Source organism: Oncorhynchus keta, chromosome 12, assembly GCF_023373465.1.
Source record: "Oncorhynchus keta strain PuntledgeMale-10-30-2019 chromosome 12, Oket_V2, whole genome shotgun sequence".
Classification (NCBI taxonomy): domain Eukaryota; kingdom Metazoa; phylum Chordata; class Actinopteri; order Salmoniformes; family Salmonidae; genus Oncorhynchus; species Oncorhynchus keta.
This window is the reverse complement of record NC_068432.1, coordinates 1284356-1428534: the sequence shown is the minus strand read 5'-3', so window position 1 is coordinate 1428534 and position 144179 is coordinate 1284356. Positions and strand designations below refer to the sequence as shown.

General features: G+C 43.9%; 4 protein-coding genes and 1 long non-coding RNA gene across 10 annotated transcripts in view; 2 read left to right on the top strand and 3 right to left on the bottom strand.

Moving 5' to 3' along the window:
- LOC118390845 (serine/threonine-protein phosphatase 2A 55 kDa regulatory subunit B beta isoform) overlaps positions 1 to 36265 on the top strand; it is a 114687-nt gene extending 78422 nt beyond the window's left edge. For 2 of the 3 annotated variants that reach the window (XM_035781535.2, XM_035781536.2), the window contains exons 2-9: positions 13076 to 13173; positions 16118 to 16283; positions 16925 to 17037; positions 22901 to 23078; positions 33220 to 33384; positions 34610 to 34779; positions 35008 to 35099; positions 35277 to 36265. In XM_035781535.2, the coding sequence (XP_035637428.1) occupies positions 13076 to 13173; positions 16118 to 16283; positions 16925 to 17037; positions 22901 to 23078; positions 33220 to 33384; positions 34610 to 34779; positions 35008 to 35099; positions 35277 to 35556 (1262 nt within the window). In that variant the 3' untranslated portion in view covers positions 35557 to 36265. Of the gene's footprint in view, positions 1 to 9905; positions 10262 to 13075; positions 13174 to 16117; positions 16284 to 16924; positions 17038 to 22900; positions 23079 to 33219; positions 33385 to 34609; positions 34780 to 35007; positions 35100 to 35276 lie in introns of those variants that run through there. The other variant, XM_035781537.2, reaches the window with a different exon arrangement.
- LOC127906274 (uncharacterized) lies at positions 23138 to 25463 on the top strand. Its single transcript, XR_008060703.1, has 3 exons — positions 23138 to 24242; positions 24304 to 24543; positions 24585 to 25463. It is a non-coding gene; the product is annotated as an uncharacterized LOC127906274 (long non-coding RNA).
- A 2044-nt stretch (positions 36266 to 38309) lies between the features above and the next one.
- On the bottom strand, positions 38310 to 61650 carry LOC118390844 (transcription elongation regulator 1). 3 transcript variants are annotated; one of them, XM_035781531.2, is made up of 21 exons: positions 61567 to 61650; positions 60622 to 60841; positions 60292 to 60444; positions 59319 to 59577; positions 57329 to 57577; positions 55011 to 55073; positions 52705 to 52899; positions 52342 to 52448; positions 52086 to 52174; positions 51827 to 51990; positions 44956 to 45031; positions 43821 to 43959; positions 42684 to 42773; positions 41324 to 41442; positions 41037 to 41187; positions 40636 to 40800; positions 40195 to 40377; positions 39779 to 39958; positions 39535 to 39618; positions 39321 to 39421; positions 38310 to 38993 (listed from the first exon to the last, which is right to left on the bottom strand). In XM_035781531.2, the coding sequence occupies exons 1-21, from the start codon at positions 61611 to 61613 to the stop codon at positions 38792 to 38794; spliced, it is 3036 nt and encodes a 1011-aa protein (XP_035637424.1). In that variant the 5' UTR covers positions 61614 to 61650; the 3' UTR covers positions 38310 to 38791. The 3 variants fall into 3 exon arrangements, with proteins under 3 accessions (XP_035637424.1, XP_052313557.1, XP_052313558.1); XM_052457597.1 differs by having other exon boundaries at positions 52086 to 52171; XM_052457598.1 differs by lacking the exon at positions 55011 to 55073.
- A 599-nt stretch (positions 61651 to 62249) lies between these two features.
- On the bottom strand, positions 62250 to 70293 carry LOC118391643 (transcription factor SOX-30-like). The gene is made up of 5 exons (XM_035783160.2): positions 69213 to 70293; positions 68848 to 69087; positions 68491 to 68673; positions 62827 to 63244; positions 62250 to 62675 (listed from the first exon to the last, which is right to left on the bottom strand). The coding sequence occupies exons 1-5, from the start codon at positions 69931 to 69933 to the stop codon at positions 62324 to 62326; spliced, it is 1914 nt and encodes a 637-aa protein (XP_035639053.1). The 5' UTR covers positions 69934 to 70293; the 3' UTR covers positions 62250 to 62323.
- Positions 70294 to 79445: 9152 nt separating this feature from the next.
- On the bottom strand, positions 79446 to 114435 carry LOC118390843 (clathrin interactor 1-like). 2 transcript variants are annotated; one of them, XM_052457600.1, is made up of 12 exons: positions 114217 to 114435; positions 93936 to 94040; positions 92528 to 92624; positions 92306 to 92414; positions 89154 to 89327; positions 87890 to 88070; positions 87480 to 87726; positions 86965 to 87046; positions 86372 to 86449; positions 84771 to 85045; positions 83446 to 83611; positions 79446 to 83318 (listed from the first exon to the last, which is right to left on the bottom strand). In XM_052457600.1, the coding sequence occupies exons 1-12, from the start codon at positions 114255 to 114257 to the stop codon at positions 82963 to 82965; spliced, it is 1911 nt and encodes a 636-aa protein (XP_052313560.1). In that variant the 5' UTR covers positions 114258 to 114435; the 3' UTR covers positions 79446 to 82962. The 2 variants fall into 2 exon arrangements, with proteins under 2 accessions (XP_052313560.1, XP_052313561.1); XM_052457601.1 differs by lacking the exon at positions 86372 to 86449.
- Positions 114436 to 144179: the final 29744 nt, after the last annotated feature.

Sequence of the window (144179 nt, the reverse complement as noted above, 5' to 3'; positions counted from 1 at the left end):
GACGCACGCACACACACACACGTACACACACACGCACGCACGTACACACGTACACACACACACGCACACACGTACGCGCACACACACACACGCACGCACGCACGCACGCACGCACGCACGCACGCACGTACACACACACCCACACACACACACACACATGGAGCAAGAGAAATGTATTCTGATCTTCTGTTTACACACCACACCATGTATACTGATTGAAAACCAATTTCGAATTTGATTTCACATCTATTGTTCTGATTTTACTTTACAGGACAAACAGTGGGTGTATGTTGTGTTTGGCTATATACCCTGTCCACTACAAAGAAGCAAGATGGAGCTTGGTTGTTATTAAAAGAAGATAACACTTCACCCTCTGGCGCATTCATTGCCTCTGAATCTTTCATCTTTGTTGGTGGAATTCTCCCACCACGTTCTCGTCTGATGATAAGGAAAGAAAACGTTGGGAAAAGGAGTCTGAAAATTGGATACTCCTGGGGCCTAATTAGGTCAGCATGTTTCCCATCTCGGAGAGATGATTTGGAATTCTGTTTCCATGTGGATTGTGAATATGATTTAGATGTAATTATTCCTGCCCCTGTATGTACCCCCCCCTCCCCTCCCCTCCCCTCCGCCGGCTCTGCTCTGCTCTGCTCTGCTCTGCTCTGCTTTGTGTTCTCCAATACGCCTCTTCATCATGGCGCCTGATCAATGCATTGAGCATGGTGCTCTGTTCTGACGCACTCGGTGTGTGTGTGTATGGCAGTGTGGTGTCTGGGTTCGTGTGTGTGCTTGTTTTTTTTTATCTTTGTGTGTCGGACTGTGTGTTCTAACACCACTGAGGTAATACATCTGTGACCAAGTGGGTCATACGCTCTCACTGCCACCTCCTCTTATAAATTAGACTGGAGAAATATTCTATGTTATCTGCGCTAAAAGCATGGTGTGTGTCTCTCTTGTGTGTGTGCGTGTGTTTGTATTCTTGCATGTGTTTGAAAGCGTGCATGTTTTTTTAACATTTCCTTGCAGTACCTGTTGTAGGTACAATCTGGTATACTCATATTCTGTTCCATTGAAGCAAGGGAGTAATGATGCTGAGAGACCAACCACTAAGTGTCCATACAGACATAGAGAGGAGCTGGGGATGAAGAGCCAGGACCAAATGTCTCAGGACAGGCTGAAAGAACCCCCTTTAGCTCGGGACACAATAGTTCCCCAATGTAATGGCTGCAGGGCTGCGACACAGCTTGGGTCCATGTCTTTCTGTCTGTCTGCCAAGTGTTACCATTGTTAGCTTAGGACCATGACATGAGCCATGAGTTCTCCTGGTTACTGGACAAACACATCAGCCGTGTGTGTGTGTGTGTGTGTGTGTGTGTGTGTGTGTGTGTGTGTGTGTGTGTGTGTGTGTGTGTGTGTGTGTGTGTGTGTGTGTGTGTGTGTGTGTGTGTGTGTGTGTGTGTGTGTGTGTGTGTGTGTGCCCCTATAGTGTCTACTAAATGGCACCCTATTCCCTATATCTATACTGCAATAGGGCTCATATCAAGTCAAATCAAATTTTATTTGTCACATTTGGAATTTGGCCAAATACAACAAGTGTAAACCTTACCGTGAAATGCTTACTTACAAGACCTTCACCAACAATGCGGTTTTAAGAAAATAGAGTTAATAAAATATTTACTAACTAAACTAAAGTAAAAACTAAAAATTAAAGTAACACAATAAAATAACAATAATGAGGCTATATGCAGGGGGTACCGGTACCGATGTGCGGGTTACAGGTTAGTCGAGGTCATTTGTATATGTAGGTAGGGGTAAAGTGACTATGCATAGATAATAAACAGTGAGTAGCAGCAGTGTAAAAACAAGGGGGGATGTCAATGGCCTCTGTAGCGCCTTACGGTCAGATGCCGAGCAGTTGCCATACCAGGCGGTGATGCAGCTGGTCAGGATGCTCTCGATGGTGCAACTGTATAACATGGGGACCTATGCCAAATCTTTTCAGTCTCCTCTTGGTCTGTTTAGATCATGATAGTTTTTTGGTGATGTGGACACCAAGGAACTTGAAGCTATCGACCCACTCCACTACAGCCCCGTCAATGTGAATGGGGGCACTCATTTTCCTGTAGTCCACAATCATCTCATTTGTCTTGCTTACGTTGAGGGAGAGGTTGTTGTCCTAGTACCACACTGTCGGGCTATGACCTCCTCCCAATAGGCTGTCTCATTGTTGTCGGTGATCAGCCCTAACACTGTTGTGTCGTCAGCAAACTGAATGATGGTGTTGGAGTCGTGCTTGGCCACGCAGTAGTGGGTGATCAGGGAGTACAGGGGGGGACTAAGAGAGAGGTTGAAAATGTCAGTGAAGACATTTGCCAGTTGGTCCACGCATGCTCTGGGTACATGTCCTGGTAATCTATCTGGCCCTGCGGCCTTGTGAATGTTCACATGGAGAGCGTGATCACACAGTCTTCCGGAACAGCTGGTGCTCTCATGCATGTTTCAGTGTTGCTTGCCTCGAAACGAGCATAAAAGACATTTAGCCCATCTGGTAGGCTCGTGTCACTGGGCAGGTCACGGCTGGGTTTCTCTTTCTAGTCCGTATTAGTTTAGTATTAGTCTGATGAGCGTCAGAGCCGGTGTAGTAGGATTCAGTCTTAGTCCTGTATTGACGCTTTGCCTGTTTGATGGTTCGTCTGAGGGCATAACGGGATTTCTTATAAGCATCCGGATTAGTGTCCCACTCCTTGAAAGCTGCTGCTCTAGCCTTTAGCTTGGTGCGGATGTTGCCTGTAATCCATGGCTTCTGGTTGGGATATGTACGTACAGTCACTGTGGGGACAACGTTGTCGATGCACTTATTGATGAAGCCCGGTGACTGAGGTGGTGTACTCCTCAATGCCATTGGATGAATCCCGGAACATATTCCAGTCTGTGCTAGCAAAACAGTCCTGTAGTGTAGCATCTGCGTCATCTGACCACTTCCGTATTGAGCGAGTCACTGGTACTTCCTGCTTTAATTTTTGCTTGTAAGCAGGAATCAGGAGGATAGAATTATGGTCAGATTTGCCAAATGGATGGCGAGGGAGAGCTTTGTACGTGTCTCTGTTTGTGGAGTAAAGGTGGTCTAGTTTTTTTTCTCCTCTGGTTGCACATGTGACATACTGGTAGACATGAGGTATAAGGGATTTAAGTTTGCCTGCATTAAAGTCCCCGGTCACTAGGAGCAGTATTTTCTTGTTTGCTTATGGCCTTATACAGCTCGTTGAGTGCGGTCTTAGTGCTAGCGTTTAATTGTGGTGGTAAATAGACGGCTACAAAAAAATATAGATGAAAACTCTTGGTAGATAGTGTGGTCTACGGTCTGTCATGAGGTACTCTACCTCAGGGGAGCAATACCTCGAGACTACCTTAGTATTAGACATTGTGCACCAGCTGTTATTGACAAATAGACACACACCCCTATCCCTCGTCTTACAGGACGTAGCTGTTCTATCCTGCCGATGTACAGAACACCCAGCCAACTGTATATTACTTGTGTTGTTGTTCAGTCACGACTCTGTGAAAAATATGATATTACAGTTTTTAATGTCCCGTTGGTAGGATAGTCTCATGCAGTGATTGCGTGCAAAATATCACAATTGGTTAGAAGCCTTTAAAACGGCAGCCACTCCCTCTGGCGCCATTCTTTCTTTCTAATGTGGGGAATAGGGTGCCATTTGGGATGCAGAGTTATAGTGTGATGAAGAGAGATGTACATTACAGTATGTGGCCAACCTGTCAGCAGTATGGATGTCCTTAACATCAGGGACAGGACAGGATAGAGACAGACAGGATGTATAGAGACCGATTTAGAAAGAGACAGACAGGATAGAGACAGACAAGATAGAGACAGACAGGGCTAGCCAGGACAGGAGAGTCACTGACCGCTTACGTGTGGATAAACACTTTGTTCTCTCCTGTCTCATTAAGCCTATTGGATACAACACAATTCACAAATGAGGCCCGTTATGTAACACACAAATAGGAATGTTAACAAGGTCGTTCAGCTGTCAATCTGTTGTCTCATCAATCTGATGATCATCTATAACACACCTAATCTAATTTTGGATTTCGAGCATAGCTGACAACATATCACTCCATACTGCAGTATTTTCTATATGTATGTACTATATATATGTGGAAGGGGGGGGTTTAGTGTATATGATTATGAAGCAGTAGTGAAGAAGATGCAGTGCGCTGTTGCCAGTTCAAAGCCTAAGAACAAAGTCCTCCCAGCCTATGCTCCTCATACAGCCCCTGCTAGTCTAGGAGGGGGTCGTCATGGAAACCTCTTAAAATTCCCCCAACACACACAGACAACATGGAGGTGCACTAGGGTAAAAATATAACAACCCAGTCTTCTTTCTTTTTCACTCCCCCTCTTTTTTCTCTCTTTCACTCTCCCTCCCGTATGGAGCGATTTCAGTGCCAACAGAAATTGTATTTTAATTGTATAATTTTTAATTTGTATTAGGATATTTGAATGTAATAATGTTTTATGTTTAATTCACAAATTTGAATCATTGAATTCATAAATTGAACTTGTATTTCATGATTTGAAACTAAATCGAATGAATATTGCATTACAATTTAAAATACAATTTCAATTGAATTCAAATTCAATATTTGTATATTCAGCTTAAATATGGTAGATATTGCATTCATGGTCTGTGTATCAAGTCTACAAACCATCAATTCAAGTTCATCAAAGTTTAATATATTTAATTTCTCAGATGCATTCAGATTCAGTTCTTTAAATTCAGATTCAAAACCCGGAGACCACGTCCTGGTACTATGCCAGCCAGGAAAGTTAGAGGAGAACAGATAGAATCAAAGTCTCTCAGTGGTCAACAGAAGCTTCTGCTGGTTTCTGAAGCCAATGTGGCATGTTGAATTTATTTCCCTACTATGGATTTGGCTTTAGTGTTTGAACCACTTTAGCGATAAGCTATTATGACCCCATTCCCAAAAGCTAAGATTCTCTGGAGCATTCATTTGCTTTCTGCTCCCATGTGTGATGATCACAGGCTCCGTTAGGAGTGTCACAAAAACAGCAATTTGGCCACTAATATAGATGTTTCCTAGCCAACTTTTCAGAATAGCCCTGTCATAGCCCTTCTAAGGATAGCCTTTCCACCCCCTATTTTATCTTGCTCTTGTGACTGACTGGGTTCGAACCAGGTCTCCTGAATGCCACAAGGCTGTTAAACTTCCTAGATTAGCACATAGGCATTAGTTCAGGAAGCTAACACAAGTCTTCAAGTCTCAAATAAGGTTCATCCAACCACCTCGGTTACATTTCACCCCCCTTGGACCTCATAGTCGGAGATCACGGCACCAATATAACAGACTGGGTTCGAAATCAAGCCTACTGCACAACAACCCTTTCTGTGGCAAACAGAAGCAGAACAATCTGTGCACCTACTTTAATACACCCATCCAAGTCACAGGACCAATGTCTAGGCATTTAGCGCAACAGGCTAACACAGTCTTAACCCAGTCAGTCACATGTTAACCTTATAATGACTACCCTTGCTGGAGACATGAGACCAGGGGCCGTCTGGGACCAAAAATCGGCCCTGGCATTTCTAACACACCAGCCCATTCTTATGTCCAGGCCCCTTCGCCGGCCCATTCTTTTCCTCCAGGCCCCCACAATGACCCATTATTTCCCTTGAGGCCCCCCACTATTATAATTTTGTGCAAAAAAACAAACAAGTTTGACAGGCCTACTGGGCTAAAAATGGACCAGCCCATCTGGCATTTGCCCGAAATTCCAGATGGCCAGTCTGCCCCTGCCTGATGTCAAACTAGCACATCTTCAGGTCTCAGGGTAGGTTCTCATCACATAAGCATTGATCACCTAAACTTGCTGGATCTTGAAGACTTGTACTCGCTAAGCAGGCAGCGTGGCGTCCTTTACAATGGTGCAACTGGACTCGAATCTACAGTTGCACTGGTACAATCGCTGGGGTTGCTGTGGAGTGAACTAAAGGGGTGCATGTCGCAGATGGGGATCTTTGAAACTCACTCATCAGCAATGTTCCCTTTCTTTAGGCACTGAGCAAATGTCTGGTCTGCTGAGCGCAAACTTGAACGTTGTGAAAATGATGTGCATCTTCTGGCACACGTTGACTGTGAACACTGAGGCTATATACACGCTTTAAGGAACAGTTTTAACAGTGGACAAGTAGGCTACGGTGGCTATTTGATCATAATGTAGGCCAACCAGAGTGGCCTACCATCAAAATCGATGGAGAAAATTGCATCCCATAACATTTTAAAATGGAAACAGCTGTTCTATCATTCAGCCTACAGTAGCAACTAATGTGTGGTGTTCAATGTAGTCCTACATTCTGTGAGACTTTTGGGACAAAATATGCAGGGCTTGACATTAATTTGTTTATCCACTTGTCCTTCAGACAAGGAGGTGACTTAAAATGTGTTGTTTGTGCAAGAAACCACTTTACGAAATGAAGTTAATTATTATTCCCATACCATTTATTACAGAGAATCAGACAAATTATGCTACCTTCTGCATATTGGCTACTTAGCTTAGTCAAGCTTGTCTCAAAAATACAACACTGCCCCTTTAAGACAGAAAAAATGATCATTACCTGACTCGCTTTTCAATGATGGCTGGAAATGAACACGTTTTGTACTCTTGAAGGAAGCAACTATTCTCCCATTGCTGACTAGAAATGAGCTATAACTGGGCTAATAACTCACTCACTAGCAAAGAACATGAATAAATGTGCACACGTGGCTTAATGCAGCTCTCGCTTTGATCTCAAAGCAAGCGCATCTACCATAGCCACGGGACGTAATGGTGCTGAGGGTGCTGGAGCACCCCCTGAAAAATCAGAATAAATATATATATATATATATATATATATATATATATAATATATAAGTAGTGCACTGGGGTTTTAATTGTCCTGTATTAGCCGGACCGATATAGCCGCGTCTGCAATGCGGGCAAAAACTCCCCACCCCCCTGTTGACCAAACATCTATATTAGTGGCTAATATTGGCAATTCCCACAGTAAAGGGAAACGTTGATAGTGTTAACTAAAGGGGAAAACTAGAAGTTGAGTGAAGTTCAATCTCTTGCATCTCTGTGCTGGCTGATATTTATTTTGTGCGGCAGTCCCGGGGGAGCTGTGTGCCAGCGCATAGCTTACAGGGAACATTGCTCATCAGCCTGAAGTGTTGCTCCTTGCGCAATTGAAGACGGCCTTTTTTTAATAGAGGGGTCGGTTGGAATGAGGGCAGTCCAGTGTGGGCAGTCAGGAGGGCAGTCCAGTGTGTTTGCGAGGCAGAGGTCCTGAGTTTGAGTCTCGGTACAAGGTGAATCGGAGGGAAGCGGTACTCCTTAATCAAGCAGTGTGTCATCCTTTACATGAACTTCCTGAACTTATCCCTATAGGCTTTAGCTAAGTGGACTAACACAGCCTTGTGGCATTCAGGAGACCTGGTTCAAACCCAGTCAGTCACAAGAGCAAGATTAAATTGGGGGTGGAAAGGCTATCCTTAGAAGTCCTTTACAGTGGTTTTTGTTTACCACAGTGAGTGTTGGATTCTATGACAAGGCATTTCAACTACTGTTGAATTTGGAAGTTTACATACACTTAGGTTGGAGTCATTAATACTATTTTTTTCAGCCACTCCACAAATTTCTTGTAAACAGACTTTGGTTTTGGCAAGTCGGTTAGGACATCTACCTTGTGCATGACACAAGTCATTTTTCCAACAATTGTTTACAGACAGATTATTTCACATATAATTCACAGTATCACAAAAATTCCAGAAAATGATTTTGTGGCTTTAGAAGGTTCTGATAGGCTAATTGACATCATTTGAGTCAATTGGAGGTGTAGCTGGGGATGTATTTCAAGGCCTACTTTCAAACTCAGTGTCTCTTTGCTTGACATCATGGGAAAATCTAAAGAAATCAGCCAAGACCCCAGAAAAATAATTGTAGACCTCCACAAGTCTGGTTCATCCTTGAGAGCATTTTCCAAACACCTGAAGGTACCACGATCATCTGTACAAACAATAGTATGCAAGTATAAACACCATGGGACCACACAGATGTCATACTGCCCAGGAAGGAGACGCGTTCTGTCTCCTAGAGATGAACATACTTTGGTGCGAAAAGTACAAATCAATCCCAGAACAACAGCAAAGGAACTTGTGATGATGCTGGAGGCCATAAAAAAGCCAGACTACGGTTTGCAACTGCACATGGGGACAAAGATCGTACTTTTTGGAGAAATGTCCTCTGGTCTGATGAAACAAAATTAGAACTGTTTGCCCATAATGACCATCGTTATGTTTGGAGGAAAAAATGGGAGGCTTGTAAGCTGAAGAACACCATCCCTACCGTGAAGCACGGGGGTGGAAGCATCATGTTATGGCAGTTAGGGGTGCTTTTCTGCAGGAGGGACGGGTGTACTTCACAAAATAGATGGCATCATGAGGGAGGAAAACGATGTGGACATATTGAAGCAACATCTCAAGACATCAGTCAGGAAGTTAAAGCTTGGTCGCAAATGGGTCTTCCAATTGGACAATGACCCCAAGCATACTTCCAAAGTTGTGACAAAATGGCTTAAGGACAACAAAGTCAAGGTATTGGAGTGGCCATAACAAATCCCTGACCTCATCGTATAGAAAATTTGTGGGCAGAACAGAAAAAGCGTTTGCGAGCAAAGAACCTGACTCAGTTACATCAGCTCTATCAGGAGGAATGGGCTAAAATTCACCCAACTTATTGTGGGAGCTTGTGGAAGGCTACCCGAAACGTTTGACCCAAGTTAAACAATTTAAAGGCAATGCTGGCAAATACTATTTGAGTGTATGTAAAACTTCTGACCCACTTGGAATGTGATGATTGAAATAAAAGCTGAAATAAATAATTCTCTGACATTTCACATTTTTTAAATAATGTGGTGATCCTAACTGACCTACGACAGGGAATTTTTACTATGATTAAATGTCAGGAATTGTGAAAAACTGTGTTTAAATGTATTTGGCTAAGGTGTATGTAAACGTCTGACTTCAACTGGATATTCTTACGCGGGGCACATTTTGTGACACTCCCTTCTAACGCAGCCTGTGATCATCATAGAGTGATGGACGTCACCCACGTCCAGGCTCCAGAGAGTCTTAGCTTTCAGGAATGGGCTCATAGTAGCTCATAGCCAAAACGGTTCAAATGTCAGGGCCAAATGAATTGTTTTCAGAAACCGACAGAAGTTTCTGTTTTCCACAGTGGGCTTTGGATTCTATCAGTTCTCTTCCACCTTTCCTGGCTGGCAAAGGACCAGGATGTTGTCTCTGGTTTTGAATCTGAATTTAGAGAACTGAATTGGAAAACTGAATCTGAATGCGACTGAGAAGTGGAATATATGAAACTTTGATCAACTTGAAATTATAGCTTGTTAACTTGATGCACAGACAATTAATGCAATATCGATCACATTGAAAATTGAGCTTGAATATTCAATATTCAATTAAATGGAAATTAAATGTTAAAGCTGACTGTAATATTCATTCAATTCAGTTTCAAATCAGGAAATACAAGTTCAGTTTACAAGTTCAGCATTACAATATCAAAAAGATTACATTTAAATTAAAAATGATGGAATTCAAATAAAATGTATGTTGGTACTGAAATCGCTCCATACTCCCTTCCCTGTTTCTCTCACACTCTCTCTCTCTCTCTCTCTCTCTCTCTCTCTCTCTCTCTCTCTCTCTCTCTCTCTCTCTCTCTCTCTCTCTCTCTCTCTCTCTCTCTTTTAATCACACAAAAAAACACATCTATCTCTTTTCCTTTCATTCCATCTCTTTCTCGTTCTATCCCTCTCTATTTCTGACATGCTTCTCCTGGGAACAAAATATAATTATTTAAAAGCCCGGTCTTGTTTGTTTGCTTGGTTTAATGTTAATTATTCAAATCCGGACCGAGCGTTGTCGGTAAAAGCACTCTGTTCGCGAGTGTGTGGGAGTGTGTATGTGTGCGAGGGACTCATCTCTTCAGGTCTGAAGAGAGTTTCGAACAATACAAATATACCTGCGAATGAGAGAGCGAGCCACAGCCCACCTGGCAGAGTATGTACCCGTATCTCTGAGAGGATTGCATAGCAACAGTGTACCCAGGCACAGCCTCTAAAACAGATGCATCTGCTAGAGGAAGACCAGGGAAGATGTGTCAAAGGTAGGAATCAATCGACCACAATCTGCTTGAGGGGAAAACTCATGATCGACTCCTTTGTTTTTCAGATGAAAACAAACTATTTCCATTCTAGGCATGCCAGTTGAATTCTCTTAACCTCACACTGCTAGAACCAGCTCGAGATAGATATTCTACTTGATACATCTCAGTTCTGGATGTCCTGACCTGAATCGATGTTTTGTGCGTTCAGTCGACAGGTCATGTGAGGTAGCCAGGTGTGTCATGTAATTTTTGTTGTGTGTGTGACGTGGGCGGAAGGGAACCTACAGGGTTAGATAAGGAGACAGAGACGGAGAGGATACTCGCCCGCCTTGGATAGACGGTGTGTTTGGGCTGAGGACAGTTATGCATAATAGACACACAGATCCTCCATTTAGAAGCAAATCCCCTCCGCTGGCAGGGCAGGGCAGAGCTTACTGCTGCAGCATACATAAACACCCAGCAGCACATAGACAGCAATACAGGCTCTTTGTCTTCTTCGAGGTTGCCAAATTGTACGGTCGAGTCAAGAGCGGGGCGTGGAGTACGAGACACTTGAGAGGCTGTTAATGCGTACAGTGAGCTGTATTGGGGCTGTGGTGGCACTGATACGGCAGGCTGTTTACACAGACAGACAGAGGGGAGAGCATTCGTTCCCTAAGTTCCATGGTGGTGTCGCAGTTCTTCCACGCTCCCTAGTGAGGGGTTGCTTTAATTAAACATCCCCGATTGCCCTACTTTCCTCTGTGGCTGTGTGGGTTAAGATAGTCCTCGTCACACCGCAAGACAGCCAACAATGGCAGCTTCCTTTGCCATTTCTCTAAGCCCCTAGAATGCAGACGGGTTATCTGGATCTGCGCACCACCTACAGTGATGCTGCTCAATGAGACGTTTGTGTCGTACACACACATTTTTGTCTGTTTGTGTTGTCCTCGGTGTAGTTTGTGTATGTTTCTCAGAGATGCAACAACAGTACTTCTGTACCTTCGTCAACGGTTGGATGCCTGGCCACCCTGTTGGGGTCTGTAAAGACAGACATTGCTCTTCCATCTCTATATATGAACATGAGTGTGAGCATCTATCTACCATCTCTGATATTGTAGGAGGAGGGTGTGGGGTGGCCCTTTTGTAATGCAATTTCACTGTCAACCACATGAATGGAGTGTTCCGAGTGTGCGACGGATGGACCAGAAATGTCATTTGTATCTGATCTGATGTGATTGAGTTGTGGAGGCATATTGCGGAGGCTTCACTGCCACAGAGAGACGCAGCAGGCTGTAAATTCTCCAGGTCCACCATACCGTGTTATTGTAGAGATCTGGCGTGTGTGTCGGGGAGATGTGTGAGAGGGTTTTGCATATGAATGGGGTGGTGACAGACAGTGTGGGGGCAAGGGGCAGGGGGGTGCTACTGATGGAGCTAGCCTAGCGAGGGGGCTGTGTAGCATTGTGAGTGGCCCAGGCTGTTGTTGTAGTGGTGGCCCAGGCCTTTCATCAGCCCTGAGATGAGCTAGTGGCACACATAATTGATCCGATCCATGGACACGCTATCTGAGCAGGCCTTTCTGCCTCGGAGAGAGCAGGCCTTCAAAGACTTGAGGAGCACATCAACTGCAGGGGCGTGAAAATAGACCGCTTGAATGCATTGAAGAATCAGGGTTACGTTTTTTAACTCTGCCTCTTGACCCGCCTACACTAGACAGTATATACAAAAGTATGTGGACACCCCTTCAAATGAGTGAATTCGTCAATTTCAGCCACACCCATTGCTGGCAGGTGTATAAAATCAAGCACATAGCCATGCAATTTCCATAGACAAACATTGTCAGTAGATTGGCCTTACTGAAAAACATCAGTGACTTTCAACGTGGCACCGTCATAGGATGCCACGTTTCCAACATATCAGTTTGTAAAATTTCTGCCCTGCTAGAGCTGCCGGTCAACTCTGTGGTGTTATTGTGAAGTGGAAATGTCTAGAAGTAACAATGGCTCAGCCGCAAAGTGGTAGGCCTCACAAGCTTACAGAACGGGACCGCTGAAGCTCATGGCACGTAAAAATCGTCTGCAACACTCACTACCGAGTTCCAAACTGCCTTTGGAAGCAAGGTCAGCACAACAACTGTTCGTCGGGAGATTCATGAAATGGGTTTCCATGGCCGAGCAGCCGCACACAAGCCCAAGATCACCATGAGCAATTTCAAGCGTCTTCTTGGGTGGTGCAAAGCTCGACATTGGATTCTCGAGCAGTGGAAATGTGTTCTCTGAAGTGATGCTTCACCATCTGGCAGTCCAACAGACAAATCTGGGCTGTTTGTCATGGTTCAGGCTAGGCCCCTTAGTTACAGTGAAGGGAAATCTTAACGCTACAGCTTACAATGACATTCTAGACAATTATGTGCTTCCAAATTTGTAGCAACAGTTTGCAGAATCCTGTTTCAGCATGACAATGCCCAAAGCGAGGTCCATACAGAAATAGTTTGTTGAGATCAGTGTGGAAGAACTTGACTAGCCTGCACAGAGCGCTGACCTCAACCCCAATCAAACACCTTTGGGATTAATTGGAAAGCCGACTGCAAGCCAGGCCTAATCGCCCAACATCAGTGCCCAACCATATACTTATGGTGAAGGTGGTGCATTTCAAGCCATTCACCAATTTAATTTCACATAGCTGGGCCTTGAAAATAGATTTGACGGTTGTCAATGAGGTGAAGGAAACAGAACGTGACTCATTCAGGCACACAGTTGGTGGGCAATGTACTGTATCACTGTATTAAGTATCTCAGTGAGGTAACGTTTCTCTGTGTGTCTTATCTTCCAGCTGACATCATATCCACGGTTGAGTTCAACCCAACTGGAGAGCTGCTGGCAACAGGGGACAAGGGAGGGAGAGTAGTGGTGTTCCAGAGAGAACAGGAGGTAAGACCGGCACGGACCCCCATTCTCATCATGTCTCTCACATCCTGGCACTCTGTTTTACTATGTCACTAACCCTTTGACATCTAGCTCATAAACCTGCATCTAACGAAACCATATTTTGAACCTTGAATGAAATAACATCACATCGGCACATGCATTACCATTCATAAACGTCCCTTTTTCAGGACCCTGTCTCTCAAAGATCATTCGTAGCAATCCAAATAACTTCACAGATATTCATGGTAAAGGGTTTAAACACTGCTTCCCATGCTTGTTCAATGAACTATAAACAATGACTGAACATGCACCTGTGGAACGGTCATTAAGACACTAACAGCTTACAGACGGTAGGCAATTAAGGTCACAGCTATGAAAATTCAGGACACTAAAGAAGCCTTTCTACTGACTCTGAAAAACACCAAAATAAAGATGCCCAGTGTCCCTTGCTCATCTGTGTGAATGTGCCTTAGGCATGCTGCAAGAAGGCATGAGGACTGCAGATGTGGCCAGAGCAATAAATTGCAATGTCCATACTGTGAGACGTCTAAGACAGCTGATCATCCTCGCAGTGGCAGACCACGTGTAACAACACCTGCACAGGATCGGTACATCCGAACATCACACCTGTGGGACAGGTACAGGATGGTAAACAACAACTGTTTGAGTTCCACCAGGAACGCACAATCCCTTCATCAGTGCTCAGACTGTCCGCAATATGCTGAGAGAGGCTGGACTGAGGGCTTGTAGGCCTGTTGTAAGGCAGGTCCTCACCAGACATCCCCGGCAACAATGTCACCTATGGGCACAAACCCACTGTCGCTGGACCAGACAGGACTGGCAAAAAGTGCTCTTCACTGACGAGTTGCGGTTTTGTCTCGCCAGGGATGATGGTCGGATTTGCGTTTATAGTCGAAGGAATGAGCGTTACACCGAGGCCTGTTCTCTGGAGCGGGATCGATTTGGAGGTGGAGGGTCCGTCATGGTCTGAGGCGGTGTGTCACAGCATCATCGGACTGAGCTTGTTGTCATTGCAGGCAATGTCAACGCTGTGCTTTACAGGGAAGACATCCTCCTCCCTCATCTGGTACCCTTCCTGCAGGCTCCCCCTGACATGACCCCCCAGCATGACAATGCCACCAGCCATACTGCTCGTTCTGTGCGTGATTTCCTGCAAGACAGGAGTGTCGGTGTTCTGCCATGGCCAGCGAAGAGCCCGGATCTCAATCCCATTGAGCACGTCTGGGACCTGTTGGATCAAAGAGTGAGGGCTAAGGCCATTCCCCCCAGAAATGTCTGGGAACTTGCAGGTGCCTTGGTGGAAGAGTGGGGTAACATCTCACAGCAAGAACTGGCAACTCTGGTGCAGTCCATGAGGAGGAGATGCACTGCAGTACTTAATGCAGCTGGTGGCCACATCAGATACTGGCTGTTGCTGTTGCTTTTGATTTTGACCCCCCCTTTGTTCAGGGACACACTATTCCATTTCTCTTAGTCACATGTGTGGAGTCTGTGGAACTTGTTCAGTTTGTGTCTCAGTTGTTGAATCTTGTTATGTTCAAATATTTACACATGTTAAGTTTGCTCAAAGTAAACGCAGTTGACAGTGAGAGGGCGTTTTTTTGTTGTTGCTCAGTTTAGATGTTGGTTGGATCTGGAAGAAACAGTGCCAGCGTGTTACAGTAAAGGCTCGCGCACATCGCACCGAATGTTGATCTAGCGTTCGTCTGCCGAACCGTTCCGCGCACTGTGTTTTAGGGACCACCCACTGTTGACATCTGACTGTCTTCACCCGATTCTACATGTAAAACTGGTGTACACTCGGTTCGCAAATGATGGCTGACACTGTTCAGAGATGCCAAGTACTCTCGGCGAGCAAACGCTATCGGTGTGTCTGAGCTCTTACATTCGCTGGGTTACTGTGTTGTTGTAGTTGTAGCAGCAGCAGTAGTAGCAGTAGTACTAGTAGTGGAAGTGTTAAGGGTCTGTGAATGTTTATTCAGTGGTTGTAGGAAGCTACTCGGGGAGGCCTACCGTCTCCTTTGGAAACTGGATGAAAGGACTAGACAGCGTCTGAACCTTCTGTCTGGCTGTGAGAAAATATGAGCGTCAGGGACTGCATGAATTCCCCCTCCTCCCCCTCCCCCCTCCTTTCTCCGCGTCTTTTCACCTTCCAGCTGATTTCAAGGCGCTCCATAGTATCCGCTAATCCTCACACCAGAGGCGCTTTCCCCCCCCCCTCCCCCTTGCTTCCCCCTGTCTTCACCCCCGCAGAGGGCAAATCTGTTTCCATTAATACCCATCCCTCATGTTTGGTCATCTGATTTGGCTCTATTGATTCTGAAGCTTCCTGAGGTGAAACCTGACCTGCCATGTTGGCTGAGCTGAGGCTGCTGGGCTGTTATTGAGCGATCTCGCTGGCCCTTACTACAGATCCTGACAGCCTTACAATAGATTTAACCCACTTTTGCCTGATTTCTCATAGTTCTACTCAACAAAAATACCTTATGGAGGCACGAGGTCTGTACTATGTCAGCAGTTATGTCAACCCGTATAATGCCGGAGAGGGATTTTGGTGACTGCTCAACATACTACAGTCCCCATGTTTAGTTTGTTCCTGGGTAGTTCCTGGGTGGTGTGCGTATGGATGCTTGATCTAGAAAGCAGAAACCAGGCCAGCCGACACATCTGCTGCTGTGAAAATCTTGGGTTGCTGTTTCCTTACATTTTGTCTATTCAATGCAAATAGGAAGATCCCCAAATTCTCAAATTGTGTTCAATGTACCCCTCTGTATACTCATCCCGCAATATCATTATCTTCATTTCATTGTCAAGCTTCAAACACTGGATTTTTTTTTTTTTTTTTCTTACATGTCTGAATAGCTGAATAATCCCAGAACATCTGCACATTCTTCCACAAACTCCAACGTTGTCCTTGTTGTTTCAGAGTAAGAACCAGCCCCACAGGAGAGGGGAGTACAATGTTTACAGCACCTTCCAGAGCCACGAGCCCGAGTTTGACTACCTGAAGAGCCTGGAGATCGAGGAGAAGATCAACAAGATCCGCTGGCTGCCTCAACAGAACGCCGCCTACTTCCTCCTCTCCACCAATGGTAAGCCGCACAGCCAGCTTTTAGGGAAATCACCATATTTTACTGCTCACTTGTCGATGTTAGTATTTGCTAATGGTTCCATTACCTCCGTTACATCATCTGTTGCATAATACAGCCTATTGATTTTAGCCAAGCAGCTGCTTTATGGGAAAAGTCTTCATGTTAAGTGCCGCAAGAGGCAGGAAGTGGCTCTTCTCAAGTTACATATTCACATATTCATCAGTCGCTCCATTGACCTTTACAATACTGCAGTGCCCCTCCTTTTCACCGTTCACTAAATGTATTAGACGGGGAACTTGCATCAGCAGACAGACTCGTATGAGGGCAGAGCGCTATCTTTGGACATCAGTGGAACAAGCTAGGCTGGCAACAGGAGGCTTTAATCAGGTTAATTGGAGGCTATTGATCTCAGTTGATATATCTGCAATCTATTTATGCCATGCCAACCCTCCGCAGTGGCAAGCTTCCAATACTGTAGCAGCACAGCAGATCGAGCCGCACACCACTGAGTCGCCCTCCTCCCCTCCTCAGCGCAGCTAGCTATCTCCCCGAGCCAGATCAGCACAGTGCACCTTTCGTTTAGCCTATCCCTCGTCTGTTGTTACTCATCCCTCTCTCCCCTCCTCCTCTCCTCCCTGCAGATAAAACAGTGAAGCTGTGGAAGATCAGTGAGCGGGACAAGAGACCGGAGGGCTACAACCTGAAGGACGAGGAAGGGAGGATCCGAGACCCAGCCACCATCACCGCCCTGCGGGTAAGATGCCAACCCATGCCCCACCCCCGGTGTCACCACAGCCTCCGGGCATCTCTGTGCCCACCCGCCCAGTGCTACACACAGAGGTTGAACACTGATGTCATCCTTCCTCTGGCAACCTGTGTCATTATCGCTCCCTATGGCGGTCTAAGCCTCTATCTCTCCCCCAGTGCCACTGAGGGATTAAAGAAACTCGCCTGGTTTCATATCTTGCCAAATGCACATGTCTGTCAGTGTGAGGGTGTGGAAGGGGTGTTTCTGGCTCTTAGGGGGGGTACCAAGCGCCAATGCTGCTGACTGACCAAACATTAGCCAGGTCCAGTAGTGACCCATCTGTCTCCACCATCCTGTACCCAGGGGTCAGCATGGGGTCAAATGTCACTCCCATCTCCATGGATACACAGACAGCAGGCTGGGACATGTCTGAATCAACTCTGTTGGTCGCTGTCAGGTGGTAAAGCCATGATAGTAGATTATAGCTGGTGTAAACAGAGGTCTTATGATGGATAGACATTTGTTGTCTTTTCCTTTTATAAACATAAAATGCCTATTTTCATCATCATTGTGTTCCATGAAAGAACCCCCCAGAAGAAACATTGGAATTGAATCCTCTCTTTTTCTCCTCCACTCTCATTAAAAAAGAAAAATGTAATAGACATGTTTTCCTTCGTTCAAGAGCTCACACGCCGCACTCCTCAGTAAATATCGTATTGATTTAGGAGAGAAGTGAGCGGTGCAGAAACTGTATCAATATTTCGACCCCTGACTCGTGCCAATCATCCCTCTCTCCTCATGCTCTCATTTTCCACTCTGGGCCCAAATTGACCCGTACGCAACACAGCCTTTGGAAATCAATAGAAATCACATTACGGTTGAGAGATGGAATTGTGAAACATCATTGAATGGGATTAAGTTAGTGGGAGGGAGCGACAGTGTTGCAGGCTGTGCTTGACTTGGGCAGGAGCTCACCGGAGCTGAGTACCGGCAACTTAAATTTTCTAATGCTTGACCTCCTGTTCCTCTTATAGAATATTAGCTCAAAAGTATTGTGGAGCTTCAGCACCTAAATATAAGCAGTACTGGCACCCAAAATGAGTACCGGCACCTATTTCATTCCAAGTCAAGCACTGGTTCCAGGACTGGCACAGACTATCCATTATATTGACCAGATACTCTAGTGGCCAACAATGAACATAAAAAAAAAAAATGGAAGTCAGTCAGGAGTAGGCAAGATCAGGTGGGATAATTTCATCCAATGAGAAGGCAGATACGCGTGTACAGGCACAACAGGCACAACGGTTTCCACGAGTTACCACAGCCACAAAGTCCAGATTGGCTCTATCATAAAAAGTAATGAAAACAGAACATTTATTTTTTTGGTATTAATTTAAGGTTAGGTTTAAAATCATATTTTAAGAAGAGAAATTGTAGAAATAGTTGGGGTGTATGACTTTGGCTGTGGTAACTAGTGACGACCAGGCACAACTCCGATAAATAGTGTATTTTCTCAAAGTTGCCGGGATGTCACTTGTCCTACTTATATCACTACACTCGTAACAACCGAATCATTGCGAAACTTCTATTAGATCAAGTAAGCCACACGTAGCAAATATGCCAGTCAATTATGTGTTAACCAAATTTGACACTCTCTCATTGACCTCCATACGAAAACTCCTCGCTTGGTGAGCGAAGAAAATGTCTGTCAGTCACTCTGAGAGAAAACACGATGTCACCCATCAGAGAGGAGGCGGGCTGTACTGTCAGTCTGTCCCAGTACCCTGCACCTTACTAACTGACTACATTTAACCCTATGTGGGACCAGTACAGGATAAATGTTATTGAAAATGTCCACTAGCATACCACTGTGTATGCATGCTCTTTGGGTTGAAGGTGGATTTCCCATGCCTCTCCTATCCTGTCTGAACATATCACCCGCTTGGCTTGATTCATGTCCAGGTCTTTCTATTGAGTAATAACTGTGGACCGAAGCAGCTCCTCCCAGCGCTGCCTCATCTGAGAAACAGACATTGATGTATGAGTTAATGACCTCAGCAGTCTCTGCAGCATGCTCCTCCTCCACCTCTCGCTGTGTGATGGTGTGACCGTGCCGGGGCGCTGAGAGACACTCATCATGCTAGCAGACTCATATCTGATAATCATTGGCTGTGCTGCGCTGTGTCTGTGTCTGTATGGCGTTGACAGATGGTTTGTGTTCACTGTCAGACAGATACCCAATAATGGTCAGCCAAGGAGGCGCCCAAGAGTGAATGCACATTAGTGAGCATGTCCCACTCCCCCTCTCTGTCACTAGTTATCACTATCTCTCTCTCTCTCTCTCTCTATCTCTGTCACTAGCTATCACTATCTCTCTCTCACTAGTTATCACTATCTCTCATTACTCCTCTCTTTCTCTTCCTCTCTCTCTCTGTCACTAGTTATCACTATCACTCATTACTCCTCTCTTTCTCTTCCTCTCTCTCTCTCTCTCTCTCTCTCTCTGTCACTAGTTATCTCTCTCTCTGTCACTAGTTATCTCTCTCTCTGTCACTAGTTATCACTATCTCTCATTACTCCTCTCTTTCTCTTCCTCTCTCTCTGTCACTAGTTATCACCATCACTCATTTACTCCTCTCTTTCTCTTCCTCTCTCTCTCTCTCTCTCTCTCTCTCTCTCTCTCTCTCTCTCTCTCTCTGTCACTAGTTATCTCTCTCTCTCTCTCTCTGTCACTAGTTATCTCTCTCTCTCTCTGTCACTAGTTATCTCTCTCTCTCTGTCACTAGTTATCTTTCTCTCTCTCTGTCACTAGTTCTCTCGCTCTCTCTCTCTCTGTCACTAGTTATCACTAGTTATCTCTCTCTCTATCTCTGTCACTAGTTATCACTATCACTCATTACTCCTCTCTTTCTCTTCCTCTCTCTCTCTCTCTCTCTGTCACTAGTTCTCTCTGTCACTAGTTATCACTAGTTCTCTCGCTCTCTCTCTCTCTGTCACTAGTTATCACTAGTTATCTCTCTCTCTATCTCTGTCACTAGTTATCACCATCACTCATTTACTCCTCTCTTTCTCTTCCTCACTCTCTCTCTCTCTCTCTCTCTCTGTCACTAGTTATCTCTCTCTCTCTCTGTCACTAGTTATCACTAGTTCTCTCGCTCTCTCTCTCTCTGTCACTAGTTATCACTAGTTATCTCTCTCTCTATCTCTGTCACTAGTTATCACCATCACTCATTTACTCCTCTCTTTCTCTTCCTCACTCTCTCTCTCTCTGTCACTAGTTATCTCTCTCTCTCTCTGTCACTAGTTATCACTAGTTCTCTCGCTCTCTCTCTCTCTGTCACTAGTTATCACTAGTTATCTCTCTCTCTATCTCTGTCACTAGTTTTCTCTCTCTCTCTCTCTCTCTCTCTCTCTCTCTCTCTGTCACTAGTTATCACTAGTTGTCTCGCTCTCTCTCTCTCTGTCACTAGTTATCACTAGTTATCTCTCTCTCTGTCACTAGTTATCTCTCTCTCTCTCTCTCTCTCTCTCTCTCTCTCTCTCTCTCTCTCTCTGTCACTATTTCTCTCTCTATTTCTCTTCCTCTCTCTCTCTGTCACTAGTTATCACTATCTCTCTCTCTCTCTCTCTCTCTCTCTCTCTCTCTCTCTCTCTCTCTCTCTCTCTCTCTCTCTCTCTATTTCTCTTCCTCTCTCTCTCTGTCACTAGTTATCACTATCTCTCTCTCTCTCTCTCTCTCTCTGTCACCATTTCTCTCTCTATTTCTCTTCCTCTCTCTCTCTGTCACTAGTTATCACTATCTCTCTCTCTCTGTCACTATTTCTCTCTCTATTTCTCTTCCTCTCTCTCTATGTCACTAGTTATCACTATCACTCATTACTCCTCTCTTTTTCTTCCTCTATGTCAAATTGTCAGTACTCCGTCTCCCTCCAGGATTCCTCATATTCCTTTTCCCCTCTAGTTCTTTCCATAGTCTCTCTCGCCGTCCCTCTAATGTGTAAATGCATCTTTCCCTGTTGTCTCTCCCGTGCCGAGCCTATAGACCAGTGGTAGTACAGATTATTGTATGGGACAATATACAAATGCTTTTGAGAAAGATAACAAATAAAATAACAATTTTATCGAGTAAATGTTTCTTTATTTTATTATTATTTTGAATAAGACATAAAAATGCAATGAATTCAAGGTTATCTGTTGATGTAAAAAAAAAAATCTAAATGGACCAATTTTAAGGTTGTGCTATTAGATTTTGGGGTGAGGTCATGAGAAATTCTGGCTGAAAAAAATGTACCCCCCCCCTGAAAAAGTTGAATACTATAGAACATTAGAGACTGGGGGATTATGGCTGAGAGCGGTAGAAATCCAATCCCAAGTGTGTGTGTGTGTGTGTGTGTGTGTGTGTGTGTGTGTGTGTGTGTGTGTGTGTGTGTGTGTGTGTGTGTGTGTGTGTGTGTGTGTGTGTGTGTGGGCGTGTGCCTGTGTGTGTGTGTGTGGGTGGGTGTGAGCGGTGTGTCTGTGGGGAGAGCGGCTGGAGGGGCATTTATCACTTTGCACAGACAGGAGAGGTTGTGAGGGGGGAGTGCTAGTGAAGGTGGGGGGGGGGGGGTGGGGGGTCCCTGGCGAGGAGCTGCAGGCTACAGCTGCTCCTCCTGTATGGCCGTTAAGCAGCTCTGTGAGAGGTTATCGTTTACCAGCGCTTTTATTGCTCTTCCAAACAGAGCCAGAGGAACCACAGACAGACAGAGGGAGGGGGCAGTCTCTGTCAATAACACACACTACAACTGACAGCTCCACACAAATGAAGGAGTCGTCTGGGCTAGTGCTGGACCAATATACCGTACAAACCTTCGTTTGGGATCGAGATATCTAAAACTGATTTCTTTGTTTTGGCAAATATGATGGTAGAAATACCCGCATGCCTATATCATCAATTGGAACTTGTAAACAGCCACAAGGTTTCCTATCTCCTGCAGTCATTGTCAATCATGAAACCCTAATGCTCCTCTATAAGAGTCCTCCTCACATCCAGAGATAATGATCATGATGCATCAGCACAAGCCTCCTGCTGATTCCACTGAGTTGGCAATGCATTAGTCTAAATTGCGAGGCGCGTACGAGACAAAATCTGGAACATTTGTCGAGAAAGGGGCCCATAAAGTGTGCGAGTGTGGCAGACAAGGCCTTGCACAGTGGGGGTCTGGGTCTCTCTAGGGGCCCCCTGTTGTGTGGCTAGTATCTAGGGGCCCCGGCTGAGATTTGTCATCATTAAGGGACCCTACTCCCTGTGAGAACATGGGGTTCCCCATTATGGGCTGGCTAGAGGAGCTCTCAGTTCAGTCTCACATTGTCAGAGTGGTGCATGAACAGCCCATACTTGAAATACTGCACTCACTGAATAACTAACTGACTGTTGAATACACGGGTGATTTGATGTTTATAAACACATATTTTTCTTATTCTCTTTCTCTCCCTCCCTCTCCACTTTTTTTCTCTCCTCCCTGCCACTCTTCTTCCCTCCATCGTGCCCTCCCTGCCACCCTCCTTCCCTCCATCGTGCCCTCCCTGCCACTCTTCTTCCCTCCATCGTGCCCTCCCTGCCACCCTTCTTCCCTCCATCGTGCCCTCCCTGCCACTCTTCTTCCCTCCATCGTGCCCTCCCTGCCACCCTCCTTCCCTCCATCGTGCCCTCCCTGCCACCCTCCTTCCCTCCATCGTGCCCTCCCTGCCACTCTTCTTCCCTCCATCGTGCCCTCCCTGCCACCCTCCTTCCCTCCATCGTGCCCTCCCTGCCACCCTCCTTCCCTCCATCGTGCCCTCCCTGCCTCCCTCCATCGTGCCGTCCCCGCCACCCTCCTTCCCTCCCTCCTAGGTGCCAGTGCTGCAGCCCATGGACCTGATGGTGGAGGCGACGCCCAGGCGGGTGTTCTCCAACGCCCACACGTACCACATCAACTCCATCTCCGTCAGCAACGATTACGAGACCTACATGTCCACAGACGACCTGAGAATCAATCTGTGGAACCTGGAGATCACCAACCAGAGCTTCAGTATCCTTCTCCCGACAGACATACTGTAGATGGCTAGAGTGACCGCTGAGGAACTCATCTAATAACAGACATGTTTAACTATTCAAAATGTGTAATGGTCAATCTCAGGCAATTTTTTACAAGGTTTCTAAATGGAAGATGGTTGCATTTTTCTCAGTCCGGTTACCAAAACGGTTTAAATATCAATTAAAAGTCATGCCAACTAGTTTCTTTGTTTTTCCCTCAATAAAGTGGGTATTTTAAAGAAACGATTGGTTACATGTTGAAAAGAATATATATATCTGTAGCTAAAAAGTCATATGCAGGTGAAATCTCTTTTTTTTAAAGACAAAGACATGTTTTATTTTTAAGGGCGACCCCAACCTCAATTTTATCGCAAATCTATCATGTGTTTTATCAAACAATTGTTTAAATGATGGACCAAGCATAACTGAAAACTAAGTGGTTTATCTTAATTTTTTAAATAGGAATGAGTAACAGGAATAACCACTGAATGAGCACTGAGTAACAGGAATGAGTGCTGAGTAACAGGAATGAGTGCTGAGTAACAGGAATGAGCACTGAATAACAGGCATGAGTGCTGAGTAACAGGAATGAGCACTGAGTAACAGGAATGAGCACTGAGTAACAGGAATGAGTGCTGAGTAACAGGAATGAGCACTGAGTAACAGGAATGAGCACTGAGTAACAGGAATGAGCACTGAGGAACAGGAATGAGTGCTGAGTAACAGGAATGAGTGCTGAGTAACAGGAATGAGCACTGAGTAACAGGAATGAGTGCTGAGTAACAGGAATGAGTGCTGAGTAACAGGAATGAGCGCTGAGTAACAGGAATGAGTGCTGAGTAACAGGAATGAGCACTGAGTAACAGGAATGAGCACTGAGTAACAGGAATGAGCGCTGAGTAACAGGAATGAGTGCTGAGTAACAGGAATGAGCACTGAGTAACAGGAATGAGCGCTGAGTAACAGGAATGAGTGCTGAGTAACAGGAATGAGCGCTGAGTAACAGGAATGAGCGCTGAGTAACAGGAATGAGTGCTGAGTAACAGGAATGAGCACTGAGTAACAGGAATGAGCACTGAGTAACAGGAATGAGCGCTGAGGAACAGGAATGAGTGCTGAGTAACAGGAATGAGTGCTGAGTAACAGGAATGAGTGCTGAGTAACAGGAATGAGCACTGAGTAACAGGAATGAGCGCTGAGTAACAGGAATGAGCACTGAGTTAACAGGAATGAGTGCTGAGTAACAGGAATGAGTGCTGAGTAACAGGAATGAGCACTGAGTAACAGGAATGAGCGCTGAGTAACAGGAATGAGCACTGAGTAACAGGAATGAGCGCTGAGTAACAGGAATGAGTGCTGAGTAACAGGAATGAGTGCTGAGTAACAGGAATGAGCACTGAGTAACAGGAATGAGCACTGAGTAACAGGAATGAGCGCTGAGTAACAGGAATGAGCACTGAGTAACAGGAATGAGCGCTGAGTAACAGGAATGAGCACTGAGTTAACAGGAATGAGCACTGAGTAACAGGAATGAGCACTGAGTTAACAGGAATGAGTGTTTGTATGTGTGAGAATAACTGGATGTCACAGAACTTCCTTCAATTAAACAAATATAAAACAGGCCATTATATTTGGCCAAAAAGATCTGAGACTAAATAGCAACATAAAGCAGTAACAATTGTGTGTGTGTTTTTGCATGAGTGCGTGTGCGTGTATGTGAGCGTGTGCTTGTGTGTGTGTATGCGGGGTGGTGTGGGCGGTAGAGAGCGAAAGAGAGAGAGAGAGAGAGAGAGAGAGGTGTGAGTATCCCTCCTCCCCCTGCAGCATGTGTGTATGGCTCCTGCCTCTGCACAGCATGGGTTCTCCATCTTCCTCTACAAAAGGCAAGAAAGACAAGAAATAGAAAAAGCTGAGAATATTAAGCAGATCCTCAGATCTCTACATTGACTAACAGTATCTAATATTAACTTGAAAGTACTATTTTACAGCATATAAAACACAACATTCACTTGCAAACACGACATACACAATTGTATTTCATATAGAATTGCAATAAATGAATGAACAAAAACTTGCCTTTTCTAAGAAACCGTCTCTAGTTTGGCCCAGACTTCGTTGTCGATTTCCATGTAACGACCTGTGACTTGCTTCGCTGGTGGGATGGTACACAGGATGTCTTGAAAGGGGAACCAAAAGGATGTCTTCGCGTGCTGGCCAGCAAAACCTGTTGGCCCCAGTCCTTTTCATACAACGAACCTTGACGTGTGTGTGTGTGTGTGTGTGTGTGTGTGTGTGTGTGTGTGTGTGTGTGTGTGTGTGTGTGTGTGTGTGTGTGTGTGTGTGTGTGTGTGTGTGTGTGTGTGTGTGTGTGTGTGTGTGTGTGTGTGTGTGTGTGTGTGTGTGTGTGATGATGCCAGGGTACAGTTGACCGTCGTACTTCAGCACACACCATTTGCCGACAACCTCAGGACTTTGCCACTGATATTCTGTGGTCGTGGGAGCCTTCTGTCGATTTGAATGTGAAATGCTTTGCATTAAAGCACTCGCAGCTCAGAGGATGTCTTGCTGTGCACAAGCAGCTGACATCCCTGTAGGTCAGCTCTCCATGGAATTGGTTTACTGCCTGATGCATCTTCACCGTAGCTGGAACTGGGCTAACTGGAGGTGTAGTGAGGTGCTCCATGGCTTCTATCCTGGACTTGATCCGGTAGCAAAGTCTCTTTCCACTTTTTGCGACGCCTGCGCTTTTCCCCCTCGTACTAAATGTTATTGGCTGTTTTCTTCCAGCCTGATGCTATGTTCTCCCTGTATTTCTGCTGTTCCTTCTTTTAAGTATCTCTCTCTCTCTCTCCTTTCTGGGTCGGCATCGCGTCGAGCGCGATAGCTTTTCGAGCGCGATAGCATTTCTGCAGCATCTAATCGATTGGCTCCCTGTGAGTAATGTAAGTAAAATCAAGAGAATGGTATTATAATTCAGTCCTGTTACCCTTCATATGAGTAACAGGACTGAGAGTAACAGGACTGAGTTTTTAGCATAGCATTTGCAAACACATGAAATGTAGCCACATTTGGCATCAATGCTAATAGCATGAGAACACTTAGCACCTTCAAGTGGTTTACCAAAACTATCTTAAAAAAAAAAAAAAGCAATACCTAAATTATTTATTAGATGTGACCAGGACTGTACTTTGAGATTGACATTCTCAGTCATACTTACAATATGATAAAACATAAGAGTGAGAGAACTTACTTTTGGACTTCCCATGGCCTTCAGGAGACTCAAATGATGCTACTTCCTGTTGATCATGTTACTTGTGGAATGTCCCACATTTTTAGAGGGGAATGTGTCAGGCGAACAGGACTGAGTGAAAACCTGGGGACACGACTAAAATGTGTGTTTTAACTAACATATTATGATTTTACGATGAAAATTCAAATGTTATGGAAACAGAGTCACACAATAATACAAAAAATAAGATTTCTGAAGAATTCTATTCATTATTTTTCATGGTGAAGTGTAGTGTTAGAGAGTGGGAATTGGCTAAAATCCATTTTTTTTCAGTGTTCTAGATAGTTTGTATCAAGGTTTCACATGATTTGTTTTCAAATTGCAATTAGGACAAAGTGCAGGACACTTTGCTTGATAATATAATGTATTATACACATACTTTTCATGCATATTCATGCATGTAATGTCTTGGGGACGAAAAAGGCACAGATTTGGTGGAATGGCCCATTTAGTGTGTCCTATCAAATTCGTACTGAGAGAATGTAAGTTGGCATAATGTAGCTAGAGCAGTCAGGTTTGGTATCATCTTGCTTATGAAACACTGGGATAAAACAGAGAACCAGGCTTAAGTTAAGAAAGAATTTTGACAATTTACATTTTCTCCCAATTACGCTGCTACCTATGAAATATATACAGTGCATCCTGAAAGTATTCAGACCTCTTGACTTTTTATACATTTTGTTACGTTACAGCCTTATTCTGAAATTGATTCAATTGTTTTTTCCCCCTCATCAATCTACACACAATACCCCATAATGAGAAAGCAAAAACACGTTTTTAGAAATGTTTGCAAATTTAAACTGAAATATCACATTTACATTTACATTTACATTTAAGTAATTTAGCAGACGCTCTTATCCAGAGCGACTTACAAATTGGTGCATACACCTTATGACATCCAGTGGAACAGCCACTTTACAATAGTGCATCTAAATCTTTTAGGGGGGTGAGAAGGATTACTTACCCTATCCTAGGTATTCCTTGAAGAGGTGGGGTTTCAGGTGTCTCCGGAAGGTGGTGATTGACTCCGCTGTCCTGGCTTCGTGAGGGAGTTTGTTCCACCATTGGGGGCCAGAGCAGCGAACAGTTTTGACTGGGCTGAGCGGGAACTGTACTTCCTCAGTGGTAGGGAGGCGAGCAGGCCAGAGGTGGATGAACGCAGTGCCCTTGTTTGGGTGTAGGGCCTGATCAGAGCCTGGACGTACTGAGGTGCCGTTCCCCTCACAGCTCCGTAGGCAAGCACCATGGTCTTGTAGCGGATGCGAGCTTCAACTGGAAGCCAGTGGAGAGAGCGGAGGAGCGGGGTGACGTGAGAGAACTTGGGAAGGTTGAACACCAGACGGGCTGCGGCGTTCTGGATGAGTTGTAGGGGTTTAATGGCACAGGCAGGGAGCCCAGCCAACAGCGAGTTGCAGTAATCAAGACGGGAGATGACAAGTGCCTGGATTAGGACCTGCGCCGCTTCCTGTGTGAGGCAGGGTCGTACTCTGCGGATGTTGTAGAGCATGAACCTACAGGAACGGGACACCGCCTTGATGTTAGTTGAGAACGACAGGGTGTTGTCCAGGATCACGCCAAGGTTCTTAGCGCTCTGGGAGGAGGACACAATGGAGTTGTCAACCGTGATGGCGAGATCATGGAACGGGCAGTCCTTCCCCGGGAGGAAGAGGAGCTCCGTCTTGCTGAGGTTCAGCTTGAGGTGGTGATCCGTCATCCACACTGATATGTCTGCCAGACATGCAGAGATGCGATTCGCCACCTGGTCATCAGAAGGGGAAAGGAGAAGATTAATTGTGTGTCGTCTGCATAGCAATGATAGGAGAGACCATGTGAGGTTATGACAGAGCCAAGTGACTTGGTGTATAGCGAGAATAAGAGAGGGCCTAGAACAGAGCCCTGGGGGACACCAGTGGTGAGAGCGCGTGGTGAGGAGACAGATTCTCGCCACGCCACCTGGTAGGAGCGACCTGTCAGGTAGGACGCAATCCAGCGTGGGCCGCGCCGGAGATGCCCAACTCGGAGAGGGTGGAGAGGAGGATCTGATGGTTCACAGTATCGAAGGCAGCCGATAGGTCTAGAAGGATGAGAGCAGAGGAGAGAGAGTTAGCTTTAGCAGTGCGGAGCGCCTCCGTGATACAGAGAAGAGCAGTCTCAGTTGAATGACTAGTCTTGAAACCTGACTGATTTGGATCAAGAAGGTCATTCTGAGAGAGATAGCGGTAGAGCTGGCCAAGGACGGCACGCTCAAGAGTTTTGGAGAGAAAAGAGAGAAGGGATACTGGTCTGTAGTTGTTGACATCGGAGGGATCGAGTGTAGGTTTTTTCAGAAGGGGTGCAACTCTCGCTCTCTTGAAGACGGAAGGGACGTAGCCAGCGGTCAGGGATGAGTTGATGAGCGAGGTGAGGTAAGGGAGAAGGTCTCCGGAAATGGTCTGGAGAAGAGAGGAGGGGATAGGGTCAAGCGGGCAGGTTGTTGGGCGGCCGGCCGTCACAAGACGCGAGATTTCATCTGGAGAGAGAGGGGAGAAAGAGGTCAGAGCATAGGGTAGGGCAGTGTGAGCAGAAACAGCGGTGTCGTTTGACTTAGCAAACGAGGATCGGATGTCGTCGACCTTCTTTTCAAAATGGTTGACGAAGTCATCTGCAGAGAGGGAGGAGGGGGGATTCAGGAGGGAGGAGAAGGTGGCAAAGAGCTTCCTAGGGTTAGAGGCAGATGCTTGGAATTTAGAATGGTAGAAAGTGGCTTTAGCAGCAGAGACAGAGGAGGAAAATGTAGAGAGGAGGGAGTGAAAGGATGCCAGGTCCGCAGGGGAGGCGAGTTTTCCTCCATTTCCGCTCGGCTGCCCGGAGCCCTGTTCTGTGAGCTCGCAATGAGTCGTCGAGCCACGGAGCGGGGAGGGGAGGACCGAGCCGGCCTGGAGGATAGGGGACATAGAGAGTCAAAGGATGCAGAAAGGGAGGAGAGGAGGGTTGAGGAGGCAGAATCAGGAGATAGGTTGGAGAAAGTTTGAGCAGAGGGAAGAGATGATAGGATGGAAGAGGAGAGAGTAGCGGGGAGAGAGAGCGAAGGTTGGGACGGCGCGATACCATCCGAGTAGGGGCAGTGTGGGAAGTGTTGGATGAGAGCGAGAGGGAAAAGGATACAAGGTAGTGGTCGGAGACTTGGAGGGGAGTTGCAATGAGGTGAGTGGAAGAACAGCATCTAGTAAAGATGAGGTCGAGCGTATTGCCTGCCTTGTGAGTAGGGGGAAGGTGAGAGGGTGAGGTCAAAAGAGGAGAGGAGTGGAAAGAAGGAGGCAGAGAGGAATGAGTCAAAGGTAGACGTGGGGAGGTTAAAGTCGCCCAGAACTGTGAGAGGTGAGCCGTCCTCAGGAAAGGAGCTTATCAAGGCATCAAGCTCATTGATGAACTCTCCAAGGGAACCTGGAGGGCGATAAATGATAAGGATGTTAAGCTTGAAAGGGCTGGTAACTGTGACAGCATGGAATTCAAAGGAGGCGATAGACAGATGGGTAAGGGAGAAAGAGAGAAAGACCACTTGGGAGAGATGAGGATCCCGGTGCCACCACCCCGCTGACCAGAAGCTCTCGGGGTGTGCGAGAACACGTGGGCGGACGAGGAGAGAGCAGTAGGAGTAGCAGTGTTATCTGTGGTGATCCATGTTTCCGTCAGTGCCAAGAAGTCGAGGGACTGGAGGGAGGCATAGGCTGAGATGAACTCTGCCTTGTTGGCCGCAGATCGGCAGTTCCAGAGGCTACCGGAGACCTGGAACTCCACGTGGGTCGTACGCGCTGGGACCACCAGATTAGGGTGGCCGCGGCCACGCGGTGTGGAGCGTTTGTATGGTCTGTGCAGAGAGGAGAGAACAGGGATAGACAGACACATAGTTGACAGGCTACAGAAGAGGCTACGCTAATGCAAGGAGATTGGAATGACAAGTGGACTACACGTCTCGAATGTTCAGAAAGTTAAGCTTACGTAGCAAGAATCTTATTGACTAAAATGATTAAAATGATACAGTACTGCTGAAGTAGGCTAGCTGGCAGTAGCTGCGTTGTTGACACTACACTAATCAAGTCGTTCCGTTGAGTGTAATAGTTTCTACAGTGCTGGCTAGCTAGCAGTGTTGTTTACGTTACGTTGCGTTCAAAGAACGACAATAGCTGGCTAGCTAACCTAGGAAATCGCTCTAGACTACACAATTATCTTTGAAACAAAGACGGCTATGTAGCTAGCTATGTAGCTAGCTACGATCAAACAAATCAAACCGTTGTACTGTAATGAAATGAAATGAAAATGTGATACTACCTGACCGGGTTGTTGAATTCGATTCAGTAGACGTGTGTGTGGTGACGTTGGCTAGCTGTTAGCTGTTAGCTGTTGGCTAGCTAGCAGAGTCTCCTACGTTAAGGACGACAAATAGCTGGCTAGCGAACCTCAGTGAATTAAGATAATCACTCCAAGACTACACACTCTAAACTACACAATTATCTTGGAAACAAAGACAGCTATGTAGCTAGCTAACACTAAACTAATCAAGTCATTCAGTTGAGTGAATAGCACTACAGTGATTTACATAAGTATTCAGACCCTTTACTCAGTACTTTGTTGAAGCACCTTTGACGGTACAAGCTTGGCACACCTGTATTTGGCGAGTTTCTCCCATTCTTCTTTGCAGACCCTCTCAAGCTCTGTCAGGTTGGATGGGGAACGTCGCTGCACAGCTATTTTCAGGTCTCTCCAGAGATGTTTGATGGGGTTCAAGTCTGGGCTCTGGCTGGGCCACTCAAGGACATCCAGAGACTTGTCCTGAAGCCACTTCTGCGTTGTCTTGGCTGTGTGTTTAGGGTCGTTGTCCTGTTGGAAGGTGAACCTTTGCCCCAGTCTGAGGTCCTGAGCACTCTGGAGCAGGTTTTCAACAAGAATATCTCTGTACTTTGCTCCATTCATCTTTCCCTCGATCCTGACTAGTCTCCCAATCCCTGCCGCTGAAAAACATTCCCACAGCATGATGCTGCCGACCCCATGCTTCACCGTAGGGATGGTAGGAGGTTTCCTCCAGATGTGACGCTTAGCATTCAGGCCAAAGAGTTCAATCTTGGTTTCATCAGACCAGAGAATCTTGTTTTTCATGGTCTGAGAGTCCTTTAGGTGACTTTTGGCAAACTCCAGGTGGGCTGTCATTTACTTAGGAGTGGCTTCCGTCTGGCCAATCTACCATAAAGGCCTGATTGGTGGAGAGCTGCAAAGATGGTTCTTCTTCTGGAAGGTTCTCCCATCTCCACAGAGGGACTCTAGAGCTCTGTCAGATTTACCATTGGGTTCTTGGTCACCTCCCTGACCAAGGTCCTTCTCCCCCGATTGCTTAGTTTGTCGGGTGGCCAGCTTTAGGAAGAGTCTTGGTGGTTCCAAACTTCTTCCATTTAAGAATGATGGAGGCCACTGTGTTCTTGGGGACCTTCAATTCTGCAGAATGTTTTGGGTACCCTTCCCCAGATCTGTGCTCGACACAATCCTGTCTTGGAGTTCTACAGACAATTCCTTTGATCTCATGGCTTCCCCCCTGACATGCACTGTAAACTGTGTGACCTTATATAGACCAGGTTTGGTCAGGGTAGACCCTCACTGTAAATAAGAATTTGTTCTAAACTGACTTGCCTAGTTAAATAAAGGTAAAACAATACAAACAAACATATAGACAGGTGTGTGCCATTTCAAATCTGGTAAAAACCATTGATTTTACCACAGGTAGACTCCAATCAAGTTTTAGAAACATCTCAAGGATGATTAATGTTAACAAGATGCACCTGAGCTCAATTTTCAGTCTCAGAGCAAAGTCTCAATACTTGTGTAAATAAGGTATTTCTGTCTTTTAGTTTTAATACATTTCCAAAAATGTCCAAAAACCTGTTTTTGCTTTGTCATTATGAGGTATTGTGTGTAGATTGATGAGGAAAACAATTAATTTAATCCATTTTGGAATAAGGCTGTAACGTAACAAAATTAGGAAAAAGTCAAGGGGTCTGAATACTTTCCGAATGCACTGTAGATCTATATGGCTCATCGTATGAAACTGCTGATGCCAGTGTGCCTACAAATCCCCCTTTATCAGATCGTCCTCTTAACAGAATGCCCATGGACTTCCACTGTTCCTTTAAATGGAAGGCAATTTGAGCTAACAGCTTGGTTGATATTTACACTGGGTAGATAGCAATTAGCAAGCTGCTGGTATCTCTGTCTATATCCCCCCTGGGTCTTCATATGTCTGCCTCTCTGTCACTCTGGCCATTACCCTTTATCCGGTGCCTGTCTCTGTCCAGCAGTCATCTGCATCCCATCCCAGGTGTGTGTCAGAGAGAATCCAATGAGGTCATCTTTAAACAGGCGCACATCCCCATTGATCAACAATGATTTCCACTTTGAGGTTCTCTGCAGATCACAGATGAGATGCCCTATGGACAGCAGAATGGATGGCTGAGCTTTGGGGCCCTGGGCACGTATTGAGCTTCTTATTTACTGAGCCTCTTTACTGGATCAATCACAGTGCTACTGGCTAGTCAACCTCCAATCCTCAGCTCTCATCGCCTGTCTCTCTCTCTCTCTCTCTCTCTGTGATGGATCTGCTGTCATTTCCCTCCTCCGGGTCAGCGCTGGTTTCTGCTGTTCCTTCACATTTTTAAAGTCTTTTTTTCTTTTTTTTTTTACCTCATGCTGTTATATATTTTCCTTTTTTTGTGTGTGCTTACTCTGGCAACCTCCAATGGGTTGCTATGGGTTTTCCCTTTCCTTCTCTTGAAAGTCTCAAACTCCTCTATGTGGTTGAGTTCCTTTACCTCCCCCACCTCAGACATTGTGGACATCAAGCCGGCGAACATGGAGGAGCTGACAGAGGTGATCACAGCGGCGGAGTTCCATCCCAACCAGTGTAACACCTTCATCTACAGCAGCAGCAAGGGCTCCATCCGCCTGTGTGACATGAGGGCCTCAGCACTGTGTGACAACCACTCCAAATGTAAGACTGCCTCTGCCTCTGCCGCGCCCCAAACCACTCATATGCTGTACATTGTCAGCGGGCTCCATGATAAGGGCCAGCAGTTTATCCCGACCACACGAGTTGACTAGGAAAAGCTATGGGGCCCGAGTGGTCCCAGGCAGTCAGGTCACATGATCAGGGAAAACTGCTAGCCTTAAGCATAGGCACCGGGGCTGTTGTACGCTCTGAAGCCCCTAAACAGTCGATCTACTCCTTTCTAATAGCTACTGTGTCACTAATTGTTAGTCATTTGCTGCACAGTGATAAATGAGTATTTGTATGATGGGACCCTGGCACAGTTGTTGGTAAATTAATGAATAATGTTTTGTTGAACTGAGCTAAGCTGCAGGTGGACATGTCTTTGTGAGATATTATTGGGAAATAAGGTGGAAATGGAGGTAAACAGAGAAGCACTATGATGTCAAGGGGGATTTTATAGATATTTTTCTCCCCTCCAGTTGTTTTTGGCATTTTTCCCATGTACTAAGTTCTTTGTAAATGGTGGACTAAAAAGTCCACAGGATACAGTGTGTATTCCTCCATGGCTCTGAGTTGATCCAAACACACAGTGGTATTGATGTTTCAAGGTCAGTCAAGGCTCTGTCCCTGAGCCCCAAATCATCCGTTTTCACCGGGCTGAACATATTGACAGATCATAGAGAGACAGGAGGTTATGCGGTGAGAACAGCCATATTATAATATCTATTATTGGCACATCTTACATGTAATATCTTAAACAAGCTCACAGTATTTGTGTGTTCAATTATTGACCGTTAAAGAGCTGTAATTTGCATTTCAAATCCATTGTCATCCTGTTTGAGAGGCCCCCGTGGTTAAAGATCGACTCATAAATAGGAAAGATAGATGATACATTCCCAGAAGTAAATAATCAAGTATTAATGACGCGTTTGCATTGCAAAATACGACCATGTTAATGACTTGTTTTACTGAGAAATAAATGTCGTCTAACACGAGAAATGGTTTTCTATTTAGCCAATATTTATCAGTGAGATGTATTGTGTCTCTCCTTTTCCCTTTGCATATTTAGCGGTTGTTTAGAAGAGCCAGCTGATGGCCTAAAGTAGCTGGTGCAGTGTGAAAGTGATTAATCAATCAACTGAAGCTGTAAGCCAGAGGGTGGCTCCTCCGGTGCTTTCTGTCCAGATGTTAACACCGCTCGTTCCTCTGTCTGTTCCCCCTGCAGTCTTCGAGGAGCCGGAGGACCCCAGTAACCGCTCCTTCTTCTCTGAGATCATCTCCTCCATCTCAGATGTCAAGTTCAGCCACAGCGGGCGCTACCTGATGACACGGGACTACCTCACGGTCAAAGTGTGGGACCTCAACATGGAGAGCAAACCTCTGGAGACCTACCAGGTAGAGTATATACCCCTCGTTCACTTTTTTATTGTTGTTGAACGTGTCAAGCTTGTTATGGAGACCTTGATACACTGTAGACCAGACATCGCTCTGACATGTGTCTGCACATCGCTGGGTACAACAAAGAAATATGCAAAGGGAAAACACCAGAGCCATATATTTACCGAAAACATATGGTTCTGGAAAATAGATCTCCATTTATTTCCCCCTTCTCCTCTCTTCCAGGTGCACGACTACCTGAGGAGTAAGCTGTGCTCCCTGTATGAGAACGACTGCATCTTCGACAAGTTTGAATGTGTCTGGAACGGGTCTGACAGGTCAGTGATCGTCGCTGTATTAGGATCGGTGTGACTGGAGGTCTTCATCCTTTACACCAGTGTATCAGTAGATACGGTTGGATGAATGGTTGGATGAATGGTTGGATGAATGGTTGGATGAATGGGATTGATGTGTTGCAGCATCCTCACCCCCCCCCCCTCTCTCTCTTCCCGTAGTGTGATCATGACCGGCTCCTACAACAACTTCTTCCGCATGTTCGACCGCAACACCAAGCGTGACGTGACCCTGGAGGCGTCGAGGGAGAACAGCAAGCCCCGGGCCATCCTGAAGCCCAGGAAGGTGTGTGTGGGAGGCAAGAGACGCAAGGACGAGATCAGTGTGGACAGCCTGGACTTCAGCAAGAAGATCCTGCACACCGCCTGGCACCCCTCTGAGAACATCATCGCCGTGGCCGCCACCAACAACCTGTACATATTCCAGGACAAGGTCAACTAAGGTTGGATGGACGAAGAGCAGCACAGACCAGCATAGCGCGCCCTGGCTGGCTGGCTGACTGACCGCGCTCACCTGGGGACTGGGAGAGGGCCGCAAGGCTGGGAATCTCTGGCCGCACTGCAACTTGTGAAGAAGAGACACTGACAGCTTTGCAGCTTCCTCTCTCTCTCTCTCTCGATCTCGGAGACTTGCCGCCATGTTGTTGTAAATCCAGGGTTGCCCTCGGTTGCACCCAGAACATTGAGAACGATGGCTGTCAACGCCAGTTTATTTGGTTTTTCTCCATTTTACAATTTTCTCCCTCAAAGTTGTTGCTGTAGTTTTGATGGATATGCACAGAAATGCAGGGATGATACTTTTATGTGTATGTTCCTAAGTAGAAACAGGAGTGCTTTGCATTGGGGAGATGGAGATGAACTGAGAGACTGGCTCCAACTAACTCACCCTTTGCATCCCTGAGATGATGACATGCTTAGATGCTACTGAGATGGTGTAAGCTTGACACCCTTTGACCTCTTCTCCTGCCCCCTCTGTATCTCTTAATTTATTTATTTATAATTTCTCTTCATGAAGGTTTCAAAACATACCTGCAGAGGAACGGATGATGTTACTGGGTAGAATTGATTTAAAACTATGTAGCAAGCTTTTTTCTTCCAATTTTTAAAAAATACATTTACAAAAATACATGTATAATAAAAAAAATGAGTAACCTAAATAGTCATGACTTTTTATTATGGGCTCAGTGATCCAGGGAACAGAGCTGGGAAAATGAATCCAAAACGTTAGTCTATTTAGCCCCGTTTATACTTGGTGCTGTGTCCTGATCCTGTCCACATTCTGGTTGGGCAGACAATTAGTGTAGACCAGTGGTTCCCAAACTTTTTATAGTCCCTTACCCCTTCAAACATTCAATCTCCAGCTGCGTACCCCCTCTAGCACCAGGGTCAGCGCACTCTCATCCCACGAGCCGGGTTGTGACAAAGAGCTCTTATAGGACCAGGGCACAAATAATACAATAATCATCAGTAATTTTGCTCTTTAGTTAGCCATTTTACATATAAAATTGTATTTGCTCATCAAACATTGTTAATGAGAAGGGTGTGCTTGAAATGATACACATAGGGCTCAGTTCAGGGGCTTTGCTTCAAGTTAACCATTTTCACTGTAGTGTCCAAAACGTCTTTCAAGCGGTCAGGCATTCCTTTGGCAGCAAGAGCCTCTCGGTGGATGCTGCATTGTACCCAAATGGCGTCGGGAGCAACTGCTTGCACGCCCGTTACCACTCCACTATGTCTCACCGTCATGGTTTTTACACCATCACTACAGATACCAACACATCTTGACCACCAGTCCACTTGATGTCACAAAGCTGTCGAGGGCTTTAAAATGATACTCTCCTGTTGTCCTGGTTTCCAGAAGAGGATGTCTTCCTTAATTGACCCCCCCATGGACATATATGCCAGGCCCGCCAAGACTGTTGACTCGCATTGAATCCACTGGCTTGTATGCGAAGCAGTAATTTCAAAACATTTCAAAACATCTACCTGATCACTGATGTGCCGTGAAAAAGGGATTTTTGATGAAGGCATTGTTTGTAAAGTTTTTTTTGGCCTTTCCCCCCAGCATTGTCCCAGCCTTATCCACAGCAGCAGGAAGAATTAAGTCCTCCACAATAGTATGGGGCTTGCCTGTCCAAGCCACTCGGTAGCTCACCATATAAGACGCTTCTAGCCCCTTCTTATTAATGGTATCTATTGCTGTTATACATAGTCTTACTACTCGAAAGTAGTCTTAATTCTCGCTCCAAAAACTCCCGTGGATTATTTTTCAAAGTTGCTGATGGCTTAATTTTATTTTTTGGCAGGGAAATGAGGCTATTCAGGCGAGAGAAGAAAAAAAAACTCACCCAAATGTATAGCCCCATTGGAGAATATAAATGGACTTGTTTGAAAATGTGAAGATCGTTTAAAACATTTTTAAAAAAGTGAATCACTTTTTATTCGGCGTACCTCACGACGGCATTGTGCGTATAGCCCCAGTTTGGGAATACCTGGTGTAGACAATCAAAATAACTGACCTATCCGCCTCCTCTGGAGGTAGTTGTGGATGAATTGATTGGTTCGATGAAATCAGTGGGCAGAGTAACAGGTGAGTCAAAAAAAAATATTTTAGGGAGGTAAACAGTTTGACCCAACTGTGTAGTTGCCCGTTCAAATCCCAGTGACTTTTGGTTTTCCAACCTTACACAACATTAACTAATCACATTTCTTTTGTCAATCAACCTAACTTTGAACAGCTGTATGTGTCAAAACAAGACTGGTGCTGTGGATATCTAGATACATTACAACACATCCTCAACTACCTCTGAAGGTGGTCAGGAGGACCTGGGCCTAGTTTCCCCAAAAGCATTTTAAGGCCAATTTCATTGTTACAACCTTCATGGGAGCACCCAGGCTGTATCACATCTGGCCCAGAGTCGTCAGAGTTTGACAGTCTACCCTGGCCATTCTAAGTAAAAATTGCTGGGGGGAAAAAAAATCATCATTAATGTTGCGTTGTTAGATTATTTTAAATGTCTCCTTTGAGGACATTGGCGGGCCTGGCATATGTCCATGGGGAACACACTCAGAATGTGGACGAGATCGGGACATGTTAGCTCCAGGTACAAACAGGGCATTTGATACCTACATAGATTTACTCTTAAATTGTTTGGTAACAAAACCATTAAAACACTGACAGATCATAGGACAAGATTGTCAAAAAAAAGGTTGCCTTTAATCCAGTAAAACATTTACAGAAACAGCAACCTATCAAAATTAAACCGCTTTGAGAAGCATTTAAACTGTACTGTGAGATGGTACATGAAAATTACACCGTCTAACAGTTATTACCAAGACCTGCAATGCCTCGAGTCACAGAAACAGCTAAACTGATCATTTACATTGTCGCACATGTTGTAGGTTTCTGCAACTGCAGCAGATTGAAAACCACAGATGTATTACTATGCCTATCCCTTTGACCTTAGCCAAAGGTCAGATGTTAAGGGTCACAGGGAAGTGGGCATATCATCATCAGGCCCTGTAGGCAGGAGGGGAGAGCCACAACAGCCCAGAACTGCATTTAATAAATACAGGGGGTGGATGTTCCGGGTTTATGAGTCATTACGACGTTACAGTTTTAAATACTGCACTAGGACAGGTGGGTTCATGCTCTGGCTCTCTAGCACTCTCCGTGGTCACTTAGTGGAGCGTCGCGTGGGCTCAGAAGCAGTGGGGGGAGGAGGGGGACCCCTGCGGTCCAGGTCCTCGATGTAGAACATGATTAGTTTACTCCTCTCCTCCGGGACACAGTCCAGCACCAGGTAACGCTTGTCGTTTTGCAGAACCTTCTCCACGTCCTTCAGGTGCTGGTCAGACTCCTGGAGCAACTTCCGCGACCTGAGGAGGAAAAACATGGGTGGAAGCAGTCAGTGGAAAAAAATAACGTGTTGGGAGAAACAAGACGAGAGTGGATCTTGCCGATATCTTGTGACTACAGTACCACAATTCAACAGTATAGGAGGGGTTAAGAGGCAGTGCAGTTGAAACAATAGCGCCTCCTGCTGACCCAATAGCAAACAAGCAATTCTTTGAGAATCCATTCTGAATTAGAAGTATAAATGCCATTAAAAGTAAAACCAACTTATGATACATTTCAATTGAAACCTCATTCCCTCAGGTGGCAGTGTAAAGATGTCAAGCCAGCCCATGTGTTCAATCACCCACCTGTATGTGATGAACTTGGTCTCTTTCAGAAGCGTACGGAAGTCAGCTTTGGCTGTGATGTACTTGTCTTTGATGTAGTCTTCAAACTCTCTCTGTTTCTTCTGAGAAACAAAGCACACACAAAACCCGTCAGCGTGTTTTTTTTTTTTTACTCAGGGTAGCTGACGTAAACAAGCAGCACACAGGAAGGTAAAGACAAAAGCAGAGGTCTTACTCGGTCACTACTGGAGAACTTGATACAGCGAGGGTCCTCTTTGATGATCTTCTTCATCTCCTTCCACGTGGTGGTCAGTGTGATCTTTGGGTGAACAACAACAGCACTTACTATCAAGTCATTTGTCCCAGGATTTTACACACCGTATCTGAATGACACGCATGTCCGTCGTCTACGACGCCACCTTCATGTCAGCAGCACGTTCAGACGGACTGCAGTGAGTTCCCATTTCATTGCCCCTCACCATGACGGTCTCATCCAGTAGCTGTCTGAAGTTCTCCTTCTTCTTCTTGGAGAGCGTCTCCACGTGTTCGTTGAACAGTTTCTCCTTGTCGTCCCTCTCCAGCAGAGAGGCGGACTCCCAGCGGTGGTCCTTACGCAGGTTACGCCGGGTGTCTGACCACGACGCGTCAGACGACCTCACCTGACCACACAACACACACCCCCAGCATTAGGATCTGGCAAGTAGTTCTTTGTCCACATAAATCACTGCACAAGGCTGTGCATTAATGCAGTTAAAATAATACATTACTTTTTGCATCCACAGGTCATATGAAACAGGGCCAATTTCTTGGTACACCCAAGTAAAACTAGTAATTATAGTCCTATTTTTCTTATTCAGTGAACTAACTTCAGGTGTGTGTGTGTGAGAGAGCTCACCATATCCGACATGAGGGCTCTGAAGTGCTGGATGGCCTCCTCCCTCTTGTGCTGCTCCCGTTCTCTGTCGATCTCCTTGGTCTGCTCAGAGCGGGCCTTCTGCACCTCGCGCTCCCTCTCCCTCAGACTGGCCTCTATCCTGGCGGCGCGCTCCATCTCCTTCTCCTTATCAGAGTCCATGTGCTGGCAGCAGAGAGAGAAACCGTCACACACACACACACACACACAGGCAGCATCATAATATACACACACAATCATCACAGGCGGCATGACGGATGACTCCCATCACGTCAAGTGCTCAAACGGCGCCTAACCGCAGGCCACTGAATAGTGGCAGGTTTGTGCCTATGGGCTGAGTTAGATGCCAGAAGAGCTGGAGTCAGTGTATGAATGAGGGCTGCAGGCAGCCTCTGAGCGAAGTGCCAAGGCAATTCCTCCCACCTTGGCCTGCTTGTCCACATACTGCTTGTAGAGTTCCTCTCTGGTGTTGGAGCTCTCCACAGCCTTGTAGCGGGGGTCTCCCTCCAGCTTGTCCTTCACCTTGCTCCAGCGCTGCCCTCCATCCAGGTGGTGGTCCCCAAGAAGTTCAAAGAAGTCCTGCTTCACCTGGGACAGACACGAGGGCAGACCAGGCTTATAAGAGGAACACACACACACACACTTGGTCAGGTAGACATTTAACAACAACTTAAATGATTGTTCTCAGTGTTGTCAATTAACAATTTAGGAATTTCTTCCAGGTTTCCCTAAGCACACAACCCAGGCAGCAAGGTACTTGTCCCAACATATCATTTCCTCGGGCGTCTGTATTCAGTGGGCCATGGGGGTTTTCCAGTGCTCACCTTCTCTCCTCTGTTCTTGGAGTCCTCCTTCTCTTTCTTCTTGAGAGAGGTCATGAACTCAATGAAGATGGCCTCCCGGTCCTTCATCTTCTCGATGGCCTTGAACCGTTGGTCCTTGGCGTGCTTGGAGGCAAACTCACTGAACGTTGTCCTGAAACAAACAAAGACTCTTAGTTGGCCAAGAAACAACGACAATGCAAAATGGACACTTGACACTAAATGAGTGCCACAGCCTGGTAATACCAAGACAATGTTTGAACTGATGGGTGTTTGAAGTGAGGTCTGACCTGGCGGTGAGCTTAGCATCCTCCATCATCTTTCTGAACTCGTCCTTAGACTGCATCAGTTTATTCTTCTTCTCCTTCCTCTCCTCCTCAGCCCGGGTCTTCACATACTGGTCAAACACCTGTACAAGACCAGCAGACACATGGAACAATAGTTAGCGAAAATAAAGACATTCGTGGCAGGTAACCCTTAACTTCTTGGATATAGGGGGCGCTATTTTAATTTTTGGATGAAAAACGTTCCCGTTTTAAACAAGATATTTTGTCACGAAAAGATGCTCGACTATGCATATTAATTGACAGCTTTGGAAAGAAAACACTGACGTTTCCAAAACTGCAAATATGTTGTCTGTGAGTGCCACAGAACTGATGTTACAGAAAATAATCCAATCAGGAAGTGCCTCATGCCAATGACTCCTTATATGGCTGTGAAGGAGCTAGGAGTCAGCTTACATTTTCCACGTTTTCTCCAAGGTGTCTACAGAAGTGTGACGTATTTGTAGGCATATCATTGGAAGATTGACCATAAGAGACTACATCTACCAGGTGGTCGCTTGGTGTCCTCCGTCGCAATTATTGCGTAATCTCCAGCTGCAGTATTTTTACTTTTTCTTCTGATGAGAAACCAACTGCCACCACTGATAGATTATCGAATAGATATGTGAAAAACACCTTGAGGATTGATTCTAAACAACGTTTGCCATGTTTCTGTCGATATTATGGAGCTAATTTGGAAAAAAGTTCAGCGTTGTAAGTGACTGCATTTTCCTGTCTTTTTCTTAGCCAAACGTGATGAACAAAACTGAGTTATTTCATCTACACAAATAATACTTTTGGAAAAAATGAACATTTGCTATCTAACTAAGAGTCTCGTCATTGAAGAACTTGGGATGTTTTCAAAGGTAAATTATTTTATTTGAATGCTTTTCTTGTTTTTGTGAAAATGTTGCCTGCTGAATGCTAGGCTTAATGCTATGCTAGGCTATCAATACTCATACACAAATGCTTGTGTAGCTTTGGTTGAAAATCATATTTTGAAAATCTGAGATGACAGTGTTAACAAAAGGCTAAGCTTGTTTGAATATATTTATTTCATTTCATTTGCGATTTTCATGAATAGGAAACGTTGCGTTATGGTAATGAGCTTGAGGTTATGATTACGCTCCCGGATACGGGATTACTTGACGCTAAAGGTTAAGGATATTCATTACCTAATATCAGGGCTCTGACCTTCCCCCAAAAGTGAAAAATACCTCAGAATATATGAATAATCAGAATAATACCTCACAGAATATGGCAAAGGAAACATGTTCTTATACTTTTAAAACCAAATGGATTAATTGATTCTGTAAGTATACAATACCTGCTTTCTCTCTTTTGGGTTGAGCAGCAGATACCGCGGGTCAAAAACAATCTTGTGCAACTCTTTCTCCCAGGTAGAGAATGCTGAGACCTGCGGGCACGGGGTTAAAAGAGGGCATGAGACCAGGCCAATCAAGGTGGGCTTCAACAACATCCACATAACAAGAACAGTCATCAGTCAACTTAGTTGCTTTCAAGGAAAAGGGTCGGAATGAGTCACGTTTTACTCCTCAAACTACTGACACACAAAGGAGCAATATAATAAGAGCAGAGTAAAGGCAATAAAATGTCTGCATCACGCCTGGTGGTGCCCATGGAAAAGGCTCCAGAGACCAGGCAGGCAGCTCCAGATAAATCCCCTGCCAGGGTTTACATTACAATTTAGATTGATTTGGATTTTTTTATTGCTACTTTGGATGCGTCAGTCACAACAAGCTTCTGTTGGGCCAGAACAGAAGTTGAACACCTGGGTTTAGTCAAATAGGACAGAAAAGTTGACACACAGTTCATGTCATACATAAACAGAAGGTGAAGACAAGAAAGCTGAACCCAGATTAGAGATGAGTGTAACGATGAAAAATAGGCTATTATCTACTCTGCATGCCAGTTTGTAAACAAGGAACATTAACGACTGTCATAGGCAGTGTAGGCCTGTAGACATACGGATGGTATTGGACAAACCCAAGAACTGAATTCTAGGAACAAAAGCTATAGTTAGAAACACCTATACAGCATATGGCATGCGTCATTTTCGAAAAAAGAAAGATATGAAACGGTCACCGTTATGTACAATAAATGGATAATTATGAAAGCATGTCTTCCCTACATAAAATAGTGAAAGGTTAAATCCATAGCCTATCATTACAATTCAAAAATCAGACCAATGCAGTAACCTTTTTTTTTTTTAATCTAACATTTTGTAATTCCTTTTTTTTTTTGTATTACCAAAGCAAAACATAGGCAGAAAGGTATTTGTCATTCAGCCGAGCATAACGAGAGAAGACAGAGGCAGGAGGGAGAGTAAAAGAAAAAAGGAGAATTAACTGAAGAGTGTACCTTGGTGGGGCTTCCATTCAGATTAATGTGTCTAACGTTACAGAGCTGGTTACAGTATTGCGTTGGATGGAAGTGTTTTTACCCCTCTCTTCAGCAGCATGTCCCTGAACTGTGTCATGCGGCTCTCCAGGGGCACGATGGCCCGCTCTCGGGCCGCCTTCAGCTCTGCCTCCATGGCTGCCTCTTTCTCAGAGTCCGCCTCTTTCATCACTTCCTCCTTCCTGCAAGCAGAGGGAACACGTCAGGGACCGGGCACACGGGGACAGGGGAGAGCTAGAAGCACTTTGTGACATCTGCTGATGTAAAAAAAAAATTTTAAAAAGTGCTTTATACATACATTTGATGATAGATAGAGTTTACGGGGCTGGACTGGGGTGTAACTTAAGTTCTTTAAATAGGGAAACGATATGTTCTGCTCTATCCAGGTGGTATGACGAAGAAATAGTGGAGGTGCACTATACTTGACTGTTCAATCACTGGCCATCTCTAACAAAAGAGAACTCCAAATTATATACGGTAGGCTTTGCGTAGGTCTTACAGGTTTGGAGGTGGCAGGATTTGTCAAATACATGACCACTGATATTCATTGTCATGAACTTGGGATTCCATGTTCCACAATCACATAAAGCTAGGGCAGGACAGGGCAGTGAGGTGAATGTCTTAATTTGCTGTTTCATTGGGGTTCCTAAAGCAGTAGTTTTAGAAGCAAGGTGGTTACCTTGGAGGCCCATGTTGGCATCATGTGTTCTACAGGCCTTTTCCCTGAACAATAGTCTCGTGTGCAACTGGACCAGTGTTTGGGGTAGCAGGGAGAGGCAGGCTTGGAGGGCACTGATGGGAAACAGTGACTGATTGGGTAACCTGGACAGTGACCATTGATTCACCACTTCAACAGACCCAGTGAAGACATAAATCAGGCTTTACTAAGGCAGTGCAAGCTGGGTCAAAGACTACTTCCCACCAAAATAGTCAGTCCCTCCACCCCCACAGAAAAAGATCCAAATCAAGCAATTTAGGGTTTGATGACAAAAAAAACCCCACACATAAACCTTCAACTAACAATTTAGATTTTTAGCCAGAGTACATTTTTGGTTTATTTGAATTTGTACATGCTGTTTTATCTGTTTAGACAAGAGGAAGAATGACTGAGTGCCTCCTCATGCTGCTATTGGCCCCTGTGTTGGGCCCTTGGATGGAGAGGTGGACTGTGGACTTACTTCCTCTTCTTGGCCTTCACAGGCTCATCCTCCAGAGCTTCCTCTGCTGCCGCCTCCAGCTCCTCTTTGCTGATTCCTGAGGGAACGATAATTGATAAGACAGCTGTGTAACATTATAAATGAGGCCATCCTCATGAAAACCCACAGAGGCATAATGAGAGTAGGGCTGTGAAGATTATGGAATCTTGGGTAATAATTCATTGTCAAGAGAATAGTTGGGGCTATTGTCAGTAATTTTATGGGAAAAACGTTTTGGACCTTGTAATGCATCTAGTTAAATTAGCTAGGACATACAGTGGGGTCAAATTATTGACACCCTTGATAAAAAAAATGGACAAAAATTACAGTATAAAATATATTCAAATACTGAGCTATATTGAATGCTAAAACATTTTATACTAATACAATTGCGCAGAAGACGATTGTTTAAAAAGTAATACTTTTCTCCCCTCAAAAAGGTAGGGTAAAAAATGACTGACACCCCTGTTTTCAATACCTCACCTTGCAAGGAAACAAGCAGAGCCTTTTTCTAATATGTTTTATGAGTGGGAGAACACATTTGGAGGTATCTTAGATCATTCTCCCACACAGAATCTTTCCACATCCTTGATCTGCGCTTATGGACTGCCCTCTTCAATTCAAACCACAAGTTTTCAATGGGTTTCCAGAGACAGATGAATTTAGATTGTTTAGGACAATTAACCATTTCTGTGGATTTCCGTGTGCGCTCGCAGACACACACACACACACACACACACACACACACACACACACACGTTCTGTAAGGCCCCAGAGTCTGCAACACCATTAAGCAAGGGGCACCACGAAGACCAAGGAGCTCTCCAAACAGGTCAGGGACAAAGTTGTGGAGAAGTACAGATCAGGGTTGGGTTATAAAAAAGTAATCGAACTTTGAACATCCCACAGAGCACCATTAAATCCATTATTAAAAATGTTGGCAGGGACTGGGAACAGGTCAGAATTGAAGGAATGATGGGTGGTGCTAAATCCAGGGAGATTCTTGAGGGAAGCCTGTTTCAGTCTTCCAGAGATTTGAGACTGGGATGGAGGTTCACCTTCCAGCAGGACAATGACCCTAAGCATACTGCTAAAGCAACACGCAAGTGGTTTAAAGGGAAACATTTAAATGTCTTGGAATGGCCTAGTCAAATCCCAGACCTCAATCCAATTGAGACTCTGTAGTGTGACTTAAAAGATAGGTGTACACTAGCAGAACCCATCCAACTTCAAGGATCTGGAGCAGATTTGCCTTGAAGAATGGACAAAAATCCCAGTGGCTAGATATGCCAAGCCTACAGAGAGATACCCTAAGAGACTTGCAGCTGTAATTGCTGCAAAAAGTGCCTCTACAAAGTATTGACTTGAGGGAGTGAACAATACTGCACGCTCAAGTTCAGTTGTGATATTTGACTGTTGTACAAGAAAAAATATTTTGCATCTTCAAAGTAAGCATGGAACACAGGTCCATGAACAAGGGGGGGTCAAAATCAAAAGTAACAGTCCGTATCCACCAGCTGACATTAAGTACTGCAGTGCATCTCCTCCTCATGGACTGCACCAGATTTGGCAGTTCTTGCTGTGGGATGTTACCCCACTCTTTTACCAAGGCACCTGCAAGTTCCTGGACATTTCTGGAGGGGAATGGCCCTAGCTCTCACCCTCCGATCCAACAGGTCCCAGACGTGCTCAATGGGATTGAGAGCTGGGCTCTTCGCTGGCCATGGCAGAACACTGACATTCCTGTCTTGCAGAAAAACATACACAGAACGAGCAGTATGGCTGGTGACATTGTCATGCTGGAGGGTCATGTCAGGGGGAGCCTGCAGGAAGGGTACCACATCAGGGAGGAGGATGTCTTCCCTGTAACGCACAGCGTTGACATTGCCTGCAATGACAACAAGCTCAGTCCGATGATGCTGTGACACACCACCCCAGACCTTGACAGACCATCCACCTCCAAAATTGATCCTGCTCCAGAGTACAGGCCTCGGTGTAACGATCATTACTTCGTCAATAAACGCGAATCGGACCATCACCCGATGTGAGACAAAACCACGACTCGTCAATTTAAAGCACTTTCTGCCAGTCCTGTCTGGTCCAGCAACGGTGGGTTTGTGCCCATAGGCGATGATGTTGCCGGTGATGTCTGGTGAGGACTTGCCTTTACAACAGGCCTACAAGTTCTCAGTCCAGCCTCTCTCAGCCTATTGCGGACAGTCTGAGCACTGAAGGAAGGATTGTGCGTTCCTGGTGTAACTCGGGCAGTTGTTGTTGCCATCCTGTACCTGTTCCGCAGGTGTGATGTTCGGATGTACCGATCCTGTGCAGGTGTTACACGTGGTCTGCCACTGCGAGGACAAATCTCCCTGTAGCACCGTCTTAGGCATCTCACAGTACGGACATTGCAATTTATTGCCCTGGCCACATCTGTAGTCCTCATGCCTCTTTGCAGCATGCCTAAGGCACATTCATGCAGATGAGCAGGGACCCTGGGCATCTTTCTTTTGGTGTTTTTCAGAGTCAGTAGAAAGGCCTCATTAGTGTCCTAAGTTTTCATAACTGTGACCTTTATTGCCTACCATCTGTAAGCTGTTAGTGTCTTAACGACCGTTCCACATGTGCATGTTCATTCATTATGGTTCAAGCATGGGAAACAGTGTTTAAACCCTTTACAATGAAGATCTATTTGGATTTTTACAAATTATCTTTTAAAGACAGGGTCCTGAAAAGGGGACGTTTCTTTTTTTGCTGAGTTTATATACACACTACTGTTCAAAAGTTTAGGGTCACTTAGAAAATTCATTGTTTAAAAAAAAAAAAAAAATCAACATTGTCAATTAAAGTAACATAAAATGATCAGAAATACAGTGTACACATCGTTAATGGTGTAAATGACAATTGTAGCTGGAAGTGGCAGATTTTTTATGGAATATGTACATAGGCCCATTGTCAGCAAACATCACTCCTGTGTTCCAATGTCATGTAGGGTTAGTTAATCCAAGTTTATAATTTTAAAAAGGCTAATTGATCATTAGAAAACTCTTTTGCAATTAGGTTAGCACAGCTGAAAACTGTTGTGCTGATTAACGCAGCAGTAAAAATAAAAACGGGCCTTCTTTAGACTAATGCATCAGCATTTGTGGGTTCGATTACAGGCTCAAAATGGCCAGACTCAGTCTATTATTGTTCTGAGAAATTAAGGCAATTCCATGCAAGAAACTGAAAATCTCGTACATCACTGTGTACTATGCCCTTCACAGAACAGCGCAAACAAGCTCTAACCAGAATAGAAAGAGGAGTGGGAGGCCCCAGTGCACAACTGAGCAAGAGGACAAGTACACTGCTCAAAAAAATAAAGGAAAGACTTAAACACAATGTAACTCCAAGTCAATCACACTTCTGTGAAATCAAACTGTCCACTTAGGAAGCAACACTGATTGACAATAAATTTCACATGCTGTTGTGCAAATGGAGTAGACAACAGGTGGAAATTATAGGCAATTAGCGAGACACCCCCAATAAACGAGTGGTTCTGCAGGTGGGGACCACAGACCACTTTCAGTTCCTATGCTTCCTGGCTGATGTTTTGGTCACTTTTAAATGCTGGCGGTGCTTTCACTCTAGTGGTAGCATGAGACGGAGTCTACAACCAACACAAGTGGCTCAGGTAGTGCAGCTCATCCAGGATGGAACATCAATGCGAGTTGTGGCAAGAAGGTTTGCTGTGTCTGTCAGCGTAGTGTCCAGAGCATGGAGGCGCTACCAGGAGACAGGCCAGTACATCAGGAGACGTGGAGGAGGCCGTAGGACGGCAACAACCCAGCAGCAGGACCGCTACCTCCGCCTTTGTGCAAGGAGGAGCAGGGGGAGCACTGCCAGAGCCCTGCAAAATGACCTCCAGCAGGCCACAAATGTGCATATGTGTGCTCAAATGGTCAGAAACAGACTGCATGAGGGCCCGACGTCCACAGGTGGGGGTTGTGCTTACAGCCTAACACCGTGCAGGACGTTTTTCATTTGCCAGAGAACAGCAAGATTGGCAAATTCGCCAATGGCGCCCTGTGCTCTTCAGATGAAAGCAGGTTCACACTGAGCACATATGACAGACTGGAGACGCCGTGGAGAACGTTCCGCTGCCTGCAACATCCTCCAGCATGATCGGTTTGGAGGTGGGTCAGTCATGGTGTGGGGTGGCATTTCTTTGGTGGGGCCGCACAGCCCTCCATATGCTCGCCAGAGGTAGCCTGAATGCCATTAGGTACCGAGATGAGATCGTCAGACCCTTTGTGAGACCATATGCTGGTGCGGTTGGCCATGGGTTCCTCCTAATGCAAGACCTCATGTGGCTGGAGTGTGTCAGCAGTTACTGCAAGAGGAAGGCATTGATGCTATGGACTGGCCCGCCCGTTCCCCAGACCTGAATCCAATTGAGCACATCTGGGACATCATGTCTCACTCCATCCACCAACAGACTGTCCAGGAGTTGGCGGATGCTTTAGTCCAGGTCTGGGAGGAGATCCCTCAGGAGACCATCCGCCACCTCATCAGGAGCATGCCCAGGCGTTGTAGGGAGGTCATACAGGCATGTGGAGGACACACACACACTACTGAGCCTCATTTTGACTTGTTTTAAGGACATTACATCAAAATTGGATCAGCCTGTAGTGTGGTTTTTCACTTTAATTTTGAGTGTGACTCCAACTCCAGACCTCCATGGGTTGATACATTTGATTTCCATTGATAATTTGTGTGTGATTTTGTTGTCAGCACATTCAACTATGTAAAGAAAGTATTTAATAAGAATATTTCATTCATTCAGATCTAGGATGTGTTATTTTAGTGTTCCCTTTATTTTTTTTGAGCAGTGTACATTAGTGTCTAGTTTGAGAAAGACGCCTCACAAGTCCTCAACTGGCAGCTTCATTAAATAGTACCCGCAAAACACCAGTCTCAACATCAACAGTGAAGGGGCAACGAAAAAGCCAATAAAAATGGCCAATAAAAATAATATTGAGATGAGCAAAAGAACAGACACTGGAAGGAGGAACTCTAGCTTGAAGGCCATCATCCCGGAGTTTCCTCTTCACTGTTGACGTTGAGGGTGGTGTTTTGCAGTCTCAAGTATCCAGACCCTTTACTTAGTGCTTTGTTGAAGCACCTTTGGCAGCGCTACAAGCTTGGCACACCTGTATTTGGAGAGTTTCTCCAATTCTTCTCTGCAGATCCTCTCAAGCTCTGTCAGGTTGGATGGGGAGAGTTGCTGCACAGCTATTTTCAGGTCTCTCCAGAGATAGATCGGGTTCAAGTCTGGGCTCTGTCTGGGTCACTTAAGGACATCCAGAGACTTGTCCCAAAGCAACTCCTGTGTTGTCTTGGTTGTGTGTTTAGGGTCGTTGTCCTGTTGGAAGGTGAACCATCACCCTCCAGACGTGACTTTGGGCATTCAGAATAAAGAGTTCAATCTTGGTTTCATCAGACCAGAGAATCTTGTTTCTCATGGTCAGAATGTTTAGGTGCCTTTTGGAAAACTCCAAGCGGGCTGTCATGTGGCTTCCGTCTGGCCACTACCATAAATGTCCATCTGGAAGATTCTTCGATCTCCACAGAAGAGCTCTAGAGCTCTGTCAGATTTACCATTGGGTTCTTGGTCACCTCCCAGACCAAGGCCCTTCTCCCCCGATTGCTCAGTTTGGCCAGGTGCCAGCTTTAGGAAGTGTCTTCATGGTTCCAAACTTCTTCCATTTAATGATGGAGACCACTGTGTTCTTGTGGACCTGCGTCAGACATGTTTTGGTACCCTTCCCCAAGATCTGTGACTCGACACAATCCTGTCTCGGAGCTCTACGGACAATTCCTTGCACCTCATGGCTTAGTTTTTGCTCTGAGATGCCATATCACACACACAGTGTCCTTTTAGAAAGTATTCAGACCCCTTGACTTTTTACACATTTTGTTACGTTTACAGCCTTATTCGAAAGCGAGGAAGTCACTCGCTGGGTGGGGTAAGTTTCTCAAAAACAAAGTGATATCGCAAAAGTAGTGTCTGGACCCTGATATAACTTTATCCAGGACATTTAAGGGGGAAATCTGGTTGCGTCCCCTAATGAGGCTGAAACTTAGCCACAAGTGGATCTTCCAGCAAGACAATAACCACATATTAAAAAAAAAAAAAAAAAAACCACAAAGGAATGGTTTATTGGCCACAAAAATCAACATTTTGCGATGGCTAGCAGTCTCCGGACTTCAAACCGATTGAAAACCTGTGGTTTGAATGGAAGAGGGCAGTTTATAAGGGCAGACAATGGATATCAAGAATCTGGAAGGATTCTGTATGGATGAAGGGGCAAAGATCCCTCCCAATGTGTTCTCTAACTCATAAAACATTTTAGAAAAAGCCTCAGTGTCGTTATGCTTGCAGGGTGACATACTGAAAGGTATTGAAAACAGAGGTGTCAATTTTGATCTATATATGAATTTATTTGTTAAAACAAAATCTCTTTCTCTATGCAATTTTTGGAACGTACAATTTAGCTCGGTATATGAATTATTTTTTTCCCACCATTAATTTCTGCCCATCTTTATCAAGGGCGTCAATTTCAGACCCCTCTGTAACTAATGAACACAACACAGCTTTGGTGAAACCCCGTCTCAAAAATAAATGTTATTGACCGCTTGGAAATTAAACTTCTCCTAAAAGTGCCGTTCAGCTCATAAAATAGATGACATAAAGTTGGTAAAAAAACATTTTTTTAAAGCTATTGGGTAAACTGTATATACACTTGAATATAAATTGGAATCCCACCTTCTCCTAAAATCTAACTTTTTGGGGGGGTGTGCGGCGTGTTCGTACCCAGCTTCTTGGTGGCGTCCTCCAGGCCTCTTTTGTGAGGTGGTTCCTGGATATTCTTGTCAACGTCGGCCCGCCCCACCAGCTCATCTGGCCGGTCCCACATGGAGAGACGCGTGGTGGGATTGTAGTAGAAAACACGCTCGTCGCCGGTCCACACAATACACCTACACATGTTCAATAGGGCACATGGGCAGGAGAGTGACTAAAGTTCAGCCTCATACAACAGCACATGGCTCCATCACCATCAGTGGGTACATACCAGGGAGTGCCAGGGATAGGGTTAGTGGCCACTGGCTTGGCTTTCTGTGCAGTCTTCTCCTCTTCAGTCATCTCTTCCTCCTTAACCTCCTCAATGAAAGGAATACAACCGTTAAAAGAGTATTCTTCAAATGATCCTCCCTATCAAATTTTAACATTTAATGCTGCGGATGTAAAAAAAAATAAATACAAAAAAAACGGGCTGTTGAACGTTTGATGCCAACTTTCTGACTAGGAGACCACGCCAGCTCTCTTACCTCTTTCATCTCATTAGGGGGTTCTATTTTGGGCTCCTCGTCCTCCATCTCCATGGCCTCCTCCTCCAGGGCCTGCTGCCTTTCCTTGGCCTTCTCTGCCTCCCTCTCTACAGGAGGAGAAACTCACACACATTAGACATGCAACAGTTAAAATATACAATTTTATTGGTCCCATACACGTGATTAGCAGATGTTATTGCGGGTGTAGCGAAATGTTTGTGCAAAGTTTCCTAAGAGCTAGTCGAGATGCTGCCATCTCCGTCAGCGCCATCATCAATATTTCACTAACCAGTTTCACTATCCCTAACCAGTCCAGGAAGAATGATAGCTGGCTGTAGAGACCCAAGCATTAAATAGACCAACCTTTCTCCCGTAGTTCCTGGGGCTTGTCCCAGGTGGACTCTAGTGTGCGGTTGTTGTAGTAGTACGTTTTCCCATCGGCCGTTTTGTACTCGGACCACTCTGGGAGTTGGAGGCCTGCCAAGGCAGGCGCCGCCAGGGCCAATTGGGGGTGGTGCATCATGGGAACAAGGGGAGGGGCCATGCCGGGCAACATACCTGTAGAAGGTGAAATACACAGACTACTTCTTAAGACATTCAGCTCTGATAAACTCCTAACCCCAAACTATTGCACATCTAATCAACACCAAACATACAGCATGGGATGGGTAGTAGCTGAGGTTGATGACATCTTTGCTAGTGCCTCTTATTCCTAAAATATATTGATGTGCACTACCAGTCAAAAGATTTAGAACATCTTCTCATTCAAGGGTTTCTCTTATTTATTTTTTTACATTGTAGAATAATAGCGAAGACAACAAAAGTATGAAATAACACAGAATCATGTAGTAACCAAACAAATATATATTTGAGATTATTCAAATAGCCACCTTTAGCCTTGCACACAGTTGGCAGGCTCTCAACCAGCTTCATGAGGTAGTCACATGGAATGCATTTCAATTAACAGGTGTGACTTGTTAAAAGCTAAGGAAATAAATTCCACAAATGAATGCATGAGCGAATCAGCTGTGTTGCGAAAAGGTAGGGGGGTATACAGAAGATTTGGTAAAGAGCCCTATTTGGTAAAGATCAAGTCCTAATTACAGCAATAACAGCTCAAATAAGCAAAGAGAAACAACAGTCCATCATTACTTTAAGACATGAAGGTCAGTCAATCCGGATAATATCAAGTGCAGTCGCAAGCGCTATGATAAAACTGGCTCTCATGAGGACCGCCACAGGAATGGAAGACTCAGAGTTACCTCTGCCACAGAGGAAAAGTTCAATAAAGTTACAAACCTCAGAAACTGCAGCCAAAATAAAGGCGTCACAGAGTTCAAGTAAGACACATCCACTGTTCAGAGGAGACTGTATGGAATCAGGCCTTTATGGTCAAATTGCTGCAAAGAAACCACTACTAAAGGACACCAATAAGAAGAGACTTACTTGGGCAAAGAAACACAAGCAATGGACAATAGACCAGTGGAAATCTGTCCTTAGGTCTGGAGTCCAAATCAGAGATTTTTGGTTCCAGCCTCTTTGTGAGATGCGGTGTGGGTGAACGGATGATCTTCCCATGTGTGTTTCCCACCGTGAAGCATGGAGGTGGTGGTGTTATGGTGTGGGGTGCTTTGCTAGTGACAGTGATTCATTTATTTAAGCAGCCAACAAGTGCTCAGCACAAGTGGGAACACCTTCAAGACTGTTGGAAAAGTATTCCAGGTGAAGCTAGTTGAGAGAAAGCCAAGAGTGTGCAAAGCGGTCATCAAGGCAAAGGGTGGCTATTTGAAGAATCTAAATAAAAAAAAAAAAAAAAGTTAAAATAAAAAACATTTGATTTGTTTAACACTTTTGGTTACGACATGATTCCATATGTGATATTTCATAGTTGATGTTTTCACCATTATTCTACAAAGTATAAAATAGTCAAAAGAAAAGAAAAACCATTGAATAAGTAGGTGTTCTAAAACATTTGACCGGTTGTGTATATAATATAAGAATTCACCTGAAATATAGAAAGGTTAACACCTAATTCCCCACACTGGAAAGAAATTGGCCTTCCCTGGTTAGTCACACAGGTAACATCTAAACTAAGCCACTGAGATGTTAACAAAAACACACAAAAGGCATGCCACAACAAGAAAATGATTATCAAATGAAAATACAACATTAATGTGATTATCCTCTACTGAATGGAAAATAAGGGTGCCTGTCGAAACAAGGTCCAATACTCCTTGTCACTGTCTACAAAATAATTGACCACTCCGTTCTCTTAAAAATGTTTCCCTGTTAAAGTAACCTAGCTAAAACCAACAGAATAACAGTGACATTACTGATGCAAGTCTACAACGCGGTTACGTCCAACAAGACGTCACACTGATGCCAAAAATAAATTGGTTGTTTATCATAATTACAAGGGCAGAGATGTCTCTGTTCGGGGAAAAAAAAAAAAAAAGCATCAGAACTGTGTAGTTTAAACAAGAAAGAATGTCCTAAAATGTCTAAAATCACTAATGTTGAGGAAATAGAAAGGAAAAAGATACGACAGAAATACTTTCACATTGTTTAGCGGTGCCTAAGCGGCAAAAAAATAAGAAGCATCATTTTCACAACACACCACTAACATGCCACCTAACAAAATGCTGACTGGAGACGTTTGAAAGAATTACCGTTATTGTTGGGGGAGACTGTCTTTATATAGGGAGCGCCTACTATCTGCATCATTGCTACACCTGCAAGAACGGACAAGCAAGCATGTTGTTGGGACACAGGAGAAGAGGTGCCAGCTGCCAGGGCAAAGCAGACAGCTAATGACACAACACATATACAAATCTAGGCCCACAACTATAATATCACTTTGATAAAACCACATTAGTATTCTCTTCCTGGCAACAACCATATGGAAGAATAATTTGGTCATGTAAATGGAGAGAGTATTGAACAATTGTTTTCTTCCTCTCTGGAGGACTGAAACAGTCAGCTAAAATTAACAGTATGTCAAAAGCCTTTGAATTTGCTTCTGCATTTGTTTTCTCTAGGCGCCTTGCTGAACTTGGGTAATGCTGACATTTACAGGACTGAAGGGGACTTGTTTCTGCAATAATTAGTGCAAGAAAAAAACGTGGGGGAAAAAACTCGACCTGCAACAATTTCAAAGACTTTAAAACAGTGAAATATCTTGCGAGTGTGCAGGTCAAGGAAGAACTGGGACATAATTCAGCTTTCAGCAATTGTGTACGGATCCTTGCGACATGGGGCTGTGCGTTATCATGCTGAAACACGAGGTGATGGCTGCGTATGAATGGCACGACAATGGACCTCAGGATCTTGTCCCGGTATTCAAATTGCCATTGATAAAATGCAATTGTGTTTGTTGTCCGCAGCTTATGCCTGCCCATACCCCCACCATGGGGCACTCTGTTCACAACGTTGACATAAGCAAACCGCTCGCCCACACGACACCATGTGGTCTGCGGTTGTGAGGCACTGCCAAATTCTCTAAAACATTGGAGATGGCTTATGGTAGAGAAATTAACATTAAATTCCCTGGCTACAGCGCCGGTGGACATTCCTTCAGTCAGCATGACATTTGCACGCTCCCACAACTTGAGATATCTGTTGCATTGTGTTATGTGACAAAACTGCACATTTTAGTGGCCTTTTATTGTACACAGCACACAGTGCATCTGTGTAATGATCATGCTGTTTAAAATCAACCTGTCAGGTGGATGATTGTGACGGAGGATAAATGCTCACTAAACAGGGATGCAAACCAATTTGAGCAACAACAACAAAAAGCCTTTTGTGCATATGGAACATTTCTGGGATCTTTTATTTCAGCTCATGAAACACATGGGAGCAACACTTTACATGTTGCATTTTATATTTTTATTCAGTGTAAAATGCTAAGAGTTGAATGTGGAATAAAACCATTTTCATTGCCACTTTGAAATCAACCCAGGGCTTTCTTTGTTTGGCTAGCTGAAATTGCATTTCCACTGCTTCCAGAAATGAGAAATGTCACGTTGTTAGGTAGCCAATGTGACTGCAACTAGCTTTGCCAATGTTGCTAACTAGCAAGATGTTGAATAATTTAATTCACCCTCACCATGCAATAACTAACGTTATCACATAGTCCTATCAGTACCAGCCAGACTTACGTCAGTTAGCTAGCTAAACGGTTAGCGTTGATGCCAGCATAACAGGAGAGATAGCTTAAATCCTACATTGCTTATCATGGCATTGACTATTTGCTAGCTAGCTAACCAAGCAAACTAACCGACATGCTTGATATGATGTAGCTTGCTAGCTTTCAAAACGACCTGACCAGCAAAATTTGCTGCTGGCGCACGTTAGCTAGCTTGATTCAACTGATTTACTGGCTAACGTTAGGTAGCTAGCATTTTGAGGGCTGGCTGTTCAAACGTTTGTGTAGTGCAAAAATGAATGAAGGATCCAGCTATGGTGGAAATTTGTGTAATGTCAGACAAGCAGTTCTGCAGTAGTCAATATGCTAGCTAAGAGCAATGAGCCCAGACAAGCTAGCTAAACATATCAGCAGCCAGCAATGATCAGCTTGATGGTTGCATATTAACAGAATTACCAGCCAGAGTTCTAATCGAGCTGGCACCAGTTGTGAAACTGGGCTGCACTGGCCTGGGTTTCCCTCAACCCAGCTTGAATTTGAGAATTCCATTTGAACGTGGCCCTAATTTTAAATGCCAGTGGAAAATTTTTAAGAATCATAAAAAACTAAGTAGAAACAAGTTGAATTGATTTGCCCAATTATTTACTCCAGCCTTGACCAGGACCATTCTACAATAATTGTTTAACCTATTGCTTTACCAGAAGATGAAAATAGGAGACCTAACATTATGACAAACAAATGAAGAGATGACACATGACAGTATGGAAAGGGGTGAAGAGGCAGTACTGTTAAAAGTGGGTAGAGAGCGGAGGGTTTGGGATGAGGGAGCTTATGTCTTACCGGGCAGTGGGATGTGCATTCCTGGTAGAGGCAATCTGAAGGGGTGCATGACCCCTGGGGGGAAGCCTGGGATAGTGGCCGTGTGAGGCTGGGACATGGCGTGGTGGGGCAGGCCAGTTGGGAGACTCTGGGGCAGCAGGGACATGGTCTGGACTGGTGTCACGGAGGCTGGCACGGTGGCTACACTGATGGTCACCGCAACACTGGAGGGGACGGAGGCCACAGGCTGCAGATCTGTAGCAGCAGAAACTGGACAAAGACCAGCAGACAGTTGCAACACAGTCTGGTCATGTAGTACAACCAACCATAAACAAGCAGAAAACAACCCATTACCAACGTTGTGAACTTCACCAAATCAGGATTTCTCACCATACAAAAGGTCAGACATGCCAAAAACTTTGATGGGACCCAGGATGTCCCTCTCCCATTTTACAGTGGCTTGCGAAAGTATTCACCCCCCTGGGCATTTTTCTATTTTGTTGCCTTACAACCTGTAAAATGTATTTTTGGGCGGGGGGTTTGTATCATTTCATTTTTCACAACATGCCTACAACTTTGAAGATGCAAAATGTGTGTGTGTGAAACAAACAAATATCACAAAAAAACTGAACTTGAGCATGCATAACTATTCACCCCCTCAAGTCAATACTTTGTAGAGGCACCTTTTACAGCAATTACAGCTGCAAGTCTCTTGGGGTATGTCTCTATAAGCTTGGCACATCTAGCCACTGGGATTTTTGCCAATTCTTCAAGGCAAAACTGTTCCAGCTTGTTCAAGTTGGATGGGTTCTGCTGGTGTACAGAAATCTTCAAGTCATACAACAGATTCTCAATTAGATTGAGGTCTGGGCTTTGCCTAGGCCACCCCAAGACACTTAAATATTTCCCCTTAAACCACTCGAGTGTTGCTTTAGCAGTATGCTTAGTGTCATTGACCTGCTGGAAGGTGAACCTCTGACCCAGTCTCAAATCTCTGGAGGACTGAAACAGATTCCCCTCAAGAATATCCTTGTATTTAGCACCATCCATCAATCCTTAAATTCTGACCAGTTTCCCAGTCCCTGCCGATGAAAAACATCCCCACCGCAGGATGCTGCCACCACCATGATTCACTGTGGGGATTGTGTTCTCAGGGTGATGAGCTATTGGGTTTGCGCCAGACATAGCGTTCTCCTTGATGGTCAAAAAGCTTATCTGACCAGAGTACCCTCTTCCATATGTTTGAGGAGTCTCCCAAATGCCTTTTGGCGAACGTGTTCGCTTATTTTTTTCTTTAAGCAATGGCTTTTTTCTGACCACTCTTCTGTAAAGAGAATCAGTAAAATGTACAGATTCTGCAAAGCTCCACAGCAGAGATTGGAGTTCCTTCAGGGTTATCTTTGGTCTCTTTGCTGCCTCTCTGATTAATTCCCTCCTTGCCTGGTCCGTGAGTTTATGGGCAGGCCTCTCTTGGCAGGTTTGTTGTGGTGCTATATTCTTTCCATTTTTAATAATGGATTTAATGGTGCTCCGTGGTATGTTCAAAGTTTCTGATATGTTTTTTTTATAACCCAACCCTGATCTGTACTTCTCCACAACTTGGTCCCTGACCTGTTTGGAGAGCTCCTTGGTCTTTGTGGTGCTGCAGACTCTGGGGCCTTTCAGAACATGTGTGTATATACACTGAAATCATGTGACGGATCATGTGACACTTAGATTGCATAGGTGGACTTTATTTAACTAATTACACGACTTCTGAAGGTAATTGGTTGCACCAGATCTTATTTAGGGGCTTCATAGCAAAGGGGGTAAATACATATGCACGCACCACTTTTCAATTTTTTTAAACAAGTTATTTTTTTCCATCTCACTTCACCAGTTGACTATTTTGTGTATGTCCATTACATGACATCCAAATGAAAATCTATTTAAATTAAAGGTTGTAATACAAAAAAAGTATGAAAAACACCAAGGTGGATGAAAACTTTTGCAAGGCACTGTATGTACTCACTAGCAATGGTCTGGGACACAGAGGTGGTGGTGGTGTTTGAGTCTGGGCTGGTGGTCATGGTGCTGGATGGGGCGGGGGCCTGTGTGGACACTGGGGAGGGTATAGCAGCTGTAGTGCTGACTGATGTGATGCTACTGGAGGAGGCTCCCGTCCCCACCGGGGTCACCATAACAGGGTTGAGCTCTGACTGCTGGATCACCTTCACCCCCTCAGGTTTGCTCCAGGCTGACTCTCGAGTCCTGGCATTGTAGTAGTACGCCTAGGGGGAAGGGTAGGGGGAGATAGACAGGTTGGTTTACAACGTCATGAAAACAATGTGCACACTTCAATGGGGCAGAAGTCTGTGACATTTTGATTCTGGGATGGCCAGACCGCTAGCAACAACGACAAGAAGCTGCCATGTGGGGAATCGCAGGTGGCTCATTTCAGCTAGTGTTATCTTGTTCTTGTTATCTTGTTCTTGTTATCTTGTTCTGGGCGGCAGCGTAGCCTCGTGGTTAGAGCGTTGGACTAGTAACCGGAAGGTTGCGAGTTCAAACCCCCGAGCTGACACGGTACAAATCTGTCGTTCTGCCCCTGAACAGCCACTGTTCCCAGGCCGTCATTGAAAATAAGAATGTGTTCTTAACTGACTTGCCTGGTTAAATAAAGGTAAAATTTTTAAATTTAAAAAAATTAATACCATGCCTTGTTTGGAGTCTACGCTAATATGGCTAAAATTCACAAGCTAATCAACAACTGTCACAATATATTTGAGAGAAATTTAAATGTATTTATGTTTTCAATAAACAAATATAGTTTACCTGTCAACAATCTAAGCCTGTTTTACCCCATAGTTGTGCATGCGTCAGTTGTGTTGCTAAACAACCAACCCATCTATAACTTATGAGGGAAACACAGGAAAATATTAATTCCGGTAGGTTGAAATATTACAGAACTATGTAACAGCCCAATGTAAAAGGCCATTCTTTACTTTTCCCTCTGGTGTCTTGTTCTCCACCCAGATCTCCTCAGCAAGGGGCAGAGTAGGGGCTCCAGCTCCTGAAACTGGGGGCATTCCAGGGGGGAATAGCATTCCTGGGGGTGGGGGCATGCTGCCCATTGGAGGGGGCATGAAAGGAGGTCTCTGAAAAACAAAAACAAATGCATTCCAATTTCAAGCCTTTTATACTAACTATGCAGTCTGATGTTCTGGCTCTCAATGCATTCCGAGCTCTGACAGACCAAAAGTGCAGCAGTCATACTTTAGAATAGATGGATGGTCTAAATTCTAAAAATATCCTTGCATCACTGGCAGGTGTACCTGTAGGTGAGGGGGTCCGAGAGGCGGGGGCATGCCTCCTGGTGGGGGGATGGGTGGCATGCTGGGGTCAAACGGTGGACGCCCGAATGGTGGCCCCCTTGGTGGAGGCCCTCTCATCATGCCGAAAGGGGGAGGCGGGGGTCTGAGAAGTGGGGGTGGACCACGCATCACTGGGGTTGGAGGAGCAGGGCCGCGGAAACGCAACGTCTGCTGCGTCATCCTGGAAACAAACCAAATGGACCTGGCTCATGAACCAAATCAAAATCAACACATTTTACTCGCTTTCCTACCATGTTCAGGTTACTGTTTGTAGCAACAGACTAGCGTCTCAAAATATTCACTCATGTTATCAAGCTAGCTAACTATAGTAGCTAGCGTATTACTTACGTTGCGCGGTCAAGCTAGCGATTCATCGCTTGATGGCATCAAACGACGCAGTGACTGTCGCTAAATTTGACAGTTTCACTGGTTAAACTGGTAATCCGCGGGCCAATGAACAGTAACTAGTGAATGTGTATGCTGACCAGTTAGCGAATGTAGCTACTCTAGGCTAACTAACGTTGGCTAATGTTATGCCTTTCAAATTGAGGCGCAGTCTGCACGCCCAGCTAACGCTAACGGACCATTTCAGAAACAATCGTCCGTGTCTAAGTAGCTATTAAGTAGTTTATGTTGAAACTGCTTTGCTTAACTCGACGAACAGCATCACATTTTAGCAAAATATACGATGAGTCAGGTTGTCTAGCTAGCTAACGTTACGAGGCTAATGTTAGCAACTAACTAGCGTGGCCACATTGAACAGTCAGCGGCAGCAACGAATGTCCTCGCGAGCGCATGTAACAAATCATTGGGAGTTCAGTTTCACAATAATGTCAAGTTAACAACCGCAGAAAACATTATTTATGACAAATATCGATCACTTGGGTTTATTCGCTATAACCTCACCTGTTGTCGTTAAACCCAATACTTTCACCGTCTCCGTGGTCCGCCATTACAGGGAAATCAAACGATTCTTCCTGGAAACACCTCCTTTACACAAACTTGGAAACAGCATTGGCCAAATGGCCTGTCAATCATAGTAGGGGGGTCAGTCGGTATTAACATCTGATTGGATGCCAAAATAGTCAACATCGTCTGGGCAGAGGGCTCTGCGTCTAGCCACTGTGATGTGTTTTGTTCAGTTAGGACTTTCCCAACTATTGATATGTAACTATTTCCTAACAGATGGCAAAACAGGCAACTGTACCATAACCTAATTTACATTTGAGAAAATCACGTTGCATGCAAATGTATAAACAGTATATGTATTCATGTAATATATTATCAATATTGTGGGTAAAGTATTTGCTATAGTTGTTTAAAAAGTATAACTCATGATTAAATTACCACTCTGCAATGTATTATTGGTGCACTGTAATTTATTGGATTTCTATACAAAAATCAGCTGGAGTCTGTCTGCATAAAATCAGCAAAACACCCCTTTCTCCTTACAAACCAGGTATTTGTAGAACAAAAAGGCATAAATATAACCCCTATCAAACACTTTAAAATACTGGACATTTAATTTTGTGCAGAGCAGTGGTCAATCGATTAAAACAGTATTAAATAGTTAAAAATACATTTCAGAATAACAGTAACAATTCATGTATTTTTGTATGTACAACAAAGTATTGATTCACTGAATCAACAAATAGGTTTGATCCTAGAGAATTCTCATCACACGCACATCTTCCTCGTCTTCCTCATTGGGGACTTGGACCTCCTGGACACTGGCAGAGTTGGTGAAGACGTTCTCCAGGGCACGTACGTCCAGAAGTGGGACCGAACCTAGGAGCTCAGAGGCAGTGGGGGCCTGCCCTTGACATCTCTGCCCGCTTTCTCCACTCTGCCGAAACGGGTAGTCTCTGTTGAGAAGGGAAAATGTGGACTCATGCTGATCGTAGTTGTCATCATAGGGGTAGCCCGGAGTAGCCATGGGAGTAGCCATGGGGTTTGAGAAATCCTGGGGTTGGAGAACTGGGTAGGAGTATGGGCTGTGTAGGTAAGGGTATGATCTGAAAAAAAATACAACAATCCCAGGATGATGGCATTTCAAATGACCATAATTACATTTTCACCACTAACCTTCACAATTATAAAACATCAAACAGCATACCTAAGTAGAACTTAAATGGTATTCAAGATGAAACAGCATTCATTGCTCACCCTGGAGGATAAAAATTGGGTCCAGGCATGAAGTAGGGCGGAGCAAAGGGGAAGCGAGGGGTGGGGAAGAGGCCCACTGGATGTGGCATGGGAGATGGAGGATACATGCGAGGGTGAGCCATGTTAGGGAGTGGCATTTGGAGACCTCTGGAGCTGGATGCCATGCTTGTTGAGGGCATCTCATTGGCAGAATTGTAGTAGGCCTGTTGCCTGCTGATTTTTCTGGGTTTGGGAGCTTCTTCAGGATTGCTGGCAGAGTGACTGGCTTCATGCTTGCGTTCTGCAGGCTTACCACCAGAGGTTGTTGGGTGGGGATGTGGGCAGGCAGTAGTCTGGAAGAATATGGAGACTGGGCTGGTAGTCTGAGAGGCATTTGGAGCTGCCGTTATAGCCACCTGGAGACCATGGTCATTAGAGCCTGGGGAAGACAAAACCATAATATTTACAGTATTGAGCTTCATACTACGATGTATTATTCTTACTGTTACAGCAACCGGATCATTCCACGAAAAGTGTGACTTTTGCATCCCTTTGATATTTTATGTAGAAACTGTACACCAATATTACATTTTAGAAGCATGTAATAATAAATGAACTGATTCAATAAATCAAATTTTTAATATCAATAAAGACTTGCTTAAGTGCGAAAATTCAGTATTTTGACATGTCCCTCCATGCACCTTCTGTGACTTCTAGGAAGATTAACCCACTTAAACACAAACATGTCTACGTTTTTAACATCATTGTAAAGCCGTAGTTATTTTGTTGCTTTGAAAAAGTAATTTCTGAAAATGATTATTTAATATGATTAGTGAATAATTTACATATGTCCCTTATTTTAAGGTCAAACCTGTTACGTGAACTGAACTCTCATTTTAATATGGTGAAACTATTCCTTTAAACAAAATAAAACAAAAAAATCTAAAGAAAAATTGAACATCCAATAGTGAAATCATAGTGTAAAGGCAGGTGAGCGCGTGCTACACTTTTTGGCAATTTTCTGGTGTTGTGGTAGAAAACTGAGCAGGTCAAGCACACAGTATATTGTCCCACCCCACACACACACGAGGAGACCTTACCTGGCTTAACTTGTCTGTCCAGAGACGAAATCTCTCTCATCGTCACTCAACACTTAGGTTTACCCCCACTCCACTCACATCCTACCATACCCTTGTCTGTACATTATGCCTTGAATATATTCTACCACGGCCAGAAATCTGTTACTTTTATTCTCTGTCTCCAACGCACTTGACGGCCAGTTTTTATAGCCTTTAGCCATGCCCTTATCCTACTCCTCCTCTGGTGATGTAGAGGTTAACCCAGGCCCTGTAGCCCCTAGTTCCACTCCTATTCCCCAGGTGCTATCATTGGTTTCATGCATGTTAACATCAGAAGCCTCCTGTTTTATTCACTGTTTTAGCACACTCCGCCAACCTTGATGTCCGAGCCGTGTCTGAATCCTGGCTCAGGAAGGCCACCAAAAATTCTGACATTTCCACCCCCAACTACAACGTTTCCCGCCAAGATAGAACTGCCAAAGGGTGTGGAGTTGCAATCTACTGCTGAGACAGCCTGCAGTGTTCTGTCATGCTATCCAGGTCTGTACCCAAAAGGTTTGAGTTTCTACTTTTAAAAAATCCACCTTTTCAGAAATAATTATCTCACTGTTGCTGCTTTTTATAGACCCCCCTCAGCCCCCAGCTGTGCCCTGGACACCATATGTGAATTAATTGCCCCCCACTTATCTTCAGAGATTGTACTGTTATGTAATCTAAACTGGGATATGCTTAACACCCTGGCCATCCTACAATCTAAGCTAGATGCCCTCAATCTCACACAAATTATCATGGAACCCACCAGGTACACCCATAAATCCATAAACACGGGCACCCTCAGATATCATCTTGACCAACCTACCCTCTAAATACACCTCCGCTGTCTTCAACCAGGGTCTCAGCGATCACTGCCTCATTGCCGCGGTCAACAACCACCCCTCGGGCCTCCCGGGTGGCGCAGTGGTTAAGGGCGCTGTACTGCAGCGCCAGCTGTGCCATCAGAGTACCTGGGTTCGCGCCCAGGCTCTGTCGTAACCGGCCGCGACCGGGAGGTCCGTGGGGCGACGCACAATTGGCCTAGCGTCGTCTGGGTTAGGGAGGGCTTGGTCGGTAGGGATGTCCTTGTCTCATCGCGCACCAGCGACTCCAACCAAGGTTGCCAGGTAACGCGGTGTACCCTCCGACACATTGGTGCGGCTGGCTTCCGGGTTGGATGCGCGCTTTGTTAAGAAGGAGTATGGCTGGTTGGGTTGTGTATCGGAGGACGCATGACTTTCAACATTCGTCTCTCCCGAGTCCGTACGGGAGTTGTAGCAGATTTGTACCTTTAGTATAGCTTCAGTCACTCTCCTCGCTCCTACCTGGGCTCGAACCAGGAACACATCGCCAACAGCCACCCTGAAAGCAGCGTTAGCCATCACTCCACAAAAGCCATGGCCCTTGCAGAGCAAGGGGAACAACCACTCAGAGCGAGTGACGTTTGAAACGCTATTAGCGCGCACCCCGCTAAATAGCTAGCCATTTCACATCGGTTACACCAGCCTAATCTCGAGGGTTGATAGGCTTGAAGTCATAAACAGCTGCTGGCACGGCAAATGCAAGTGCTGTTTGAATGAATGCTTACGAGCCTGCTGGTGCCTACCATCGCTCAGTCAGACTGCTCTATCAAATCATAGACTTAGTTATAACATGATAACACACAGAAATAGGTCATTATTATGGTCGAATCCGGAAACTATCATCTCGAAAACAAGACGTTTATTCTTTATGGCTGATTTATAGGATTTATGGCTGATTTAAGATAAAATTGTCAACCCTGTTACTTTATTTGGCACTTAGCAATTTGTTTATTTAACCTCAAGATGGGGAAATTAAAATAAAGAAATACAAAATAATTACATGCCATTTAGCAAACACTTTTATCCAAAGCGACTTACAGTCATGCGTGCATACAATTTACAAATGGGTGGCCCCAGCAGGACTCAAACCCACAACCCTTGGCTTTGCAAGAGCAATCCTCTACCGACTAAGCCACACAGGACCACTTTTTATGTAGCTGAACATGTGTTCTTTATGACAATGTTAATTAGGTGATATCAAAATAGAAGTATGTTTTCATAGTCTATGTTAGTTGTATGGAGAAACTTGTGCACTTAAATGAGTGTGTGTGTGGTGAGGTATAGGCCAGCAGGGTGGGAAAATTAACACCATTTGGGAGAATTGTTTTTAGTTAGCCAAAGACCACATGTAAAGATATACACATACAGTACCAGTCAAAAGTTAGGACACGCCTACTCATTCTCAACCAGCTTCACCTGGAATGCTTTTCCAACAGTCTTGAAGGAGTTCCCACATATGCAGAGCATTTGTTGGCTGCTTTCCCTTTCCCACTCTGCGGTCCAACTCATCCCAAACCATCTCAATTGAAGTCAGGCGATTGTGGAAGCCAGGTCATCTGATGCAGCACGCCATCACGCTCCTTCTTTGTCAAATAGCACTTACACAGCCTGGAGGTGTGTTGGGTCATTGTCCTAAAGAAATGATTGTCCCATTAAGCGCAAACCAGATGGGATGGCGTATCGCTGAATAATGCTGTGGTAGCCATGCTGGTTAAGTGGACCTTGAATTCTAAATAAATCAGATGGTGTCACCAGCAAAACACCCCCACACCTCCTCATTCATGCTTCACGGTGGGAACCACACATGTGGAGATCATCCGTTCACCTTCTCTGCATCTCACATAGACACTGCGGTTGAAACCAAAAATCTCAAATTTGGAATCATCAGACCAAAGGACAGATTTTCACCGGTCTAATGTCCATTGCTCGTGTTTCTTGGCCCAAGCAAGTCTGTTCTTATTGGTGTCTTTTAGTAGTGGTTTCTTTGCGGCAATTCACACAGTCTCCTCTGACCAGCTGATGTTGAGATGTGTCTATTACTTGAACTCTGTGGACAATTTATTTGGGCTGCAATTGGTAAATCTAATGAACTTATCCTCTGCAGCAGAGGTAACTCTGGGTCTTCCTTTCCTGTGGCAGTCCTCACGAGAGCCAGTTTTATCGTAGCGCTTGATTTTTGCAACTGCACTTGAAGAACCTTTCAAAGTTCTTGAAATTTTCCGGATTGACTGACCTTCATGTCTTAAAGTAATGATTGACTGTCATTTCTCTTTGCTTATTTGAGCTGTTCTTGCCATAATATGGACTTGGTCTTTTACCAAATACAGCTATCTTTTGTATACCACCCCTACCTTGGCACAACACAACTGAACGGCTAAAACGCATTAAGGAAAGAAATTCCACAAATTAACTTTTTTTTTTTAGCAAGGCGCATGTGTTAATTGGAATGCATTCTAGGTGACTACCTCATGAAGCTGGTTGAGAGAATACCAAGAGTGTGCAAAGCTGTCATTAAGGTAAAGGGTGGCTACTTTGAAGAATCTACAATCAAAAATATATTTTCATTTGTTTAACACTTTTTTGGTTACTACATTATTCCATAGTTTTGATGTCTTCACTATTATTCTACAATGTAGAAAATAATAGAAAAAAAAACTTGAATGAGTAGGTGTCGAAACTTTTGACTCGTACTAATTCACCCAACTTATTGTGGGAAGCTTGTGGAAGGCTACCCGACCCAAGTTACACAATTTAAAGGCAATGCTGCCAAATACTAATTGAGTGTAGATGTAAACTTCTGACCCACTGGGAATGTGATGAAAGAAATAAAAGCTGAAATAAGTCATTCTCTCTACTGCCATTCTGACATTTCACATTCTTAAAATAAAGTGGTGATCCTAACTGACCTAAGACAGGGAATTCATTTTTACTAGGATTAAATGTCAGGAATTGTGAAAAACTGAGTTGAAATGTAGTTGGCTAAGGTGTATGTAAAACTTCCGACTTCAACTGTATATACTTTTGTACCCGTTTCCTCCGGCATCTTCACAAGGTCCTTTGCAGTTGTTCTGGGACTGATTTGCACTTTCCGCATCAAAGTACGTTCATCTAAGAGAAAGAACGCGTCTCCTTCCTGAGCGGTATGACGGCTGTGTGGTCCCATGGTGTTTATACTTGCGTACTATTGTTTGTACAGATGACCGTGGTACCTTCAGGTGTTTGGAAATTGCTCTCAAGGATGAACCAGACTTGTGGAGGTCTACATTTTTTTCTGAGGTCTTAACTGATTTCTTTTGATTTTCCCACAGAGTTTGAAGGTAGGCCTTGAAATACAGCCACAGGTACACCTCCAATTGATTCAAATTATGTCAATTAGCCTATCACAGAAGCTTCTAAAGCCATGACATAATTTTCTGGAATTTTCAAACTGTTTAAAGGCACAGTCAACTTAATGTATGTAAACTTCTGACCCACTGGAATTGTGATACAGTGAATTATAAGTGAAATAATCTGTCTGTAAACAATTGTTAGAAAAATGACTTGTTTCATGCACAAAGTAAATGTCCTAACCGACATGCCAAAACTATAGTTTGTAAACAAGAAATTTGTGGAGTGGTTGAAAAACGAGTTAATGGCACCAACCAAAAATGTGAGTGGCTGGTAAAACTTGGGCATCCACCAGCCACCCTGATAGTGAGCTATTGCTTTACCTGTGGCCTGTGTGTATGGAACACAGGAGCTGGTGTTAGTATTGGCCATAGTCATCATGTTCATGGGATAAGACTCAGCCGCAGGTCCACTTGTCCCTGCAGAGCAGCAAGATGATTCAGGAGCAAAGGACATCACAGAAGGGTAGCACTTTCTTTTTCCAGGTCTGGGCTGATAGATCCAACCTGTGATGATTATGGGTGAAGATTGTGAACAAACACTTGAAAAGCAAGTAAAGGTCATAAGTGTCAGAGCTCTGAGTTTTGAAATATGATAAATATATGAGCCGATAATTATACTGTACATGTTTAAATGGACTTAAATGGTGTGAGTGAGTAGACAGCCTGCTCTTTGCTTACCTGGGAACTCCTGTCTGTGCTTGTCTTTGAGTTTACGTGCTTCAACATAGTAGGGCCTCTTCTCTTCCTCAGTAAGCTTGCTCCACTCTATTCCTAGCTGCACACTGATGTCTGCATTATTGGCTGTTGGGTTGACCTTGGACAGGGCAGGCCTGTGGATTCTCGCCCAGACCATGAACGCATTCATAGGCCTCTTGATGTAGCCATTCCTGTCTATGCTCTGTGGTACTTCAAGATTTTCTAGAAGGAAATGTTTCACATACAGTTTTGGACTGTGCATGAAATCAATACGTGACAATGATGTGTTGAAAAGTATTAAAAACATTCAATCCGTATGTAAAAAGTAGGTAAGCTCTTAGTCATACCTGCTTCTGATGGTGGCATGGTGAGATTCATCCCTCTAGTCTTCACTTTTACTGGGGGTGGCGGAACATTCACATGAACAAGTGGTGGGTATGGAACTTTGCTGAGCGTTATGGCTTTACCATCCAATACTGTGAAGGTCATCCCATTTTCGTGGACAACATGGATCGGTTTGGAGAAGTCTACAGTGGGAGCCACAGGCGGACATCCTTGATGATGCGTTGTTGCAGGTTCTTGGTCAACTTTGACCTTGGCCTGACCTGGAGCAGTTGTGATGACCTCCTCCTTGATGACCAGCACTTGAGATGTCGTGGGATAATCAAATGTGGCTTTACTCTGTTTACTGGCTAATGATGATGCGCTCTCCTTTTCAAATGTAACCGTTCGACCTTGAATGGCTCCCTTGAGGTGTGTTGAACTTGTGGGCATTAGCTCTCCATCACCACCCCATTTATTATCAGCTTTAAAAATAACTTTAGGCCTAACCTGAACATCTCCAATAACACTATTTCCAGAACGTCCACTGCCTTTAGGCCTACCCACTGGTCTTTTTTGTTCTCCATCACCTCGATGCCTCTCTGTTGAAGATGTAGGTTCCTCGCGTTCACTTGCATTTTTCTTACTAGCTGGAGGCCCACTGTCATCTTCGTTTTGACTTGGTTCACTTTTCTTGAATGTCATTTGCGCTCTTCGCTTGGGATGCCTGTCCATTGTGGCAAACATTGGCACGTTAGCAGGCTAAACTTAAGAGAAACACTTATCGTGCCCGACCACAACCAACGAAACACCCCAGAGTCTAGTCCGTTGTTACGAGAAAGAAACGGTCATGGAATGTTTGAGAACGATTTAAATTGTTGCGCGAGCAGCTTTGTTGCGAACCACAATTATCACGTGTGACCTGTCGTAATTGAAGTTCGTATGGCAATGAAAGGAACGCCACTATGTAACTTGTCACAACGATACACCCTCAAAGGACAATGGACAACGTGTCAACAATGTAAGCAAAACAAGTGTAGTTTCCCATTATCACAAGCATTTTCATGAATCCAGTCATAAATATCAGTTAGGCCTACCAGCCACTGTACTCAAATTAACCACTAGATGGCGACATTATACTAATAATACATTTAGCGAGATGGAAGTGAACATGCCATCTTTTATCGCTTTAATCTGCTTGTCAAATACATTTCATGCGGTCAACATGTATTATCAAGCTCCTGAACTGTAAATAGCGCCCGGGTGCCATTTATTTTGACATTTCTGATTGTGATCACATTTTAATGTGCACATTATCCCTAAACACACGAGCTACATAACTCTATGTCAGAATTCAAAAGACTACCCCCTCCCTTATAGGACAGACAACAAACACCCTTATGCACTCAAAAGCATTCTCATTTCATAGGGTATAGGCACTTAAACCTTCATTATGTTGGAATAGTGAAAAGACAAATTGGCTGAGGTGAACATCGGTGGGTCGTTCCACCAATTCGCTGCCTTTTGAGATGTGTAACTTAGTTTGATTTCACCTAATTTTAACATTCTGTCATAAAGAGCACATGTACAAAATGAAAAAAAAAAAAACATGTTTTCCCATCTCAAAAGGTTAAAAAAGTGGCTATTAAAACGTATTGAATGATAATGCAAAATGTAGATATCTGCCTAAATAGACATACCAAAAAGTAAATATTTTTCATGAGATGCCCATAAAAAATAACTAGAACTGCTGCATAGTTCTAGAAAGATCTGGGAAAAAAACAGTTATACATTGCTGAGTTGTACTCACTTGTGATGACACAAGCTCAAGTACAGTACAAATATTATGAAAATATGAAAGTATAAAAAGGCATTGATATTTCTTTTTCCTATTCAACAAAAGTGGGGGAATCGGGCTTGAAATGATTGAAATGCTTTCTAAATATAGAAACAATCAAATTGGAAACATCTTACCATAAGATTTCACCTTTCTTATAACTGTAAAATCAATATGATCATATTTAGTGACAGTACATATTTGTCCCCGTTTCATATAAATGACGACAGAGCATTTTCTGCCAAACCTCCTCTGAGCGATGCAGACACCATAAAAATAGCTGCAGACTCGTTACAACTTCAGCTTTATGCAGGAAATGGAAGTGCTCGTGTTGTTTTTTGTTAAAACATTGTACCATGCCTATCTATGGGTAACAGAGTTGACCTGTTCAGTTTTCCACCATAAAACACCAGAAAATTGCCAAAAAGGGTCGAACCAGCTCACCTTTTAACAATATAATTTCACTATTAGATGTTCAATATTTCTTTAGAAAAAAAATATTTCAAAAGGAATGTTTTCACCGTACTAAAATGAGAGTTCAGTTCACATAACAGGGTTGACCTTAAAATGAGGGACAGACGTAAATGAATCACTAATCACATGAAATAAAGAATACGTTTAAGAAATGACTTTCTCGAAGCAACAACATAAATAGGGATTTACATTTATGGTGAGAACTTGGTTACATTTTACATTTAAGTCACAGAGGACGCAAGAAGGGACTTGTCAAAATGCTGAGTTTTGGCACATTAGCAAGTCTTTATTCATATAAGAAATCTGATTTATTGAATTCTCCCTGTGGTTTGTATTAAAGGGCACTTAACTGAATGTAACATGCTTTTAAAATGAAATATTAGTGCACAAGTTCTACTTAAAATATCAAAGGGACACAAAAGGCACTCATTTTGTGGAACGACCCCGGTATTAAACTGGGCTGCATGGTTTCAAATCTGACAATGAGTTGTGTTTCGGTGGCAACCTTGCAAGATCAGGCCTTATCTGTCTGTAATTATACAAAATACTGTCTGCAATTCAAAAAGGTGAAAGGATGCACACGTGCAATAATATTTGATGGCTGTATACAATAGAATTGCCCACCATGGAGAAGAAAGTGGAGCCCCTTCCTTGTGTTGCTGGCGGCTCAGGGGGAAAGCTGTAGATGAGTCCCAGGGGACATCTGTTCCCCAGCTTCACTGACACACTTCAAGAGCTCCACAGAGCAGAGCAGGGCTCATTAGAATACGGTCATGTCCTTAAACACACAACAGGCTTGGAGATTTATTTTCAAGATAAACATCTGCAAAGGTGCTCCAACTGTGCAAAGTCCCCCTTCCTCTTGTGAAAGCCTCTCTTCTAACAACTTCTATGGGCACTCTCATGTCTAGGTAAGGCCCCAGCCTCCTCTTCCCAGTGCCCTTTTCTACTTTGTTGTTTGAGAGATAAGATATGTTATTTCAAGTAGTACGATAATGAAAACTAATAAGATCTGTCCAAATTAGGTGGCAATTATACTTCAGTGACCTTGTTTAACCCTTTAACTGGCACACCAAGAAATACATATTTTTCATAAAAATGTATTTAGCCTTAATGTAAATTAATATTTTTTACTTTAACAAAATTGAAGCTCATTTATTGCATTTCTACACAATTAAAAAATGTTTAAAAACAATTTGGGGAACAGCAGAGACACATAAAATACTACTTCAGCCATTATTATTAAAATAGTACTTCAGCCATTATTACCTTGGCTGCTACAGCACCGGAATTAAAAACTCTAGTTTAGTTTCATGTAAAGTCAAAAAGCAGTTTCCTAGCCATGCCATCTACTACAGCCATCTTCCACCATTACAACACCCTCCGAATCTCCTCTCTCATTGAACAGATGCCAGTATTGCCCACCCAGTCAAGGTACATTGGATATCCTGTAAACCAGCCACAAAAGCATTAGTGAAGTCTGCCTTGCCTTGTCTCAGGATGGTAAATTGGTGGTTGAAGATATCCCTCTAGTGGTGTGGGGGCTGTGCTTTGGCAAAGTGGGTGGGGTTATATCCTGCCTGTTTGGCCCTGTCCGGGTGTATCATCGGATGGGGCCACAGCTTCTCCTGACCTCTCCTGTCTCAGCCCCCAGTATTTATGCTGCAGTAGTTTATGTTTCGGTTAGTCTGTTATATCTGGAGTATCCAGTGTAGTCCTGTGTGAATTTAAGTATGCTCTCTCTAATTATCTCTTTCTTTCTCTCTTTCTCATTTTCTTTCTCTCTCTCGGAGGACCTGAGCCTTAGGACCATGCCTCAGGACTACCTGGCCTGATGACTCCTTGCTGTCCCCAGTCAGTCCACCTGGCCATGTTGCTGCTCCAGTTTCAACTGTTCTGCCTGCGGCTATGAAACCCTGACCTGTTCACCGGACGTGCTACCTGTCCCAGACCTGCTGTTTTCAACTCTCTAGAGACAGCAGGAGCGGTAGAGATACTCTAAACGATCAGCTATGAAAAGCCAACTGACATTTACGACTCAGGCGCTGACCTGTTGCACCCTCGACAACCACTGTGATTATTATTAATTGACCCTGCTGGTCATCTATGAACATTTGAACATCTTGGCCATGTTCTGTTATAATCTCCACCCAGCACAGCCATAAGAGGACTGGCCACCCCTCATAGCCTGGTTCCTCTCTAGGTTTCTTCCAAGGTTCTGGCCTTTCTAGGGAGTTTGTCCTAGCCACCGTGCTTCTACACCTGCATTGTTTGCTGTTTGGGGTTTCAGGCTGGGTTTCTGTACAGCACTTTGAGATATCAGCTGATGTAAGAAGGGCTTTATAAATACATTTTATTTGGTTTGAAAGTTGGAAGCACAGAATCACCTAGAATGTCATTGTATGCAGTAGCGTTTTTGATTTCCCTTCACTGTAACCAAAGGGCCTAGCCCAAACTAGGAAAAACAGCACCAGACCATTATTCCTCCTCCACCAAACGTCACGGTTGGCACCATGCATTGGGGCAGCTTGTGTTCTCCTGGCATCTGCCAAACCCAGACTTGTCCGTCAGACTGCCAGATGGTGAAAAGTGATTCATCACTCCAGAGAACGCGTTTTCACTGCTGCATGGTGATCTTAGGCCTGTGTGTGGCTGCTCTACCATGGAAACCCATTTCATGAAGCTCCCAATGAACAGTTCTTGTGCTAACGTTGCTTCAAGAGGTAGTTTGTAAATCGGTAGTGAGTGTTGTAACCGAGGACAGACCATTTTTACACGTTATGTGCTTCAGCACTTTGCAGTCCCGTTCTGTGAGCTTGTGTGGCCTACCACTTCCCGGCTGAGCCATTTTTGCTCCTAGACCTTTCTACTTCACAATAACAGCACTTACAGTTGACCGGGGCAGCTCTAGCAGGGCAGAAATGTGATGAACTGATTTGTTGGAAAGGTGACATCCTATGACGGTGCCACGTTGAAAGTCACTGAGCTCGTCAGTAAGGCCATTCTACTGCTAATGTTTGTCTATAGAGATTGCATGGCAGTGTGCTCGATTTTATACATCTGTCAGGTTGTGTGTTTGAATCGCAACATGGACAACTTTTTAGCTAATTAACGCCTTGCAACTACTTACTACTTTTGAACTACTTTGCAACTACTTCGCATGTTATCTAACACTTCCCCTAAGAGTAACCTAACTCATAACCTTAACCCTCTCCCAGCTAACGTTAGCCAGCTAGCTAATATTAGCCACCTAGCCAACGTTAGCTACAACAAAGTTGTAACATATCATACGTTTTGCAAATTTGTAACATATTGTACGTTTTGTGATTTCGTAACATATTATATGAATTGCTATTGGTAACATACTGTATCATACAAACTGTAATTCTTAGCATACCTTAGGAAATGGATGATGGACATCTACAAATTAATATATACAATACGAAACGTAACGTAGAGTAAATGAAGTGTCTCGGATTAACTACAGAATAATACAAAATTCTCTGAGACCAGGTTGTGTAAACTGGTATCACTGACATCTTTCAGCGCTCTAGACAAAGGTGCCAGGACCTTTGAAATTACTAAGAAACCAATCAAAATGACTGAGAAACCAACATACACTGCCTTCAGAAAGTATTGAAACTCCTTGATTTATTCTACATTTTGTGTTACAACCTGAATTCAAACTGGATTTAAAATGAATAATTCACCCATCTACACACAATACCCCATAATAACAAAGTGAAAACAAGCTTTTAGAAAATGTTGCAAATGTACAGTTGTGGCCAAAAGTTTTGAGAATGACACAAATATTAATTTTCACAAAGGTTGCTGCCTCAGTGTCTTTAGATATTTTTGTCAGGTGTTACTATGGAATACTGAAGTATAATTACAAGCATTTCATACGTGTCAAAGGCTTTTATTGCCAATTACATGAAGTTGATGCAAAGAGTCAATATTTGCAGTGTTGACCCTTCTTTTTCAAGAACTCTGCAATCCGCCTTGGCATGCTGTCAATTAACTTCTGGGCCACATCCTGACTGATGGCAGCCCATTCTTGCATAATCAATGCTTGGAGTTAGTCAGAATTTGTGGATTTTTGTTTGTACACCCGCCTCTTGAAGATTGACCACAAGTTCTCAATGAGATTAAGGTCTGGGGAGTTTCCTGGCCTTGGACCCAAAATATCGATGTTTTTTTCCCTGAACCAGTTAGTTATCACTTTTGCCTTATGGCAAGGTGCTCCATCATGCTGGAAAATGCATTGTTCATCACCAAACTGTTCCTGGATGGTTGGGAGAAGTTGCTCTCGGAGGATGTGTTGGTACCATTCTTTATTAATGGCTGTGTTCTTTGGCAAAATTGTGAGTGAGCCCACTCCCTTGGCTGAGAAACAACCCCACACATGAATGGTCTCAGGATGCTTTACTGTTGGCAAGACACAGGACTGATGGTAGCGCTCACCTTGTCAACTCCGTACAAGCTTTTTTCCAGATGCCCCAAACAATCGGAAAGGGGATTCATCAGAGAAAATTACTTTATCCCAGTCCTCAGCAGTCCAATCCCTGTAGTCCAATCCCTTTTGCAGAATATCAGTCTGTCCCTGATGTTTTTCCTGGAGAGAAGTGGCTTCTTTGTTGCCCTTCTTGACACCAGGTCATCCTCAAAAGTCTTTGCCTCACTGTGCGTGCAGATGCACTCACACCTGCCTGCTGCCATTCCTGAGCAAGCTCTCTACTGGTGGTGCCCCGATCCCGCAGCTGAATCTACTTTAGGAGATGGTCCTGGCGCTTGCTGGACTTTCTTGGGCGCCCTGAAGCCTTCTTCACAACAATTGAACCGCTCTCCTTGAAGTTATTGATGATCCGATAAATGGTTGATTTAGGTGCAATCTTACTGGCAGCAATATCCTTGCCTGTGAAGCCCTTTTTGCGCAAAGCAATGATGACGGCACGTGTTTCCTTGCAGGTAACCATGATTGACAGAAGAAGAACAATGATTTCAAGCACCATCCTCCTTTTGAAGCTTCCAGTCTGTTATTCAAACTCAATCAGGATGACAGAGTGATCTCCAACCTTGTACTTGTCAATACTCACACCTGTGTTAATGAGAGAATTACTGACATGATGTCAGCTGGTCCTTTTGTGGCAGGGCTGAAATGCAGTGGAAATGTTTTTGGGGATTCAGTTCATTTGCATTGCAATTAATTACAATTCACTCTACATAACATTCTGGAGTATGTGCAAATTGCTATCATACAAACTGAGGCAGCAAACTTTGTGAAAATTAATATTTGTGTTATTCTCCAAACTTTTGGCCACGACTGTACTGTATTAAAAATTAAATACAGAAATGTTGCATTTACATAAGTAGTCACACCCCTGAGTCAATCAATACATGTTAGAATCACCTTTGGCAGCGATTACAGCTGCTAGACTTTCTAGGTAAGTAGTATCTAAGAGCTTTGCGCACACCTGGATTGTACAATATTAGCACATTATTCTTAAAATAATTATTCAAGCTCTGTCACGTTGGTTGTTTATCCTTGCGAGACAGCCATTTTCAAGTCTTGCTATAGATTTTCGTCGATTTAAGTCAAAACTGTAACTAGGCCAATCAGGAACATTCAACGTCGTCTTGGTAAGCAACTCCATTGTATACCTGTCCTTGTGTTTTAGGATATTGTCTTGCTGAAAGGGGAATTTGTCTCCCAGTGTCTGTTGGAAAGCAGAATGAACCAGGGTTTCCTCTAGGATTTTGCCTGTGGTTAGCTCTATTTAATTTATTTTTATGCTAAAAAAACTCCCTTGTCCTTGCCGATGATAAGCATACACATAACATGATGCAGCCACCACCATGCTTGAAAATATGAAGAGTGGTACTCAGTGATATGTTGGATTAGCCCCAAACATAAAGTTTGCATTCAGGACAAAAAGTTAATTTCTTTCCACATCTTTTGCATTTGTACTTTAGTGAGTTATCGCAAACAGGATACATTGCAAACAGGATAAACTCAGTAACTGTTTTAAAGTCACCATTGGCGTCATGGTGAAATCCCTGAGTGGCTTCCTTCCTCTCCAGCAACCAAGTTCTGAAGAACGCCTGTATCTTTGTAGTGACTGGGTGTATTGATACACCATTCAAAGTGTAATGAATAACTTCATCATGCTCAAAGGGATATTCAATGTCTGGTTTTAAAATGTTTACCCATCGACCAATAGGAGCCCTTCTTTGCGAGGCATAGAAAAACCTTCCTGGTCTTTGTGGTTGAATTGTTAAGATTACTTGTTAGATGTTACTGCACTGCCAGAACTAGAAGCACAAGCATTTTGCTACACTCGCATTAACATCTGCTAACCATGTGTATGTGACCAATAAAATTGGATTTGATTTGAATCGGTGTTTGAAAATCACTGCGCGACTGAGGGATCTTACAAAGAATTGTATGTGTGGGATACAAATCATGTGAAACACTATTATTGAGTCCATACAACTTATCAAATCCAATTTTATTTGTCACATACAAACTGGACTTGCTAAACAAAGTTTTGCTCCTGAACTTATTTAGGCTTGCCATAACAAGGGAGTTGAATTGGCTCAAGACATTTCTATTTTGAAATTTTATTTAAATTTGCAAAAACGTCTAAAAACATAATTCTACTTTAACATTACTGGGTATTTTGTGTAGTCCATCGTCACAAAATCTCAATTTAATCCATTTTAAATTCAGGCTATAACAACAAAATGTGTAAGGTGTGAACTCTTTCTGAAGCACTGTACATGCTTTAATTATACCCATCGTGTTACTTATGAATCACTTTAATGTCCCACTATCCCCTCCTTCCCTCTCTGGTTCAGCTATCCCCTCCTTCACTCTCTGGTTCAGCTATCCCCTCCTTCACTCTCTGGTTCAGCTATCCCCTCCTTCACTCTCTGGTTCAGCTATCCCCTCCTTCACTCTCTGGTTCAGCTATCCCCTCCTTCACTCTCTGGTTCAGCTATCCCCTCCTTCACTCTCTGGTTTAGCTATCCCCTCCTTCACTCTCTGGTTCAGCTATCCCCTCCTTCACTCTCTGGTTCAGCTATCCCCTCCTTCACTCTCTGGTTTAGCTATCCCCTCCTTCACTCTCTGGTTTAGCTATCCCCTCCTTCACTCTCTGGTTTAGCCATCCCCTCCTTCACTCTCTGGTTTAGCTATCCCCCCTTCACTCTCTGGTTTAGCTATCCCCTCCTCCACGCTCTGGTTCAGCTATCCCCTCCTTCACTCTCTGGTTCAGCTATCCCCTCCTTCACGCTCTGGTTCAGCTATCCCCTCCTTCACTCTCTGGTTCAGCTATCCCCTCCTTCACTCTCTGGTTCAGCTATCCCCTCCTTCACTCTCTGGTTCAGCTATCCCCTCCTTCACTCTCTGGTTTAGCTATCCCCTCCTTCACTCTCTGGTTCAGCGATCCCCTCCTTCACTCTCTGGTTCAGCTATCCCCTCCTTCACTCTCTGGTTTAGCTATCCCCTCCTTCACTCTCTGGTTCAGCTATCCCCTCCTTCACTCTCTGGTTTAGCTATCCCCTCCTTCACTCTCTGGTTTAGCTATCCCCTCCTTCACTCTCTGGTTTAGCCATCCCCTCCTTCACTCTCTGGTTTAGCCATCCCCCTTCACTCTCTGGTTTAGCTATCCCCCCTTCACTCTCTGGTTTAGCTATCCCCTCCTCCACGCTCTGGTTCAGCTATCCCCTCCTTCACTCTCTGGTTCAGCTATCCCCTCCTTCACGCTCTGGTTCAGCTATCCCCTCCTTCACTCTCTGGTTTAGCTAAGGAATAATCAGTGAAAATAATACTATACAAGCAAAGTGACTGTTGATGTTGCCATTTGGTTTGTCAAGGAGTATCACTAAGCAACAACAAAAAATTAAGATAAAATAGAAGCTTTGCGTGATAAATAAATGGCATTAATCATGATTTAATGAAGAGTTTATTGAAATACATAACAATATTGTTTAGTACAATCAAAACAATATGTACTGAAAAGTAAAGAAACTAGCTTATGAAAGAGCCGTTTTATCCTTCTATTTTTCATATTTGCATAAACTAATAATGGTTTTAGTAACTCTCCCATTCATTCAACATGATGTAAATTAACATATTACAGTCAGTTTCATATTTGAATATGTAATATTATACAAACACTATGGAATAATCTTGAGTAATAAAATAAACATTTGGTCATTTGAAACAATGCCTCGGAGTATGACAGAAAGGTGTGTTCTTTTGCGTCTGTGTGCACAGCAGCAAATGGAGAAATCTCTCACACACACACACACACACACACACACACACACACACACACCCTTTGAAATAACCTTCACATTTGGGAGAGAGATGCAAGAAACACTGCTTTCAGCCTTCAGTGGAAGGGAGAGTGATGAGGGGTACCACTGGGCAGGTCAGAGGGACACAGCCCAGGCCTTATCTCTCTCTCGGTCTGTCCCCACTCTGCCGTTAAGAGTGCTAGGCAGGGATGCAGACAGTTTCACTCATCAAAGTCAATAGTACCCCCTCCCTTCTCCACATTCCCATTAAACCCTTGTTCCCCATCACCACCAGGCCTGACAGGCCACTCCGGATGGCCACACATTCATACACCTCCCCACAATGACTTCACAACACACACTTCATACCACGCTGTGGCATATATGGGCTTAATATCCATGAATATGCTTAAAAGGACTCGAACGATCAAGGATCTCAATTAAATAGTGATTTATTCTTGTGTCAGCCTCTGTGACCATACTCATGACAGACAAGGCATGGGTTTCACTGTGAGGCACCATATAGCAGGGAGGAGAGGACAGCCTCTGTCTGGGTAACACTACCAATGCCACTGTACATGATCACATTGGGATGGAAAAGCATATGAATCCCAAATGGCACTCGAATCCCTTTATAGTGCACTAGACACTGAGTGTACAAAACATTAAGGACACCTGCTCTATCCATGACAGATTGACCAGGTGAAAGCTACGATCCCTTATTGATGACACTTGTTAAAATCCACGTCAAATCAATCAGTGTAGATGAAGGGGCGGAGACCGGTTAAAGAAGGATTTTTAAGACAATTGAGACATGGATTGTGTATGTGTGCCATTCAGAGGGTGAATGGGCAAGAAAATATTGAAGTGCATTTGAACAGGGTATGGTAGTAGGTGCCAGGCGCACTGGTTTGAGTGTCAAGAGCTGCAAAGCTGCTGGGTTTTTCACGCTCAACATTTTCCCGTGTGTATCAAGAATGGTTCACCAACCAAAGGACATCCAGCCAACTTGACACAACTGTGGAAAGCATTGGAGTCAATATGGGCCAGCATCCCTGTGGAACACTTTTGACACATTGTAGAGTCTATGTCCCAATGAATTGAGGCTGTTCTGTGGGCAAAGGGGGGGTCTTGTACATTCAGTGTGTTGGGAACCGGGTGCCATTTGGGACACAACAGCAGAAGCTGGTGCTTGTGGTTAACAGCTTTGCTTAACGCCGATTCTGATGATTAACCTCTTAAGATGGTAGAACAGGCAATAGAACCGAGGGCATTGAAAGCTCAGCTTAAAACATGCACCAGTAACAGACTGTAGGTTTCAGATATTCAAATGTATTTGGACTTCAAAACACAACAAAAAAAATTAAGAATTTAAGGACTTGGGGTACTTCTTTGTACTTTAGGCTTGCTCTCCACGTCATACGGTCCAAGACGTCATCAATAACGCAAAAATGTATTTTTTTGCACACCGAAAATATATTTACATATGGTCAATGAATTATGGTAAATGTGAGGTAATTCCTGAACATTCTGATGACAGGTTGGAAACAGAGAGATGACAACATGAAGGTAGAAAAGGGACAAAGTAACACGCCTACCATGTTTTTATCTGGTGTAGAAGAGACGCCTTTCTCCTTCTTTCAAAAGTATACTGTATATGCCTTCAACCATTTACAAAATCTCACATTAGATAAGCCACAGCCCCCTCCCCTACCCCCAAAACAAATTCAAACTCTTGATTTATACAGTACATACACTGAACAAAAATATAAATGCAACATGTAAAGTGTTGGTCCCGTGTTTCATGAACTGAAACTAAAGATCCCAGAAATGTTCGACACGCACAAAAAAACGTATTTATCTGAAATTGTGTGCACAAATTTGTTCACATCCCTGTTAGTGAGCATTTCTCCTTTGCCAAGATAATCCATCCACCTGACAGGTGTGGCATATCAAGAAGCTGATTAAACAGAATGATCATTAACCAGGTGCACCGTGTGCTGGGGACAATAAAAGGCCACTCTATAATGTGCAGTTTTGTCACACAATATAATGTCACAGATGTCTCAAGTTGAGGGAAAGTGCAAATTGGCATGCTGACTGCAGGAATGTCTACCAGAGCTGTTGCCAGAGAATGTAATGTTAATTTCGCTACCATAAGCCGACCTGCAACATCGTTTTAGATCATTTGGTAGTATGTCCGTACCGGCCTCACAACCGCAGACCACATGTATGGCGTTGTGTGGGCGAGCGGTTTGCCGATGTCAACGTTGTGATCAGAGTGCCCCATGGTGGCGGTGGGGTTATGGTACGGGCAGGCATAAACTACGGACAACAAGCACAACTGCATTTTATGGATGACAATTTGAAAATACCGTGACAAGACCCTGAGGCACATTGTGAGGTATTTGAGACCAACATATTATTTCCAGTCATGTGTGAGCCAGGGCCTCATGAATGTATATAAATTCCTCATATGAACTATAACTCAGTCAAATCAATTAAATGGTTGCATGTTGCATTTATATTTGTGTTCTGTATACGTAGGTAACTGGCAAAATAAAGGAAACAGCTCAATAAAGTGTCTTAATAGGGCATTGGGCCACTAAGAGCCAGAACAGCTTCAATGCACCTTGGCATAGATTCTACAAGTGTCTGGAATACTATTGGAGGGATGTGACACCATTCTTACACAAGAAATTCCATCATTTGGTATTTTTGTTGATGGAGGTGGAAAACAGTCTCAGGCACTGCTCCAGAATCTCTCATAAGTGTTACATTGGGTTGAGATCTGGTGACTCGGCTATGGCATATAGTTCACATCGTTTTTATGCTCAGCAAACCATTCAGTGACCACTCATGCCCTGTGGATGAGGGTATTGTCATCCTATGGGTGCATAGCCATGGTAGCCAAAATAATGGCTTGCTCAGCATTTGTATACATGACCCTAAGCATGATGGGATGTTAATTGCTTAATTAAAATCAGGAACCACACCTGCTTTCAATATTTACTATAAGTGTTTCCATTGTTTTGGCAGTTACCTGTATATTTCAAAAGTAGGGATTGAAGGGCAACACCATCAGATATTTTTCAAGTATGAGCTTTTCCTTCAAAATGGTGTATTCTGACATACTCTTCAACACAAATCCTTCAGTGCTCTCATTTCCCGAAGTTGACGAAGTTTGCGAAGGCATCTTGTTTGGGTTGCACCATGGCAGTGCTGACCATGGGCTGCCCCATGCCCATTCCTGGCATACCCAGGGTGCCTTGCAGGCCCATGCCTGAGGGGGCCACGCCCAGGTTCATTCCCATGATTCCCTGATTGACAGGCATTCCTCCCATTCCCATGGTACCCGTTGCCATGGTGGGAGGCATGCCCAGGCCTATGGCCCTGGCGGGCATCATGGGGTTGGTCGGCGGTCTGATGGGTGTGGCTGTAGGCTGGATGTTCATATTCAGGCCTCCAAAACTCTGAGCCAGGTTGATGGGTGACTGGACTCCTGGAAGCAGGGGATCTGAAATGAAAAATTAGGTGCTATTACTGTCATTTCAATCTCCCTGCACTGACACACAGACATTCACATTACAAGTGAGTTGACACCCAACAAAGAGAAACGTTGAGAGCTTGAGTTAATAACAGACCTTGCTGTAGCATATTGAGGCTTGGCTTACAGTTGGCCGACTGCATACCAGGAGACAGGAAGTCCAAGCTGATGTTGACACTGGGGTCCGACCATGTGGGGGGGAGGGAGGGCTTCTGGAGTCCCATGTGCTGCGGCAATAAGCCCCCCTGCATCGGCCCAAAGTTCTACAACGAGCCAAAGAAGAGACAAGACATTCGTCTATCCTACAACCACACAACATACATCCTTTTTTGTATTCACAACGTAGACATCTTCAGTGATAATGAGGCTCCTCCATCTGTAAGATTATACAGATGGATTATAATAATTATACATCTTTCCCCCTTCTGATGACCAGGTGGCGAATCGAATCTCTGCATGTCTGGCAGACATATCAGTGTGGATGACGGATCACCACCTCAAGCTGAACCTCGGCAAGACGGAGCTGCTCTTCCTCCCGGGGAAGGACTGCCCGTTCCATGATCTCGCCATCACGGTTGACAACTCCATTGTGTCCTCCTCCCAGAGCGCTAAGAACCTTGGCGTGATCCTGGACAACACCCTGTCGTTCTCAACTAACATCAAGGCGGTGGCCCGTTCCTGTAGGTTCATGCTCTACAACATCCGCAGAGTACGACCCTGCCTCACACAGGAAGCGGCGCAGGTCCTAATCCAGGCACTTGTCATCTCCCGTCTGGATTACTGCAACTCGCTGTTGGCTGGGCTCCCTGCCTGTGCCATTAAACCCCTACAACTCATCCAGAACGCCGCAGCCCGTCTGGTGTTCAACCTTCCCAAGTTCTCTCACGTCACCCCGCTCCTCCGCTCTCTCCACTGGCTTCCAGTTGAAGCTCGCATCCGCTACAAGACCATGGTGCTTGCCTACGGAGCTGTGAGGGGAACGGCACCTCAGTACCTCCAGGCTCTGATCAGGCCCTACACCCAAACAATGGCACTGCGTTCATCCACCTCTGGCCTGCTCGCCTCCCTACCACTGAGGAAGTACAGTTCCCGCTCAGCCCAGTCAAAACTGTTCGCTGCTCTGGCTCCCCAATGGTGGAACACACTCCCTCACGACGCCAGGACAGCGGAGTCAATCACCACCTTCCGGAGACACCTGAAACCCCACCTCTTTAAGGAATACCTAGGATAGGATAAAGTAATCCTTCTCACCCCCCTTAAAAGATTTAGATGCACTATTGTAAAGTGGCTGTTCCACTGGATGTCATAAGGTGAATGCACCAATTTGTAAGTCGCTCTGGATAAGAGCGTCTGCTAAATGACTTAAATGTAAATGTAACAATGACTGGTGTAGTGAGTTGGAGGCCTGTGAGCCACCCATACCTGTGATCTGGAGATGGGCAGGCCGGTGTTGGCGGCGCCCACACTCTGGCTACCACACATGGAGAAGGTCATGCTTTGGGAGGCGCTGAGGGAGGTGCGATTGGAGCCCATTAGGTCAAAGAGCTCAGCTGATGGCGGGGTGGGGGCCGAGGCTGGGGGAGGCTGGATGCTACCAAACAGGTCTGTGATTGGCTGAGACGGAGTGGTGGTGGTGGCCAGAGAACTGGAGAACGCATTCCAGTCCCCAAACTCACCGTTCCCATTGGACCCTGGCCCTACGGAAAGAATAGAGAATCATTTAGAAAATGAAAGAATTCACCAGATTCATATCTATGAATCTCTAACCAGCCTTATACCCACAACGCTAAATAAAACAACGTGTTTTTTCTTTGAAATAAATTAATGAGTTGATGTGCTTATCTTAAAATCTTTTTTTCCAAATAATTAAAGATTTTATTATACAGTGTTCAGTTTTGTTTTTCCAAGTCAACTTGAAGAGAAATGAATAAGGCATACATGTCCCATTTCTTCTGAAAGGGCGATGTGCACCCTGTCAGGCAGGGCGGGTGAACAATGAAGGTAACAGATATCGCCCCGAGGGGAGTACCAGCACACACAGCCCAGTGCTGATGGGACCTGACACAGGACAGAGTGTGTGCTAACACTAGGGCCAGAGGGTACTGCATGGGAACACACACACACACACACACACACACACACACACACACACACACACACACACACACACACACACAAATCCAGGGAGGACTCTGACAATGACTAATTAGTATACAGAGTGTACAAAACATTAAGAACACCTTCCTAATATTGAGTTGCACCCCCTTCTGCCCTCAGAACAGCCTCAATTCGTCAGGGTATGGACTCTAAAAGTTGTCAAGTTGGCTGGATGTCCTTTGGGTGGTGCACTATTCTTGATACACACAGGAAAGTGTTGAGTGTGAAAAACCCTGCAGCGTTGCAGGTCTCTTCTTCATCTACACTGATTGAAGTGGATTTAACAAGTCACATCAATAAGAGATCATAGCTTTCACCTGGATTCACCGATGTCTATAGACGTCATGGAAAGCGTTTTGTCCAGTGTAAATCCAATCTAGATAGCAGATAAACTGCCAAAGACTTGCTGCTGGGGCCCTCTCGTCTTCCCTGTATCCCGCTCTCTTTTTATCCATCCACCCATCCATCCATCCATCCAGAGCAGAGGGAGGAGGATGGGGGAGGTAAGCTGTGTCAAATGGGAGCTGACAGGTGTCTGTCCTCATAAGGCTCAGGAGGTAGTGACTCATCAATATTTCAAGACCTTCACTTCCACAGGACAGAACAACACGTGGGACGCAACCACAAATCCCTCAGCAGGAACGGGAGGGGGGCCTCTGGATCCTCCTAATATCTCTGTCGTGGGTGCTTCTGTACTAAGGTATACCTCTTCTGCTCCTAGGTTTATGAAAACATTTCTGCTGGACTTAACCTGACTACGAGGTCATTGGGAAGAGGGATCGGCCTGCCTAAGATTAATGGTCGGAGCTGTGATACAGAAAGAGGATACTGTTCAGACAATGGAGCGAGAAAGCGGTGAGACATACCGGCTGATGAAGGGAGACTGGCTGAGGCAGCTGGGGAGGAGAAGTCAGCAAAGCCACCGATGAGGTCTGAACTTCCACCTGGATGGCGCGCGCATGCACACGCCCACACACACACACAGTGAAAGAGTGAGAACAGAGTGTGACAGTGGAGGTGATGAAGATGTCTTCATCTTTGTCCCTACCAGAGTGTATGACTGAGTGTGAAAGACAGGCCCCAGCTGTTTGGTTGGAGGCGGCAAGGACACGATGAACAGGGACAGCAGCATCTGTGTGTGTGTGTGTGTGTGTGTGCGTGCGTGCAAGCAGCACTCCCTTCCCACCAGAGACTGGCTCAGCCTCAGACAGCTGGTCATACTCTGCTACCACACTTCTCTCCTCTAGCTAAGCTGCCTAACATCTGGGCCTCTTAGGCCTGCCCGCCTCCTGCCCTCCCCTGCTCTACTACTCACAGACGATTCTGGAGGAGCGGTTCAGGGCAATTCTATACATCGATGGCTTTGAGCCATCTTGCTTTAGAGTGCCATCACTTTGAATACCAAGCTCTTCTCATTGTCTATACCACTGTGACTCATTAGATAAGTGATGGGTCTTACCTGCTGGTGCCACCTGAATGGACCCAGAGTCCACCATCAGAAGGTCTGCAAGGCCACTGCTTGAAGTCTGGCTGACCGACGTCTGAAGAGGAGAGAAATAGAATAGCTCTTACACAAGCTGTTCACTTTTAAATGGAGTTGGAATAAAACGGGGGGCTACCCTTCCCAAATCTGCCACAAGAGGGCAGCATAAGTCTAGAAACAGTCAGGAATAGGCAGCCCAGGAGCTCCTGCTGTTCACTATTCCTGCTGCCATCCACTTCTATCATCTCATTAGACAGTCAGAAGAGACACAACACGGCTTGCCTTCTGTCCCACAGGAAATGATCACCATCTTGTGCTTCAGTCTCAATAAAAACACACGGATGAAAATAGATGCCGCAGACAATTCAACAGTGTTCTCTATAGGCTTCAAAAGCAGGTGCTGCATGGAGTCCATCCCTGCTTTAGGCCGACGCTGACCTACAGCAGCGGCCTAGGTCAGTGGTCAGAGTGGTACACGAGGGCAGTGGTACCTTTGCGTCGTCTGCGTCCAGACTGCTCCTGTCCCCTGTGTAGTGTGCGGCGGCCCCCAGGTCCACGGTTTTGGATGGGACGCCGCCCCGTTTGCGTGTGGTGGTGGTGGTGGTCTCTGTTGCCTGGGTGATCTGGATGCTCTTGGTGGTAACAGTCTCCTCCTCGTCTTTGAACTCCACCCCCGACAGACTCCCCGACCCGGACAACGGCCGGCCGTTCCGCGATACCCTGTCCTCCTCGTTGTCACTGGGGGGGGGGGAAGAAAAGCCCCCCCAAAAATACAAACACATTAAAAGGAGTGAAGATTATCTTGTACGTGTCTTTCAAGAAGAAATGATCCGTCATTAAGCAGATTTGTATTAACTTAATAAGCATTTTGGCCGTTGTACTTAAATACACTCGGCGGTACCTGATTCTGTCAGGCGAGTCATCCCTCTCCTTCTTGCGGAACTTGTTAATGGTGTCGTCGATGGTGCTGCCGATCTTGTCGCTGATCTCTCCCAGCTTCTCGCTGAAGGGGAAGGCTCCTTTGCTCTTGTCCCAGTCCTCATCCCACTTCCCTTTGGGCTCCGAGTCAAACATTTCTCCCGCTGAGGGGCGAAACGGGTTGACACGTGCAGAAAAATGTGTTTTGGTACCATTAAGTGTGTTTTGGTAGCATTAACATGTGTTGTAGCTATGCCGAGTGAGCCTCACTTCACTAACCACGAGAGGCATTGTGGAAATGCTCTGCATCTATCTGGAATGACAAATTATGATTTGCAACAGACAACTGTTTATCGCGCATTGAAAATGGGCCCCATTGCCAACACAAACATTGCACAGCTACAGTATGTCTGCTGAAACAGAGCGAGCATCCGAGATGAATGTCTCCCATCGCTGTGGTATTTTGATCCTGTGTGACAAAAATAAATCCCTTCCCTACCACATCACTAATTGACAAATGGTTTGACTAACGAAGTGGGAAATCACAGCAGCAAATCAAAGATATCGGGAATCAAAGGGAGGAATCAATGAACGGCGCATGGAAATAAAGTGCAAACTCTAGTGAGTTGTCTCCAACCCAATCCTAATGAAATGGCAAGGGACCCGCCAGCCCCCTTGATTAGATATCAGATCAGAAAGCAACAAATCAAAAAAAAAAAAAGGATATGTGGAAGATCTATTCCGTTACATGAATGGTGAGGTTTCTCTCATACAAACATGATCAGAAATCACACAGATGAAGATGTGAGAGGAGATAAGACGTGATTGGCCCCGGAGTGAAAACAGCTCTAATCAAAAGATCAGTGAGGAGGAGGAGGAGGAGGAGTGAGACGAGAGAGAGGGAGAGGTCTGTGGGGAATAGAGGAGGGGAATGAGGTGTGATATTCTGGAAGCCTTCCGAGTCTGTAGACTTGACAGACTGAGGCCTGCAGAGAGAGCGACTCCAGGTAAATCAGTCAGTGTGTTTACTTACTTACTTGAACCTTGTATGTCTGCTTACAGGGAAAATGCCCCCGCTGACTGAGGGGAACGTACCCTAACATAACGTTGCAACAGCATAACGTCTATTTCCCCCCCCATCTCATTTTGTGAGAGCATGGGGCCGAACGACAATACCACATTCTCTTCCACACCGTTAGCAGAGCATCACAGATTACGTGCCCTCTCCACCGCGTGGTGAAACTTACGGCTGGTCTTGCCGAATCCTCCTCCAGTGCTGTCTGAGGACACGCCAATGTACTTGTCCTTGTTCTTCTTGGCTTTCTTCCTCTCCTCCCGGAGCCGGTCGTCATCCTGGACAAACTCCACCATCTCCTTCACCTTCTGACGCACGTTGATGCCCTGGTCCTTCCCACTCTCATCTGGCGACGGTAAGGGGGAACACAAGACAACAGGATAGGAACCGTAGTATACAAGCATTCACCAAATTAAAAAGGAAACATTTTTCTTCCACTTTTGGCTTCACACATTCGTGCCAACATCCCAGGCACCATTGTTTCACTGCCACAACAGGCCTGTCCTGGGGACAGTATTTGCCTTAGCGAGGACTATATGTAACATAACCTAGCTGTACTAATGCCATGCACCAAATGCTAATTCTTGAGAGGGAAGCATGAAAAAAGATAAGCGCGACTTTAAATAGCCCTACTGTAAATATGTTGGCCTCCCTATTTAAATATTTAATGGATGCCATCACCCAAATACATTTGTTATTGGATTATGTGTAGCACAAAAACACAATATCCAATGATTAAAATACAGAGGCAACCAGAGTTGTGAATTTCTCAAGATAAACTGAACTTGTAGAAAGAGAACCCACATTTATGGCCACCTATCCTTAAGGGACAGTAACCTTGATGAACGTAATGAGATTTAGGCTTCAACGTACCTAAACATTATCTGAACAAAGGTCTGTGTGCATCTCTAGACAGGCTTGTTTAGCCTATAGATAGACCCAGAGTCCTAAATAAGCATTACTTGGGTAACTGGTCTAACCACATGTACATCAAGTCATTCAGTCACTCACTGAAACTAGGAACATAAGAGGTCTCTCTGAGGGTCAGTCGCTTGGCTCTAGGTTCATTTGTGTAGACTGGAATGAAGTTTAAAGCAAACTGCGGTACGTAGTTCAGCTCTGGAAACAATGTTCTGAGCCACTTCTAACTGCTAAATGCAACTGGAATCAAAATGGTCCCTCCAAAACATTTCTTGTCCAAAACATTTCAAAACATTTCTTGTTATTAAACATATTGATGCCATGTCATTCCTCAGTTTCTCATAACCACCAACAATAAAAGGGATTGTGGTGAAGATGCGCACGACTGCTGCCAATTTGTTGCCACTGAAATTGTGTCAATAGTTTGTAAATCTTTATTCATTCCCAGCTATAAACACAACTATTTATTTAGATCACCAAGTAACCTAGCATGTTTGGTTCCGGTCATGTCTGGTAATTTCATTAATGTGTATTATTACATTCATGTTGTATCTGAGCCTGGTAGACAACCCTGGTGCTTTATTGGTTAAGACAGATTTTGCCTGATGAGAGGCTTTACTTTTAGAATGCTGACATTTAAAGTCAGAAGATTGTATGTATGTATGTATGTACAGTACCAGTCAAAAGTTGACACTCATTAAAGGATTTTTCTGCATTTTTAAAAAACTATTTTCTACATTGTAGAATAATAGTGAAGGCATCACAACCAACAGTCTTGAAGGAGTTCCCACATATGCTGAGCACTTGTTGGCTGCTTTTCCGTCACTCTGCTGTCCAACTCATCCCAAACCATCTCAATTCGGTTAATTAAGGTTTGGTGATTGCGGAGGCCAGGTCATCTGATGCAGCACTCCATCACTCTCCTTCTTGGTCAAATAGCCCTTACACAGCCTGGAGGTGTGTTGGGTCATTGTCCTGGGGTTGGAACCAAACATCTAAAATGTGGACTCATCAGACCAAAGGACAGATTTCCACCGGTCTAATGTCCATTGCTTGTGTTCCTTGGCCCAATCAAGTGTCTTCTTCTTATTAGTGTCCTTTAGTAGTGGTTTCTTTGCAGCAATTTGACCACGAAGGCCTGATTTACGCAGTGTACTCTGAACAGTTGATGTTGAGATGTGTCTGTTACTTGAACTCTGTGAAGCATTTATTTGGGCTGCAATTCTGAGGCTGGTAACTCTAATGAACTTATCCTCTGCAGCAGACGCAACTCTGGGTCTTCCATTCCTGTGGCGGTCCTCATGAGAGACAGTTTTATCGTAGAGCTTGATTTTTGCGACTGCACTTCAAGAACCTTTCAAAGTTCTTGAAATTTTCCGGATTAACTGACCTTCACGTCTTAAAGTAATGATGGACTGTCGTTTCTCTTTGCTTATTTGAGCTGTTCTTGCCATAATATGGACTTGGTCTTTTACCAAATAGGGATATCTTCTGTATCTCCCCCCACCTTGTCACAACACAACTGATTGGCTCAAACGCATCAAGAAGGAAAGAAATTCCACAAATTAACTTTTAACAAGGCACACCTGTTAATTGAAATGCATTCCAGGTGACTACCTCATGAAGTTGGTTGAGAGAATGCCAAAACTGTCATCAAGGCAAAGGGAGGCTACTATGAAGAATCTCAAATCTACTTTTTTAGTTACTACATGATTCCATATGTGTTATTTCATAGTTGTGATTGTGTCACTACTATTCTACAATGTAGAAAATAGTAAAAATAAAGAAAAACCCTTGAATGAGTAAACTGAATGTGTCTAAAACTTGACTGGTACTGTATGTATGTCTCCTGCTGAATCTCTGTCCTTAAGACAGCTACAAGGTCTCTATTTGACAGGGACAGCAAGCCATGTTTGGAATGCACATGTTCAGAGTTTCTCACATTCTCGTGACGACATTAGCCTCGAAAGCATGCTTTGTTGTGCCACTGAAAACACAAGGCGAGCTATTCAGGCTAGGTCTAGCACACAAAACATGTACAGAACCCATCAAAGGCTTTTAACTCTGTCATAGCAAATCACAAATGCGTACAGTTGGTATCCATAGAGAAACTCAACTTGAAGATTTAAATATGGTTCTTTGTGCACATTTCATATGTGCATATACCAATTTAAAACCAGAACATGATGGAACTGACTTCAGTACTCCAGCAATGGAGACTTCCTTCTCACTAATGAATTCTCCTGGGTTTTCCATCTGAGAACCACAGTCTCACCACTGAGGACATCCTGATTGGTTTAGAAGAGAAGTGTGGGATGGTTATGGAATTAATAAACACCTAGGATTAGGCTTCACACTTTTCTTCGTCGTTCTGTGCTGCGCCAGCCCCAAATGTTGCCTTACCGACAAAATGGTAGTTTTCCAAGGAGCGAAGGTCATAGATGTGTTCCCTCGCACTGGTGACAACTCGCTCCGATCCGTTCCTGATGAGGTATGCAAGTAGTAGTAAGGCCTGGGGGAGAGGAGCAACACCGTTAAAAACAACACGGCACTAGGCTTCCTCACCGCAATCAACATGATCGTATGAATGATACATGAGCAGCGGAACGGAGAGACTCTCCACACCTTGTAAACTCTCCTCCAGTTCTTCTTGTTGTCTTTCAGCATTCTGGTCCACAGCATGTTCATGACCTCGGGGAACTGCTCGTACATGAACGTGGATCTGAGAGGTAGATCAAGACATATGGATGGGATTAGTGGAAAATGCACAACTAGGGCTTGGTGATATTGCCCCCCAAAAATGTATATGTGTATATATATATAGTTCTTTTTCAAACTTATGGGCGATTCACGGTGTACAACTTTATTTAAAATGTTTTAAATTGAAACCTTCTCTCTGAATAAGTTTTGGTGTACAAAGTCAAAACTCCGCATTTCAAAAACAGTCTGCAATAAACAAATTAATTTGCAGTTTGTGAAATTATACCGTGGCTAACTATAAGCCTTCAACAATAAGGCCAACTAATAATTTCATTATTTGATCAATATAGTTTTACCTGCTTTTTTGAAATACTCACTGATCTGGCTTTCAAGTCAGTCTAGGAAAATGACATTTTTGTTACAAATGTTACAAGTAACCAGAACCATACACATCCACTAATAATGACTCACTTATGGTAGCAGGCATTATTGGACATGAACACAGGTCTCAAAAACAATCTCACAAGCACATGCCCACTGCTAGTGAGTAGCCAGCTAATCTTTATTTTTAAAGTATAGACAACATGGATCTCTTTGCTTGCTAACAAGGGAGAACAGTTGGTTGAACTGTAATGAATACACCCTCCTGTCTATCTCCAACTGTTTGAACAACATAGCCTGTTCACTTTGTTTAGATGTTGCCTACCTGGATAAGATGACGCTTATTTCTCAGAAAGAGAACGAATTGCAAATTCCTTAAACAAATGCATATTTTTATATTCATTGCATGTTTATAAAACACAGACTAAACAGCTAGTGCATAATAGTCTGTGGCTGTTGATGATTATAAGTGGTACGTGGCAGCGAGCCACAGAAACGGAGGATTCATTTCCCACAATCGTGTTCATTGATACTCCAGTCTTGGTAGGGTCTGCTCTATTAAAAGAGTTGGGAGTTGAGACATAAAAAGGGGACTGTTACAAAAGGTTAAGATATTTTCTATTACACTAAAATAATATCTCAATGTGTTTCGGTGCCCATATAACCGATTATATGTCTGTCCAAACCTCGAACGCAAATAGCGAGTTGAAACTGCTTATTGTCAGAGAGGAAGAAGTGATCTTTCATGTGTTTGTTGTTGTGAGTGGCAGGGGGAAGGTCTTGGAGTCTGTGCGAGTGGCAAGGTACGAGACCAAAAGAAAAAAAAACGAAGAAAAAAAACGTGATTCTTGCGATAAAACATACATATACGGACGGCCCAGTCCTAGGCACAACTACCAGCCTAGTTTTTGTAAATGTGAAAGGACAGTGTTGTGCAGTGGTTGTCCCTTACTTGGCGATCTCTCCCATGAGCTGTCCAGAGGGACCCCAGGAGTCATCGTTGGTGGCCTCTCGCACCTTGGACTCGATCTCAGAGTAGTTCATCACCACATTAGTGCTGCAAGAGACATGAAACATTAGGCTAATATAAGAATGACATCAATATAAAAAAACACACAGACACTGAAAGACACTGGTGGATATATCATATACAGTTGAAATCAGAAGTTTACATACACCTTAGCAAAATACATTTAAACTCAGTTTTTCACAGTTCCTGACATTTAATCCTAGTAAAAATTCAGTTTTAGGTCAGTTAGGATCACCACTTTATTTTAAGAATGTGAAATGTCAGAATAATAGGAGAGAGAATGATTTATTTCAGCTTTTATATCTTTCATCACATTCCCAGTGGGTCAGAAGTTTACATATACTAATTTAGTGCATTGGTAGCATTGCCTTTAAATTGTTTAACTTGTGTCAAACTTTTCAGGTAGCCTTCCACAAGCTTCCCGCAATAATTTGGGTGGATTTTGGCCCATTCCTCCTGACAGAGCTGGTGTAACTGGGTCAGGTTTGTAGGCCTCCTTGCTCGCACGCGCTTTTTCAGTTCTGCCCAACATTCTTCTATAGGATTGAGGTCAGGACTTTGTGATGGCCACTCCAATACCTTGAAATTGTTGTCCTTAAGCCATTTTGCCACAACTTTGGAAGTATGCTTGGGGTCATTGTCCATTTGGAAGACCCATTTGCGACCAAGTTTTAACTTCCTGACTGATGTCTAGAGATGTGGCTATATTGAAGCAACATCATTTTCCTGCCTCATGACACCATCTATGTTGTGAAGTGCACCAGTCCCTCCTGCAGCAAAGCACCCCCACAACATGATGCGGCCACCCCTGTGCTTCACAGTTGGGATGGTGTTCTTCGGCTTGCAAGCCTCCCCCTTTTCCTCAAAACATAATGATGGTCATTATGGCCAAACAGTTCTATTTTTGTTTCATCAGACCAGAGGACATTTCTCCAAAAAAAGTACGGTCTTTGTCCCTGTGTGCAGTTGCAAACCATAGTCTGGCTTTTTTATGGCGGTTTTGGAGCAGAGGCTTCTTCCTTGCTGAGAGGTCATTCAGGTTATGTCGATATAGGACTCGTTTTTACTGTGGATATAGACACTTTTGTACCCGTTTCCTCCAGCATCTTCACAAGGTCCATTGCTGATGTTCTGGGATTGATTTGCACTTTTCGCACCAAAGTACGCTCATCTTTAGGAGACAGAACACGTCTCCTTCCTGAGCAGTATGACGGCTGCGTGGTCCCATGGTGTTTAGACTTGCGTACTATTGTTTGTACGGTTGAACGTGGTACCTTTAGGCGTTTGGAAATTGCTCACAAGGATGAACCAGACTTGTGGAGGTCTACACATTTTTTTCTGAGGTCTTAACTGATTTCTTTAGATTTTCCCATGATGTCAAGCAAAGAGGCACAGAGTTTGAAGGTAGGCCTTGAAATACATCCACAGGTACACCTCCAATTGACTCAAATTATGTCAATTCACTTATCAGAAGTTTCTAAAGCCATGACATCATTTTCTGGAATATTCCAAGATGTTTAACGGCACAGTGAACTTAGTGTATGTACATTTCTGACCCACTGGAATTGTGTTACAGTGAATTATAAGTTAAATAATCTGCCTTTAAACAATTGTTGGAAAAATGACAAATGCACAAAGTAGATGTCCTAACCGACTTGCCAAAACTATAATATGTTAACAAGAAATTTGTGGAGTGGTTGAAAAACGAGTTTTAATGACTCCAACATAAGAGTATGTAAACTCCCGACTTGAACCGTACATTGTGGAGCATGATCTATCATGTCCAGCAAAGGCTTAACTCCTCTGTTCAGACTGGGCCTGTTCTGAGAGCAGATTGGGAGGGCTCAAGATGTCCATAAAGATCAACGTGAGTCAGTGTGGACCATATAGAACAAATCAGCCATTTCCTGTCAGGTCTCAATTCACTCCCATCACCATACCTGCCAAATCACAGAGCAGAGCAGTCAGAGTGCCAGGAAACAGCTGGGCTCGACACAACCATCTCCTCTGAACTGTCAGAAGGAGCGTCAGAGTGGGCCACTCCAGGGTATAAAGACAGCAATTAAATTGACTGATGAGGGAAAAGGATTCTCAAAATCTATCCTGATTCGAGAAGCAGCTTGAACGGATTATTATGACAACTCAAATAGACACCCATAACCACTCAGGTTAATGAAATATGTACCAGCTGACAACAGAACTCATTCATGAACTCTACAAGGCGTCGAAAGAATTCTACAGGGATTGGACGGGCGCATGTTGACTCCAATGCTTTCCACAGTTCTATAAAAGTTGGCGAGATGTCCTTTGGGGAGGTGGACCATTCTTGATACACAGGAAACTGTTGAGTGTGAAAACCCAGCAGCGTTGCAGTTCTCGATGCACTCAAACCGGTGCACCTGGCACGATACCCCTTTCAAAGGCATTTTAATATTTTGTCTTGCCCATTCAACCTCATTGACAAACGCAATCTGCGTCTCAATTGTCTCTCCTCAAAAATCCTCCTTTAACATGTCTCCTCCCCTTCATCTACAATGTTTGAAGTGGATTTAACAAGTGACATCAATAAAGGATCGTAGCTTTCACCTGGTCAGCCTGTCATGGAAAGAGCAGGTGTTCCTAATGTTTTGTACACCCAGATGACATTCCATCAGCTGATGGAAGATCCGTGAGAGTGATTAAATGTGATGCAATGTCTTTCTTAAAATCAATACACAGAAGTATATATTTTTAAACCTGCATATTTTGCTAAAAGAAATACAGGTTAGCAGACAATATTAACCTGGTGAAATTGTGTCACTTCTCTTGCGTTCATTGCACGCAGTGTCAGTGTAAATGCAACATTATTAGGGCCACCTAATTTTCCAGAATTTTACATAATTATGACATAACATTGAAGGTTGTGCAATGTAACAGGAATATTTAGACTTAGGGATGCCACCCGTTAGATAAAATACGGAACGGTTCCGTATTTCACTGAAAGAATAAACGTCTTATTTTCGAGATAGTTTCCGGATTCGACCATATTAAATGACCTATGGCTCGTATTTCTGTGTGTTATTATGTTATAATTAAGTCTATGATTTGATAGAGCAGTCTGACTGAGCGATGGTAGGCAGCAGCAGGCTCGTCAGCATTCATTCAAACAGCACTTTTGTACGTTTTGCCAGCAGCTCATCACTGTGCTTCAAGAATTGAGCCATTTATGACTTCAAGTCTATCAACTCCTGAGATTAGGCTGGTGTAATCGATGTGAAATGGCTAGCTAGTTAGCGGGGTGCGCGCTAATAGCGTTTCAAACGTCACTCTCTCAGACTTGGAGTGGTTGTTCCCCTTGATCTGCAAGGGCCGCGGCTTTTGTGGAGCGATGGGTAACGCTGCTTCGATGGTGGCTGTTGTCGATGTGTTCCTGGTTTGAGCCCAGGTAGGGGCGAGGAGAGGGACGGAAGCTATACTGTTACACTGGCAATACTAAAGTGCCTATAAGAACATCCAATAGTCAAAAGGTATATGAAATACAAATGGTATAGAGAGAAATAGTCCTATAATTCCTATAATAACTACAACCTAAAACTTCTTACCTGGGAATACTGAAGACTCCTGTTAAAAAGGAACCACCGGCTTTCATGTTCTGAGCAAGGAACTTAAACGTTAGCTTTTTTACATGGCACATATTGCACTTTTACTTTCTTCTCCAACACTTTGTTTTTGCATTATTTAAACCAAATTGAACATGTTTCATTTTATTTTAGGCTAAATTGATTTTATTGATGTATTATATTAAGTTAAAATAAGTGTTCATTCAGTATTGTTGTAATTGTCATTATTACAAACAAACCCCCCAAATATTATTATTTTATATATTTTATATTTATTTATAACATATATATATATATACTTTTTTTAAAATCGGCATCAGCTTTTTTTGGGGGGGTCCTCCAATAATCGGTATCGGCGTTGAAAAATCATAAAATCGGCCACCCTCTAGTTTGAAGTGACTGAAATGCATCAGAAAGATTTTGGGAAGAATAGAAGAACATCAGGCAATAATTTTGGATGATCTGTGTAGAAAAGAACATCATCATTAATGAATATGCCCCCCCCCCCTTCCCCAGTCTGATTTAGTGCCTGGTCTTGTCCACTCTGTTCTAATGAGTCCTGCGCCGTTTGTGGGCATTGTAGAGGTAGACAGAGTTATCTTTCAGTGAAGGGGTCATAATATTTTGTAGCTTAAAAGGATCAAAAAAAGATAAGAGCCTCACCTGTAGAAAGAAAACAAAAGCGCTCTGTTAATTACAACCGTTACTGACTAACCCCGGTTCTATGAACCAAGCACAATTGTATTTATTTTATTTAGGTTTTTCATTACATTATTTTCAAAACCAGGCAACCCGACGTGGCGTCCTCGACCCCTAGTTTGGGACACGCTGCGCTAACCCTTCTTCGGTCATCCCTGACCAGGCAGATGTGTGAAAAGGACAGAGGAGGAGTCAAGACTCTGGAGAATCTCAATGCCATTCTGCTCGAATCCTTTCGACTTGCCTCCTACTCAAAACCCATTGGAGGAGAAGGCCAGATGGGAAGGACCTCTGGCTTTCTCATCCAAGGGGTTTTGAGGCGGCAAGGAGTATGCAATTGAGATTCTCCCCATGGCCCAACAGACTCTTCCTTCCCCTGCAGCTGCCAGCACTTTTACTAATCATCCCTACTGTCATTTAGACAGAAAACAGACACTTCCTTCACTCCCACACTCAATAAATTCCAAAGACACACCTGCACAGGGAGGGAGCAGGTTGAGTGGAGAGCCAGGTACGCAGCACCGGAAGCCATTACCACAGATTGGGACATGGATGATGGAAGAGTTACAGGAACAGAAACTTGGTCAGGTCTGAGAGATTGACGTTTGAACACCTGTTCTCACAGGGCAGGAAATGCAGCTCCTTCGACTACTTAGTCTATGCATCCATCTACTGGGGACAAACTAAGCCTACATGTGCACTGTGCACAACCCTAAGCCGCCATGTTTCTTTCTGCAACTCGCAGCAAAATGAAATCCGTGATTAAACCAGCTTTTGGAACGGATCCCTGGATTTGGCAGAGGACTTGGGATGGATCAATTTACTCTGGTTTAGAATAAACTAATAACATCCAAGAGGGTTTATTAAATCCAGAAACGCAGGTTCACAGATTAGTTCAGTTTCACGACACATGCCAAAGCTCTCCCACATGTTGCTGATGGCAAAAAAAAGATAGCATTTTATGGCTCTAGAGCCCTATCGATAGGAAGGGAGATTGACTTAATACCTGACCCTAATATCAGCCTAGCGAAGAGATCGGACAATCCACAACACTACATGGAAAAGCATATTTACAATTCCCCTCCCTATTCAACCTATTTCACACTCAGTCTATTTGCCTACAATTGTTTGCACACAGTAACCTACCGGGGGTCTAGAGGAGGAGGTGGCCCTAAAGGAATCTGCGTGAGTTTGTGCATATATTATGACGACATTTTGTGAAGTTGTTTGTTTGTTTTGGACTTCGGTTAGTTCTTTTTGGGCTGTTGGGGCACACAATATATTTTCTGGAGGCAAGCCAAAGTTCAAAGCCAAAGTCTAAGCCGCTTCGTCAGTGATTGGTCAACAGTTGGGATTCTTCAATAAAGTCTGTAGTCATTCAACAAGCGATAACCCATTTTCATGCACATTTTTTAATTGAAAAGTACTGTACCAAACATCTTAGTTAGATTTAAAATTGCGGGGCTAAGATCTCTTTGGCAAAAACATCAAAGGTAAATGACAGATTTCTTAAATGATCATAGATTAATTCCGACTTTTTAGGAAGTGAATACTGGTTACAGTGTCACAAAATGGACAATCAGTACTATTGAAGCTTTTTTCAAACATTTTTAAGCAAAGGTCTATCAAGGGAGTATGCGAGCACACTCCTTCGGTTCGGCTAGCAGACGCCTTAAGTGACCACTGGCCTGATTAGGCTAGTCAAAAGCTGGCTGCTGGCTGGGTTTAGCCAGGGCTTTGCCACAGACGGGTGCTCAGATCCATAGGAGGTCAAGGGTAAAGTGCTCAGTGACAGATGGGAGGACAATGGAATAGAGCTGGGGAAAGAATGACGAGACGAGAGTGATGAACGAGCCAATTATATCAAGTCTGCATGTAAGCATTTCATTGCACTGTACTCAAATGTATATCATATGTATTTGACGAATAAACAAACTTGAAGCCTGAGATAACGGCCAACCGATCACCCATAGGCTACACAGAGACTCTAGATCAGGGATGTCCAACTTTGAAGGGGTGGGGGCCACAAAAAATCTGAACTCATCATGTGGAGCCGCAGTGGCTCGCGGGTCTGTGTACCGACATCCATACCCACACATGCAGTTAGAGCTGGCCCTAGCCTTTTGGGGGCTCTAGGTGAATTTTTGTTGCAGAACATTTTAGCTTTTGAGTTCAAAAGCAAGTTTGCTGGAATTATACATATTTTGCCATAAGGCGGAGAGAAATGTTTGCAGTTTTTAATACATCCGAGTGAAAGATCAATAGGGGCTTCTGGTCAGTAATTCGACCATGATTACTACAAGTTTATACGGCTGGCTAGACTACTGTAACTTACCAATCTAAAAAAAAGTGTGTGTGTCAGTGACTGACAAAACTGCTGATGCACAAGCAAATGTTGAAATTTCACCTTGTGTATTCTACTAACTCTCAACAGCAAGTTGACCCCACAGCTCAAGCCGGTTTGTTCCAAACAGAACACTGGGTAGAACTGGACATTCAATGAAACGGAATACACATCTTCAGGTGTATGAAGCGTGTGTGCTTCATGGTGGCTGGATTAACAAACGCAAAGAGAATTTATACAGTCAGTGTCCGCGCGCCAGCATGAGTGACAGAGAGCGAGAGCTTCTCCACAGCAAAGCTGCTCCAAGATGAGGGAAATCCTAGTCCACTGAATAATGAATGACAGCGGTTTATAAAAGCAGATGGCCTGAACGGCAAGCGTACCGGCGATGTGCTTACATTTCAAACAGCCTAGAAAACACACACACCGACAGAAGGGCCCGCTGTGTGAAAAATATTCAGCTGAAGATGAGACAAAAGAAGGTGAGCAGTGGCTCTGACTGAAAGGGAGAAGGAAACAGAGCCCAGGCTTCCCTTCCAAACCTCTGCATCCTGGCCCTCTTTGTTCAGTAGGCCCGCCGTTGCCGCCTCTGTTCTGCTCAGGATGTGCCTGCTTATTTACACATGCAGTGGAGAACACAGCCTAGCGGGCCACTGCTGAAAAGCCAAAGCCCTGCACATGAAACAACCTCTAGTTTCTCCAGTCCTCACTCTCCTCTCTCCCTCCTCCTACACTAGAAGATAAACATCACCTGCTGCTTCTGAGGAACAGTGGTTCTAGAGGTCAGTTTTCAAATGGAGATAGTGGTGAGAGTAATGAAGGGGACACAGGGGACAACAGCAGCGAGCGAGGGAGGGAGGGAGGTTGAGAGCGCGCCGCTCACTGACGCTCATTAGAAGCAAGAGGCACTGGACGGACAAGGACATTTGCCAGGGAGAAAAGTCCCTAGGGGATGCAGCCTGCAAGCTCGGTTGATTTTGAGTAGGTCTATTCCTGAAGCTACTTCACACAGAAGTGGCGCTGATCACACTGCAGTGTGCTGGGAGGATATAGAATACTGTACTGCTGGGAGTCATGCCTAGGAAGATAATTTACTGATAAAATGTATTTGCAGGTTGGCTGATGGTTCTGAAGTTCTGTTTATTACTGTAACCTAAAAGGATAATTTGCATTTGCTAAAAGGGTGGCTCAGTCATGACATGGTTCAGCCTAGACAGTGAGGCCAGTTAAGGGCAAGCTGAAGAACTTCTGGAACCATATTGCCTCAAAAAGAGTTGGAAGAAAACATGGACGGATCATTTCTTCACGTTTGTCTTCGCAAGAGTTTGCGAGTCCTCAGATCTTATCCGAGCGAGAGTTGTCAAAACTCCCCTCCTCTCTCTCATGTTTTCAGGAGCAGGTTTCCTCTGCTCCCTTCAACAGATCACATCTCTCCACATAATAGTGCAATGTTTGACATTTTTTCATTCTCCACAGAGTGACGCCTTCTGAGATCTCCCCACACAAAGCCATCAGTCCCGCCATGATATTGATCTTACTGCATTAGATGGGACTTTCTGTCCATTAACTGGCGGAGAAAGTCAAAAGAATTAAAAACACAGCCAGGACATGAAGAAGCCGTCATAGGGGATATTGTTAGTCAATGCAATGATATCATCAATATCATGGTTTGTCATACTGAACACAGGACTCATGCCTACACAAAGACAGTTGGAGTGGGCCTTGAAGCAAAGTCATCATTCAAATAATAAATGACTTCTCTAGCGCAATAACAGATGGAATACCTTTGTATTATAACCTACAAGAAAAAGAAAAAAAACAAGAAATTCTAGAGGATCACTCTCAAAGTTCCTCCCATCAATGTCTCAACTTAAGTCTCAGACAGATATAATTGATCCATTGATCAGCCACAGAGTACTCAGAATGACCTCTAGGTACAGGCTATATGGCTCAATGACCCATCGACTAGCCTAAATGCATATTCTGCAAGACATCTGTGAAAAATGTCAGACCTCAACAGAAATACAATTCAACTGGCCAAACACACTGAAGCGACGTGTGCAGTGCAGTGCCCCCCCCAGGCACTCGACTGGAGCCTCTGTCTGCTATAGAATAAATTACCGTTATGTAACAATAGCAAGCACATTTGTTTCCTGGTTGGAGAAAGTTGTTAATGGTTCTGTTCAGTATTTAGAGAAATTAACAACAGCTCTGGTGGACATTCCTGCAGTCAGCATGCCAATTGAACTCTCCCTAAAAACTTGAGACTAGAGGTCGTCCTATTAAAGTGGACCATTCTTGATACTAGAGGTCGACCGATTAAATCGGCATTGCCGATTAATTAGGGCCGATTTCAAGTTTTCATAACAATCGGTAAATAGGCCTTTTTGGACAATGACATTGCAATCCATGAGGAAACTGCGTGGCAGGCTGACCAGCTGTTACGCGAGTGCAGCGTCAAAAGGACCTTGTGGCTGCAACGAGCCAAGGTAAGTTGCTAGCTAGCATTAAACTTATCTTATAAAAAACAATCAATCTTCACATAATCACTAGTTAACTACACATGGTTGATGATATTACTAGGTTAACTAGCTTGTCAATAATCAATGCGGTGCCTGTTAATTTATCATTGAATCACAGCCTAATTCAACTTTGCCAAACGGGTGATGATTTAACAAAAGTGCATTCCCGAAAAAAAGCCAATTTGTTGCACAAATGAACCTAACCACAAACATCAATGCCTTTCTTAAAATCAATACACAGAAGTATATATTTTTTAAACCTGCATATTAGCAGGTAATATTAACGAGGGAAATTGTCACTTCTCTTGCGTTCAGTGCAAGCAGAGTCAAGGTACTGTATATGCAACAGTTTGGGTCGCCTGGCTTGTTGCGAACGGTGTTTCTTCCTAACAAAGACCGTAATTAATTTGCCTGAATTTTACATAATTATGACATAACATTGAAGGTTGTGCAATGTAAGCAATATTTAAACTTCTGGATGCCACCTGTTCAACAAAATACAGAATGGTTCCGTATTTCACTGAAAGAATAAATGTTTTGTTTTCGAAATTATAGTTTCCGGATTTGACCATATTAATGACCAAAGGCTCTTATTTCTGTGTGTTTATTATAATTAAGTCTATGATTTGATAGAGCCGTCTGAGCGGTGGTAGGCAGCAGCAGGCTCGTAAGCATTCATTCAAACAGCCCTTTACTGCGTTTGCGAGCAGCTCTTAGTAATGCTTGATGTACAGCGCTGTTTATGACATCAAGCCTATCATCTCCCGAGATTAGGCTGGCAATACTTAAGTGCCTATAAGAACATCCAATAGTCAAAGGTTAATGAAATACAAATGGTATAGAGGGAAATAGTCCTATAATAACTACAACCTAAAAACTTATTTCCTGGGAATATTGAAGACTCATGTTAAAAGGAACCACCAGATTCCATATGTTGTCATGCAAACAAGGAACTTAAATGTTACCTTTCTTACATGGCACATATTGCACTTTTACTTTCTTCTCCAACACTTTGTTTTTGCATTATTTATTTGAGGCTAAATAGATTTTTTAAATGTATTATATTAAGTTAAAATAAGTGTTCATTCAGTATTGTTGTAATTGTCATAATAAATAAATAATAAAAAATAAAATAAAAATCGGCCAATTAAATCGGTATCGGCCTTTTTGGTCCTCCAATAATCCGGCGTTGAAAAATCATAATCGGTCCACCTCTATTGGAGTCATTAAAACTTTTTCAACCACTCCACACATTTCTTGTTAACAAACTATAGTTTTGGCATCTACTTTGTGCATGACAAGTCATTTTTCTAACAATTGTTTACAGACAGATTATTTCACTGTATCATAACTCCAGTGGGTCAGAAGTTTACATACACTAAGTTGACTGTGCCTTTATACAGCTTGGAAAATTCCAGAAAATGATGTCATGGCTTTAGAAGCTTCTGATAAGCTAATTGACATAATTTGAGTCAATAGGAGGTGTACCTGTGGATGTATTTCAAGGCCTACCTTCAAGCTCAGTGTCTCTCTGCTTGACATCATGGAAAATCTAAAGAAATCAGCAAAACCTGGTTCATCCTTGGGAGCAATTTCCAAATGCCTGAAGGTACCATGTTCATCAGTACAAACAATCGTACGCAAGTATAAACACCATGAAACCACGCAGTCGTCATACCGCTCAGGAGAGACACATTATGTCTCCTTCGAGATGAACGTACTTTGGTACGAAAAGTGTGGGGGTGCTTTGCTGCAGGAGGGACTGGTGCACTTCACAAAATAGATGGCTGCATGAGAAAGGAAAATGGTGTATATATTGAAGTAACATCTCAAGACATCAGTCAGGAAGTTAAAGCTTGGTCGCAAATGGGTCATCCAAATGGACAATGACCCCAAGCATACTTCCAAAGTTGTGGCAAAATGGCTTAAGGACAACAAAGTCAGGGTATTGGAGTGGCCATAACAAATCCCTGACCTCAATCCTATAGAAAATTTGTGGGAAGAACTGAAAAAGAGTGTGCGAGCAAGGAGGTCTACAAACCTGACTCAGTTACACCAGCTCTGTCAGGAGGAATTGGCCAAAATTCACCCAACTTATTGTGGGAAGCTTGTGGAAGGCTACCTGAAACATTTCACCCAAGTTAAACAATTTAAAGGCAATGCTACCAAATACTAATTGAGTGCATGTAAACTTCTGACCCACTGGGAATGTGATGAAAGAAATAAAAGCTGAAAAAAAATATTCTCTACTATTATTCTGACATTTCACATTCTTAAAATAAAGTGGTGATCCTAACTGACCTAAAACAGTGAATTTTTACGAGGATTAAATGTCAGGAATTTAGAAAAATGGAGTTTGGTTAAGGTGTATGTGAACTTCTGACTTCAACTGTATATGAAATACAAATGGTATAGGGAGAAAGAGTCAACGCATCATAATTCCTATAATAACTACAACTTCTGAACTGGAAATATTGAAGAACTGGGAATATTGAACCACCAGATTTCATATATGTTCTCATGTTCTGAGCAAGGAACATAAACGTTAGCTTTGTTATTTGAGGCTAAATTGATTTTATTGATGTATTATATTAAGTTAAAATAAAATGGTTCATTGTTGACAGGATCAGTACTCCAGATATAACAAACTGACCCTAGCCCCCGACACAAACTACTGCAGCATAAATACTGGAGGCTGAGACAGGAGGGGTCAGGAGACACTGTGGCCCCATCCGAGGACACCCCCGAACAGGGACAAACAGGAAGGATATAACCCCACCCACTTTGACAAAGCACAGCACCCACAACACTAGAGGGATCTCTTCAACCACCAACTTACCATCCTGAGACAAGGCTGAGTATAGCCCACAAATATCTCCGCCACGGCACAACCCAGACAGGATGATCACATCAGTGACTCAACCCACTCAGGTGACGCACCCCTCCCAGGGACGGTATGAGAGAGCCCCAGTAAGCCAGTGACTCAGCCCCTGTAATAGGGTTAGAGGCAGAGAATCCCAGTGGAAAGAGGGGAACCGGCCAGGCAGAGACCGCAAGGGCGGTTCGTTGCTCCAGAGCCTTTCCGTTCACATTCCCACTCCTGGGCCAGACTACACTCAATCATATGACCCACTGAAGAGATGAGTCTCCAGTCAAGACTTAAAGGTTGAGACCGAGTTTGCGTCTCTGACATGGGTAGGCAGACCGTTCCATAAAAATTGAGCTCTATAGGAGAAAGCCCTGCCTCCAGCTGTTTGTTTAGAAATTCTAGGAACAATTAGGAGGCCTGCGTCTTGTGACCGTAGCGTACATGTAGGCATGTACGGCAGGACCAAATCAGAGAGATGGGTAGGAGCAAGCCCATGTAATGCTTTGTAGGTTAGCAGTAAAACCTTGAAATCAGCCCTTGCTTTGACAGGAAGCCAGTGTAGGGAGGCTAGCACTGGAGTAATGTTTTGGTTCTAGTCAGGATTCTAGCAGCCGTATTTAGCACTAGCTGAAGTTTATTTAGTGCTTTATCCGGGTAGCCGGAAAGTAGAGCATTGCAGTAGTCTAACCTAGAAGTGACAAAAGCATGGATTAATTTTTCTGCATCATTTTTGGACATAAAGTTTCTGATTCACCGTTTCTGACAAGTCAAGGATCATATCACCTCCACCTCCACCCTACCCGACACCCTAGACCTAGACCCACTCCAATTTGCTTACCGCCCCAATAGGTCCACAAACGACGCAATCACACTGCCCTAACCCATCTGGACAAGAGGAATACCCATGTAAGAATGCTGTTCATCGATTTTGTTGCTGCCAACATACTGACTAAAATCTCTAGCCACTTTAACAATTAAAACTTGGATATAATAAATGCATCACTAGTAACTTTAAACAATGCCACTTTATATAATGCTTACATACCCTACATTACTCAGCTCATATGTATATACTGTACTCTATACCATCTACTGCATCTTGCCTCTGCCATACGGCCATCTCTCATCCATATATGTGTACATATTCTTATTCATTCCCTCACACTTGTGTGTATAAGGTAGTTGTGAAATTGTTAGATTACTTGTTAGATATTACTGCACGGTCGGAACTAGAACCACAAGCATTTTGCTACACTCATATTAACATCTGCTAACCATGTGTATGTGACCAATAAAATTGTATTTGATTATAATAACCACAACCTAAAACTTCTCAACTGGGAATATTGAAGACTCATATTAAAATGGAACCACCAGCCTTCATATGTTCTCATGTTTTGAGAAAGGAACTTAAACGTTAGCTTTTTTAGATGGCACATATTGCACTTTTACTTTCTTCAACAGTGTTTTTGCATTATTTAAACCTGATTGAACGTGTTTCACTATTTATATGAGACTAAATGTATTTTTATTTATGTATTAAGTTAAAAATAAGTGTTTATTCACTATTGTTGTAATTATTACACACACACACACACACACACACACACACACACACACATATATGAAATCCCCCCAAAATTGAGCCGATTAATCGGTATCTGCTTTTATTGGTCCTCCAATAATCGCTATCGGCATTGAAAAATCATAATTGGTCTACCTCTACTTGATACACATGGGAAACTGTTGAGTGAAAAACCCAGCAGCGTTGCAGTTCTACACAAACCGGTGCGCCTGGCACCTACTACCATACCCTGTTCAAAGGCACTTTTTGAACAGGGTACCTTATTCTTGCCAATTTACCCTCTGAATGTGCCAATCCATGTCTCAATTGTCTCAAGGCTTAAAAAGCATTCGTTAACCCATCTCCTCCCCTTCATCTACACGGATTAAAGTGGATTTAAAGTGGATTTAATGGAAAGAGCATGTTTTGTACACTCAGTGTAGAACGATATCAGATCACAGCCAAGTAAAAATATCATCCTTTAAAGAGTTTGTTATTTTCTGTGTATAACATTAGCTACTAGCAAGCAAGCAGGTAACTAGTCCAAACCTGGTAGCAGGCTAGCAGTTGAAAACAACTCTCAAATTTCAATGATTACATGTCGACATGTAGGCTATGGTTTATGCCAGAGCAGAGAAGTAAGCTAGCTAGCTAGTACAATTTATGATAACCCCATATCCCCAGCTCAGCAAACTCGCTAAAACGCAACTCTATGGTGAAGAAAGTTTCTGATGAACTTCCTTCATCATTGAGTTGGGTCAGCTAACTTATGGCAGTCTATGGAGCCATCATGGGAATCAGTTAAGGAAATGTGTGCTACCAAGCCAGCTTCTTCATTGAAAACACAGGTTGTCTTTGCTTGCTAACGTTATAGGACTGCTGCAGTCACCCAATGCGCGCTGGCAAGATATCCCTGCCTCAGCAATAGCATTGGCTATCTAGTTAGCTAGTTCGTTAGATAGCTAGCTTCCACCTACTGGCAGGCAGCTTGTGGCCATTTGGTGTTCAAACAATATGTAAAATAATGAAATAAACAGAACTCAGCTAGCTGAGGGGTGTTACAGATGGGCTAGCTAATGTTAGCTACAGATGGGCTAGCTACAGATGCCCAGTGCCGGGTAAAGATTGGATAAGTTGAAATAAAGTGAGATAATTGTAGCTATTTTCATAGATGGAACATATTAGCTAGCAATCTATCCAACACTGCAATTAGGAGCTGAGCTAGCTTGCTGACTATACATTTAGAACATGTTTTATTTTTAATCAGGGCTCTGGCTAGCCTTTAGCAGGACAGCTGAAATGTATATAGCTAGCTAGCATTTCCTCCATTAAATGTTACATTTGAGTCATTTAGCAGACGCTCCTGTCCTGAGCGACTTATAAGAGCAATTATGGTTCAGCGCCTCACTCAAGGGCACAGACAGATTTTTCACCTAGCCGCCTTTCGGTTACTGGCCCAATGCTTTAAAACCATTGAAGTCTATAGGGAATCATTTTCCGGTAAATTGATGTTTACAGTCCTTCATAAAACCATGGAGTTCCTTTCAAAATGAGGAGACAAGACGCAAGAAAGGACACTTTTCAATTACTGGGCTCGTTTGTCTGTTTGCACAATGAAAGAATCCTCTTCCTTTACAAACCTTCTGTTTGGAATCAAGGATGAGTGCATTCAGTCAGAATCTTGTCTACCTACATGGAGTCTAGCCTGGCTTTGCACCTTACAAACCACCATCTCAACAAGCACATAATTGAAGATCAGAGGTCACAGTGACATCAGAGCGCCATTCATTGGGGAGGTGGGCGAAGTTTTGCATCAGAATACGCCATTCATATCCTTCACCTCTTTCTACTGCTCATCAGCATTCTCATTTCATGCATTCTTTATGACTAAAGTGTATGCATGATTTGAATCTACTCTGCATGCAAATAAACTTTTTGATTCAAATCAAAACACAGCAGATTATAAATAGGCTATTTTCAATAGGTCCTGAATGGCTAGACCAGTGATGGTATTTAAGTCCCTCCCTATATTAAGCCTAACTTAAAAGCATGAGAAAGGTAATCCTGCAGAAAGTGGTTGTATGCAGGGTTGATACAAGAACTGCCATGATTCATGACTTTATGCTGGCATAGGGAGATAGGTGCTAGAAACACACCACTTGGTTTCAAAACTGTATTAGTCAAATGACCACAGTGACTGCACATTTCAACCCAGAGGTCAAATACGCTCTTTCCAATGAGAAGTAGGCTATGCCTCAGGACAAAATGTCTTTCTATTTTATACTTTGTGGTTACTTAGCTACCCTTACAACATCTTGCACAACCTTGAAGCACTAAGCTGCAGGGCTTGCAATGCAAGATATTTGTGCCACAGAGGCTTTTCTCATGATCATAGCTAGCTGTGTTGACATAAACGGTTGCACTCACCAATTTGAACTTCTCCAATACTGAAGCAGGAATGATTAAATAAGTGTTGTCAGGGTATACAAACTTCAAACCCCTCTAGCGATTAATTGAAATAATGTCTGGTAAGCACCATGCCGTACAAAATGTCCATAGCCGACATATGAGCTCATGTGCAACACACTAATTTTGAATTCTGTTCTCCGAGCATCAGGATATTATGCTGGCAGCACATTTCAAAATAAGAGTGCCCCTGCAAAGACAGGCTAAATGTTGGGATTATCGATTTTCTTAGCACTAGTGCAGTACAACTGTTTTTCATAGCATTAGAACTAGGCTTGGGCGGTATACCGGGGTACTTGGAAAACGCCAGGGGATGGTTTTTCAATAACGTCAATACTATTTGAAGTTTTTCAATAAATGTGAATATTCGTAGCCAATTTAAGTTAAATACCTGCAGTCAACTTGTGCAATATGTTAGGAGATAAAAGCAGATTGCGTTCTTCATTTCACCTGTCACAATATGAAGCTTAGTTCCCCAGAAAAGTTGAGCGAGTTACATGTTTGTTTGTAAATAGCACAACAGGAGAAAGCAGGAGCTGGTGATTCCAGCTTTGTATTTGGTTTAACTTGCTAGGTATCTATGGAAGTGACTGAATTAATAAGGAGACCGGGCATCATATAGTGTTAGCTTTCTGTCGTGTTTGAGAAGTCAAAACGTTTTGGATGAGTTCTTGATTTCCGTGCGTTTATTTTTTCTCCTCTCCATTCTTGCCCGTCTGCTCCTCCCTGTCTTTGCAAATAGTTTATTTTAGTTTGCGCTCGTTAGCTCTGGATAAGAGCGTCTGCTAAATGACTTAAATGTTAAATGTTAGCATATTTAGCTAGCAGCTTCTATTGAAATTTGCTAATACTTTGTGCAAATTCTATCTGATAAGACACGAAATGTGCTTTTTTGTTGTTGCATTTTTAGCACCCCCATGTGTACTAAGACGGCAATACTGAAAATCCCCCGATGAGAAGGACAGTATGCCAATATGAAATCTGTATACCCCCAACCAAAATTGCAACTACCGAAAAAAAAGAGAAAAAAAAGATACATTTGATGCATTTTATTTTGAACATTGTTTTATTTATAGTAGCATTTCTTTTGAAAGTTTACACAGATACTGATATGTTGAAAGCTAGCTTCATGTGTATGTTATATTTAAAGAAATATATATATTTTTAAATACAGTTATGTTATTGGAATTACTCAATAGTCTGCTAAATTTAAATGGTCTCTTGTTTTTATTTAACTTGTGACGGGCAACAGGTTTAATACTGAGTGCTGATGACTCCTTACTCCACCCACACTATTCACTGTGATACAATACACTGTATGGGGGATACTTACTAGTTGTAGAGAAGTTGTCGGGTGGAAAATACGCAATAGGGTCTTTACTAACCAAATATGGTTAGATTTGGAGGGGGACTGGCGTACATATCCAGCAGCACTTCGTTCTCCACTCTATAGCCCTCAATGCAATAACTGTACATGGGATACAGTGCCTTGAAAAAATATTTGTTCTGAGTGATTAACTGAAAATTATATTATTTTGTGTTTTTTAAACAACTAATTGACCAACGTTAGTTTAATTTTTTTCTGTGAGATCGATGCTCAGTTTCTGTTGAGATCAAGCCCGAATTGTGCGATGTAGTAGGGAGTTGTAGTTTCCAACAGGCCAATATTCTACACAGTTTAGCACAGAAAATGTGGTAATTAACTACAATGATCATAATCCCATTGAGCGCCCGCTTACTTGTCCGGTCTCAGTCTGTGTGGAGCAGACGCAGAGACCTTGTTGACGGAACCGAAGAGAGAACTCGCAAGAGGGATTGAAAGCAGTTGCTTTGCAGGGCTTTCTCTACCTGAAAACACATGATCTAAGCGACTTATAGTTGGTATTCAGCAGTCATAAAAGTATGCCTTACTTACTTTTAAAAAATGACAAAATAGTGATTTGCCAGTCACTACCAACATTTATTCTGTTTTACAGCATTCAATCCAAATAATCGAAAACCGAAATGAATGTATTTTATAATCAACCCGAAACAGCAGCTCTATAGATGAAACTGTGTTACAGCATTCAACCAAATATCGAAAACCGAAATGAATGTATTTTTTATAATCAACCCGAAAAACCTCAAAAAGCACTAATCGCTCAGCACTAAGAAGTTAGTTATCTAGGTATTAGGCCCTAATTGTGTCTTGCTAGGGAATTCACATTACTGGGCAGACCATTTCTCCCATCTTGGGTTCTAAACATAACAGAGAAATGCTAGGCAGCTGGCTCTAAAATGTTTTGTCCCAGTGCTTCTTTGGCACTGGGCCTATGACACCTCTGGTGAGTACCCAGGGCATTTGATTGGGAGAGGCGTCAGTGATTTCCCAGGTTCCAACCCCTTTAGCAGATTTCTGCCAAGGAGAGCCCAGGCCCAGCCACCGGGAGAGCCAGGCCCAGCAACACGGGAGAGCCAGGCCCAGCCACAGGGGAGAGCCAGGCCCAGCCACGGGGAGAGCCAGGCCCAGCCACGGGGAGAGCCAGGCCCAGCCACGGGGGAGCCAGGCCCAGCCACGGGGGAGCCAGGCCCAGCCACGGGGGAGCCAGGCCCAGCCACGGGGGAGCCAGGCCCAGCCACTCAGAATTTAGTTTTTCCCACACAAAATAGCTTTATTACAGATAGAAATACTCCTCAGCACCCCTCAAAAACCTGTTTTGCATCTCCAACTGATATTCAACACAGGTAGAAAAGTTCTCTCTACAAGCCAATATGTATCCCACGTACAACCTATTACAAGTGTATTGCATTGGGGGCTATGGAAGGGGCAGAGTGAAAAGCCACGAGCAGGCCATGCAACACAAAAATGAACCATATTTGGTTTGTGGAGACCCTACTGAGTATTTCATGCCCCACTTTAGCTAAAACAGGTAGAGTAGTTAGTTCTCTCAACAGCCCAATAATCTCAACATACCAGTGTCAACATAACTTTTTCATCAGTATGGTGTGAAAAAAATGTTTTTAAAAACAATACTTTTTTATTTGTTTTCGTAAATTACTTCCTGTATTTTCTTGTTGGCACAATAAAAGTGACAATTGATTCAAATGCAATACCTTTTGCAACGCTGGCTTTTATTTAAGGTTTCCGCATTACCATATGAAGGTGACATCGTTTGTGCTGCTGGTGGAATACTAGTCTAATTTAGCTCATGTTAACTAGCTATAAAGAAAATGCCCCCCAGTGAGACGTTAGCTAAGAGATTATGTTGGTGCTGTGTTGCAATTCCTCGTGGTTCAGGTGCACTTTCAGTCAAAGTGTTTGATGAGAGGCATGAGGACCCTGTTTACCCTATTCGGCATACAGCTCTTAGGCTCTGCTGCAAAGTCCTCCTGAAGCTAACCGGCAGCTGGCTACAATACAGTAGGTTAGTGCACAGACAAATACATGTTAGTTAACTATCTAAGCCAGCAGCAGCTAACTAGCTACCTAACTAGTTAACTAACTAGCCAGTAATTGTGTTCGTATAAAACGTTTTAACTATTAAAAACAATAGAATGGTCATTAAGTTCAACTTCCATAGTCCGTAATGTTATGGACACAATGAAACGAAAAGGTCTTGGCTGTCATTGTGGCTAGCTTAGCTATGCTAGCTAATTAGCTCATGTTACGCTAAATTTGCCCGTTTTGTAAGATTTCTAACTAGCTAATGTTAGGTGGCAGTGAGCGAGGGCCTTGCAGTATAATTTAGTAATGGAGTAAGAAATCATCTAGCAATGTAAAACAAATACTGTTAGCAGGAAATGGATGATAGTGGACATCAACGGGACCGATTCAGAGACACGGGATGAGACTAACTAACGCGTTAGCATTAACCATACATCATCAGCTAACGTTACTTTCCTGAGTTAGCAGCCTGGAAGAGGGGGGTGGGGATGCTACTTTGCATGTATGCTTAGAATGGACATTAGCAAAAAGATCAGAGGAGAATACATGATTTAATGTTATTTCATGTTGTACACAAGGCTGAAACAGTAACGTTACCCATAATGAACCATCAGCTGAGAAAACAGTGTGACGTCACGAGATCAGTGAATCCCTTGTCCTTAACATAAACGGGCCTTGCAACAAAACGTCAACACGATAACTGCAAGAATACTCACGCTTTATCCACCAGTTCTCGGACTTTCCACATATTTAGCATGTAGACTCTCGACCAAGGGCTCGCCGCCTCAATAATGCACCGTCCAGTCTGTTTACAACCACAGATGGACTTGGATTTGTGTCACCGACAACAGAATTCCGAGTCCTTTCAGCTAGCCAGCTCCGTTAGCGGCAAACGGGCCGCGCAAATTACTACTGTCGGGAGCGCGGCGAGCTTGTTCTTCTTCTATGATATAATGGCGGTCCGCAAACAAACGTTAGAGGTGCATGCCGCCACCTCCTGTGTTGGAGTGTATGGTCAATCACGTTTTACAACATTTCAAAAAAAAAAAAAAACTTTGAACAGAAGTTTAAAGCTATTTTGGCTAACTGGTCAACAATTTAATTCCCTTCCACACCCGAACGTGCTGGGACCCAGCAGAATCTCACTTCTACACCCAGTCTCTGAAATCTCTATAACAACATTAATACCTCCAATAGTAAGTCCCTGCTATTAGATTTACCAGATGAAAAGCTATTCAATGTCCTCCACCCACTGGAGGGCAACTACTATCCCCAACAGTTCAAATGAGTATACTGAGTATAGCTGTAATATAGATGTTATCCTGAGTATAGCTGTTAGTCTTCTACATATCTGTACATACAATTCAGGAACATAAAAGTCTGCTCCTGTGCACCCACTATCTGTGTTCTTGGATCCATCTGTGAAAAGCGGTAAAAAAAAACTTCTACCAAAATAATTGTCAACCAGTTTCCCTATATCACTGACTTCTGACCAATCTTTCCTTTTCTCTGCCAAGGTTAGATAAACAACAGGATCTGGGAGTAACCATGGAGGAACCTCCCTTATCACCACAGAAGGGCCAACCTCCAACTCCCTCAAACCACTCTCATAAGCAAACTTTCCTACTGTCCAACCAAAACCACTATATTACCAGTATATTCCCAACAGTCATCTAGAACAGTAGCAGTGGAATGCTCAACCTCACATCCTTTCAGCCTAACCCAATAAGCTAATGATGTTTTTTTTACACCGTATATCCAAAGGCATCTCACCTGCTTCCACTAGTAAGGCACATATAGATGTTGATTTAAATTCACCAATACATATCCTTAAAGATATACACTGGATTCTGTCCAGCCTCTGAAGCCAAGTCTTCGCCGCAGTTCCATAAACTATACACCCGTAATCAATTGTCGTCCTGATCAGAGCTCTAGAAATATCCATCAACGATGGTCAGTCAGCACCAGATTCATAACCAGAGACCGAGCGCATAAGATGCACCACCTTCTTACACTTTGTTTCAACATGTCTGACATGATCTTTCCATGTATATTGCTCATTGAGCCATAGACCCAAATATTTGTACTTAGAAAGTCTCCCCATAGGCTGTCCATACAGAAACAACTGTATATCATCAGCAATTATTATCAAGAACCTACAGCAAGACATCACCACCATCTTTGAACATCCACTATAGCTTTTTGAATAAATTCGATCACAAGAGACATTCCTTCCCCTCTTCAAAATAGCTCAATGATCGGCATATAGGGAAGCCCCAATACCCCTACCTACATTCGAAAAACATATTGTTAATCCTAATGTTAAACAAAATAGGACTGATAACACTGCCTTGAGGAATACCATTGTCAACTCCATTGGCATCCGATAAAATGGATCCTATGTTAACTCGAAAGAGTGATTAAATAAGAAGGCCAAAACCCAAACCCCAATACCAAGTCTTTCCATTTTAATCAGTAGGCATTCTCTCCAAATAGTGGATTACTTCCATTACTTCTTTCATGACCAGAGTTTTTTCAACTTCATTACTCACCTTACCTAATGCATCCAAAGTAGATCTACCTTTACGGAATCCACTTTGACATTGACTCAATAAACCTCTATGTTCCAGGAAATATGACAATCTGTTGATTATCATCTTTTCCATTAGTTTACACAAGTTAGAGGTCAGTGCTATTGGTCTATAACTATCTGGTATCCGTGTCTGGACCAAAATACAGTAAAAGCAACATTTCCTACAGTAGGTTCACTTATTCCAGGACTGACCCTATTATCTCCATCATTCTGACGAATAGGATACATTATGAGTGATTTTATATCTTTGGGCCTCTCTAACCTCTTTCTGCACCTGGCATCCACCAAATGCTGCACTGCCCCACCCCCCACCCACCCCCCACCCATCCACAATTACTTTGCACAGAGCTGCCACATGTCCCATTCTTTGGCATTTATAACACCTTAATGGAACAGTGGGACAAACTCTCTAACAGTGAAAGCCAGGAAGCCCATCTGTACTTTCTTAGTTAAAACCTTCTCAAACATGAATAGTACTGACAGGCTTTCACTTATCTGGCCCTCTTTTTTACTGAACAGCATTTTGGCTTTAACCACTATGCCCCCCTCTACATTTTATTTTATATAATCTATGGGCATAGATAGTGGAACCCCAGAAATGAAACCCTCAGCTTTGCCAAAGCTCCAGGGACATGACTTGTGATTTTCTTCCCATTGTGAGTTTTCATTTTCAGAATCTTCCCTTGCTGAACATGGTCAGCACAGAATATTAACAGTCTAACATAACCAATGAACCGAGCTAATGCGATTTCTTTACAGCATTGGTTAATCAAATAGGGTGTATAAGAGACCCCGTTTACACGATTACAACTTTCCACCCTGACACATCATTACTTTTGTTTTTCACTACCTTCACCCTCTTCACGTTTTCAATGCTAGAGGAGCCACTGCTGTCAGCATGGCTTATAGCATGGCCTTCCTTTTTCCTTTTCACGACAGACCATCCAGGTCCATGACTTTCAATAACCCCACCCATACCATCAGAAGTATCATTCGTGTCGGCCACAGTCCAGCACAGCTGCCTACCACAATATAGAACGATGGATTCTATTTCACTTCCTAGTTTGAATGAAGGTTGTCCTGTAGGGTTTCACTGCAACCCCTTTAGCCAGAGATGGTTAGCTCACCGTCGTGGCGAACTGTCTGTTTTTTCTTCTTCTATGGTATAATCATAAACTCTGTGGTATAATGGTGGTCCGAAAACAAAAGTTTAAGGTGCATGTCGCCATCTATTGTGCTGAAGTGTGCGATCAATCATGGTTTGCCTAATTCTGTACTAAGACAAAATCAAATAAATTGTTACAAATTTATAACAACCCCCCCCCCCAACCTCATCCAACATCTTCACACTTAATCTCTATCATGCTGAGACAATCCAAGATGTGGATTATTCAGCATTTCAAAAATCCTGTCGACAGTAACATATGTTACCCATAATAATTGTTGCCGTATCCACAATAATCTTCACCCTGTCATTTCTGCTTTCCTCAATCCGCGTCATGTTGATAATTTTTCCAATGAAAGCTATGAAGTCCATTTTATTTACTATCAAAGTGTTTTGATACAGCATATTTATGGGAGCAATATTTCTGAACAGGCCTCAAAACCATGTCAGGACTAGTAGAAGCAGCCATGGTAGCTCCATCAGTCCGCCTGGTAGTTCCACCAGTCTGTTTTACAGCCTCTGCATATGAGACATCATGATTGCTTCTGGATGACTGTGTGACTCCGTAGCCGATGTAGCCGATGTGAGTAAGACAGGTTAACATTTAAACAGCTTAACATTCAGACGGATTACCTGCACGTGTACTCAGAGCATGCACTGACCAGCTGTCAGGTGCCTTTACTGACATCTTCAACCTCTAACTGACCCACTCTGTAATAACTACATGTTTCAAGCAGACCACCATAGTCCCTGTGCCCAAGAACGCCAAGGTAAACTGGCTATCGCCACTCACGTGTATTGCCATGAAATGCTTTGAAAGGCTGGTCATGGCTCACATCAACACTATTACCCCAGACAACCTGGACCCGCTCCAATTCGCATACCGCCCCAACAGGTCCACAGATGACGCAATCTCTATTGCACTCCACACTGCCCTTTCACACCTAGACAAAAGGAACACCTACATGAGAAGGCTGTGAATTGACTACAGTTTATCACTAAGCTAAGAAACCTGGAATTAAACACCTCAAACTGCAAATGAATCCTGGATTTATTGACGGGCCATCCCCAGGTGGTGACGGTAGCTAACAACACATCCGCCACGCTGACCCTCGGGGGTGTGTGCTTAGTCCCCTCCTGTACTCCCTGTTCACCCACGACTGCATAGCCATGCACGAATCCAACGCCATTATTACGTTTGCAGATGAGACAATGGTGATAGGCCTGATCACTGACAATGACGAGACAGCCTACAGGGGAGGAGGTCAGGGACCTGGCAGTGTGGTGCTAGGACAACAACCTCTCCCTCAACGTCAGCAAGACAAAGGAGTTGATCGTGGACTACAGGAAACGTAGAGGGGAGCACGTTCCCATTCACATCGACGGGGCTGTTGTGGAACAGGTCAAGAGCTTCAAGTTCCTCGGTGTCCACATCAGTAAAGAATTATCATGGTCCACACACACCAACACAGTCGTGAAGAGGGCACGACAACGCCTATTACCCCTCAGGAGGCTGAAAATATTCATCATGTGCCTTCAGGTCCTCAAAAAGTTATACAGCAGCACCATTGAGAGCATCTTGACTGGCTGCGTCACCGCTTGGTATGTCAACTGCTTGGCATCCGACCGCAAGGCACTACAGAGGGTAGTGTGTACGGCCCAGTACATCACTGGTGCCCGAGCTCCCTGCCATCCAGGGCCTCCATACCAGGCGGTGTCAGAGGAAGGTCCTAAAAATAGTCAAATACTCCAGCCACCCAAGTCATAGACTGTTCTCTCTGCTACCGCACGGCAAGTGGTACCAATGCACAAAGTCTGGAACCAACAGGCCCTTGAACAGCTTCTACATCCAAGCCATAAGACTGCTAAATAGTTAGTTAAATAGTTAACGATCTGCATTGACCCTTTTTTGACTCATCACATTTGCTGCTATTACTGTTTATTACCTATCCTGTTACCTAGTCACTTTATCACTATCTATATGTACAGACAGTATCTACCTCAATTACCTCGTACCTCTGCACATCGACTCGGTACTGGTACCCCGTAAATATAGCCAAGTTATCGTCAATGTGCATTTATTCCTCGTGTTATCAATTTTTTCCTCTGCATTGTTGAGAAGAGCCTGTAAATGTCACTGTTAGTCTATACCTGTTCACAAAGCATGCGTCACAACTCTCGTGGGTTGAAGAAGGAGACCAAGGTGCAGCGTGGTAGGCATTCATGATATTTATTAAACTGAACACCGCAAAACAAAATAAATAAGTAGGAAAATGAAAGTGCACAGTTCTGTCAGGCAACTAAACAGCTAAACAGAAAATATAGAAATAAAGAAACTAGAATGCCCACCCTAGTCACACTCTGGCCTAACCAAAATAGAGAATAAAAGCCTCTCTATGGCCAGGGCGTGACAGCATGTGACAAATACAATTTGATTTGATTATGTATCTCTGGGCCTCTCTGCACCTGGCATCCACCAAATTCTGCACGGTGTTCTCCCCACAATTAGAACACTTAGCCTTCAAATTGTTCCCACAGTCATCGTAACCATGTTCCCCTCCACAATTGGCATATTTTCTTTCTTTACACTGAGCAGCTAGAAAATTGAGCTCAGGTGCATCCTGTTTTCATTGATCATCCTTGCGACGGTAGATTCAATTGATTGGACATGATTTGGAAAGGCACACACCTGTCTATATAAGGTCCCACAGTTGACAGTGCATGTCAGAGCATAACCAAGCCATGAGGTCGAAGGAATTGTCTGTAGAGCTCCGAGACAGGATTGTGTCGAGGCACAGATCTGGGGAAGGGTGCCAAAAACGTCTGCAGCATTGAAAGTCCCCAAGAACACAGTGGCCTCTTTCATTCTTAAATGGAATAAGTTTAGAACCACCAAGACTCTTCCCAGAGCTGTCCGTCTGGCCAAACTGAGCAATTGGGGAAGAAGGGCCTTGGTCAGGGAGGTGACCAAGAACCCGATGGTCACTCTGACAGAGCTCAATAGTTCCTCTGTGGAGATGGGAGAAACTTCCAGAAGGACAACCATCTCTGCAACACTCCATCCATCAGGCCTTTATGGTAGAGTGGTCAGACGGAAGCCACTCTTCAGTAAAAAGGTGCGTGACAGCTCGCTTGGAGTTGACTCTCGGAACATGAGAAACAAGATTCTCTGTTCTGATGAAACCAAGATTGAACTCTTTGGCCTGAATGTTGAGTGGCACATCTGGAGGAAACCTTGCACCATCCCCACGGTGAAACATGGTGGTGGCAGAATCATGCTGTGGGAATGTTTTTCAGCGGCAGGGACTGGGAGACTAGTCAGGATCAAGGGAAAGATGAACGGAGCAAAGTACAGAGAGATCCTTGATGAAAACCTGCTCCAGAGCACTCAGGACCTCAGACTGGGGTGAAGGTTCACCGTCTACCAGGACAATGACCCTAAGCACACAGCCAAGACAATGCTGGAGTGGCTTTTGAGGAATGTCTCTGAATGTCCTTGAGTGGCCCAGCCAGAGCCCGGACTTGAACCCAATCAAACATCTCTGGAGAGACCTGAAAATAGCTGTGCAGCGATGCTCCCCATCCAAGCTGACAGAGCTTGAGAGGATCTACAGAGAAGAAATGGAGAAACTCCCCAAATACAGGTGTGCCAAGTTTGTAGTGTCATACCCAATGAAGACTCGATACATTAATCGCAGCCAAAGGTACTTCAACAAAGTACTGTGTAAAGGGTCTGAATACTTATGTAAATGTAATATTTCAGTTTTTTATATATGATATATTTATATATATATTTATGAATACATTTCTAAACATTTCTAAAAACCTGTTTTTGTTTTGTCATTATGGGGTAATGTGTGTAGAATGATGACAAAAATAAAATAATACATTTTAGAATATAAGGTTGTAACGCAACAAAATGTGGAAAAAGTCAAGGGGTCTGAATACTTTCCAAATGCACTGTACATGTCCCATTATTTGGCATTTAAAACTCAGCGATGCGGATGGGACAAATTCATTGACTTTTTTTCTAGGCAAAACTTTCTCAAACCTCAGTAGCACTAATAAGCTTTCATTTATTTGACCCTCTTTCCTACCGATCAACCTTTTCCCCCAATCACTGAATCCCTTCACATTTTCTTTAATATCATCTATGGACATACCAGTGGGATCCCAGAAATGACTCCCTTCAACTTAGCACTAGGAACGTGGCTTTTGATCCTATTCAAATTGAGGGTTTACATTTGAAGAATCTTCCCCTGCTGAGCATGTCTAGTACAGAATATAAGCAGTCTACCATTCCAATGAACGGGGCTATTTTTTTCACCTATCTCTTTCTTTACGTCATTGGTTAATTGGATGTAGGTGTATGTAGATGCATTAAATACCATTCATAACTTCCCTCTCCAACACATTATTACTCTTTACCTTCACACTCTCTGTACTAGAAGCGCCACTCCTTTCTTGTAGCATGGTCTCTCTTCTTCCTATTACTTTCCACTACAGACCATTCAGGTCCTTAACCCTCATCCTCCCGCTCCATATCATCACAACTATCATCCATATTGTTTGCATTCCAGCACAGCTGTTGCTTCTCCAACCTTCTCTCCATATCCTCCATCGCAGCATCCTCACTACTTGCTGCCATTACTGCATGTCGGGTTCCATAAAAAATGTTTGTTGACCCGTCAGTTTTTTGCCAATATGTTTTTTTTTTCTCTGTGGTGCCCACCCGGCCAGGTTGTGCTAGCATGGGTCGAGTGTCAGGAAAAAAGGATACTAAGACACGTAAATATTGACCTAAAGGGTAAAGAATAGTCCAATTTAATCTTGGTCATTATACCTCCCCTCAAGCTTGATGTCTAAGCCTATGTAAAGAATAATCCGAGACGATTCGGAATCAGAACCCTCTCTGCCATCTCTTCTCCAGTCAAATACACAGGCGTGATATTTTCTCCAGTAAAATACACAGGTATGATATTTGATTGAGCTATTTTAACTGAATTGATTAGGTCAGACTTTTTGCTGTTTGGCAGCCTAGCTGGCTCTGGTTCTTTTTATATGCGGATGTTTATTGTTCTATTTGATAGTTTTGTGTAGATTTTGTCTCTTGCAGTAGCCCAATTGGCTGCATTGTGGTAGCCTACACAGGCAGACCAATTTTTATATTTTTTCCACAAATTGGCCTTTTGACCAGTCACATCAGATTTTTACACAAAATATTTTTCAGAGCTGATCTGATTGGTCAAAATACCAATGAATGAAAAAAATGATCAGAATTGAGCTGTCTAAGTAAACGCAGCCTATTGCAAGAAAGTAGAATCACAATTATATTGGGCCGGTTTCCCGATAGCAATGGAATTTAATTTTACGAGGGTTTTAACAATTAATATTTCCTACAAGGCCGAAGATGTGACACGCACTTCCCGCGCAGAGAGAACGGTCGGTAAAAGTACGTTGTTGGAGCGTGTGACGATACTGATAGGAACGAGAAAAAAGGGAGCACTGCTCTTGGATCAGCCTTCTCCATTCAAATCTTTCTTTAACATTATAATTATTTCACAATACTGACGAGGGGTCAGCTCCTAGAGAAATATTACCGCCTATGGCTGAAAATATTGAGGCGGCATATTCAAATGCTTACCCAATAAAAATGCATTAAATCACTGATTTGGAACATCATTGCACACGTGTTAGGCTACACATCATGAAATATATTGAGACAAATCACAGACAGTAGCCTAATGGATCTCAATGGATAGAACATTTACATGTATTTCATTGTGGTTGAAATAGGCCTATAGCCTACGGTTCATATTTGCATGCAGTTATCTCAGTCTTCATTTGAATCATCTTTTTATACGTCACTTGTTGGTATCAGTTGCAAAGACATCGGCACCTTTCTATTTATAGTCAACTTTGTTCTGAAGTTATCGGTAGTCACATAGATAGAATCACGTGGTTTATCCTGTACAGCAGAGATCTTCTTGTTTATGAAATGTGACGGCAAAAAAACATCCAACGACGCACTTAGCTGTTTTCAAATCAAATCATATTTTATTTGTCACATGCGCCGAATACAAAAGGTAGACCTTAGAGTGAAATACAAGCCCTAACCGAAAAAAAAGAAACAAATAATTCAAGAGCAGCTGTAAAATAACAATAGGAGATACCAGTACAGTGCAGGGGCACCGGTTAGTCGAGGTAATATGTACATGTAGGTAGAGTTATTAAAGCGAATTGTCTGGGTAGCCATTTGATTAGATGTCCAGGAGTCGTATGGCTTGGAGGTAGAAGCTGTTAAGAAGCCCTTTGGACCGCTCCGGTACCGCGTGTCATGCGGTAGCGGAGAGAACAGTCTATGACTAGTGTGGCTGGAGTCTTTGATCATTTGTTGGGACCTTCCTCTAACACCGCCTGGTATAGAGGTCCTGGATGGCAGGAAGCTTGTATTATGAGTGAACTGAGGCAGGCACAAGATAACGAGCGTTTTCAAGAGCAGCGTTGATAACAAGGTTTTTGGGAAACAGCTCAAATATTTAATGATGCTCCTACGAAGGTTTTAACGATGAACTTAGCCTTTAGATGCTTCTGGGAAACCGGGTCCTGGAAATATGTGCTAGTTTCAAGTTTATCTTTTGTTTTGGTAGGCCTCAACCACTGAGGTAAAATAAGAACTAGAGGCTTTTCCCGATCGTTGTTTTCAAGGTAATCTACTCATGTTCACTGATTCATGAACCGTCTATATCCAGGTTGCATCCGGTTTATACTGACAAACATCACATGCGAACTCGCACTCGTGCCGCGTTCACGTGCTCACCTGAACTAGGAAACTCGGAAATGTTCGACTTGATAAAGGGTTGTAGTTATGCACGTGCCGCGTTCACCCAGTTAGCAAGTCGAAAATGTCTGAGGTTCCTAGTTCCGACTAGCCCTTGAATGCGGCATCAGTGCGCTCAGGGAGCAGCGACGACATAATTTTAAAAAATGGCAGACATTGCATGAATATAACATTTTAATATCTTCAGCTGTGAGTGATGGAAAAAACGCCATCAGCGACAAATATTTGAATAATTCAATGGATGTTTTCTACACAAAGGTGATGACCAAAATGTCTTATTACGAATATTGTAATCTGACTTTTCTTTGTGGTCGTCTATGGAAATTGCCTTTCTGGGCCGAGAGTCAGTTAAACTGCGGTAACCGAAGCAAAACTCTAGGAGGAGTTGAAACCGGGATTCTCCACCTGGCCTCAACCCCCAGTCCTCAAACTGTTGCGGCAAACACCTGACATTTTTCTTATGGATTTATTTCTTGAAAAGACTGTCTCATGATCATAATTATTACATATTTGTGAGGTATGACTCAAAATATGGTAAAAAAAACCCAACACTTTATCCGTACAATCTAAGAAATAAACATTTGTAAAAACGTGTAAAAAATAGACTTAATAAACAAACAAAAAAAATCACCCAAATCAACACATCAAGTGTAAACATAAAATATTGTAGGGATCCATGCTATATGAGCCACATTACAATTCCCACAAAGTGGGTTAACCTTATTGGTGTGATTGTGTTGGGTGTTTGCCTTTCACACCCGAGGACGTGCCTTCCCGTTTGAAATAGGGGCACTGTAGTAATCCTGACTATATAAGCCACGCTACAATTCCCACCAAGTAGGTTAACCTATGCTGTTTGCCGTTCACTCCAGCGACCTGGGTTTGTCTCCATTCCCCGCCAATATTATTTCAAATTAAATTACTATTCATTGACCGCTCTATAGGGCCTCAACCTCCTTGGATCTTGAAGGCCTGCCTGTCAGTGGTAAATTATTCTAGGAGAGACATCATTGTGGAGGACAAGTGAAAATGTAATGGGATTCTCTGGTGCAGGCAGCCATCTTCATGAGGACACTTTCAGCTTCAAGACTGCAATCCACAACAACAGTGGTGACATCCAACAATAATGTCATTGCTCTTACTCCAGCCTGGCAGTGAAGTGAGGCCTGACCCGATGCACATCAGCACAATCACACTTTGTCATTCTGATTCTATCATGCCTGTCTCAGTGATGGACAGGAGACAGCCGTGCAGGACTTCCTGGTGTCAGCTCCGATCCCCAGCCCATTTTTCAGGATAGCGTCTGCTTCTGACTCTGACGGAGAATGTTTACATGATCGGGGACCCACTTGAACTGCAGGAGGAGCTCTCGTCCTTACACGCATTGACATTTATTTTTATTTTCTACAATGCTCTAAAAACAGATGGGAAAAATGACGATTTTAGTGAAAACAAAGCATGACATAAGACAGCACTTACTGTCCCTATCTGCACTGTGTCGAGGGAGCCCCCAACCCATCAAAACTGCATGGCCAATGAAGAAACAGCCCACGGACTGTCAGGCCTGCAGAGGAAATCAGAACATTCAGAAGCAATTTCATCATTTTGACTCGGAGGAGTGGCAGAGATTGACAAGCCCTTCTCTACGAACCTGTTTCTGGCTTCCTAATAAAGTATTCAGGAGTGTTGAGGCCACGGGGATGGGCTATAAGTAGTAAACAATGTCTTTCAGATGCACTTAGTCAGTGGGCTGCCAAAAGGAGTGCTGTGTTCTGTCAATGCGATCAGGCATGAGTTGACCACGCCACTCCCCTGTCACGCCCCCGTCATCCTTCACTATTCCTCAGCTTTCACTGTTTCTCCTCAAGACCTCATCTGGCTGGTTTGGAGGGATTCGTTTTAGCAAGGAAGCGGAGCGATGTGGAACTTGTTCGGAAATAGGGCCGACTGGTGTATTAATAAATGAATGTTAAATTGTAACCTCTTTCATTCACATATATTAAGAGGTTTTTTATTGATCCACATGGAAACCCACTGAAGAATAGTTCGGAAATGCATGGCGCAAGACTATAAACAGAATATTTTCATAGGGAATCTGGCACTCAATGCCAAATTAACCCCATAGCCTCAACACCTTAAGCACTTCATGTGGACCTGAAAAGATAGCTCCAGCTTGCCCCCTGATAGGCTAAGTAAAATGATGCGGTTCAGATCCACAAAAGTATGTATGGGGGTACTGTCTACGGAGTGGGTGTACAAGCAATTCTGATTCGGTCAGCTACCAACACTCATTTTGGGGATTACTGATGATTACACAATTGCATTTGAATTGCATTTCAAATGATTGTCTGAACAGTGACGGGTCAATATTGACTGGGCATGTTTGCCCAGAGTTCACCCTGATCAAGACACAATCCTTTACAGTTTTTCTCAGTCGCTTTGGTGCATTTCTTAGATCAAAAGTGCAATTCTTGATACTACTTGTACAAATTCCAAATCATCTAGTCACTTGTGCACATCATTAAAGCAATTTTCTATTCCTTTGAACAAATTGCAATTGATAATGTACAAGTGTCAGCTTTTTTCCACATGATCAATTGCTCATGTCATGTTGATCAAAATATAGTAGATGGTTCTCTGTTGAATAGTCTTACCCCTCAAAACATCTAAGCATTAGTTCCTTGCATAAGCCATTACATGCACAATTGTTCAACTATTTGTCATAAACTGTCAAGCATAGTTTTACACATTTCTATTAGACATTTTGTACAAAAACGTGAATTGATGAATCGTGCAGGTGAAATTGACCCTCACTCATGAAGGAATGTAAAAGTGTTAGTTCAACCAACAATCAACCAGTTGTCTAAATTGCTCAAAGGTGCATCTCATGAAGAATCAATTGGCAAGCATATATAGACAGACCACAACACAGAGTTGCAATTTTCCAATAACGGATGTACCAGGAAATGAACAGGGTCAACAGCCAAGAGGAAGAAGGAAGAAGAGGAGCAAGGATGCGTGGTGGAAGGCAACACAGAGAAAGAGGCAGAAGAGAACATAGGCGCAAATCTGATGACATAAGGGCCACTATTGTAGACCATGTTGTCATCATGGCCGCTGAGGCGGGTCGAAGGGTGCAGACGAATATTGGGAGATCAACCGTGTCCTCAATAGTTCAAACATTTCGAAGAGAGAACAGGTATGTCCACCAATGTACAGTGCACTGTTACTGTATATAAGCAGTATACTGTATACTTCCTACAATGCTTCATATTACAGTAGTCCACTTGTATTTCACAGCATACAGACATATACTCTATACAGATACATACTGCACCTTACATGCACCCACCTGTATGTTTCACAGTAAAATGTGTGTTCGCAAAGTTTTTGTCTATGTGAAAGTGTGCGATTGCATCACTGCATTTTTCCCCACATAGGACTGCAACATTACCTCAAACCGGTGGCAGAGGACGCCTTTTCACACCTCAACAGGAGGAGGCTATTTGCACCATGGTCCGAGCAAACAATGCCATGAGACTCAGGGAAATAAAAAGGACCATTATAGAAGACAGGTTAGCATCTCAACCATCGACAGGGTGCTGCATAGAAACCAGATGAGTATGAAACAGCTGTACCGTGTACCATTCCAAAGGAATGAGGACAGAGTTAAGGAGCTACGGTACCAGTATGTACAGGTAAAACATATATCTATGTAACTACTTTACAGCAACATTTTATAGTGATACATAGTACAGTAAGCATAAACTGCACACATTTCCATTGCTGTGGAAGGAACATGCAATATATGTACATTTTATTTCACTCTTCCTTACCAAAACAAATTCAACTGTGTGTTCTGGGATATCAAATCAAATCAAATCAAATTTATTTATATAGCCCTTCGTACATCAGCTGATATCTCAAAGTGCTGTACAGAAACCCAGCCTAAAACCCCAAACAGCAAACAATGCAGGTGTAAAAGCACGGTGGCTAGGAAAAACTCCCTAGAAAGGCCAAAACCTAGGAAGAAACCTAGAGAGGAACCGGGCTATGTGGGGTGGCCAGTCCTCTTCTGGCTGTGCCGGGTAGAGATTATAACAGAACATGACCAAGATGTTCAAATGTTCATAAATGACCAGCATGGTCGAATAATAATAAGGCAGAACAGTTGAAACTGGAGCAGCAGCAGTCAGGTGGAATGGGGACAGCAAGGAGCCATCATGTCAGGTAGTCCTGGGGCACTGTCCTAGGGCTCAGGTCCTCCGAGAGAGAGAGAAAGAAAGAGAGAATTAGAGAGAGCATATGTGGGGTGGCCAGTCCTCTTTTGGCTGTGCCGGGTGGAGATTATAACAGAACGTGGCCAAGATGTTCAAATGTTCATAAATGACCCAGCATGGTTGAATAATAGTAAGGCAGAACAGTTGAAACTGGAGCAGGAGCATGGCCAGGTGGACTGGGGACAGCAAGGAGTCCTCATGTCAGGTAGTCCTGGGACATGGTCCTAGGGCCCAGGCCAGTTGAAACTGGAGCAGCAGCATGGCCAGGTGGACTGGGGACAGCAAGGAGTCATCATGTCAGGTAGTCCTGGGGCATGGTCCTAGGGCTCAGGTCCTCCGAGAGAGAGAAAGAAAGAGAGAAGGAGAGAATTAGAGAACGCACACTTAGATTCACACAGGACACCGAATAGGACAGGAGAAGTACTCCAGATATAACAAACTGACCCTAGCCCCCGACACATAAACTACTGCAGCATAAATACTGGAGGCTGAGACAGGAGGGGTCAGGAGACACTGTGGCCCCATCCGAGGACACCCCGGACAGGGCCAAACAGGATATAGCGTATAATGGAGTTGGAATCAAGTGAACCCTCTCACAACTTTGTATACGTGGATGAGGCTTGCTTCAACCTGACCAAATGCAGAAGGCGGGGTCGGAATATCATCGGTCACAGAGCTACTGTGGATTTGTCAGGCCAACGGTGAGGAAATATCACCACGTGTTCTGCTATTTCGGAGCATGGTGTCCTAACCCATATCCTCCTTATAGGGCCATACAACACCCAGCATCTACTCAACTTTTTAGAGACTCTCTACAGGGCTCTCATCCCTGATGATGAGAGGGGTCTGTTTAGAGAGGATTTGCCAAAGTATGTGGTCATTTGTGATAATGTGAGTTTCCATTGATCAAACATCATAAGGCAATGGTTTGTGACCCACCTGAGGATGCTCATAGAATTCCTCCCTCCTTATTCACCATTCCTTAACCCAATTGAGGAGTTATTTTCAGCATGGAGGTGGAAGGTGTACGATCGTCAGCCACACACACAGATGACCCTGCTGGCTGCAATGGATGCAGCATGTGAGGACATCACAGTAGACGCCTGCAGAGGATGGATAAGGCATTCCAAAAGATCCTTTCCACGTTGCATTGGAAGGGAAAATATCCGGTGTAATGTGGATGAGAATATGTGGGCCGACACACAGGAACGTCTGGATGTGTAGAGACAGCACAACAGTGCTGCGGGCAAAGTTGTGCCTTAGGGGTGGTTTCCTGTGTTTCTTTCAAATTTAATTTTTTTTTCCCTTTGTTCCCCTTGGGTTGTCCAGTCTCTTTCAATCAATAACCCACATACAGTAATATGTAAATAGTACTGTTGAAATTGATATATGCCATAGAAGTGCAGCCTTGTGCATTTTCAATACAGTAACTGTCATCCAAACTGTAGCTTAAGTTTACATCAGGAAATACTGTCAAAGTACACAGTTACATTGACAACATGCCTAAACATTTTGACGACCTTGTTCGTGAACAATGACTCAATGACTTATCATTCTGATGACACTGACATGATCATTGGCATGAATATTTACTTTTGAGAGATGTACTAAGGATTTTTAGTGACTGACTAGCTTTTAGAAACATATCTATTGTATATTGCAGTTTGTACAAATTGTTCTGAGAAATGCACCTATTATTTTGCACATGTTAGGGATGATGTGAAAAATGCACCAAAGCGACTGAGGAAAAACTGTAATGTATGCCAATGTGATATTCGGTGTATTCTGTCTCTCCAATAGGTGTCACTGTGACCCCACCATTTGTGACAACGGCTCCAGGTGAAGCGTGACAGATAGAAACAAGAGAATGGATAAATCTAATCGAGCGGTGAGTTCTTTCACCAGTCACTACTATAATCACTTGAAATGTTTTAAGAGCCTTATTTTTAACATATGTATTATTTTAAATAGTAACGATGGTTATAAATGATCAATTGTTGTAGTTTTCAGTATAAAGAGAGATATGTCTTCTGCCGTCCTTATACAATGGAGATGAAGGAGTTTATCAAAGACAGATTATCGAGACATTGTAGGATATTGCGTTCCACTGACAAAATCACACATAAAGCACACAGATTTCTATGTAACAGGCATGAACCTTTTTTCCATTTGTTTGTTTAGATATCTTTTTTTTTTTCTGGGAAAGAAGCCGTGGTGGAAGTAGGCTTGCATGTGGGGCAGGGTCAAATGATGTGTGTGGGTGTATGACATGTATATCGCTTGGGAAAAGGACCTAAGGTCTGACTGTGTTCTGAGTGGTAGCCAAAAATAACAACCCAAAATAAAACTGCGGAGAAGGGGAAAGATATCCCGTCCGACAGAGCGACTACAAACCTGAGACCCAAGTCGTGGGCATGGATATGTAAAATTAGAGCTAAATCAATGAACAAAGAACATTGTATTTCAAAAAGAAATGGAAGAAAAACAGAACACACTCACTCGCATGGTTTCACAGTATTTAAACTAATTGGATCCATATGAGAAAAAAAATAATAATGGGACATTTCGATTGTTTGATTTGTTCTTTTTTGTTTTGCGAAACTATAAAGTGGGAGAAGAAGATGGAGAGCGTCCGTGACTGCAGATGATGATCAGCCATGGGAAATTCAGCTGGGGTAAACAGGTCCGCTCCATTAACGCTCAGGGAACGTTCAGGGAACTTGACAAATAGCCGAGTCGACGTGATGTTCAGTCCTGGCCAGTCACCTCCTGTCATTGTGATGGGATCTACAGAGCTGCCTGTCCTTGGGATGGAACAGCATAGATCTACCAGGTATAATGATGCACTGTGAGCTGGGCCATATTCACTGTGTTCACTGCGGTGGTTCTAGCCTAATAGAGCCAGTGTGAGCTGGGCCATATTCACTGTGTTCACTGCGGTGGTTCTAGCCTAATAGAGCCAGTGTGAGCTGGGCCATATTCACTGTGTTCACTGCGGTGGTTCTAGCCTAATAGAGCCAGTGTGAGCTGGGCCATATTCACTGTGTTCACTGCGGTGGTTCTAGCCTAATAGAGCCAGTGTGAGCTGGGCCATATTCACTGTGTTCACTGCGGTGGTTCTAGCCTAATAGAGCCAGTGTGAGCTGGGCCATATTCACTGTGTTCACTGCGGTGGTTCTAGCCTAATAGAGCCAGTGTGAGCTGGGCCATATTCACTGTGTTCACTGCGGTGGTTCTAGCCTAATAGAGCCAGTGTGAGCTGGGCCATATTCACTGTGTTCACTGCGGTGGTTCTAGCCTAATAGAGCCAGTGTGAGCTGGGCCATATTCACTGTGTTCACTGCGGTGGTTCTAGCCTAATAGAGCCAGTGTGAGCTGGGCCATATTCACTGTGTTCACTGCGGTGGTTCTAGCCTAATAGAGCCAGTGTGAGCTGGGCCATATTCACTGTGTTCACTGCGGTGGTTCTAGCCTAATAGAGCCAGTGTGAGCTGGGCCATATTCACTGTGTTCACTGCGGTGGTTCTAGCCTAATAGAGCCAGTGTGAGCTGGGCCATATTCACTGTGTTCACTGCGGTGGTTCTAGCCTAATAGAGCCAGTGTGAGCTGGGCCATATTCACTGTGTTCACTGCGGTGGTTCTAGCCTAATAGAGCCAGTGTGAGCTGGGCCATATTCACTGTGTTCACTGCGGTGGTTCTAGCCTAATAGAGCCAGTGTGAGCTGGGCCATATTCACTGTGTTCACTGCGGTGGTTCTAGCCTAATAGAGCCAGTGTGAGCTGGGCCATATTCATTGTGTCTACTGTGGTGGTTATAGCCTAATAGAGCCAGTGTTAGCTGGGAGGGTCACCACCCTAAATGGGCGGGCACGTTGCCCAGCAGATAATTTTCTTCCCGCTGGGCATGTTGCCAACGTCTCGCCCAAGCACTGGACAAAAATCTGATCCGATGCTTCCTTTATACATTGTTTGAACTGGCTTCACAACAATCACTTTAAATGTTCCTTTTCCCTTCAAAATCCTTTGTCTGAAACTGTTGCCGTTCCTCTGCCCCCCACAAGAGAGGCAGCGTGCATTCCTAGGGGGTAAACAACTGTGTGTGCTTTCCACTGTCTGGCTCAGCCTGCGGCTCAGCCTGTCATTGTTCATGCAGGGGAGGGAACAAGGGAATGGTGAAAGGACACATGAAATGTCTTCCATCTTTAGCGCCACAGCAGGGAGGGCCATAAGACACCACTGCATGGTCACACAGCACAGGGCCTTACTGAGGCTGCTGTCTCACTCCCACTCTCAGTCATGCTCTGAACAGGCAGCAGCTTCTTTATCATCAGCTGCTGCAGCGTTTACTGACGCTTACATTTTTATTTTCAACACAAACAGGCAGAAGGCACACATTCCAGAGCTGTTACAAAAATAAACTGGAGAACGATAAATAAGGGCCTTATTCTTAGCGCACATCTGGGTAGGAACAACCGTGGAGCACTGGGACTTAACCCCATGGGAGAGCTCCTGTGCATTTAAAGACTTGTATCAGTCCTCTTATCGCGGATGAAAAAGCTGGGGCGGGAATGATAACTCCCCTGTCACCGCACACACTCACACACAGACACACACACACGCTTTGACTGTGAAGAGCCTGGCTTCAGTCAGCCATTTGCTTTTTGCAAACAACCCTAAACCGGCATCACGCAGACACATAACAGCAGTGTAGCGGCACAGGTATAGGATGATCAGCTCTCAGGGAATAAAAAGAAAGGAATGGAGAGACTTTCAAGGCAATTAAAGAGCAGGATAAAGCTAGCTGCTGATGTCATATGGGACCCAGGACAACTCCTCTCATCCTGCTGTCCTGTTGGTCTCTCCATCCTGACACTGACACACTGTTCTGGTCCTCAAAAAGCAGCTGCTCTTTTATGGCCAGATTGAATGAACAATTTAGCTGAATAAAAAGGAGCGTGAAAAAAGGTCCAAACATCTGGAGTCATTAATAGTTGATGTGGAAAAAGAGGATGAAAATGTGAGACTTTCAAGGACAAACGCTTCCTGCTTCCTGCATGATTAAACAGGTCTGTGCCATGGTCCAGCTAAGAGGAATGGCAGATAAGTGGTGAAAAAAGTAATTTCTCAATAATAAAATAATAATTTGTCTATTGTAAATCCACTGAGACTATGGATAATAATGCATAACATTAAACAGTACAAGGCAATGGCATCAGAATTGAATTGACAGTCAATTTAGTAAGCAAAGATTATACCCCAGTGGCCTAAATTATATCAATAGCTTGTTCATTTATTTTTACATTTAAAAAGAAATACGCGTTTTTGAAGAATAGACAGTACCGTCAGAGGGGGGAAAAAAATCACAAATAATATACAGACCACAAAGAATGAAAGAGATGAAAACGCACTATTCACTCTTCATAGCGAGGCATTTAAGAGCCCTGTCAGTCCGTGGCTTTGTCTCTTCTCCCATGGGATGGAGAGCAATGCCAAAAAATGCTCTCTCATGCAACAACCAAAATGCAACATCATGCTATGCTTCATGTCCATGGGTCTATCCTCTCCAGCTACAAAAACCACGGGACAGAAGCAGAGTGCAGATGGCATGACAACAGATGCCCACAAAAGGGCTGGCAAGTGCCAGATGGGCTGGTCCCTTTTTAGCCCAGTGGGCCTGTCTAACTTTTTAGTTTTTTGGGGGCGCAAAATGAAAATGATCAGGCTAATAATTGGGGGGGACTCAAGGAAAAAAATGTGCCAGTGTGTTTAAAATGCCAAGGCCGATTGCTGGTCCCAGTCTGCCCCTGAAAGAAAGAGAGAGCATGAGGATATAAAATAGAAAGAGGGAAAGTGTGAGAGAGAAAGAGAGAGAAAGAATAGCCTAAACCTCCCAGGGTCCTCCTGTACATCCCCTGGCTCTAGGCTAAACCTCCTTGTCTCATTGTCAACTCCACATTGATTATTTGAGCTGTTATGAGCACCTCATTATGAAAACCAGGCTCTTGGCTTACACTTGCCTGTTAAAAGCATGTGAATAAAATATAGAGCTCTGAGTCCTTATCAAAATCCCCTTTTTGGCCTCCGAGAAGAGAGAGGTCGAGTGGCTGAGGCATAATGTACATTGATTGAAACACTGATAAAGCACAGCTTGTGGGTCCGCATACAGATCTAATCGCTGGCTCTGTTTATCCAAATAAAAAAAATGATTTCACAATATTTGTTTAAATGAAACAAACTGATGGACAGTGGTCTTTCTTTGCCCCAGAGGATTATGGTTTCAGTTATAGATAGTGAAGAAAAATACTCTCTCAATTGCAACGTGATTTTACATCTGAAATTAAACAATGACTCCCAAAATGCAATGTTGTAAAACATACAATGTAAATGTTGATACTACACATCAGCAGCATAAAAACGATAAGACAATGACAAGGAACATTCAACCTATTTCAACGCCAGCTAGATTGCATGAGTGAAGTCATTGAAAAACTATTCCTTAATGTCCCGTGGATACATCATCTCGTTGCCTGTACGCTGTGCAGAGAGCCGTTTTCTCTGCATAAGATTTATATCAAGCAGGCAGGCAGCCTCAGAGGCCTGGGAATTGCTTCAGGACACAGAAAAAAAACAGCATCTCTCCCAAAGCAGGGAGTATACATTCTTAAAATAACACTGCCTTGTCAAGCTGGTTCCTCACCACGCACACTAGGTGTTGAAACCCCCGTTTGCCAGAGAAGTAAACTCTCATCGAGTTGATGTGACCCATGACACTGCAGGCAAAAACAAATATTATTGCTCCTTACGCCAGAGACGCAAGACACGTTGGAGAAAAGGTGTTAATTGTTTTCAGGCTGTCATTTTAAAGAGCCCCCGAGATAAATTAAGGCGATTGCATTTATTACGGTTTAAATCAAAGCCTTCTCAAGGAAGCAAAATCTACCCCTGTGCATTTGTGGAATGTGAGGAGCTGAAAGTAGGCAGCGAGCGAACGGTCGGGCAGCTTCAATATGTTTTGTACTTTTGCCTCCCATTTATCATGAAATAACAAAGTGAAAGGAAAACACACTTCACAGGATTACGGCCTGTTCCATATGAATAGTAATAGGGACAGAGAGAGAGAGAGAGAACATCCATGGGACAACAGAGAGATGTGAGAGGTGAAAGAGACACAGCACTTAAAGACGTCCTCCAGCAATCTTTGAACTTTCACTGTTGAAAAGCAATATCCCTGTATAAATACTGATGGGAATAAATACTGATGGGAATCCGTGATGTCATCGGCCTATCCTCTTTCTTGAGGAACGATAGAGGGGCAATAGGGAACAGAAGAGGAAACCCCCCCCCCCCCACACTTGTGCCATGTCGGCAGTGTAGGGGGGCGGTAGTGTAGCCTAGTGGTTATAGCGTTGGACTAGTAACCGGAAGGTTGCAAGTTCAAATCTCCGAGCTGACAAGGTACAAATCTGTCGTTCTGCCCCTGAACAGGCAGTTAACCCACTGTTCCTAGGCCATCATTGAAAAATATAGGTAAAAAATAAAAAAATGTTGTGACTTACCTGGACCACCTATTGAGATGGGACCTTTGGACCTTTGGTTAAGTAAATGAGGTGAAAATCATACGATGTAAAATGGATCATACGGGGATGATTTCTGTATTTTGAAAGTTGTATATCTTCAAAGCTTAATTGCTGAAAATCAAAACATTTTCAGCCTATGTCAACAATGGAATAATGAAACAAATATCAAAATGTAGTTTTTGGGTGGAATTTTCCTTGAAATGATATGATATTGATTTTCAACAGGAAACAAATGGCTGGAGTGTGTCTTGAACCTATTCTATGAGAGAACGCAGCTCTCTATTTAAGATTCAGTGGACATGATGACTACTGGAGGGCTGAGCTGATAACACGATAACGGGAAAGCTACATGGATGCTATAGGGTTAAGTTTTCTTGAATATGACATGGCTGCGTACTCTACCTCTGCGGTTGTACAGTACTCTACATACTCACAGCATGTCATCCATGTGTAGCTTATTTAAAGGGCTAATGTATACAAGCAGCAGTGTAGAAGTATGACAAACATGTCGGCCGAGAAAACGCCACTCCATGTTTTCTCCACTCTGCCCCTCCTCTGTTCTGGGCTGTTTGATCAGAGGCTTCAGCAGTAGCATAGAGGCTGATGAAAATATGGGGGAAAGAATTACAACACTGTGAGATGGAAAGAATCAACCGAGAGCCAACATGTTTCATAGTGAAATGCAGGGCACAAGAGCGAGTGAGGTAGTGAAACACTAGAAACCCAGGAGAGAATGTGTTGTTTGTGGAACCATGGCAGTTAAGGCACTGGAGCTGGGCGTCTGGAATTACCCTCTCAGCCCTCTCCCTCCAGCCCACTGCACCCCAGAGGATACCCAGGTTTTCAACACGGAGCTCAAAGTACTTGATTGCAAAAAAAAGGGAAAATGGTCAGGGGTTGACACATGGGATAGGAAACAGCGTAGAATTGGATAATGCCTCCAGGCCAAACTGTAAAGCCAACCGTCTTGGTTGTTCACCTGCCACAGCAAATAAACGGTGGGTTAGTGTGTGTAAGTGTGTGCATGTGTTCATGTTGGGTTAGGGCCGATGGAGGGGTGGGGGTGATGGTATATGTTGTGCGACAGTGAGTGTGTTTGGATATTCAGTTGTAGCAAGATGTGAGAGGTTCGTGAAGACCCCCAGAGCCTATAGTTCTATCCCGTGCTGTATCCCAGGCACTACTACAGGGACGGAAGGACTGGGTGGGTGTCATGGCGGAATGTGCTGGGAGGGAGATAGAGAGGGAGCCTTTGGCACGCTCTCCTCCCCCTCTCTCCATCTGAGAGCTATTACGGGTTTGACTGTGTGACATGTGGAACCACAGGACCCTGACCCGCCCATGTCACATCCAAATGTAACATGACTGATGAGCTCAGGGCCACGAAGTGATTCCGAGCAAGGGAACATGGGGAGTTCAGATAGGGGGACCACTTTCATTCCATCGATACAACTGCCCCACTTTCCCCCAAACACACCACCGCCACCACCATTTATGTTGGCATGCAAAGGAGTCAGACCAGCCTATACAATGACACTTAGAAATCCATTTCAGATACTGGACCTCGTTGAAGGTGTCCACGGCAATGCCGTAGCAAAACGGCATAAATCGATGCGGCTGTATTCTCAGCATTAGTAAGCGTTAGTGGAATTAAGACCACAACAACCCCAAAAAAAGAGCAACTAGGGCAACACTCAATGCACAGAGCATGAATATTTTATGGGGCATTTGCATCAGCTGTCTGAACCAATCGTTGCCCTTTTGCATTCTCTGCCTCCCACTCGGCGCCATGGCGATGAGCATGTACCCTAACGGGGCACACTGTCGCTCAGAGCACCGGTCAACATACATTACTAGTGATAACCAAGGAAGACTATAGCTAACAAATACACTATACACGTGTTTGGATGGATACAAATGATTCTATCCTCTCTCTTTCTCTCTCTCACTTAGTACTGAGCTGATGGAGTCAATAGTTCTGAATCTGATTAACACGAATATACAACGATTGATACTCTTCACTGACTCTTACTCTTTCACCAAGAGAGATCTTTGATTGGAGAACATGTTTGGATACCACTGCTATGCAGACAGTCAAGCTTCCCTGTGGAGACTGAAGACCCCAAACCCAAACCACTGAGGCGCTTCTGTCACATCTGTCCCCCTGCTGAGCTTCTCGTAGCCTGCAGGGTTAACTCACTCTGCCACCTCATCCCTCGGAGAGGAGCGATAGCGACAGAGGCACTAGGCAAACCTCCAGGCCTAGGAGGACTAGGTCCGAGGACACTCTTACTGAATGAGTTCAAGCCTAATGTAACTACGCAATGATAAAGATAGGATACCACCGCGGAGGTCTATGGGACAGGCTAACATGTCAGAGCTCAGTTAGCCAGGGCAAGACGATCCAAGAGGGGGGTGACACCACGCCTGATCAGTAAGGGTGATAAGGGGTAAAGGGTAGGGTGTGTACGAACCAGAAAACAGGAATGGGAAAACTGGAGTCCAATTGGCACGTTGGCGTTGGGGTGAGTGGCCTGCGGTCTCCCTGTCATAATGACACAGAGTAGTAGCCCCACAGAGATGAGGTTCAAGGGAGGTCATGAGTTCACCTGCACACAGCAGAGTGAGGTTCAACAGGGAGAGAGTCGAGCTCAGGAGCCAAGGCGCTCCTCAGGCGAAGATACAAGGTGCAGTGCTTGACGTCCATTTCACAAGTCAACGTTTTGTACAAGGCACATGCATTGTGACCCAGTGACCTGTTAGTATGGACCACGGAGAGAAGAGCTGTGGATCCTGTCGGTAATAATAAAGAATGTCAATAAGCCGACTTGGCCTGCGGCAGAGGTGTTCCCCCTTGTTCCCAGTCAATCAGAGGTCACCACAGTAACTGTGGTTGAAATACAGATCCATTAAATGGCCGTTCCGACTTCCCCCTCTTCCGAACATATTTCTGTTCTGAACACAAGTCTAATGAGGCCTTTGATCGCCACCTGCTTGATTGTCACACAGCCTGCAGGGACAAGCTCCCCGACTCCATCACCCCAGTCACCCTCACATTGCTTAAAACAGCAGTCGATTTCCTCCCGCTTCTCTCTCAACCGGAGGAATTTAAATGTCCCCAGCGGCATATCCGTTTGTCCCTTAACGCCGCCGATAGCCAATCCGCTTCTTGTGACAGCAGGGGGAAAAAAGGCTTATTAATAAATGAACTGAGCTATTTGTTCTATATTATTCAGGTCCCCCCAGTATTATGGGTGGCTGGAGTGAAGCCTGAAGGGCCTCTCGCTCATTTATTTATCAGGGAAAATAATGATTTCTGCATCACTTTGCCACGACGTGACCCCTACAGCTCAGTGGGCGCAGGGCTCCATGTGAAAGGACAAATGTGATGGTATGTCATAGGAGCGCAGTGTTTGAGTGGCATACCCTTTTTACGCTCACATTCAGGAATCATTTATGGATTGACACGGGTCACAGCGCCAGAGGTGTTTTGACTGAGTTCCCCTCTCTCTTGTCGTTTGCTCTGATTGTGTGTGTAGGACTATTCAAGTGAACACACAGTGAACAGAGCAAGCCAGGCCAGCAGCATCCTGGAGCTATTTAACCGCATGGATGCATTTACTACCTAGTGGGAACTAACTGGGAGGACTGGATACTCCTCTTGCAAATAATCATGAGTCATACATATGACATCATTCACCTCACACTTCCAGCACCTCGTAACATTTTGTGTACTCTCATTATCCATTCAACGGCTTGCATGGTTTAAGCTGCCAGGGCATTAAAACACAGATATTTATATAATTAAATAGGCCTGGTGTTTGTGGGCATGGCTCCCAGAACAATCTCAATGACGAGTAAGGATATTCAATAAGTCATAAAAACATGTCAAGAAGCTAGGTCAGAGGTGTCTGAGAGGACTGTATAAATAAAGAGTAGCGCGTTCCAAGATGTGACATTTTGGCCTGTGTTTTTATCAACAATTGAAGCTGCATTCGTTTCTGTCTCCCAATCAATCTTTCTTATTTGATGTTGAAAGAGTCCCTGTGTTTTCTTGTCCTCGCCAAGAGTTCTGTTAGAGAACATCACTTGATCTGGTTATTGATTTTGAAACTGCCTTGCAGCCCCCCCCACCATGTCTCTCTCTCTCTCCTCTTTCTCACTCCCTCTCTGGCCGTAATTGGCAAACTCTTCTGAAGTGAGAGAACGATCTCTTCTCTCTTTTAACTCTGCAGAAAGAGAAAGGCTGGCCAACCCGGTCTGTCACTTCCTGTCTAAGTCTAGGCTGTGGACGGCTGGGACAGGCACTCATGTGGAGAGCTGTGCTCTCGCTCAGTGGGACACCAGCTGTCATGTGGGGTGACACCAGGGACTGAGAGGGGCACCTTGGGACCAGGGCTGTGGCTGTCAGGGCCAGAGAGTCAGTCAGTCCGTCAGGACTGGATCAGGAAGCAAAACCCCCCTGGGTCTGTGGAACAGCAGTAAAAACCTCCTACAGCCCATGGGCTTTTAGGGCCAGACCACTGTAACACTGTGAACCGTGACAGATGAGATCGGACAATGTGAAGACATGCACCTGTCTATACAGCAAACATGCATTAGGAACCGTCTGTGACAGCCATGGCTGTCTCTCTCTCCCTGAGCCTGGGCCAGTCAGCGATGCATCCTGGCACTGAGCATATGTCACAGGCTGTTGTTGGAGAAAATGAAATGACTAGGAGGACGGGTTGATCCTTTTATTGATGTGTAGCGAGTGCGTGTGCATGTGTGTACATGCACATTGTAATTGTGCTTTGAGGGGAGGCATGCATAAGGCAGCCAATAGATAAAACCCAGTGTAGAAAACAGAGGAACTGTTGAGGACATGTGCATGCTATGCATCCACCAGTGGAGCGAGCTGGTTCCCAGCAGCACACACAAACAATCAGCAGAGAGCGCCCGCCGCCAGTTCCTTCTAGAACTCTCCCATGGGAAAGCAGCAGAGAGATACTCGTATCCTGCTCAAACACCATGACCTCATACGATTACGCGACCTCATACGGCATGGAAACTATGACTCCCCTGCTGGGATTAGAAGGGGGTGGAGGGGTGGGTTGGAGGTGAAGAGGCAGGGGATGTCAGGGCATGATCCTTCAAAATGTGTTGGGATGTGCTGGGCCAGGACTAGAAGAGGAGAACATAGTGTTGTGTGGACTGGAGGGTGGATGCATTCTGAGCCTATCTTCTCCAGAGGAGAATTGAGCCTCTGTGTGTTTGGACTGCCATCATGGTCACTTGTCATATGATTTAACATTAAAAGCAGACACCAATTACAGAGCACAATAGACGCTGTGTGTGCTTGGCTTGTTTTTGGGCAGAGCTGGAATAATACTTCTGTGTGCTATTGTGTCTATGAAAGTTTAGCAAATTCGCCGGAGGGAAAGATTTGTTATTTTAAATCTATGCTAATTATTTTACTTTGGCTTGGTTTGTTTCCAGCGCCTTATAAATTTTGTTCAGGCAATTAAATAGCCGCGTGAGAACAGGCAGTATTTTACTGCTACGAGGGATATCAATGTATTCTGAGCATGCTCGCAAAATACAGTGAAGTCACACTTGCAATTGTATTTGCTTTCTTTTTACATGAATAATATTATTCTAAACTATCTTTGACCTAACCTTCACTTTTATGTATTTCCCATTGAATAAAAACACGTGTGCCCAATTTTAGGAGCATATAGCATTTTGAAATGTGAAGCGATTACGGAGTCGAATGCTCGGTTTGGTTTTTGAATACTCTGGTGTGAGTGAATGGCCTTCTACTCTATGCCCCGGAAAAATAATACAAAACTCCCACCCGTACCCACACCTAGGTCAGTATGTCATACATGTAAATGACTTAAAGGATGTGTTATGGTATTGGAAGCCTAATGTTAATTGTACCGAAGAAACTCCCGACAAGGTTAAGAAAGTAGTATGACTCCCCACATATCACCTGAGACCTGGATAAATCAACTCTACACCTCCATAAGTAAACAGGTCTGACATCAGCAACTCAAATATGGGTCAAAAAGTGTTCAAGTAGGTTATCAAATCAAATTGTATTTGTCACATGCTTTTCGTAAAACAAACAGGTTTGGAATAACAGTGAAGTGTTTACTCACGGCCCCTTCTCAACATGGCAGAAATAATAGTAAAGTAAAACGTAATAATACAAGTAAAAATAAATACATCATGAGTAACGATAACTGGACTATATATACACAGTGTACCAGTACCGAGTCTTATGTGCTGGAGTACGAGGTAACTATATCCACTTCTATTTATAAAGCATACATTTGCACGACCACAATTTTGTTTTTGGTTTAGTGTAACGTATACAATCGTAGACTGTGTTGTGGAGCCTAGTATTGTGAAGCCTACTGTTTCCCCCCGAGCCCTACTGTTTGTAGTGTGTGTCTGTTGGGACTGAGTCCCGTGTCCGTGCAGATGCTTGTCCTTGGCTGTCAGTGATTTCTACCATCACTTTGAGGGTGCGCGGGGAGCCTGGCTCAAGGTCAGGCAGGAAATGCCTGCGCAGATGTAGCAGTAATTTAGAACGCAAAGAGAACATTATAAGCGCGGAGGGGGGAGGAAAAAAACGACACAGGAAATAGCACACTCTGGAGCTCAATATAATATATCATCTGTAACAAAGGAGACGAGAGAGAGAAACACGCAAAGCAATAAAACACAAAGGTATAAAAGACACAAGTTCTTCTGCTTATTCAGATACCTTATCAGAGTCAGGGTTAGTCGACAGCAGTGGTTCCGAAACCAGAGGCACTAGGACCCTTGGGGTTACTTGGCCTATCCACAGGGGATACTTGAGAAGACTCATGAGACCATAGGCCTACTGATAAAATGCACAAGGTGGTACTTCAGGGGTACTCCGGGCAGCCAAAATTCAGTTGGTGGGACAGTATCCAAAAAAGGTTGGGAACCACTGGTCTACAGTATCTGCATTGCGTTGACCTACTTTGAGGCAGTCCGGATTCCAAGGCTAAAATGGAATTTAGAACTAACACCTCTAGATATTCTTCATGACGTGTGCTATAGACACTCAAAGCTCTCCTGGCTGATACCATAGCTGTGTGTCCATTGTAACCATGTTGACATTCAGTAGCAGTGCGTGGGTAAAATCACCGGGGGAAGTCGAGCCAGGGGAGAAAAGACATATTACCATCTACAGTACCGGTCAAACGTTTGGACACGCCTACTCATTCAAGGCTTTTTCTTTGTTTTTACCATTTTCTATATTGTCGAATAATGGTGAAGACATCAAAACTAGGAGATAACACATTTGGAATCATGAATGAGTACTGTAGGTGTGTCCAAACATTTGACTGGTACTGTATGCGTTGTGATAATTGCAGTGTTTGCTCTGTAACTTGTTAGTTCATATGCCTTGCCACTGTGATATACAGAATAGGCCTAAGGCCGAGACAATAAGAAGAAACAGTGGCAGAATGAATCCAACCACAACTTTGTTTTATCACAAAACCGGAGAGCAACATCTGCCCGGTGAATTCCACAGTGCATATGGCATGTAACAAACAGTTACATGACTTTCAGCATGGTCAAGCAAGTTAATGTTTCCAACATTTTCGGACTACTATGCAACTATTGATTTCGAACAACCTATGCTTAGTCTAATACAGTGACATATAAGATACCAAAAAACAATTTAGTCCAATCATCGTAAGCTAAATATGATGTGGCTGTCAGTGATTTCTGTGTATGTGTATGTGTGTGTGTGTGTGTATGTGTGTGTGCAGGTACAAAAACATGTTGACTCACCCTACTTGTAGAGAAACACCAATGCCATCCTCCTCTCTTTCATGTTGACGAAACAGTCAACATCTATCTGTCTATCTGTCATACAGTACACACTTTTAGTTTAATTGCCCTAGGCTACCTGGCGAAAATACTTTCTTGCATGACAAATTTCCTTTCATGGGCAACGATAAGCCAGGCCAGCTAGTTAACAGTAGCCTTCTACATCTAGTTACATATTGAACTTCCATCCTCTCAGGCCAGGGGCACAATGTATGAATTTATGGTTGGATCAGAATCGTCATTATAATCATTGGCCAGTACAGAGAATTAAGCCCAAATCCTTATCCCCATCCATGGCTAATTTAGGATAGGGACGATTTTAGCTAGCTAGCTAGCCACCGGAGGATGACAGAGATGCAACAATT

What these genes read in the sequence shown, in the direction of transcription:
- LOC118390844 (XM_035781531.2), bottom strand. Translation starts at nt 61,613, where the DNA reads ATGGCGGACCACGGAGACGGTGAAAGTATTGGGTTTAACGACAACAG. An exon ending in ATTGGGTTTAACGACAACAG is followed by an intron (nt 60,842 to 61,566) that starts GTGAGGTTATAG and finishes GTTTGTTTCCAG; the next exon opens with GATGACGCAGCAGACGTTGC. An exon ending in AGTTCTCCAGTAGTGACCGA is followed by an intron (nt 39,422 to 39,534) that starts GTAAGACCTCTG and finishes TTTGTTTCTCAG; the next exon opens with AAGAAACAGAGAGAGTTTGA.
- LOC118391643 (XM_035783160.2), bottom strand. Translation starts at nt 69,933, where the DNA reads ATGTTTGCCACAATGGACAGGCATCCCAAGCGAAGAGCGCAAATGACA. An exon ending in CATGCCACCATCAGAAGCAG is followed by an intron (nt 69,088 to 69,212) that starts GTATGACTAAGA and finishes ATTTCCTTCTAG; the next exon opens with AAAATCTTGAAGTACCACAG. An exon ending in CCCAATTTTTATCCTCCAGG is followed by an intron (nt 62,676 to 62,826) that starts GTGAGCAATGAA and finishes ATTTTTTTTCAG; the next exon opens with ATCATACCCTTACCTACACA.
- LOC118390843 (XM_052457600.1), bottom strand. Translation starts at nt 114,257, where the DNA reads ATGCTAAATATGTGGAAAGTCCGAGAACTGGTGGATAAAGC. An exon ending in CTCATGGGAGAGATCGCCAA is followed by an intron (nt 92,625 to 93,935) that starts GTAAGGGACAAC and finishes TCTACCTCTCAG; the next exon opens with ATCCACGTTCATGTACGAGC. An exon ending in TGCCCATCTCCAGATCACAG is followed by an intron (nt 83,612 to 84,770) that starts GTATGGGTGGCT and finishes GGCTCGTTGTAG; the next exon opens with AACTTTGGGCCGATGCAGGG.